The sequence below is a fragment of the Platalea leucorodia genome, assembly GCF_965183815.1.
Source record: "Platalea leucorodia genome assembly, chromosome: 1".
NCBI lineage: Eukaryota > Metazoa > Chordata > Aves > Pelecaniformes > Threskiornithidae > Platalea > Platalea leucorodia.
In genome coordinates this window covers 120,042,357-120,156,885 of record NC_138823.1, presented here as the reverse complement: position 1 = coordinate 120,156,885, position 114,529 = coordinate 120,042,357, and the positions used below count along the sequence as shown (strand labels likewise).

At 45.2% G+C, this 114,529-nt stretch overlaps 5 protein-coding genes across 5 annotated transcripts; 2 read left to right on the top strand and 3 right to left on the bottom strand.

Annotated features, from left to right (window-relative positions):
• Positions 1-1,920: 1,920 nt before the first annotated feature.
• On the top strand, positions 1,921-11,057 carry LZTFL1 (leucine zipper transcription factor like 1; the record flags this gene model as incomplete). Its single annotated transcript, XM_082307801.1, has 9 exons — positions 1,921-1,995; positions 3,578-3,702; positions 4,173-4,367; positions 4,862-4,922; positions 5,784-5,852; positions 7,273-7,338; positions 7,475-7,552; positions 10,301-10,474; positions 10,950-11,057. The coding sequence occupies exons 1-9, from the start codon at positions 1,993-1,995 to the stop codon at positions 11,055-11,057; spliced, it is 879 nt and encodes a 292-aa protein (XP_082163927.1). The 5' UTR covers positions 1,921-1,992.
• An 8,369-nt stretch (positions 11,058-19,426) lies between these two features.
• Positions 19,427-32,295, top strand: SLC6A20 (solute carrier family 6 member 20; the record flags this gene model as incomplete). Its single annotated transcript, XM_082309607.1, has 11 exons — positions 19,427-19,547; positions 23,467-23,607; positions 24,347-24,438; positions 25,073-25,300; positions 26,552-26,662; positions 27,061-27,302; positions 28,216-28,378; positions 28,868-29,072; positions 29,840-29,999; positions 31,048-31,213; positions 32,146-32,295. 11 exons carry the CDS (start codon positions 19,427-19,429, stop codon positions 32,293-32,295), a joined length of 1,779 nt encoding a protein of 592 aa, XP_082165733.1.
• A 987-nt stretch (positions 32,296-33,282) lies between these two features.
• Positions 33,283-39,766, bottom strand: SNRPD1 (small nuclear ribonucleoprotein D1 polypeptide). Its single transcript, XM_082315386.1, has 4 exons — positions 39,621-39,766; positions 38,861-38,937; positions 36,122-36,313; positions 33,283-33,710 (listed from the first exon to the last, which is right to left on the bottom strand). Exons 1-4 carry the CDS (start codon positions 39,632-39,634, stop codon positions 33,634-33,636), a joined length of 360 nt encoding a protein of 119 aa, XP_082171512.1. The 5' UTR covers positions 39,635-39,766; the 3' UTR covers positions 33,283-33,633.
• A 1,696-nt stretch (positions 39,767-41,462) lies between these two features.
• SACM1L (SAC1 like phosphatidylinositide phosphatase) lies at positions 41,463-75,158 on the bottom strand. The gene is made up of 20 exons (XM_082317043.1): positions 74,949-75,158; positions 65,896-65,993; positions 64,201-64,275; positions 61,889-62,016; positions 60,530-60,679; positions 57,909-57,968; positions 56,294-56,327; positions 53,413-53,514; positions 51,337-51,422; positions 51,067-51,153; positions 50,551-50,619; positions 50,374-50,453; positions 48,249-48,347; positions 45,458-45,596; positions 45,168-45,237; positions 45,006-45,078; positions 44,450-44,543; positions 44,273-44,365; positions 43,471-43,528; positions 41,463-42,776 (listed from the first exon to the last, which is right to left on the bottom strand). The coding sequence occupies exons 1-20, from the start codon at positions 75,005-75,007 to the stop codon at positions 42,640-42,642; spliced, it is 1,791 nt and encodes a 596-aa protein (XP_082173169.1). The 5' UTR covers positions 75,008-75,158; the 3' UTR covers positions 41,463-42,639.
• Positions 75,159-82,258: 7,100 nt separating this feature from the next.
• Positions 82,259-111,526, bottom strand: LIMD1 (LIM domain containing 1). The gene is made up of 8 exons (XM_082307989.1): positions 110,252-111,526; positions 100,071-100,172; positions 88,455-88,522; positions 87,075-87,137; positions 85,595-85,725; positions 84,403-84,454; positions 83,639-83,707; positions 82,259-82,672 (listed from the first exon to the last, which is right to left on the bottom strand). Exons 1-8 carry the CDS (start codon positions 111,414-111,416, stop codon positions 82,535-82,537), a joined length of 1,788 nt encoding a protein of 595 aa, XP_082164115.1. The 5' UTR covers positions 111,417-111,526; the 3' UTR covers positions 82,259-82,534.
• Between the last annotated feature and the right edge of the window lie 3,003 nt (positions 111,527-114,529).

The following is a 114,529-nucleotide window of genomic DNA, read 5'->3' as shown; positions in this document are numbered from 1 at the left end:
TCACCTCCCTAGGCCTGCTGGCCACACTATTCCTGATACAAGCCAGGATGCCATTGGCCTTCTTGGCCACCTGGGCCCAGCTGTCGACCAACACCCCCAGGTCCTCTTCCACCAGGCAGCTCTCCAGCCACTCCTCCCCAGGCCTGTAGCGTTGCATGGGGTTGTTGTGACCCAAGTGCAGGACCATAAAATTGAAAAAGATTAAAAGTACAGTCATGTCAATGGACTAATGTATTCATTATCACAGTGTATTTTGAAGACAAAACCATTGTAATAACTGTGTAAGAACACAGATATATCTAGTGTATTGCATATGAAACTAACAAGTGTTGGTAATAGGCACATTATAGACAGATGGGCTGGATTATATACTATTTAATTCCTACCAACTTTACAAAAAAATTGGAGAACTCATTTTTTATGGCTGCTGTGAAAAGGTATTGAAAAAAATTGCATTAATAGATTTTCACCTATAAGTAAATCCCATTAAAATTTACTTGTAAAGCCTTCATATGACTAAGACACTGATCCTTTCATGATTTTTAAAATGCTTCACACAGCATAAACTACTTATACTTGAGTCCACACACATACTGCTTTTGCTGGGAAAATAACGTATTTATTTCATTGTTGTATCATCCATCTGTTTTTAAAGATAATTATCACTGTGATTTCTGTTTGCTGTTTCAGTTCTGGTTGTTTGCTTTATGGAGCACAAGCAAAACTAAACTTAGGAGTGTCCAGGTTTTGGTTTTATTAAGCACTGACCATAATGTATGCCTCTGTCCAACACTAGAACATTATAAACAAAGATCCTTAACAATTTCAGGTTCTGTCATGTAAGAGTTATTCATCCATATTTAAAAGCTATTAATCTTGTCTGAGCCAAGAATTCACCGTGGCTTCCCTAAGAAGAGACACCAACAGGTCACTGGTGAGGCCACGCCAGCAGCGCCGTGTCCAGTGCTGGGCTCCCCAGCACAAAAAAGGAGATGGAGCTACTGGAGGGAGTCCAGCAAAGGGCCACAAAGACGATGAAGGGACCAGAGCAGGGTCAGACCGGCTGAACGCCGGCGGTCCCTGCCGCCCTCAGCCATGCTGCGATTCCGTGATCCGCGTGTCCACGCCGTTACACCAGACCGGAGTGTCAGGCTACAGAAGCAGAGGCACGGGGTTTCAGCAGCATTACAGCAGTAAATCTGAACCAGAAGCGATCAAATTCGTAACGCGTCACGCAGTTACACTGAATGCAAAAACCTCAGTGCAGAATAGGGCTCTGAAACAAAGCCGGTTTACCAATTGCACAGCTGACCAACGCATAGCCGCTTACCTTTTTATTACCGTTTTAAGAGGTTCTCGGGCATTTTGCTCACCTCCATCCAACTGCCAGCACTTCTGTCCCCAGGAGACTCCCTCCCTCCCTCCCTCCCTCCCTCATTCATTCGTATTTGAACCGCGAGAGAAGCAAAGAATCCCAAAAGCTGAAACAACTCTTTTTATTTCCTGATGGCTTCAAGAAAAACAAACAAACAAACAAAAACCCAGATGTTGCAAAAAAACCGTCACACAGCTTCCCACCTGCTTGCTCCCGCCTCCGCCCGTCCCCGTGTCCACCGGGGTGAAGGAAGAGCGGAGCGACACCGGCGCGGCCGCAGGCCGAGGCACGGCAGCCCTGCCCTCCGCGCCCGGCCGCAGGCGCTGGGGCTGCAGGTCGGCCCCGGGTGAGGGGCGGGAAGGACGGCCGCCCGCAGCCCACCGAGGAGCGCCGGAGGCCCGCTCCGCCCGGACGGGACCCCGCGCAGCCGTTGGAGCCGCGGGGAGCGGGACGACAGGGCCGCGCCGGGGGCGGGCGGTGCGAGTCACGTGAGCGAGCCGCCGCCAATAGGAGCGCAGCGCGGGCGCTCGCGAGGCTTCCTTCTCCATGGCAACCGCCGGCCCCCCCAGTCCGCCGCCGAGCCCAGCCGCCCCTCGAGCGCCGGCGAAGGGGCCGCCATGGTGAGTAGCCGGGCCGCCTCCGGCCCTCCGTGCTTCGGGGCGGAGGATGGCGTCGCCGTCTGGCCGGCCTTGCTGCCCACCGCGGGGCAGAGCCCCGCCGAGCAGCGCCGTAGCCGTGAGGAGGCTGTCCGCGTCGGCCGGCCGGCCCGGAGGCTGGGCGGGGGGGCGGCCCGGGCGAGTCCGGCCGGGGAGAGGCGGCCCGTCGCCGTGCCGGGGCCGCTCACGGGGGCCGCTGCTGCCGCCCGCCCTCCTGGGCATCCCTGCCACCCCTCCTGGGCCCTGCGGAGGCCGGGGGGGCTTGGGGTTTTTGCAGGATCCAGTGCCCCGGTTGGTTCACTACGCTTGGAGATCACGAGTGGCTTTGGCCTGTGCCTATACATTTGTTGATCAGTTTAATGTCGTTTTGTAGCTGCTGTCTGGATTGTGAGGTTTCAGCACTGGTGTTGGCCTGTGTCTTCCTTTCTATCTGTAATGAATAGAAACTTTGCACCTAAAGCGAACCCAGCAACAGCAAAGAGACCGTTAATTGAGCTTTTCGTGATCTCTCATTTGCAAGATGTGGGACTTTGTGGGAGACATCAGACTTGCAACCGCGCTGTGAGAGCTTGTTTTATTTACTGCTGTTGCTGTTTCCTAGGCTGCCTTTGATTTCCAGGCAGTCGAGATCTGTGCTCACGTTTCCAGTAGTGTTCATGCAGGTATCGCAGTATTGCATTTTCACGGGAGTTACTCTGCGCAGTTGGATTAACAAGGAGAAGGTGATCAGCTTAAGTGGTTTTTCTGAGTTGCTACATTGCTGTCTCCCACATCAGCAATACTAACTCAGTCCATTGGAGTAAATGAAATGGGCTTCACCTTTGGTTGCATCACCTCTCCAGGGACTGCAGTTATAGACTCCCATTTGGGCCCTGTTGTGCCTCCTGGTGACTTGTGCTACCTGCACGAGCAAGATTTACTCTAATGTAATTGGCCATGCCAATACTCCTTCTTTTGAAATAGAGGCATACATAGAAGGGCTAGTTAGCCAGATCTAAAAATGCTTCCTTCTTAGTTTGTCCTGGGAATATTTGGTTCTGGGCAATAGGCTGTTGAGAAGCAAATTCAGATTCTCACTTAAGATTATACGGGAAGTCTCAAGATTTTACATATAAACTAACAAAGAAGCATAACAGACTTTCCTGTGTATTTTTGTTAGTACATCTATGAAAGATACATCATTCAGCTACGTTATACATGTGTACATGTAATACAAAGACAAATCTATCCAAGAGCTTGCTCTCCCCTAGAGTCCTTCTGGTTCTGATCCGCTGATTGTCTCTGATTTTGTCTGCCTTTTCTGAGGGTACTGGTCACTTGAGGACTTACTTCCAAGTACTGGTGCTTTTAAAGGGGGAGCACTTATGTGAGGTTTATAGGGATTACACATATGAAAATATGGTTGTTTTTTAACATACTAGTTATCATGTTAACCCTATGAAAGCAAGCACAGAAACTAGTCAGAAGGCAAGTCTTTGCAATACTTATACTCCTTTTTACTTATTTCAGTGTATACTTATTTTTCTGCTTATGTCCTTATCTGCAGGCAGAGCTAGGCCTTAATGAGCACCACCAGAATGAAGTGATCAACTACATGCGCTTTGCTCGTTTCAAGCGTGGCCTGTGTCTCAAAACAGTGGATTCTTGTTTTCAGGACCTTAAGGACAGCAGGTACCGTGGCGGGGCATTTCTGAGCAAGAATAAAGCAAAACATGCTGGCAACAATAGCAGATTTAAATGCTTTACGGGGCGACTTTTCTCTGTTTACATTTCTATGTTCTTAGTGAGGGAGAAAGACCCAATAATTTTCCAAATGTTACAAGTCAAGTCCTTTTAAAACAAAGTTGTTCAAGTTCTTAGGAATTAGCATAGATATCAACAGCATGACATTGCTTTATATCTAGCTTCTGATGTCTAAATTTGATGTAGCAGAAGTAATATTTGTGATTTGAATGTTTCCAAGAGAAAATTTAAATACCATAAGCAATTAGTAGTGCCATGGTCATCTAATAACTGCTGACAGTGGATGTTTTCAGAAGGACATTGCATTATATAAGAGTGATATCTGCATAGTGAGTTCTTACAACAATGCAAAATTATTACCTTTATCATATATGGCTCATCTTGACTGCTGTGTTTAGACTCGTTGAGGAGACCTTCACAGTTGACGAGGTGATAGACATGCTGGATGGACTGCGGACTGTTGTACACAGTGAAGTGGAGTCGGAGCTCATAAATACAACCTACACCAATGTTTTACTTCTGCGGCAGCTCTTTTCACAGGCTGAGAAATGGTACCTTAAGTTACAGACAGACGTCTCTGAGTTGGAGAATCGGTAACATATATTGGACTATACAGAATGCCTTTCAATAATAAGAGAACTTCAAAGTATTGACTATTTGCATTCTTTTCCTAACCATAGAAAGCTGTTCTTTTACTATTGTATCGATGATAGGTTAGTTTCAAGTGTTCCATCCAAAGCAGCAAGATACACAATAATTTCAAATTTGTCAGGAAGACGTTTTTATTGGCAGTATTCTTACCTCAATTAATGAGGTGAGCGCAGGTGATAGAATTTGATTAAAAAGCCTTTGTTGTCTGAGCAGATTATATTTTAATCAAGGATGCTAAATCTTACAGTTCTAATGCATATACCGTACCATTGCATGACATGATCTGTCGCATTTATTGTATTTGCGTAGGACTTCATTCTGAACTTCTAATGAGAATCTTACATGCAATAAAGTGTATAGCATCAGCCTGGTAAAATGTGTTTCATAGCATAGCTATTTTAGTAAATAAATGTCTCCCTTTATGTTTCTTTTCAAGAGAATTGTTGGAACAGGTTGCTGAGTTTGAAAAGTCAGAATTTACATCTTCGAACAAGAAGGTAGAGTTTTATTTTAATCAAATCTTAATCAGATGTCATGTGGAGTCATGACAGATATTTAAAATACTTAGTACTGACTCTTTGTGCTTAAGAGAGAAAAACAAACCCAAAAAGCCCACCCTTTTTCAAAGCAATCTTTGAAAGTCTCCAAAAAGTAGCATTTTGCAGTTTGGCACCAAGGCTCATGCTGAATTGCCTTGGCTGTTTCTAGATTGTGGATTCTGCACACCTAGGGCATGCCTCAATCCTCATCCCAAAGTCAGCCAGACCAGGGATGTGTTGGAGCGTCTGCTCCTGGATTCCCCGCCCCCCTGGAAACTGGGTTAAGACTGGGACATTCGCTTGTCCCAAGGCTTTGTCCCAACATGGAGTCAAGAGCTGAGAAGATTCCGCAATACAGATACGACTAGCTTATCTTGTATGATTATGGTTGCGCCTTACTTGGTTTGTATTGGAAATATATGTTTAGTTAAAATATAATATATTTGAATACTTGAAATAAAATTATTTTGAGCTGTGGAAATATTTTTTACTCTTACAATCACTCAAATATTTTTTTTCCATTTTCCTTACTCTTTTGTCTTTTGGTTGCTGCAGCATCGGTAGCCTTTTGTAAATTCATGTTTGCAATCCTTTTATGTCTCTATGCAGTATTTTTGTTTAACCTTAGCTGAAAGTGAAGTATATAACTTAGGAGCCAAGGTACCAGTAAAAAATGAACTTGAAATAAAAGGTCATTCATTTGCTTTACAAAAGAAAGCTGAATGGACTGTCACTAGTTATTTTACAGACTGAAGGAATACTTTTCTTCTTTCTAGAAATCCGTATAATTTAATTTTTTAACCTTTATTATTTCTTTAGCCCAGTGCAGATCTCATTAAACCAAAACTGGCTCCATTAAATGAAGGTGGGTCAGAGCTGCTAAACAAGGTAAGAACTTGTCTGTTTGTGCAGCTGTAGTTAATGACCATTCTGCTTATTCAACTGCACTGGATACCTGTACAGTAATATTTGTATAAGGTGCCTGTCGCTATATAGATGTCAAGATAATATACCCCAGAATGTAAAGTAAAATGCTAATAAATTAATAAATATTGTAAAGCATCTTAAATTTAGTGTGCGATTATGGTCTCTTAACATGTATTGCAATATTGACCTTTCTTTTGCAAAGACGTTTTGGCCTTTGTAATTCTTTATTTTTCTATTTAATGAGGTAAATTAGTAGAAACCAGTGTTCAGTTTGTTCCATGCAGTTAGCTGGCTTTCCAACAAGGAAATAAATTAAAATATGTAGCTGGCTGAAATGATTAGGTTATCAAACATTTTCTATATCACTTGAAGTCCATGGTATTACATTCAGTCTTTTTTCTTTTGTTGGTTAGTTAAATTCCTCATAAAGAAACAGACACTTAAAGAATTTGGCATTTACTAGTTTTGAAAACATCTGATTTCCCACTTGCTAAAGATTTTCAGAATTACAAAACACATTCTAGTGTTTGATGTTATCAATAGTTTTTATTAGGTATTGAACTCCTTTAGTTCAACTGAACTTTTTTAAAATGCCATACTTCTTACAATACACTTTTAAGTCATGGGCAGTCAAGAAATTTATTGAGGAGTTGCGTTTTCTGTCTTCTAGCCTGCATTACCAAAATGATGCGTCAAGTACAGTGTCTGAATCAAATTGTTGTTACTCATTAAGATAATTAAAGCATTCAAGAATTCAGACTTGTATTTTACTTATAGATCAATGTCGTTCTCTTTCAAAAATAATTTCAAAATCTGTTTCATAAGAGTTTTTGTTGAATAGGTGCATCTGATGTCTTTTTTTTTCCCCTCAAAAATAATTCAAAGTTTGTGTGGTGAATTTACTCTGACTGATAAAGCATGGTTATTTCCTGTGACACAGAACATGATATGCAGTAACCTGGTATTTGTCTCTTTTAAACAGGAACTATGAATAAACTCTTGCTTGCCTGTTGATTGAAAATACAAATAATAAGCAGCAATGAGATTTGCATCTCTGAACATGCAATTTTCTTTATCGTGAATCTCGATACTAACAAGATGCTGAGCTCACTAATCTCAATTCAGTAAAGCATGTGCCAAATTTAAGTGAATGGTCCTATATATTACAGTAGAATTGGAGACTTAAATTTCTTGCTGACTGAGGCAGAAAACACAATAAATAAATGGATTACTGATTTCTTATGAAGGCCATTTTTATAAGCATTTAGAAGCTTGTTTGCTTTCCTAAGCTATGAAGCATATTTTCTTACCTGAAATATTTGGAAAATTCAAAATAGCACAAGAGTGTTCACAAACTTTTTCTTGTTTCATTAACCCAAAGAGAGTTGCTTGTCTCCAAGAAGAAAATGAAAAATTGAAGACCCGGCTCAAGACCATAGAAACACAGGTAAATTCCCTGTAAGCTTGGATACCTAATGCTGTTTACATATTAAAAAATATCTAAACAAGAATCCTGTGGTTGTTAGTCTCATGTTTTCAATTAAAATATGTTTCTGAGGTTTTACGGTTTCAATGTATCACAGGCCACAGCTGCACTAGATGAAAAGTCCAAACTAGAGAAGTCACTGAAGGATTTACAGATGATCCAAGGAGATCAAAAGGTAATTATAGTTAAGATTTCCCCCACCACCACCTCTGTTTAACACAACTGTTTCCTGTACATCTAAAAAGTTGGTCTGTATGGTGTGTTTCTTTTCTGGCAAATACAAATGTTCAAGTTAGTATCGTCATGTTCCTGCTGACATTGTCATGTTCCTGCTGGTCTGTCAGTCAGCAGATAATCCAGAACGTTAGCTGATTTTATGACACTGATTTTGTGTCACATTGACCGTGATAAATTATTATCAGAAAGTTTTATTCCAGGTACTATCAGGAAGTAGTATGCCAGAGTTCATATTCTCAGGGGTGATACTTGTATTAACAGATACAAACTTATTTCGGTTTGTTTCTTCCTGCTTGCTAATGAAAGAATGATATCTAACCTGGTTTTTATAGCAACAATAAAACACTAATTCTTTGGAGCATTTGTCACACTTTATATTGACATGGCCCAGCCAGGCTTGCTGCTTCTCACTTCAGACTTCAAAAACCCAAATACTTACATGTAAGTGTGCAGTGTCCTATGTTCTTAAACATCAGTTGAAGTTTTGCTGCAAATGTCAATGATCATGGGTCAGATGACATTAAAACAATGTTTGATTTTATGTAGTTCTGTCCATATCAGCGTACTGTCAAAAATGGTTCACTGTTTATTTTTGCTACTTAAAGTTCTTAATCTTTTTTGTAAATGAGGATTCAAGCATGGTGAATTGCTGCTGCAGAAAATAAAACGTAAGAAGCTAGAAGTCATGCAGGTTGACACAGATAAATCTGTTCAGGTCACCTTAGTATTTTTTTAAGTTTGTACCTTTATTTTGTCAATAATTAGAATTTTCTAAACTTTGTTCATGTGATTGTTTCTTAAATTTAAAACATTTCAGTTCAAACTTTTAACAAAACTAGAACACTTTAATCCCATTATTTTGAGAAACTGACTTCTGAAAATTCTACAGAATTTACAGATTTGGAAGTGAAGTTCAATATCATAAAACATTTCCACTTTAATTTTAATATTTTAATCCTGATTTCTTTTTATTTTGCTTTCTCTCTGGTTTATGGTATGTACTTGGTTTTCTTAATATGTTATAATTTTATCTAGTAACTTTCAAAATCTGTATTCAATAATATTATTTAATAGGGAACTTGATTTATTGCTCATGGCAAATATTTTCTTTATCTGTTTTCTTAAGCCTTAAATTATTAAAGGTTTAAAATATTAAAGGGGTTTATTAAATCCTGGGTAATAGTGTTTGTAGTTTTAAAAGATTGGAACCAAATCTCATCCTACTTTTCTGGGTAAACATGAATTGGCCTCAATGTCAGGGCTGCTGAGTATCTTCAGCTTTCATGTCCTAATTTGCTCTCTATAATCCGTCACTTTCTTCTCCAGCTCTTGCATTTTCTATTTACAGGCATATATATGTTCTTGAAACTAGCTAGTAGATACAGTGCTGAAATGTACTACTTTATTTAATCAATTAAAGTATTAGTTGTTTGGAGAAAATGCTAAATTTTATCTGGTATCACTCCATATTTTTATAGGATGGGTGTCAATAAAATTATATGAACCCAGTTTCTCAGTAAAGCAGTAGTTTTCAAACTCTTTGGACAACCAAATGACTGCCAAACCACAACGGTTCTTTAGGACAAACTCTAAGCTCAGCAGATTTCTACCTTTTTTTTCTTTTTTTTTTTTTTTTAGTAGTTTAATACGGTTCCACATAGCAAGTGTGAACCACGGTTTGGGAGTAACTGCTCTGTTGGATCAGTTTAACTTGAGGATTTAGAATTTTTACATAATTGACTTATGTCACAGTTTAGAAAAATGATCACTGTCTATTCTGATCTGAAACATTATACAGTGTAGTACTTTTCAGCACTGCAGCCTTGGACTCTGTCTCAAAATTCAAAATAAGCTTTTCTTCTGTACAGGTACTATTACCAATGGTTTCCTATGCTCAAATCTTACCTTCCACACAGAAAAAGGAGAAGAGCTTCCTTAGTTTTACATTTTTGTTCTTTTTAAGGTGCTGCTGGTTCAGCATCACCCTGAGTCATTATACTTTTGAGAGTTTGAACTTGAACTTTTAAACCTGAGAGAGCTTTTTTTTTTAATGGAAATCCATTTACAGTTACATGAATATAATGTTTTGTGACCCAGAACTGATGGCCAGAAGAGTTTGGGTTGTTTCTTCTCACAGGGAAACAAGAAAGTTGCTTCAAAAGCAACTATGGAGGCTCTTTTTGTAATGCATATGAGAACAGTGCAATATCGGTACCTGACTGATGATATGAGCCTTAACACTTTCATCCTTTCCTACTTGTATTACAGTAATGGCCTGTGGTATTTTACCTGCTTTAACAATACATTATAGCATAGACATTCAGATCTTAAACTGTCATTTACTATTTCTGTATGCCAAGTAACTTCTTGTGATATGCTTCATCCCATGGCTTCACCTAATTCCTAAAGAACTGAAGTACAAGAATTTGAAATCTCAAGTTGGCAGAGAAGACATTCCAGACATCTTAAAAAAAATTGTTAATAAATGCATTTTAAAGTTATAAATTAGTTAGTGCTTTAACTAATTTTTTTTAATTAAAGCACTTGTAATTTAGGCTTTACAGGAATAGGGTGAACATGATTATTAAAAATTAAGATGTACCCACTTTATCTGGAATTTTGCACTTGACATTTTAAATATTTCTTCTCTTGCATTTGACATATTTCAAATATTCTTCTTTTGAAGGCTAATGCAAACCAGGATATCGCTGAACTGGAGAATAAAGTGGCAGCTTTGAAATGCCAGTTTGAGAAGACTTTGAATGACTCTACTGCAAACCAAAAATTCTTGGAAGAGAACTTGGTGACAACAAAACATGACTTGCTTAAGGTTCAGGATCAGCTATCCACAGCTGAAAAGGTTAGCATTTTATTGTAATGTAAAGATGAGATCCTTACTCACATTTTAACTGATTAGTAATTTAACAAGCATACACTACGGGATGCAGAGTTTACTGGGTCACGGTGTATTTTTGTTATTTCAGTGGAAAAACACATGTTATACAGAAAACAGCAAAAACAACTAGCTGAGTGATTATAACTAGACGAATACTTAAAAATTGCCCATTTGTCTACATAGACATTTTTGAATGAAAAGTATATTCCCAGTATTCAGAAGACTTTTAGCCTTATTTCATTAGAAAATAAAGCTTGTGTTTCTCTGTCTCTCCCAGTAATATCATTTGAATCTAGTAGTTGACTTAATCTAAATTTGAATAAATTAGAGAAACTACTATTCTGGAATTCGAGGAGGAAAAGGAAGCCATCTTTTTTAAAAGCATATTAGCCTGGTTTTCATAGTATGTAAATAATATATTGGTGTTATTATTATGTAGGAATTAGAGAAGAAATTTCAGCAAACAGCTGCCTATCGCAACATGAAAGAGATTCTCGCTAAGAAGAATGAACAGATAAAGGATCTACGTAAAAAGCTTTCCAAGTAAGTGGTGCTGTTCTGTCTGTCCAAACAGGATCCTTGTTCTGGATTCATGTTCTCCTCCCATTTTGTTTTTTAGACATAGCTTCACATTTATAAACAGACTATAAATTTTCTGTTGTTAAAAAGAATTTCTAGCAGGCTGTTCCCTGATTTCTGACAAGCCAATCATTTTAATAGATGCTAGGTGAATCGGACTGATGTGTGCAACACCAGCTCCTGTGTAGCAAATGATGAGAGAATTTAGTATGGAGAGGATACAAAATATTCATGGGTGTGGTAGATAAGTCCCCAGGTGCTACACACAAGAGATACAGGTGGGAGATGTACCAGATGCTTTGGCATTATCTTATTTCTTCCACGCTTGTTTTTGGGAGTGAGAAGTCCACAGTATGTAAACAGGGTTCGGGCTGTATCAAGTAAAGATAGATACACCCTGGCCTAGAAGACTATCATTCTGCAAATGTCAAGTGAGCTTTGGCAACGTGGATGCCTTAGACCTATGCTGTTGGAGGACAGAGGTGGAGCTTAAAACTTCTCTTTAAATTTCTGCCTGTGTTTTGGGATTTGTGGGTAGGTTCCTGGTCATTCCCTCATTCTACTGTTTGGTAAACTGGCCAATTTTAAAAGGAGAAAATAGTCTAAAGAGTATATACATTTGTCTGTGCCCTAAGTCATACAGTAAGCCTTGACAGGAATGTGTCACTAGTGGGAGTAATTTATTACTTGGGTTTCATATTTTCTTTAGAGACAAAATGTCTCTTGGTTATTTTCTACTCTATTTTTTTTTCTTTTTTTATCCTCAGATATGAGCCAGAGGACTAAAACACCAAGAACATCTGATCTATCAGAAGCTGCCATAGAAAGAAAATGTAGACTGGTATTATTTTTCAATAATTTTTGTTTTGAATGGTTTATTTTTTGCTTCTAGTGCTTAAAATAACTTTTTATTAATACTAATAAGATGCTGAAACTCCTATCTTACTTCCTTATAAACCTACAATTCATAGGTATTAGTTTCTGTAGTCATGTTTTTAATTGTTAACCATTGACATTCCTTGAGAAATAGCAACAGGAGCTTATTGAAGAACTGAGACCGTTCTCTACAAAGAAAGGAGTTTATTTTTGTTAAGAAAAGAAAAAAAAGAATAAAAAAAAAAGCATTAGAGCTTTTTGATGTCTCTGAGGTGGAAACTCCAGTTGTTACTTCTGTATAGGTAATGTAGCCATGAAGTGGCATTATATGTGAAAATTGCATCAGTGGAAGCAAAAAATAGGAGGAAAAAAAAAGAAACACGCTGATTCTGTGATATTATTTCACACTGGACGTCTCATACCTCAGCAAAATGTGGTCAGTAACATTTTTCTGGAGGGTGTTCATTAGACAGTGAGGTAAATACGCTTTATAGCAGAAGCACTTGATCCTTTCAAATAAAGCCACTAATTGGAGTTACACTTTTTCACTTGAATTTATTTGAAACAAATTTGAACATCAGAATACAGATTCTAATTTTGCCAGTATTCTTAACTATTAACTCTATTCCAGCTGAAACCAGGACAGGTGGTAATCTGAAAAAGCATAGTGAAGTTGCTAAGGGAGCAATTTTCTTGGGAAATAACTTATTTTAGATGTTTTCATCTCCTTTTTTATTGTAACCTCACCAGAAAACAGCTTACTTCTCTCAAGTCTTTTGCTTGTAATCCTTTGCCTTGCGTTTATCTGGAAGCCTCTTAATAGTGCATTCTACTCGTTCATCTGTCCCTGTTCATATGTATGTTGTATTTTATTCCAAATAAAACCATTATGTTTTCAAACACTTAACCTTTAAAGAGCTGGGTTTTTTATAGGAATGTTTTGTATAGCTCTTTTTTTAATATCTGTAGAAAGGAGTGGCAGATCAGTAAAGAATCTTGCTAAAAATGCGAAAGTGTAAATTACAGATTCATGCCCAAAGCCACACCACATCAAACAGCTGTAAAAAAGCATACCAGTGGCAGGGCAGGGAAAAGGCTGGTGTGTGCATATGTTACAGAAACTGGCATTTAACAGCGCTTGTCTCAGGAGCTGCTTGAACTGAAATGGATTATTTTTCCTCATTCTTTCTCAAACAGGCAAGGTATTAAAATTGCTCAAGCAGTGGTGCCCCAGTCAAATCTGCCATACATTTGGAGTCTATAGGTTCTTTTGTTGTTCTTTTTTCCCCCGTTGGTTAAGCGAGATTGGTTTGGGATAAAAAGTCCTGTGTCTGTAGCATGATATTATTGCTGTAGCACGATAGTAGGGCTTTATGGGACGATGTACTCCTCTTGCAATGTCAGTTAAATTCATGAAAGGTATTATTTTGCCCCTTGTCCAGTCACTAAAATGTTAAGTTCTTAATAGGGATGTACCAAAGCGCTTTCTGGCCTGTGTTTGCTCAGAGCAATTATGTTGACACCAACAGGAGTACTTGTCTGGGTGAATACTGTGTTTTCCTTTGTAATGAAACTCATTTTAATGAGATCGGTTACTTTTTCTAAAATGGCAGGTAAAGGGTGAAGAAAGGTGGAGAACCTCATGATTGCTGCTGGTTTTTCTGATAAATCTTTTGGCTGTTGACTTAGCTGGAATATCGTCTCTGTGATAGGCCTTCATTTTCTGCTTAGAGACCATTTCAACAAGAAAGTACGCTCTCAACTTCAGAATATGGACAGGTCTCAATGAAATAAGTTGGCTGTAGGCAAGCGTGGTTACAGGGCTTGTTATCTCCTCAAATAAGTAAGGCAAATCTCGTAGAGATCTCTGCAGTGCAAAATTGAAACTCTGATTACCTGTCTTGCAGATTGCCAGTTTAGTGAGGATGAGATCAGTGTGACGCTGTCATTGGTTTGTGTTGCACAATGGCTAAGGTAAAGGTCTTGTGTGGAGCTCTTGAGGAAAAATACATCATCTGTCAAAGATGATGTACCTGTCAAAGAAGACCTGGAGCATTATACAGTAGCGATTCTCTTTTTGTTCAGACAGGTACAATATTTTGAAGATGGAGATGACATCTGAACCTCTCCTGATTGAGTCTGATGTTTCTAAAACGTCACTTCTTTTCCTGAAGTGTAAATTCTAATACTGCTTTTACCAGCCTTTGTTTTTCGGAAGTTCATTATACTGCTCAAATAGCCATCATCCATTTTTTCCACTTCAGCTGTTAATTCCCTAGTTATGCCTGAAAGGAATGTTTAAAAAGAAAATTTCTCTGTAACTGGCTGATCTGCAGGAATCAAATCTCTTTCAAGCTGGGTGGGATTTTTTTGCTTGCAGATGAAGCATGTTTTCTACGGGAATGAAATCCAGCTGAGCTTCGCTAATATTGACTCTGACAGCTAACAACCAACCCTGTGCTGTAACTGTGACTTGAATTCAGCAGTTGGTCATTAATAAATGAGCCAGCAGTGCTGCATGCTACCTTCGTAATGAGACAGTATATTACCTGATGTTGGGTAACTGTTCATAAAGTACTCCTTAATCTGTTTTTCTCTTGTGGATAGTAGGCTTTTTTTTTTTTTTTTTTTGTCCTAAGATGAATACTAATATATAACACTTAAGCTGCAAATGCTCCTCTTTATTTGATAGACCAATGTAAGGACAGCTGCAATTTGGACATTTCCCACATACCTTGCTTTTGGGAAACAGAGTCATCTGCCAGGCACTTGGATTTAAATCCAGCTAGAAAGTTCTTAAGATCCCTCAGCTTGATTTCCCCCTTCTGGCATTATCAAGGACTGCTCTTGGCTTCTGCACGATACCAAATGCTGTCAGACCACAGTCAAATGATTCTTGCTGCCTCAGGAAGCAAACATGAATTGTTTTGGAGTGTCAGGTAGCTGAATGGATCAAGCTTAAAAAGTTTGAGCCGTTCTAGGAGGCCAGGCCTTTTAAAACACATTAAAACCCAATATCTAATGTAATTTGAAGATAAGTCTGTCTGTGAGCAGGTAAGAATTGTTATCGTAATTATTATTGTAAATGTTTCTAACTGGCATTCAGCAGAGACTGTGCCCACGGGAGTTACCCATGACGTTAATTTTGACAATGTCCCAGTGAAAGCACTGGTCCAGGATTCCTGCCCTGCTCTGGCCGCCTGCAGAACTCTTCCCGAAGGCACCTAGATCTGCCCTCCTTATCAGAGTCTGCTATCAGACATGCCCTGAAACACTAGGCAGCTATTTGGAGTCAAATCTTCTCCAAATAAAGGTGGGTAGATACATGTCATTCCATTTCAGCAGTCTTCATATCTAGAGACTTTGGGGTTTTTATTATTTTTTAATTATTATTTATAGGAACCTGTTAATGTAGTGTCTTGAAGTGTCCGTTGTAAGTAATGGTGATGCTGAGTGGTTGGTGCAGGAGTCTTGACAGGGCAGCTCACGACTGACAGCTGCTGGTGAGCAAGAGAGCTGCCCGGAGAGGAGACCTCCCCAAACTGCAGGCAGGCTTTGACAGAGAGAAGGCATGAACTGGCAGAAGACAAGCAGAAGAACTGGCCGAAGAGGCCAGGTATCCTTTTGATTTTAGTGAGGTGCCAGTTTGTGGCTCTTCTGTTTTACACAGGCCTGTTCTGAGGTCTGGGTGAATTGGGCGCAGTTCTGTGAATCAGAACTGCGTTGAGTGCACCTCTATGGAGGGAGTACCCTAAAAAACCACAGTCAGAAGATGGATAGAGCTGTGGTGCTAAAGAAAAGCAAGGAAAATTTTAAAAAGAGGGACTCTTCTCAGGCATGCTTTTCTTGGGAGTCTGTGGTAATGCAAGACAGTTTCAAGGGTGATGAAGGGGCTAGATACGACTTCAGGATATAGACCTCAAGGGCATCATCTACAGTTTGGAACTAAGCAGCAAGTAGTAGTGATCAGCTGGAAGGAATAATTGCAATCCTAATAACTGCTTAGAGGAGTAACTGTAATCTCCAATTACATGCAGATCAATCACCCAGCAGTTGTCATGGCCTATGAGTTGTCAAAGATCTGGAAATCCATCTGGATTCTTTCTTTCTCCGAAAGTAAGGAAACGTGGGACTTAGAGTAGCAACTGTGAACAGTGAATCCAAACAGAAAAACCATATGTGGGAGCTGCTGCTCTCTTGGCTGTATATCTGCGCCCCTTAATAGCATCACAAAACATTTGCAGAGGCTGTAGAGACTCTTCCATCGCTTCCCTTCGATAATCATCTAACGTGCTGACAGCCAGCATGTTTCTGTTTGGAAGGGAGTGCCTCCGGGAATGGCAGATACTAAACACTAGACCTGGCCCCTGCTGACCCATTGTCCTATCTGGTTCATCAAGGAAAACCCAGAGGATTTATTTTTTAATCTAGGGGTTATAGTCATACATGTTGGGTGTAGCATAATAAAGTCCAGGCTACCTGGTGGAATTATCTAGTTGTTGTCTATACCAGACTTCTTCCACTGCTGCTTATTAGTCCTTCCTCCCTTGTTTCTGTCTCTCTTGGCAATAGATTGTTAAGCTTCTCTCCCACCCTCGAATCATGGTCCCCAACCTGTTGCTAGAACTCCAGGCTCCCTTTTTGTTTGCATTTTAAGTAGCTGGGAGAAGCGCTTGCCTTCTTAACTATGCTGGCGTCAAGAGATGCAAACCCAGGATTTTCAGTCGGTACCTTCACCTAAGTACTTCCAGTTTTGCTTCAGTGAGAAATGGGATTCTCTGCTTTGTTTACCAGCTGCTGATTAGCTTTACATAGGGCAGCTCTCATGCTGTCCCATCAGTCCCTGGCCACTGTGGAGACGAACCCCTACCCTTTCTCACCCACTTCCCCCAAACCCCACACTCTCAAATTTGTTAGGTACTGGGGGGGGGGGGGGGGGGGGGGGTGTTCTTTCTAATCCTCCTTTAACATGAGCGGTGAAATGATCAAAAGCTCTTGCATGTGTCTATTAGAGGCTTATTTTTGTCCCTGAAGATAAAGCCCAAGTCCTCACCCAACCCAAATGAAAGAAGTTCAAAGGAGATAAAATCTTGAATAGCATCAGAAACAGCATATTGATTATCTGAGGTGCGTATATGAAGTCCCACAGCAAGAATTCCTGAGTGTTATCTGTTTAAATACTTTGAAATATGTTTAAAGCCTGTCTCTCAAGGAGCCACTGGATGACAGGCACTTTGCTGGGTGCCTACGTGCATGACCACCTTTAAAAAAACCTCATAGCAGTTTGTGATCCGAGCTGCTTAGGAGACTGAGGTTTGTGAGAGAGGCAAGGATTCATTTCATTGCATCTGAATTTCCTGATCTGGCCTGACCCAAGCCGAGGACACCACACTCTCTGCCCACACTCTCTCCCCAGTCCATTAGTAAACTAGTTTGAAATGTAATGGGAAGGAGGTACAGAGCCAGGGAAATGTTTAACTTGATGATGCTCATCAGTAGCAGTAATTATTCACACAGAAGCATCCCAATGCTGGTGATGTGCTATTTTTTAAGGCTGTACAGCCTGCAAGTTATTAAATGCTGTACGTTATTTATAAGCATCATTTGTAATAAATCCCACAGGCAGTGACGGACATTTAACTTTTTAATAACTTGCAAAAGTGTTTGTGATGTGGGACAGTTAACATACCTGTAGCTTCTCAGTGTGTGTCCTTCAGTTTAATAGCTTATGGATCTAAAATTACCTTGGATTTTTCCTTCCAGCAGAATTCAGGGTTACCCATGAGTTGTATTTCCAGGGCTAGCTGGCATGTTGCAATTCTGCAGGCAAGACAAGAACTGCAAGGCTCTTGCACAAGAGCCATGAGCTCCCTCAAAACTGTACTCTGGGAGGGTTTGGCAAACCCTGATGTTTTCCAAATGACCATCCCCATTTCTAGCAGCACTGGAACACACCATGAAGAACGGATTCACTTGAAGAACGGATTCACTTACAGAAGATGCGTAACCCTCTTGCAGTCACCTTTTCTAGCATGCAAAAAAGTAGCGTCCCACTTTGTGACTTTGCTACTACGGGTGACTGGTCAGCAAGTCCACCAGAGCGGTTCTGCTGGTCTCAGCAACGCCTGCATGACACATTCTGCACTTTGGGCTCATGTCCAAAGCCCCGTGGCAGGGGTTCTCACCCCTACCCGCAGCTGGATGTAACTGATGGGATGCTGGAACAGCATGCACAGCGCCAGCAGGGAGCAAGTTGCTGGTGCTGGAGGAATGAGACTGACAGCAGCTGAGCAGCTCTTATTTGTAAAACGGACCTGAAAGGTGCCCAGCCCTGGTGTGAAAAAAAAACACGTTTAGACAGAGGAAGGAAGCTGAGTCCTTGGACTTGTTCAGCCCCTTTTTATTGCTACAGACACTGCTGGTAGCGTCCTTCACTGGGAGACCCGTCTGAAGTGGCTGAGCTCAAAGTGTACCTTGGCCGGGGCCCAAGCACACAGGGTTCACGTTCAGACCTGGCATCTCCGTGTGCGTTCAGACGACCCAAGGGCCTCCTAGGTCCTTGTGCCTCCACAACGGGCCACAGACACCTTTTCCCAGTGGCCTTCATATATAATTGGTCCCCACTGCTTAAAAGTATTTTAAAACAGCAGCCCCTCAGAAAAGTTCATCTGCAGCAGTGGGATTTGAGCATGAAGGTAAGTGAAAAGAGACTGGGTTATTTCGTGCTCTCACACACACACACACACGGAGAACGCAGAGGGAGAGTACTACTCCCGGCGGATCAAACTTGCGTGTTGCACTCAAGGCTGCAGCAGGCTGGGGACCTCCGTGGCTGACAGGGACTGTTTCAAGGCCTCTTTTGGAACTGGGGAGTGTGCTGGGCTGGTTGGGGTGAGCACCAGGGTGCAAGTGACGGGATGCCCAAGGACCCATTTAGGGCAAGGGACACTGGGAATAAAAGCCAGCTCTGACAGCCACTGAGCCCAGTCATGATCGTGTGGGAATCCCTTTCCTGTGCTATCAAATCCAAGCGGGTGCCTCACGCACGCAAATGCCACTCCCTGGGAAGACGGCCCTGTGGGGAAGGGGTTTCCCAGTTCCAAAACCAAGCTGCAGCCCCAGTGTTATTTCCTCCCTGCGTCAAGTCGGCATGTGAGCCGATAAAAATCCCTGGGCTCACATCCTTCCCAGAAATGCCAGTCAAAACCCAAGCGGCTATTCACCCGAAGTACCAATTTTATAGTTCTGTGTGTGTCTATAATCTATTTACCAGCATTCCTACTTCAGTATGTGCCTGTTAATAAGATTAGTAATTAAAAAGCTTGATAGGAATTGGCAAGCTCCTCCGCCTTTCCCTCCCCTCCAAGCCGGGCTGGCGTGGAGTCTGAGGCAGGGCTGGCAGAGCACCTGAAGGAGCAAAGGCAGGAAGGCTCTGCTGAAACCTCTGCCGGCAAGCAGGCGATGGAGAAATCCCGGCCGCTATGGGACAATCCCCTGCAGTTTGTTTTCGCTTGCATTTCCTACGCTGTGGGGCTGGGAAATGTGTGGAGGTTTCCCTACTTATGTCAGATGTACGGAGGAGGTAAGTGTGGCTTATGTTTCTCGCTTCCCTTGAGGAGGAGTGTGGCAAGTTTTAAATCCAAAAGTATACGTTGTCCGTGCTAAAGCCCTGTCCACGTAACAGGGGCCGGGCAGAGCAGGAGGTCAGGCTTTTTGTTGGTGTGCAGTCTCTTCTGTTGCTGCTTTATTTTACACATTCTTTGGCATAAGGCTTTTACCTGACAGCTGCCCCAATACAGCAGCTTTCATTTCCTAGAAATGCGATGAAATAGTGGGAAGGCCCATGTTTTGTAAAAAGGATGGCAGCAGAGTGAGAGACATAGGTCCACATGGTATGAATTTATTACTTTCTTGCCCCATTGAACCACTCTGAAGGCATCAGAAACTAGTTCAGTTCCTTGTTAGTTCCCTTGGAGCATATTGAAAAAGGGAAATGCTTATGCTGATTTAATTTAAGGATCAGCCGTATCATTTCAAGTTGCTGTCATTAAGTCTTGTCACTTATACAAAGCCTTACTTTAGGAGGTGATAACTTTTGGCTGCAAATCTGCCTTGAAGTTGGGTGAAACTCCTTAATCAAGAGGAGTTCCACAGCTAAAGCCTCCTGGGAAGCTTTGAAAATAGGGAATAAATAGGTTTGGGCTCAAAAACCAAAACAAAACAAAAAAAGCTCTTTGAAAGTTTATCACTCTCCTAAGTCCAAACTGGATAAAGATGATGTCTACATCATACACCAGCCACAGGTGTTCTTCTTTAGAACTCAAGAGTCAGTTAATTAGATTAATTAAATAACAACACTAATAATCTCTTCTAGTATATGCCTACCACTGGTTAATGACCGTGTTTTGAAGAATCCTTATAAAATTGCTCTCTTTATAAGACACCCCAGTTTTATACTGCTTCTTGCACTGCATCCGTTGTCGTAGTGTTGGCCCCGTCTCAGCCATGCATTAAGTGACGTGATGAACATCTGCCTCATTTGCTCCCAGTCTGCTTCCGCCTCTTCTTCCTTCCAGGAGGAAACACGCTGAGGTGCTTAAGTGCTTTTTGCTTGTTTTGTGCTTGCTTTGTTGGCTTGTAGCTTACTTCTAAATGCACGTGTGGTGGTAGGAGTTGGTTCATGCTGGTTGTTGAAAAGCCAGCTCAGTGCTGGGACGGCATCGGAGCTGCTCTGTGGGACCAGCTCAGAAAAATCCAGGTAATACACTGGGTGAAATTACAGTAGAAGCTGGATGCTGCAGTGGCTGAAGCTTTCGTAGATGTTTCAGGTAGCAGAACTGACGGGCACGCAGCAGTTCTGGGTGCACGCCTCTACGCAGATGCTTTTGGGGGTAAGGACTTTGTGTCTGACACTGAACTCTAGCACAAAGCTTAAAATGCAAATGTTTCTGTACGCAATTAAACTGCCCGTGATTAGTTCACTAGCAGCCTGTCTTGGCAGACATCCTGAAGGACAGCAAACCTCAGACACTGGGACCTTTGTGTGGTTTACCCTCTTCTTATCATCAGCCATCAGTACTATAGCAGATAGTGAAAATTCTCTGAAATGTAACCAATACTGGAACACTTGATTAACCAGAAAAAAAGAATCAACAAATCCAAGTATTTTCTGAAAAGCGTGGTTTTATAAGAGTAGTTTCTCAACTACTTTTGTCCTCCCTGCTTAAATTTCCCAGGGGAGAGGCAGCTTTTCCTACTGTGAAACTAAAACTCCTGACGGCAGGCTTTGCTTTTAATTGTTTTTCACTGCCCTCTTAAAAAGGATTCAGCGGCTTTCCAGGGGTCTGCAAAACCCACGTGGACAAAACATTGTTTCAGGAACTTAAAAGCTGGATAGGCCAGGCACCGGGCTTAGGGGGGATGCCAGCAACTGCTCGTTTGGCATCTTCCTTGGAGCAAAGCGCAGAGCCAGTCCCTGTCCTGCCCAGCAGAGCGATAGAGCGCTCATCGCCGATGATACTCATAAACAGGGTATTTGCAGACTTTACAGCTTCCTGCCTTTCTGCCCATCAGCGTATTGCTGCCTCCTCGCTCACCTCCAGGCAGCTTGGCCCGAACAGAGCAAGGGGGGATGCAAACCTCGTAGGTGCAGTCAGCCTGTGCGTGAGCAGGCTGGGCTGAAACGACGCCGGGATGGGTTTACAGCAGGGTGGGTGCTCAGCAGTGCTCGGCCCTGAGCAGGGAAGGCCCTGGGCACGAGGCGGGATGCTGAGCAGAGGGGAGGGTGCCGCTGGCCAAGCCTGGTGCCCCGGCCAGAGCCAGGGCACACTCCGCATGTTGTGCCAACCGCGGGGGTCTGGCCCAGGGGCTGGTTTTCGCAGGCGATTGGCACCGTAGGGAGGGTGTAAATGAGCAGGGAGGTCAGTGGAGCTGTGCTGGTTCACAGCAGACAAGGAGCTGGTTCATACAGCTGCCCTGAGTCACTTATATGAGGCATTTTGCTTCTACCCTTTAAGAGAAGTAGCATCAGGAGCAAGATCTGCATGCAAACAGGGTGCAGAGCAAGGGGCAGGGGGCTCAGCCCTGGCACCCCCAGCTGCGGGGGGAACATCGGGGTGCAGAGCAAGCCTGGAGGCACTCCTCCTCCTTGCAAGGCGGCAAAGCCAACGCCAAGCATGTGGCAATGCTGCTGGGAGGGCGGAAAATCCTTCGCAAAGGGCCTAACGCCGATTCCCCCAGCGGTACATGGCAAAACTCCCCTCAGCAGCTGCTGGGGCAGCTCGCACCCCACCAGGACAGAGCAGCTGCGGGAGCTCTTAAACCTCCGACGGCTCCCTTGCGGCATAGGAAGTTATCTAACAGACTAACAAAGGGGTTGTTAATAACGATAGAGCCAGGAGGTGGGAAATTAATTCCCAGAATAAACCAGATTATTGCTTGGTGTTTATTTCCAGTTCTTTGCCGCAGTCACTGCCCGGAGTTCATTCCTCTGCGGCGCTGCACCGAGCCCATTGCAAGGAATGTTAATGCCACAGATTAAATCCTAAATAAGAGATATTTACGTAAATATTTTTGGCTTGCTGTAAAAAGGGAAGCAGGAAAGCCTTCGCAAAAATCCAGGTTTTGACTCAGTCAGCAGCTCTTTCTCAAGCGAGCCCCAAGTCGAGGACAAGGATTTTTTTTCTTTTCCAGCAAACATTTAAGCTGAAGCGCATCCTGGTTGCCGGGTGGGAAGGTCCTTTCCCCTCCCTTGCCGCCTGCCTACCTGTTCCTGCTGTTCCTCTTCTGCAGGCGCATCCCTGGGGCTCGCCGTGCCAGGGGAGCGGGGAGGAGCAGACGTGGGGCGGGGGGAGGCCGTGTGCCTCTGTCCCGGGGTCTGCTCCCACAGGTGGGACCCCGGGGGGAAAGCCTTCACCCCTTTGCTGGCATTTGCGGGCTCAGCATGGTTTTTGTAGTTCTGGGGTTTTTTTTAAAGCCAGGCCAGGCTTCAGTGCGTTACTTAAAACTCTATTCAACGCAGACATTGCTGTTACTTTTTCATCGAGTGCTTCAGCTCTGCTGCAGACTGCTGCACATGAAGTAAATCTTTCCCTCGTCCTCTTTCTTCCATTATCTTTTACAAGGTTTGGCTGGCGGTTAGTTACCCTTTAACAGCCCCAGCACCGAACATTGCTCAAGCTGCCCGCGAAGCACCTGGGCAGCCCCGTCGCACCAGGGTGGCAACCGGCACATTTTAACAGCAGAAATCCCGGCGCTGCCAAGTGCCCATGGAAAATTCCCCGGTGCTCCTCGGTGCCCACCGGTATCTGGGATGCCACCTGAAACCCCATGAGATGTCCTTCAGGTTTGTGCTGTGCCCTCAATACACAAGGTGCCCGGACAGGACCCAGCTCCAGCCACCTCCTGGGACACTAATGGGAGGATTTGACCATGAACAGGGCAATGTGGTGTTTATTATGCTGCTGATCTTCTGAAAGCTGTCTGCTGGGTTTTTCTTGCAGGTGGCTTTTTGATCCCGTATTTTATCATGCTGATCGCTGAGGGGATGCCGCTGCTCTACCTGGAGCTGGCCGTGGGGCAGCGCATGCGTCAGGGCAGCATCGGCGCCTGGAAAATAATAAGTCCTTACCTCTGCGGCGTTGGTATGTTCTCAGTTTGGAACTTTTATTTTTTAAGCGCCCGGGAAGACGGATGATTTTGAATGGAGAGCTTTATCTTTCAGAGCAGAAACCAGGCAGGAGCTGGGATTTTACTGAGTCTCGCCAGGCTGAGCGAGGTGGTTATCCAGATGCCCCGTGGCAGGCATTTACCCCGTGCCTCACAGGGCATTGGGGCCAGAGCCTGGCTTGCTGTACCAGGTCCCCAGCCCCAGAGGTGTGAGTCCCCCTGCCCTCAGGCAGATTGCCAAAATCACAGTGTGAAGGCCAGTGTGTAATCCAGCCCCTGGGGCTGCTTGCACGGGACTTTGACCCCCAAGAGCATCATCCCAATAAACTCAACATTGAGTGATAAAATGGTGTCTTAATTTCCTGCTCTTGCTGCCTACTGTTTACCAATGTCTGCTCTCAGCTACATTACGATGTTATCAAGTTACCCCAACAGCCCGAACTATTGCTAATTTGCTTACATGCACATTTTATTTTTAATGCTACATTGAATATTCACCCCCGCCAGGGGCTAAAGTATAAAATCCAGTGCAGGCTAGCCCTGACAGGAGGAGGAAGAGGCTGCAGCAGCGGGAGCATGCCCTGGGTGTGGGGCTGGGCAGAGGCAAAGGCCCCCTGCCCCTCACCGGCTGCAGTGCCTGCCCCCGGGATGTTACGAGGCCCTGGGCATTTCGGGGTTTCACGGCTGACCGAGCGCCTCCCTCCATGCCCGCAGGCGTCGCCAGCGTTGTCGTCTCCTTCTTCCTCTCCATGTACTACAACGTGATAAACGCCTGGGCCTTCTGGTACCTCTTCCACTCCTTCCAGGTGTGTGGGCAACCGGTGGCATGGCTCAGCCCCGCCGTGGCCACGGAGGGTTACGGTGGCTTTGCCCAGCACCCAGGGCTTTTCTGGGGGGAAAAATGAGGCAGCGGTGTCCCTCTCTGGGGGGTCCCCAAGGGCTTCGGGGTGTCCTCTCCTCTTCATGAAATGCAGGTCGAGGCCAGCCCCATGATGTCTTGCTTGCATGTGCCTTGGCGGCCATGGTGTCCTGCACCCTGGGGGAGATCAGGAGGGTCATCCCCAGGGAGAGGGTCAGAGAGGCTCGGTACTCAGGGAGCGAGTCAGTCCTCAGGGAGAGGGTCATCCCCAGCGAAGAGAGGCAGAGCGGGTCTGTCCTGGCGGAGAGGGTCAGAAAGGGTCATCCCCAGGGGAGAGGTTTGGAAAGGCTCAGTCCTTGGGGAGATGGTCCTCCCCAGGGAGGGAGGGTCAGTCCTCAGGAAGAGGGTCCTCCCCAGGGGAGACGGTCAGAACCAAGGGAGAGGGTCTGCCCCAGCCCCAGGCAGCACGATGCGGGGACAAGCAAGCCCAGGACAGAAAGCCACCCTCACCTTCATCCCCCCGGCTCTCCCCACCGTGCTGATGGCGGGCGCTCGCTCCGCACCCATCCCCTCTCTCGTAGGACCCCCTGCCATGGGCCACCTGCCCCCTGAACAGCAACCGCACCGGCTACGAGGAGGAGTGCGAGAAGACGTCGTCCACCCAGTACTTCTGGTACCGGCAGACCCTGAACATCTCCCCGTCGCTGGAGGTCAGCGGGAGCGTGCAGTGGGAGCAGGCGCTCTGCCTGACGCTGGCCTGGCTGGTGGTCTACCTCTGCATCCTCCGCGGCACCGAGTCCACCGGCAAGGTGAGAGGCGGGCGCAGCCCCGCCGAGCCCCAGCAGGACGTGGGGAGGATAAACGAGTGCCGAAAAGGCAGCGGCCATGGCTGTTGTTACTTGGGGTTATGGCATTTCCACAGGAGCAGCTGGCCCCACTGCCTCTGCTGACTTAAGCTGCAACTGAAGAAGGCTCAACCAGAACACTGATATTAAAAAAAAAAAAACCCAAAACAAAACAGAAAAGTCCTTTAAATGCAGGCACCTCTGCTGCAAAACCAGCCGCCAGGCTGCTGGCCCTGCAGAAAGCCGCCTGCCACAGCAGAGCCCTGTCAGGAGACGTCTGTTCCTCTGTCTTTGCAAGGAAAAAAAGACGTCTACTGGGCATTTTTGCTCACTTTTTATTCACAGCAGAAGTTATGAGGAAGCGGGGGGAAAAAAAGCAATGTCCTGGCTGAGCCTGCACTAAGAAGCAGGCTGAGGGTTGTAATCCCCAAATCGCATTAGCTGAACGCAGAAAGCCAAGAGACTGTAAACCAAGAATAACCTTTTAAACTCGCTGCAGCTGGCTGTGTGGGCAAAAAAGAAACAAATAAACAGCCAAGGCGCATTGACAGCGCATCGTGAAGGTGGGGTCTCATCGGAGGGAGCACGGGGGCTTCCCCTGCATCCCCTGCGCCTTGGAAGCAGGGCTGTCCCCCGTGGAAGGTGAAGCTGCTGCATTTCCAGGTGTGTGAGAAGGCAAGGCAGGTACCCGCTGACAGCGCAGGCAGGTCCCAATTGGAGGAATATTTGGTAATTGCCCATCTGCTTCTCTTCCCAAGAGCTTGGGAAGGCATGTTTTTTGTGAGTTAGTTTTTGTGTAAGTTTCTGGGTGAACCACTGGGGTACCTCCCTTTTTTTTTTTTTTTTCCTTTTTTCCTTCTTCATATTTTCTTTTTTTCTTCTTTCTTCTTTTTTTCTTTTTTCCTTTTTTCCTTTTTTCTTTTCTTTTTTCCTTTTTTCTTTTCTTTTTTCCTCTTTTTTTCTTTCTTTATTCTTTCTTTATTCTTTCTTTTTTCTTTCTTTTTCTTTCTTTTTTCTTTCTTTTTCCTTTCCTTTCCTTTCCTTTTTCCTTTCCTTCTTTCTTTTTTCTTCTTTTTTCTTCTTTTTTTTTTCCTTTCCCAGGGTAACAAATACTTTACATAAAACATTTCCATTATTGTAAGTGAGAAAGAGCTGATCTATTACGGCCAGTCTTGTGTATTCTTTAGACCAAGGTATTTCCCCTCCTTCCTCCAGGTGGTCTATGTAACAGCCTCTTTGCCATACTGCGTTCTCATCATATACCTCATCAGAGGCTTAACACTTCATGGAGCTGTGAACGGGCTCGTCTACATGTTCACACCAAAGGTACAGAAAAAATCGTACTGAATTTTTCACGAAATGTTATTAGTTACCAAATGTGTAGGTTTTTAAAAGGTGGCGATACCCCTTTGCCTTATATTGAATTTTTGCAGCAGTAGCTCAGGTCAGGCAGCTGGAAACCCCGGCTGGGAGCGGCTGGAGGCCATTCTGCCATGGTGCCTGTAAGCTGCTTGCTTTCTCCTGCAGAAAAAGACCTGCTCTTTAATATAACCCATAGCATATTGCTTCCAGACTGAGCAGTAACCCTGCCCAAAAAACACCCCTGAGCTAAAACGGGTGCGCGAAGGGGCCTGTCCCCATCCCCGTCCCCGCAGGCTGGAAGGGGCAGTGCTGGCCATCCAGGCGCAGCTTCATGCTCCCGCTCTCCCTGTCCGGTTTTGCAGCTGGAGCAGCTGTCGAACCCCAAGACGTGGATCAGCGCCGCCACGCAGATCTTCTTCTCTCTGGGCCTGGGCTTTGGCAGCCTCATCGCGTTCGCCAGCTACAACGAGCCCAGCAACAACTGCGAGAGGCACGCCATCATCGTCTCGCTGATCAACAGCGCCACGTCCATATTTGCTAGCATCGTGACTTTCTCCATCTACGGCTTCAAGGCGACATTTAACTATGAAAGCTGTATAAACAAGTAAGAAAGAGGCTGGTATTATTTCACTTCTTTTCCACCGTAAGCCATTCTGGGGAAGGTAAGGGGGGGAGGTAAATAAATAACAGCACATGGTGCTGCCAGCGCTGCCCCGAGTTCAGCCCTGATACTGCTCTAATAAAGCTAATAGCGTGATTTAAAGCGATGAAAGCTGAGATTAAAGGTCAGAGCTGGTGTGCTTTTTGACATCTGGGTGCTGCTTCCAGGCACAGGCTGGGTCGAGAAGATGAGTTTGCCTGGGTGAGTGACAGCGGCACTTTCCCCTGCACCCCGTCCCAGCACATGCTTTGGGGGGGGCGGGGAGGCTGATTAATAAAATGAAACGGTGCTCAGATCCTCCCCTTTAAGGCTAAACCCTGGGCCGGGAGCTCAGCTGCCTCAGCGGTGGTGCCCTGGAGGTGTCCAGCAGCCTGCAGGAGCGTGCCCCGGGACAGCAAGCTTGCATGCGGTCCCTGGCACAGGGCCCACGGCAGTTACACTTTTACTCATATTTTTACAGCTTTCAATCTATCTGCGGATCAGAGGGGAAACCAACTGCTAGTCCCTGCTCCTTGCCAAAAGGCTTGTTAAATTGGTGGGGTGTGGACGTGGGACCGGAGGGCAAAGGGGAAGAGACAGCAGCTGGCACTGGCCAGCACCCAAAATACCTGCCGGCTCCCTCCCAGGTGCCCAGAAGTGGCAGCCTGGGTGTAGGAGCTGCTCCCTCCGAAGCAGAGATGAGCATGAGGCTGCCGGCATCCCAACACCGTGCTGGAAGTGCCACGGCCATGGCTCCCACCTGGCGAGTCCGGAGCCCTGGGGCGGGCAGAGCATCCCTGCCTGGGGGCTGAAGGAGAATGGGGTGGGGTATGAAACCTTGTAATGAAAGACATTAAATTCCAATAATCTTTCCCAGGGTGATCCTGCTGCTGATGAACGCTTTCGACCTGGAGGAAGGCTCTTTAACAGCAGACAACCTCAACGAGATGAAAGACTACCTCATGGCCACCCACCCGCAGGAATACGCGCAATTATTGCCGCAGCTTAAAAACTGCAGCTTGGAAGCTGAACTAGACACGGTGAGTTGCCGCTTTGTGCTGGTGCCTGGGCCTCACTCGTGCCTATCCTCCCACCGAGCCCGGGCAGCCCCTCAGCCCCACACGAGCACATCCGCACCCCCAGGAGCCGCCCGGCCGGGGGCCGCGGTGGGGCTCATTTCTGCACCGCGGGATGGGGTGGGGGGCACTGGCTCAGCCCGGCCAGGGGCTCGCTGGGCTCGTTAGCACCTGAGCCGGGTGGTGACGCAGCCCGACTGCTGGCTCCAGCTGTGGGACAGGACAGGTCCCAAAGGCACGGGGCAAATGTTTTCACTACGAGCAGGACTGTGCCAGTTTCTATCCAGTTTGGATAAATCGGTGAAGATCTCATCTGCCTCCACTGCGCAGAACCACCACCACGGGTGTATTGGATCGTTGTGGAGGATCAGTCTCATACGTCCCTATTCTTATGACCCTTATCGAGCTGAGGAGCTGCCTGTAACTCACTTCTTCCCCCCTTCTCGCCGGCAGGCTGTCCAGGGGACGGGACTGGCATTTATAGTCTATTCTGAAGCCATCAAAAACATGGAGGTGCCCCAGCTGTACTCCGTGCTCTACTTTGTCATGCTGCTGATGCTGGGCATCGGCAGCATGCTGGGAAACACCGCCGCTATCCTCACGCCGCTGACGGACAGCAGGGTCATTGCCGCCCGTTTCCCCAAGGAGGTGATCTCAGGTGAGCCCCTGCCGCGAGCAGCATAGGCCGTGCAAGGAGCGAGCACGTGCGCGCAAAAGCTTTGGTGTCCCACAGGCGCTGAGGGTCCCTCTGACCGCAGGTGGAGCAGAGAATATCAAATATGCTGCCGAAAGGGTTTGCCTGCCCTTGGGAAATCCTGCCCAGCCTGTACAACGCTTTCCCTCGGGGGCTCTCAAAGCACTGGTGCAATCGTGGCTGTGTTTGCAGGCTTCCCCACGCACCCCAGCTCCTTCAGACTGGTGCCTATGACCGGTGACACTCAAAGGGCCAGGAGAGACACGCCAAGACACCTGCAGTGAGTGGCTCTTCAGTCACATCACTGGTATCCCAACTGCGAACCAGCTCGGTCTTTGGCCAGAAGTGATACGTCCTCCCATCCGGGCACGGAAATCAGTTGTCCCACCTTAAAACCTGTTTCAGCTGGATGCCCAGCAGTAACAGCCGATGCCGCGCGCACAGGCGACAAGGCTATAGCTAGGGCTCACCTGTCTTTGCTGTGCTGATGTGCTGCGACTATGCAGGTGTAAGGAGCAGCAGTTTAAGGGTACGCCAGCACATTCACTCACACACACGGAGCCAGGTCTTTTCCAAAGGGCAAAAAAATTACCTTTCTTCTCCGAGAAAGCTGCCCCCCGACAGAAATCAGTAGAAATCCCACCAGCTTTTTAGGCACGAGAAGTACGACATTTCCCCCACGCACTTAGATTTCCAGGTGTAACGGCAGGGTCCCCGTTTTATCCACGCAGGTGTTGTGTGCTTCATTAACTGCATGATTGGCCTAATCTTCACCATGGAGTCTGGAAGTTATTGGTTTGACATATTCAACGACTACGCAGCCACCCTCTCGCTGCTGCTCATCGTGCTGGTAGAAACCATCGCTGTCTGTTATATCTACGGGATAAGAAGGTAAAAGCTGGGACCCTCCTTTCTTCACAGTGGGAGAGCAGGGGGGTGACCGCTGGCCAAGGCAGGCAGGGCCAAGAATAAAACCGCCGCCTCGGGCTAAATTTTTCTCCTACGCTACGGTGTCAGCAAGGCACTGGGGTCTCCCCGGCTCTGCAGACCCCTTCCAGGGCCTCGGGTTCAGGGCTGCGTGGGGGCCAGGCTGGGCTGACGCCTGCCCTGCAGGCAGGGGAGTGCCAACGAGCCGTACACGCTGCTCCCCGCTCTTCTTGTCTCTGGTCTCCAGAGCACCTTCTGCCGAAACGCCGCTTCTCCTTTCACAGCAATTCAGCGCGAGCGCAGCAGCGCCAGTACCTCTGGTCGCAAACCTCGCACATCGCTGCTCTCCCAGGTCACCCCTTGTGGGCAAAAGCAAGATCCGGCATCAGGAAAGGTTTTACGCAGCAGAGATGTCTGCGCTCAGGGCGTCTCAAGGAAAAGGCTTTAGTATTTGCTTTGCTGCTCTGCTAGCACAGTACAGGTACAGGCACCTACGCGGGTGTTTGGTCCTCGAGGAGCTCAAAGCCTTCACGTCAGATCCGGGTTTCCTGCATGACTTTAGGTACCATCCCCAACACTGGTACTTCCCCAACGACAGTCGAACAACAGCGGTGAGAACAACTCAACTACATAAAAACGAGCAGTTTTTTCTCCACATTACTTAAGCATAATCACTTTTCTCCGTCAGTAACAGTCAGAACTTACACTCCAGGCAGAATTTTGTTGGGACTTTTCCTGCTGTACCTACTCCTACCTACTCCTCTGCAGTTTGGGATCCTTTCCAAAACCCTGCTATCTTTTATTTCAACCTCACTATACAATCCTGGTGGGCCAGCTCTTCCGACGACACCTCTCTGCTCATTGCTCTTCTGGTCAACTATACTCCCCCTTCCCATCTTGCATATTTAATTCTGTAAGTGGTTTTGAAGTAACTCAGATCAAGGTATCAATTGAACATATACAGCTGTTCTCAAAAATAAGTAAGTTGTTTGTTTTTTTCTTTTAAACACAGATTTGAGAAAGATCTTCATGACATGATTGGACGCAAGCCAAACTGGTACTGGAAAATTATGTGGGCTTTTGCTAGTCCTTTGCTAATTATAAGCCTATTTCTGTTTTACCTCACCGACTATATCCTCACAGGAACGCTGCAATACCAAGCATGGGATGCCACACAGGTAAAATAGTTCTGGTTTGGGGGTGGTTGTTTTTTTTTTTAAATTTTCCTTAATTCCTGCAAGGACACAGCCTTCCTTCCCAAATACATCGGTCCACAAAACCGCCTTCCGAAAGCTTGCGGCTGAAGTTGGGGCAACCCCTTAATTTTGTGGAAAGGGAAAACTTGACCCAGTGACAACAGTGCCATGGCTCTGTAAAATAGGAGTAATTTCCCACTACAATTCTTAATTGACCCCTTCAAACAGTAAAATTTTATTCACGTTGATTGAAGACCCACATATCGTCTTAAAAAAACAGTCTTTGAACAGAAAAATTACTTTCCAAGTGTAGCATTTTGAACAAAATTAGTGGTATTGTAACAGAACTGAGCCGCTGGAATAGTTTTCATAAACCACTCCGGTTTTCATCATTTCCACGTACATTTTTCTTCGTGGCCAAAACGCTTTTGTACAAATGCCGAGCTGTGTGTTTATCACAGAGGAATTACTACGGGGTAAGTAATCACTGGTTTCATAACCTTTTGTGGAAATGTTCCTAGCACGCAGAAACAAATTACGCCCGTTGTTTTCACGTCTTCACCGATTTGGGGCCGGCGGCGGGCCTGGCCTGCTGACCGGGTGTCAGCGGGAGCCCACAGGCTCCAGGAGAGGAAGGCAGAGACCTGACAGAGGTCAGGGCCGAGCCGTCTCATTAAGAAACGTGAATCAAGCCAAAATCTGCTCTTTACCAAAGCTGGCAGAAGTTTTCCCCAATATTTTTGTCAGCAGCTCTGTTCTTGTCCATTTTACGCTTGGATGAAGCAAAGCGCTGAGGGCCGTCACGGGCTGCTGCAGCCTGCGAGGGCTCCTCCGGTGTCCCGTTCAAATACACGGCTCCAGCACCCCGACAACCAGAGATCCCTCGGCGCCGACGCCGCTTCTCTCTCTTGCAGGGGCAGCTGGTGACCAAGGACTACCCAGGCTATGCCCTGGCGGCGATCGGGCTGCTGGTGGCGGCATCCATCACGTGCATACCCCTGGGGGCACTCCTCACTTTTATACGGAAGAGACTGAAGAGGGAAAGCGTTTCAACCGTCGCGTGAACGCTGACAGCCGGATTTGGGAAGACCTTGCCCCCATCGCCAGTGACCGGGCACTTCTGGAAGACAGCAGCAACCATTACTTGTAGCAGCTATTTATAGGGTGCTATAGTGACCAAAAAGTGCTCTTAGGAGGTTCCACAACGGTTTGGGAAAAAAAAAAAAAAAAAAGCTCTTCTGTAACAAGATGAAGCTTTAACATGGCCTCTGTAAGAGAGGGAAAAACAGAAGAGCAGCTCACGAAATGCTAGCTAGCACACGTTAACCAGCGTATCCACCCATTACACGAGGTAATTCTCTTCCACTCTGTTGTAGCACTGCCTGTGTGGAAACGTGAGCAACCAACTAAGCATGTTCCTGCGCCAAAGTACCGGCCAATACCCTTACCGTTCAAGAAAGCCGCGCTTAAGCACGCACATTATTTGAAATGACATCTGTATTTCATCAGCGGATGGAACTGTTGACGCCTTGCAGTGCGAATGTGGTAATCCCTTCCTACAGGGGAAAAGGCAGCAGGATGGTATGCGAGAGATGTGGCCAACGCTGCCGCTCTTACACCCGTGTCCAGCAAAGCAGTTTATATAGGAGCTGCAGAAGTTCTCTCACCTCCAGAAGTAAACTTCCAATTCCAGTATGTCATTGTGCACTGTGCTGTACTTTGTATTTTCTAGGGATGCACTTTAAGTATGCTAGAAGAAACCTGTGATAAAGCTGCTTTGCAAGCCCCACCCAAACAAAAGTATGCCGTATAATTAGCTGTGGTGTATTTCCAGGTATATTTTAATCATGAGATGTAACAATGCAGCAGTTCCACAGAAGTGGTTAATTTCCCTCTGTGAACGTTTTCTAAAGAAAGCAACATGTTTAAATTGTAAGTTTCACGTAACAGAAGACAGTAAAATTATAGCTATGAACTTTAAAGAGGTCACTCTGAAGAACAACATTAGAGACACACTCACCGGATGCAGGTTCTTAACATAACGTCTTGACTACGTAACCATTAGAAGATGGCAAGTGCCTTGTAAGAGAGGGATTAATTTCAAACAAAGATGGTTAGAGCACACCAACACAAGTCTCTTGCTCTGGGGCAAAAAGCAAGAGGTAATTGTACAGCCTTCAGGGGTGGGTAAAATCTTGACAAGGACAGCCAACGCCACCAAGACATGCTTAGTCTGCAACAGCCTCTAGAAACAGGACGTGCCTCCCTCCCCAGACTTCACTAACAAAGGGAAGACAACTTTTCCACATTTCAGTTTATTAAAAATGGATACCATAAACAAGACCTGTACAAAAAAATATCCGAAATTGCCCAGAATATGGTAACAGTTGCACGGTGAGAAGTTATCGTCTTGGGCCCCCTCTTCCTCTTCCACGACCTCGGCCTCTGCCACGGCCTCTGCCACGGCCTCTTCCAGCAACTTAGCAGATGAAACAAAAAGGATAAATCAAGTGAGACCCAGGAATACTTTCATTTTGGTTAGAACATTCTGCATCAAGCATAAATAACATAATATCTCATCGCAGGGAAGCAGTAAGTCAGATACCAAGTCTGTTAATTCTCAATAAGTTTCAGGCAATATTTTCATCTCTTGCGTTAGGTTTTTCAGTATACAACTTCCGCAGACTACTGCCTGTCTGGCTTCACTGCAGAAAACAATATATGTAACACTTGGCTGCTCCCAAATGCTAGGGTAACTCTGACAGAGAACTACGATCCTTCTTCTTTTTTTGATAAAATCTAGTTTTTCAGGCATCAGAAAGGCAAGGCAGAGTATTTTGTTTACTGTTCATTACAGTGGAAAAGAATTTTTTTTGGCCACAGCTCGCATTGTGGTTTATAAAGGACGCTGCTAAAGGGAAAAGCGAGTTTTAACACGCTGTGAGATTCCCAAGCTCACCCTTTCTCGGGCACCATGTGAAGGGGCAGCGTTTTGAAAGGATCCCAGCACCCAGCAGCTCCTGCTGATTTCAATGATGCCTCTGCCAATTTCAAACACGATTCTCAGGCCAAAGTCTTGGCTGCCTGCTCCTACTTTCAAACACTACTATTTAATGGCAAAGGGAAGGCAGAATCGCAGAATAATTCAGGCTGCAAGCAACTGCTGGAGGTCATATGATCCATATGGTGATAACATGTCCTTTCACCCCCTTCTCCTAAAGAAATATGATCTCCTCCATCAGGTTGCAAGGCCACCCTACAAACTTCTGAAATTACTGGTTAATTGCAAACAAGTTTGTCAGTGTAAGGCTCAAAAAGATAGCAAGAAACTTAAAGTTCTGTGGAAGTGGGTGGCTGGGCAAGAGACACACAGTAGCATCCACCTTCAAGAAGCAGGCTGTAACAATTACTCTGTTCCGTCTGAGGGTATGTGGGTTAGAAACGCAGTGAAGACAGAAAGAGCAGAGGCACGGGACACATCTGTGAGAAGGAAGGTGTCACTTGTTTTGCTGGTAATAGCCTGACTCTTTGTATAGCCCTGCCTAAACGATCACAGCATCTACACGCGTCAGTAGACAGTCGTGTTCACTAAGAGCCAGCACGCTCAGACCCAAGCCAGCCTCCTGCCTTCCACCGACGATGTCGTTTGCCAAGGACAGACCACGTCTGATAAAGCCCAAGGGCGTTTGCAGATGAAGGGAAAGCGCAGCACAACGCAGCTACGGTCTGAGCGTGCTTCAGCACAGTGAAGACGCAAGGGGTATTACACCGAGGTAAACAGCGCTATCACAACTCCTTTTCTTTCTTCAAAGTTAAAAAGAAATAGCGATGTTCTTGTTCGCATCACATTGTGAGGTTCAGAAAAAAAGCAATCCAACCATATTCCAGTTTCTCCATGGGGTCAGATTATTTGTAGTGGACATGAGAGGAGCAAAACACTTTCAGGAGCTTTATCCTTGTCCCCTACAAAGACAGCAGCCGTAACACTTGCACTTTGTGATGCACACACCTGAGGGCTCCTTATGCCATTTCAATAAGGTCAGCGTACCAATTCATAGCGTACGCATGGATCAAAGACTGCAGATCCAAATACTTGAACTATAGTTACAGAAGAAACGGTACGTTATTTTAGAGCACAATTAGCTCTCACTTAAAAACACACAGATTAGCCATTGGGCAAAACACACACTGCCTGAAGACAACCTACAAATTTTCTGGGGTTTACTGGATATTAATCTTTAATAGTGTGAATTAAAACTGAATTACTCTCTATACTGTTAGGCTTCTAAGGAAAAGGTTTTTCTTCAACAGCCTTTTGAAAAAAAAGTTCCAGGAAGAGCGCAGAGTGGCACGCTACTGGGAGCCAAAGCGAGAGAGCAGCTCATCGGAATACAGCCTCGACTCCCTCAGATTCTCAAGTCTCTCAAATTCAGCTCTGTGACAGATTATTTTTATCCACTACCACGTGAGATTTCAGTGAAGCATTCAGCCCTGTTCAAGAGGCTGTTCTGTCCTTTCTCATTAGGCTATGTGAAGTTCCCTGGGCAAACTGGGGAAACACAGCAGACATTCGGAGACTATGAAAGGTAAGTCTCTGGTGTCAACTCTGAGACTGCGACAGGTTAAGGTTTACTCAACCTTAAAAAATTTACCTTTTTTAAAACAGATGTATGAAAAGCCATACACATAGTTTCACATGAGAGAAAGCTCTACAGATGCTAAGAAGGTGGGCAAGGCAGACTTAGCCTGTTCAGTATCAAACCCTCAAAGATGAAGGAACTAGCTGCCCAATGCAGATATTAAGACACTCAAATCAGATGTCTTCAGATTCAGAGTACTAAAATGCATACAAAGGCAGAAGAAACACAGACTAGGAAAGCACAAACTAACCTGCTTCTCTTTTCTTGGATTTGACTTTTGGTTCAACATCCACTAGCAAAGTATCCAGAGGCAAACTGTCCGGCAGAATGAAGTATCGGATGTTATTCCCTCGAATACTCAGCGTCTCCAGCTGCACGGGTTCTCTGTTCTTCAGTGTCATTTTCACCGCTTTGAGATGCGTATTCATACTGACATCCACTCCTGAAACAACACAAGTCTCATTTCAGAGAAGAACGCAGCTAAGATGGTCCCGTGTTGGCAATTACACCTCATTCCTAGAGATCTTTAGGTATTAGCGACAGCCTAAACAGTTAAAACAATTCCTTTGAATAACAAATAAACTGCTGCTTATTACAGAATTCCAATACTAGCCTTTTGACTCTTTTAAAAAGAAGCAAAACAAACATTTAAGGAGGAAAAAATAACCTGATCATTTCCTCTTTCTGGAAGCCTTGAAAAAGTCCAACTGCCAAAGAAGGATTTATTTTCTGATAAAATACATCTAATACTACTGTGATATCTTCTATAAAAGTACATAAAATCCACTACTGCAAGGAACAATCATGGTGGTTACAAACTCCGTGAACAGCCAGTATGCAAGAATTACACGGAATCAGTACTGTGCCCACTACGCAGCACTAAGCATAATCCCACACTAGACAAAACTGTCAGTTGAACGCATGTATTGAATAACAGCCCTGAAAAGCATTAAAAAGTGCCCTATATTAATTTTTATTTTGCATATCACAAGTCTTGCATGGGATTTGATCTCACGCTATGGCGATCAAAATGACAGTAACTTTTTCTGATCAAAAATTTACGCAAAAGATGGAAATTGTAGTTTACAAACACCTGCTAATTCAGTGACAGGGCACCCACATGAGCAAAATCTTTTGTGTGTTCCAACTTCCGTACAAACAACCCTTTATGTTAAAAATAATTATTGTCTCGTTTCATAAATACGGAAAGACAAACTGTAAGATGTCTTACCAAGGTAAATAACGTTAGCAGCAAGACAGAAACAGAACCTTTCTGCTGTGATATATTCTTCTGTCCTCTCCCTTCACTTCTAGATTTTACACAGCTCTCCAACACCCGCACTTCACCTGACCTGCCCCCTTAGTGTGTGTAACGTATGCATCACGTGAAACCTGCCCCTGCAGCACGCCTGCTCTGGCCAGCTGACGCACCCAGAGGAAGAGGAGATTGTACAACTTGCAGACGGCACAGTATTTATGAACACAGTTCACGCCACCGGTGTAAAGGGAATACTGTAATTTTAAAAACATGGACTGCATTCAAAGTTTCTACAGATTCTTAGCAGAAAATGAGAGAGACTTTGCTCAACAATTAAGCCTGTAAGAGCACAGAGGTCAGGAGACAAGCAGTTTGTTTGCTTCCTACCTAGCTGGGTTCAACAGAGCATGCTGCAATCAGATACCAGGGTGGTGCACTCGGGTCTAATCAAAGCTGATGGATCCTGCTGCAAAATAATTTGCCAGTTTTTAACTGCCAAATCTCAGCAGATTGCTACTGGCCAAAAAAGCACCTAAGCAATCTCCTGGAATACAATTGTGCAAGTTTGAATTTCATTTTCTTTTTAACAGTGGCTGGGCAGAAGAGCTTCTTAAAAGTAGCCTAGGATGAGTGAAGGAGATCAAACACATTCATCAACTTAACTGTAAGGGTTTGCTTCATTAAATACAATGCACCCCACCTCCATACCTGATCGTCTCTAAAGTAACACCAACGTGAATGTTCTCAGAACAATATCCCTCACTAACGTTATTAGAGCAAACAAAATAGTGCTCACGTTTTTCAATACATATGAGAACCATGTAATGAACTACCAAGGCTTTTCCTGATGCTATCAGTTCAGGGATACAAAGAAGCACCTGCTAGACAGTAACACCCACAAACTGACATGACAGACCTTTGGCAACAGCAGGGGACCAGGTTCTTGACACCCAGATTCCTTTTTGCCCTGCACCCTGCATCAAGCCCTGTACCCTCCATCTGTTTTCAAATCAGTTTCATTAAATCAACACAAGCATATGCAAAGATGCATTTCCACCTAAGTTCACCTGAACCAGAGCTAAAACATGCTCAACAGAAATAATTAATTTTTAGATTAAAACTGCCCCCACACAAAGCTCAACCGATTTAAGACCATATCAACACTTAACATTTGCCATTTATCTGTACTACCATTAAAAAATATCCCCCCTCTCCTGGCGATTCAGCTGTAACGGTTTTATGTGACTACAGCTTATTACAATTTCACAAATGAAAGTCAGAGGTACTGAAATCTCTTATAAAAATTTAGCTGCATATCCACTACCAGTTTGATATGGTAGTAAAGCCACCTCACCAGCATTACTGTGCTGCTAAACTTCTAAGAGAATACCACGCTCACATCAGCTTTGCCCACGGTTTGGAAAAGTTTACTTCCTTCACCCCCGAGCCTGTTTGTAAACAAAGCCTGTGGTCAGGCTCAGAGGCTCCCAGGACTACAGTGAATTTACTGCCTCCCAGCAACTTCTGCAGATCTCCAGACTCTTCTGTAACAAACGCAACTTAAGCTTGCACGTAAAGATGAGAATTAAAAACATCATCTCCCGCCTCTTACAAAAAAGGTTCCCACAAGAGGGAGTACCGAAGAAAAAAGCACAGCTCAAACCACGGCTGCCAATTGTTAGCAGAAAGGTAAGAGGCGATGCTTTGCTGTAGTCTCCCATCCCGCCATACCTGTGATAGTTCCATGCACCTGTGTCCCATTCTTCAGTTCAATGGTCACAGTCTCATGGCTCAGCTTCATTAGAAACCTAGAAATTAAAAAAAAAAAAAATTGCTCACTCCCACATAAAGCCTCGCATTTAACATCCTGATACAGAAAACCAAAATGCACCAAGTATTCACGCATCTCCAGCTTCTAAAGGCGGCGTCCCCACAGCTCGCGCATTCTGCTGAAGACGTTTACTGAAGCATTATGTGACAGCAAGATGCAAAAACCCGAACCAAGCCCGCGGCCCACCTAACCACCGGGAGCTGGGGCACTTGACTGACACTGTTGAGCCCAGCATCCTACTTCCGGGCCAAGCGCTCATTACCGTACAAAGAAGGAAATATTTTAAACCTTGCCGATACCCCAGGAAGGCAAATCTAACCAAATCTAGGGGTTTTTTTTTTTCCCCCCAAAAAGGGTGGTTTTACTGAGGAAGCCGCGCAGGCCCCGCTCCAGGAGCCCGCCAGGCCGGGGCTGAGGCAGCGGCAGGGGAAGGCAGGGCCCCCTGCCGCCCGCAGACCCCGCGGCCCGGCCCGGCCCGGCCCGGCCCTGCAGGCGGAGGGCCCGCCGCCGCCCGGGGTTCCGCAGGCGGCCTCTGCCGCCCCAACGGCCGGGGAACGCGGCCCGCGAGGCGGCCGTTAGCGCGGGGGCAGCCGTTGAGCGCGCGGGCTTCCTTCCTTGCCGCCGCGGCCGGGCGCCGGCAATCCGCCTCCATCCGCTCACCTGACGAGCTTCATGGCGGCGGGAGGAAGGCGCGGCGGCCCGGCGGCCTTCGGCAGGGAGCGGCGGCCGCCCCGCGGGGAGAGGAGGGCCCCGAGGCGCGGGCGGTGTGGAGGCCTCCTCGGAGCAGGCCGCGCCGCCGCTGGCGCCAGGAAGCGGCCGCCGACGACAGCGATGAATGGGCGGAAGCGCCGCGGCGCGCGGGGCGGAAGGGGCGGTGCCAGCTGCCCAGAGGCGCGCCGCGGCCGCCGGCCGGCGCATGCGCGGGGAGCAAGCGCGGCCTAAAGGCGAAAGTCCGCGCTTAGGGCGAGGCGGAGCCGAGCTTTTCATAGCGCTTCATAGCTGCTCTTGGACTAATTTTGTCTAACATGTAAGGCAAGTGTCTTTAAAATATTTAATTTTAAACCTGCTCTAACCTTCAAAAATAAAAGCTTCCCAGCAAAACAAAAAAAGCACAACCTTTAAAGAATTCATGTCTTTGAAAAACTTACAGCTTCAGGATCCAAAATTTTAACAGTAATAATAATAACCTAGTCATCCATTTAAAATGTACGCACTGGGCTCGTCCAAGTATCCTGCTTCATCAGCGACTGAGAAAGACCCAGCTCAGCACCTGTGCGTTTGGGCAACGCAGCGCAAGCCTGAGTTTGCAACTGGCCGATGCAACCACAACACAAGAATGGGGGGGAAAAAAAGGAGTGGGAGAAGAGAACCTGAATTTTCCCCCTCAGCACCTATTGCTGCGGTCAGTAAACCCCTCTGAAGCAGCCTTGGCTCTTTACCTCTACCCTCACACCAGCACAGTTAGGATTAAGCATCGGAGAAATCCGGCGGCAGCAGTTCTCCGGCCGAGATCCAGACATGGCCATGAAGACTGAAGAAGAAAGAAGCTAATGCAAACTCTTACATAGGGTACAGTGCGAGATCAATATTTAAGCACAGAGTAACAAGATCTTCACACGCAATGAGCGGGGACAAAATTGAAGCTTCCTTCTGGTGAGAAACAGCTCCTAAGGAACAATTTGGCAACAGCCTGCTCCAAAGCACAAAATGCACCACAGACAGTGTATCTAGAAAAGTTGAACATTTTATTGTCATTTATGAGTACACCATTTGTGATTTTAGAAATACAGACTCTTTGCAAAGCACTGAAATATAGGTGCCTTCCAACTTCTACGTTATTCTATGTCTCACAAACCTTTTTATGTTAGCAATTCAAGTTTGGTCTTGCTGCAACAAGTTCTTCACCAAAGATGCAAAGATTTAGTTCCAGGCTGCAAGACAACCGAACCAAGTTTCAAACGCCAACTGCCAGTGAGCCATCAAAACCATTCCTTTCAAACACCGAGTCGATGATCTTCCTGTACTTTGTGCCCATAATGGAGTTCACCTTTGAAAAATTTAAGTTAGAGGATTTTTCCAGTTCACTGTCAACTGGCATTTCCGTTACAGCATCTAGAAGCAAACAGACACTCTGCAAGTACTAGGGCTTATGAACAGATTATGTTTACACAAAACCCAGAGAGGCCTCCAGAAACATTCAAGGTTAAAATGAACAGTTAAGAGTTGCAAAAATCTGTACATATTTTCAGTCTAAACACAAGGAAACACTGCAGTATCAGTGTTTTGTGTTCTATCTTCAATAGTGACAACTGTGCTAGTCCTAGTATTCTACATGTTTCTCCCTCCCCCCCGTTTAAATTTTATAATCGCAATCTGAATATACAGCTGTACTTACAGGACATATTAAACAATGCACAGCGCCTTAAGCAAGTTCCATGTCTGGTTTTGAACAAACCATATAAAATAAGTGACAAAATAGTTTAAAATTGGTCCTTGATTAGGATTACTTATTTTTATACAGCTTGGAAGCACTAAATTTAAAGACACACATTTATTATTAACCAGCACAATTTATTCTGCAGCTTTTTTTTTTTTTTTTTTTTTAAAGAGTGTGTTACAGTATCATGCATGAAAAGCAAGCTGCTGCTCCCAAGTGCAAACATGGAGTTTAGACCAAATGCTTTCTTCTCAGGTTGGTATTCCTTCTTTCAGAAATTATTTCAACATAACCAAGAACAGAAGCAGCTGACTAGCAAAACAATATGAAGTTCACCTCTTACATTGTGACCCATTCTTAAAAGTAATGGAGTACTTTGGACCTTTAGCATAAGGAAGGTTCAATAAACACTGCAAAGGATTTTTACATTCTTTGATTTCATTTACATCTTTAGAAAGAAAATTCTCTATTTTAACTCGCTAACTAATGAATCAACGTCTGGAGACTAGTATTGAAACAGTGCAAGACATTTGCAACTTCAGGAACATCCAATTACACTGTCCTTTCACCCAAACAATGATTAGTAGAATATTGCATCAGTCCTAGATAAACAAGACAGGACAAAAAAGCTCATTGTAGAAGAGCATTAGGATTCAAAAATCTTTTATATTTAGTGAAAAGAATCCACACACGAATATGCACAAAGGACTCCTTAACATGGACTTTATCACGACAAAGGTAATCCAGCTGTAAGTCTTGGAACCAGGCTTTTTATTGGTATGAAGCCGTATTTGTTCAGAGACCGTAATTAGAAGCTCCATTATTAATGCTTCAACATCTGGGTTTTTTGACACATGAACAGCATCGGAGCGCTCTCCTGTCAAGCCAGAGACCAGAAATTCAGCTGAAACAGCCCGGTTGGACTATGAGCTTAAGCAGTCCACTTACGCCCTAAAACACTCCCGATACGAAAAAGCTGGCTTTCTTCTTTGCGTTACCTCAGTAAGAGTGGAGCCCCCTCCACTAATGCAATATTCCAAAGACCATTGCAACTAAGACTGTTGAGTCAGGTCTCAGTTGAAAGCTACCACCGCCAAAGGACACGATTTTCTCCCCGCCCCCCCCCGCTGCCAAGGAAGAATGTTGAAAAGACCGCTGCTCGGTGTGGAAAGCGGGTCAGTAGAGACTCCAAGCGTGGCTTGAGGAATCCTCACTACCAAGCCGCTTTCCACACACACAAATTCAGTCCATCTTCTCTTTCTGGACCAGCTTGGGTGCATCTACAAAATCCTTGCCGTTGTAAAGGATGATAGCAAAAGTTCCAAAGCTTGCACTTCCCCAGAAAAGCACATAGGCCAGTGTCTCAGTCCATGTATCACCTGTTAAAAGAGTCAGATAAACATTTTAGTTCATTATCTCCAGTTACCAGAGAGAGGTTTTTTTAGTACAAAAGCAAAATATTTCAAGCCCTCCCTCAGAGATCTGCTGTCAAGCGAAGTTAGAAGTCCTTCATGGGTACTGGGTTTTTTTTCCTTTTCTATTTCCTTACCTAGGAAAACTGTGTTTGCCACACAGTTCTTAGAACATTTTGAACAGACAGCTACAGAAGTCAGAGTCAAGAACTCTATTGACGCTGACGTTAGACAACTCAAGGCAAAAGCAGAAGGCAAAAACCTTCACAACTCCCAACACAGATTTAGATTAGGGGGACATCCATCAGAACAGGCTTATGCCTATATCTGACTTTTCTGAACTGTCTTTCTGCCCAAAATTAGGTAGCTATTCTTCTGGGGATTCATCCAGCTAGATGTTCTCTCAGGTGCAACTAAATTTGGGGGCAATTAACTGCCCCTTAAGTGACTTCTACAAAAGTTTTAACATCGTTTTCTATAGTACCTCTGGTTTTTCCACATTAATGATACAGTGCTAACCCTCAATCTCCAGAGCCATGCTCAAACACCTTTTAGCATGGTTGAGAAGCAATTTTACACCGAATAGTTTCTGCTAACCATTTATAGAAAGTCCACACGCAAGCAAGCTAATTTTGTGAAATTAAACTCAATAGCGACTTACCAGCCATTAGCAAACAAATAACGCACATGGAGAAAGCAACCACCATAATAATAGGCAACTGGGGAAAGAGAAAAAGAATTATCACTTGATATTGTAGCACATATATTCCTTAATTTCCTTTCAGGTGGGCTGTACTGCAAAGTTATTTACTTGCTCTGCAATAAAGTTGCTTTACTTGCTGATTCACCTGCTGTCAGGTACAACTAAAATTTTGGGATAGTTCCAAAATTTGGAAGAGTGTGTTCAATATCTCAGTTAAGAATTAAAATACACCTTCTATCTATTAAAAGAGAGGTTGAGGTTTGTGTTTTGTTTTGTTGTTGTTGGTTTTTTTTTTTTTTAAAAAAAAAAATACACCAGCCACCAATTAAACCCATAGCGTCCCCAAATCCCATTACACAAAATAGAAGGGGGAGGGTGAAGAAAAAAAAAAAAAAAAAAAAAGATTTTTTTGTGTTACAGTCTATGCTTCTGCATGAAGTATGAGAAAAGATCTTCACAAGTTTCTTCTGCAGAAGGAAACAGTCATTGATGGTGACTACTAGAATTTCTCCCTTTCCACTTGATGAAGCAGATTTAAAAAAAAAAAAGAGCAAGCAGCAGTTTTTTCAATACCTCAAGGACACTCCATTTTCTGTCAAGGGAACAGTCTGGATTTAGTCCTATAAGCAGGTATCATAGAAACATAACCAGATTATAGGGACGCTTCATTACTAAATAGACAAGTTCTACTTAGTCATCTGAAGCAAGGGACTAAAAGGTTGTATGTTTCTCCAGTCACAAATAAAGTCTCCATACTCACAGCTAAGAACTTCCAGTCTTTCTTGACGTGTAGAGGACTAGCAGGTTCTACTTCATCCACTGAATAATTTCCAAGAAAAAGATCGATTGCATCCTGAACAAGAAACAGAGAGCAAGAGTTAAAATGCACAGCAATGTTTATCAAATACATTTCCCCACAGTTAAAAGCCTAACTTACTTGTCTAAATCCATCAGAAAAGTTATTTTTGTAGTAACGTATTAATGAGTTCCAGCCATCCATTATTAAGCCCCACTGAGTTCTCTTCCCAGTTCTGCAAAAAGAAGTTTTGAAAAATATTTAAAATAGATTTATAAATTCAGGAAGATAATTTCAGATTTACAGTTCTTTCATTGTTCAAATGTGTACTATGTTTAATGAATATCTGCATGTAAATACATTTATCTAGTGCTGCCTCTGCATTATTACTACACATACTTGTAACAAAGTTCAAAAGTAAAATTACACTTCTCTCCATCCCACAATATAAATGTGCCTTGAAGAGACACATTTTCTTGGTTTTTATTTCCAAATAGCCTTTTCTCCTTTCATATAAACACAGTGAAGAATGATGTTCTTCTGTAGGTTTTTGTCTGACATTTCACCAGTTGAACCATTGCAAAACTCATTAACAGTCTAAGCCCCAAATTAATAACACTCTCAGATATGAAGACTTAAAGAAAATCCCAAACATTTCCAAAAACCCAGAAGGCCTTTACAAGAAAGGCTGACTTGCCTTGTGTAATCTGTCTTTAAGGCACCAGTTCCAGCATATTGTTTGGCACAAGCATTAGCATTATCAGCCCATGCTGTGAATAGGAAAACATTAAGAAAGATTAAGGAAGTTATGTACTCTGTTTGGAAAAAAGTGATTGTTTGAACTCTATCAACAGCCTACCATTTTTGTAGATTTTCTCGAAGTCTGCTTGCTCCTCAATTCTCTGTCCAACATGCAGAACACCTAGCCTCTAAAACAAAAAAGCATATTGAGGCTCAGTAGTAGTTTGCTAGAAAAATTAGGATTTGCTTTCAGAAAAAGCTGTATTTATTAATTAACTACTTATTTCAAGTAAGTAGTACAGTAACTCAAGTATGCAAGCTCTTACCGAAGTGTTAAAATTACATTTCCGTTCAAAATGGAAAGCCTCTCTCCTCTTCCAGCTTGTTAAACACGAACAAAAGATTTACCTGAAGCTGGGCTTGAAGAGATCGGCGTGCTAACAAGCTCTGAATCACATTAGTCCGATCAAGGCAGTCCATGCAGTTACTGCGGAATATTCCTTCCTGCTGAGTCACAATTTTACCATCGGAATCAACTAGAAAATAACTAACACATACAATCCACCTAAGTATTTATAGATAACAGTCCATATAAACCACACGTTTTCAGAAGTAACTATTCTAACAAGCAAAACAGTTGTCTTGAGCATATGAGTTCTTAGCCATGTCTTTGAACTTTGATGCCTCCCTGAATTCTTCGACTCCCACACTGAAAAACAGCATCAATATATGAACATTTAGTAATCTCAGGGCAGTATTCACTCTTATCATTTAGACAGCCAACCAGCAACATTGAGTTATATGCCACTGGGAAGAGCAGCTTCTGGTGCAAAATCAGTGACTTACATTTTATTTTTTTCAGTTGTTATAAGGTCCTAGCTCCACAGAGATCAAGGTAATTAGCAGAGTGTAACAGCAGAAGTAACCAGATTTGTATGTACCTGGTCACCTGGTTCAATCCAGTCACCACTGCATAAAAAGTCATATAAGATGTCAGGCACACTTCTTCCAGGAAGGTATTCAAATCTTTAAGGCCACTACTAAAAATCTGTTACTGTCACTTACTCTTCTCTCCATTATGTGAGCATCTGGGAGAACCAGATTTTCCCTCTTGCAACTGCATGCAACTGCAATTGCAATGCTAATTGTTACCTCAATCTTTTTAATCAACTAAACCAGGTGTTTCCACTAACTGATAACAGATCATTTTTAATACCGAATTGCATGCAAGTGTTCTGATAACTGAGCTGGTAAAACAAATATGCTGATCAAGTTATCAGTTTGATGTGTGAATGGGACAGAACTATACTTGTCCTTCTGCCACAGCATTAAATTTCCAGTTGCCTAAAGGTTTACAGATCATATTCCGTAGATTAAGTTACTCCATTATGTAATTATGAACTCTGAATGTGGACTAGCACATGATCCACTGCTACTGTACAGCATTTTAAGATTATAAAGTCAGAGTCACACAGTACTAAAATCAAGAGCCTTAGAAGCATATGCATTTACTTTGATCAACCTTGTGTTAACAAGACCCATTTTTGTCATTCTTGGAGAACTAGTTTTGTTGAACCAACTTTTACATTGTTGTATGATTGAAGGCAACAATAACACCTGTGAAATCTTCATTTTCCTCCTTCTCCCTCCAAGCTTTGCCTAGAACTGGTATTAGGATAATTAGTGTAGTTGAAGAGTACACACTTCTGGTTATATAAGATAGTTTAAGTGCTGCATCTCCTATAATTGCTGTAAAAAAAAATAAAAACAAACAAAACACCCTCCCCAACCCTAACACCCCCCTGCCCCAACCCCAGGAAGCCAGCTCTCCTTTCTCACAGGTCTTTCACAAGTGGATTTCACCTGCAGAAAATAGTTGTTTACCTCCCTCAGGGTTGCAGAACTGTTTTCTAAGAACATCAGAACTCGGACTTTTCCGTTTCTATTTAAGCAACAGTCACTCTAGATGAAACAAAACAAGGCAAGGTAGAGCCAACCTAATCTTGAGAAAGAGCCTTCATTTTTGTATTTTGTTTTAGAGACACATGGCTTTTTTTCTTTTTCTTCATTTCAAGGAAGCCTCGTTCTTTTGTAAGCCTCCAATGGCAGGTGACAGGAAACAAGTTATGTAATTCAGTATTCACTCTAAGATCCTTGCTGCATAGGCACCCCACATGCTTATTTCACCTTATTTGAAGTGCTCAAGGCCAATTTATTCTTCAGCTCTTCAAGTGTTTTTTACACTTTTTTTTTTGGTGGTGGGCAGAGAATATTCACTATCATCTGATTAATTGATACTATTCCCACAGCCTTCATTCCAGGCAAGAGATTTCATTCATGAGACTCCTGTTCTAGTCCACAGCTCACCTCATTTTTTTAGGATAGAGTACACCACTTCCAGTTTTGTAATGTTTTAGCTGATCTACTTTGTGCTTTAGGCACAAGACTTTAGGAACAGGAAGGAAGCAATCAGAAAAGCAGAACAAAGTAAACAGTTTCCCTAACAATTTACCTGTCTACAAGTAGCAAAGACCAAGAAGTGCTTAAAACAACACAATTGTGGGACTAAACAAAGATTTAAGTTGATTTGGACATTTAGTCTACTTTTATATGACTAAACAAAATGAGAATTTGTTTCCTTGTGGTTTATTTACGTTAGTAAGGTCTAACAAATCAGTGCCAGTGCCAAGGTTTGGTGCCACAAACAATGTGTGTTAGAAAAAACACTTTTAAAAAGAGAGCAGGTGCCTGTGGAAGGAGCACTACAAGTGTTTGACAGTATGTAGCAGAACAGTTTTCAGTCAACAACACATGGAGTTACACTTGGATGAAAAAAAAAAAAATCACCTAAGCAGACTTTTTAATAGTTTCAAGTTTCATGCACACTCATTTCTTTGGCTAACCTTTTACCCAAAAGTACAAAGGCAGCTCGAGTCACAACACAGGGTTGCTACGATTCTCAGAACCATTTTATTCAGACATAAAAAGGGCTCTATATATCACCCGCTACCAGATCTGTAATGTTGCACATGATATCAGCAAGAGATCAGAGATATGGAAGCACTAATGCATATGAATACATCTTCTTTATAGAAGATTACAGGTGTCTTTTACTGTGCCTTAACTCAACACAACAGAAACTATGAGAAAGTGGTCTCATTTTAACAGTACAGAAGTAAGAAGAACGGCAGAGCCTTACCTAAACTCATCTTGCTGTTCTGCTAGTTGATCCATCAAAATCTGAAGTCGATCCCACCTCATCCGACTGCACTCTTTATGGAAGTCAAATGCTATGTATCTGTTCAGAGAGAGAAGCATCTTTTCAGATTACATATGTACTGCAGTGAAGGTCTCAGAAACCCCACAGGGAAGGGCTGATCTATAAAACAGGTAGTGACAGAGGATTTGTTTTTCTTTAGAGATGCCTTCCAGCAAATATCCGTGGATTTTGTCAGTGCTCCATAATCCTCCTGAGGCTGCACCCTTAGTGTGCGTGGTGACAGCATTTACATTTCTTCACAAGATGCCATTAGTCTGGGGAAGCACACATTCAGTTCCAAGTTACTCATTCTATGTTCTGGCTAGTATTTTTCCTCCAGAAAGTACAGAAGGGATATGCATCTAATTTCACCTTTTTTTTTTTCTCCACCAGGATTCTTTTGCCCTCCTCTGTTCCAAGCAACTGCACTGGGAACTTCAGTTTACTTTGAAAGAGACACAGTGTTGAAATGCAACATTCTTTGCTGGCATGCAGCATAATTCCCTTGATCGCTCTCTAGAAACCTGAGTCAGATTCTGTTTAAACAGCTAACCTACTCTGTCGTAAGAAAATTAAACAGCTACTAACTTGGAACACGATTTTAACACCCAATTCATTTCTGGTAAGAAGTGCTCTAGATGAGTGGTGTTTGATTCAACATTTCTATATATACACATTTGCTGTGAATTACAGGGCATTACATTCCTCCCCTCAAGTATTCATAATCCAAAAGTTATTATTTACCAAGTTTTCAAGACTATTTGTGTGAAGAAAGATGGGGGGGGGTGTGTGTGTGTATACACACACACACACTGAAGAGTTAAGTCTCAGTCTGGCAGGTAAATGCCATCAAAACTGACTAACAAAGAAAAAGGATTTTGGCTGCATTAAGAAAACGGGGCTGACAAACACTACTTTTCAACATATACAGAGCAAGCAGCATCTCTAAAACACACCTGGACAGAATTTTACATCTTGGTTTCCACCACATGACTTTATAGCAAAGATGCACAGAATTCCACAAGCTTTGTACAGCTAAGGTATCAGTACCAGCCTAGGTGTGAGAGTGAGGAGAGAGCTCACCTTTGAAGTGGTCTTTTTTAATAAAAACAAAAGAAAAATTCACACCCACACACTAATAACACACCGTAACGCACCCGTGAAGGTAGTAAAAGAAGCACATAGAAGTGAGACAGACATCTACAACCACCCTAGTGAAGGCAGCAGCAGGGCATCACACAGGCAGAAAAAAGCTTGGAAAATTCAAAGTATGTCAGGATTTATAAGGGCATCTTGATTATACTCTGCAATTCCTTAGTTATGCTTAGACAGACGTGAATCCTTATTAAAACAGGATGCCTTTTTGCTGAGGGGTAGGATTTTGCCCTTTGACATACATGAGTGACAATAATACGATACAGCAATTTCAAGGAAAAGATAGAGGTAAGTATCTGTGGGAGCTAGATGCTAGCCCGCCCTCTAGAACTTAGTGAAAGCAAGCACAGGCAAGTTGTAAAATTGTGTACTGCACTCAGGATTCCCACAAAGAGATGGAATTTCTCTTGTGATTAAAGTGCATTCTTCACTCTTGGCCCATTGTTACACTGAGGTCCAGACATTTAAACTACACGTTCTCCTTACTGTTTCCTCCTTTATCTCAATACTGTTTTGCTCACATTCAGCACTCCTTTAGAAGTTAGCAATGTAACCATGCCCTTTTGCCAGAAGCTAGTTCTACAGGGCATGATTTCTTTTTCCTAAAATGCAGAAGATCTCCACAGTTCTCATAGCATACTATTACTCCAATACTGGCACTACCATTGCCTCTGAGCTCACTTCTTTATTCTGTCTCCTCTTTGTCCCATATTTGCTTCTCAGTCTCACTTCTGCTTAGAATGCGAGCTCTGAGGTAGGGGCATTGGTCATATGCAAGTTACTTCGTAAAAATAAAACTCAAACAAATCAAGACAGTTGGTAAAGGCCCCCAAAGAACTGATCACTCTGTGGGTCTCAGAGGCAATGCACAACTTTTAACACAGAATGTATCATTTCACTTCACATGTACCTGACCATTCCGTTTGCCATGCTGTTTACCATTTTCGCAAATGTTTGCTCAAGAGGCTTCTCTGAACCTTTTTGGTTAACCTGGGAGAAAGGAAAAAAAAAAAAAAAAAGACAGTATTACTCAAAAGCCTGCTTAAAAGAACAACAGTTTTTTCAGGAAGAAAAAATGAAAGCATACCAAGTTGACAATCATTTGCTTTCCATAGCTAATTATTTGCGAGTCAAAATGTCTTTGGAAGCCATCCATCTAGAAGAGAAAGGAAATGTGTTGACGGATGTACACTACTATTAAGATTTATGATTTAGAAGAAATCTCTATAATCATCTTTTTGATGATACTGCATGGATAGTTTTATAACTAAGAATAGTGTTTTATGTTCTCTGTTGTGCTAATACATTTCCACTTTCATCCCCCCAGTCGATTCAGCTCTCCTTATTAAACATACCACAGATAATGAGTATTGTGCAGCTACTAAAACTGTTGCAAACAAGAACCAAAGAGAAACTACTCCCATTATGTCTGGATTTTTTTTTCAGGCTCTGAACTCACCTTAAGGAGTACAAGGCTACTACTTTTCAAACAAAGCTCAATCCAGTTTTACAAAACTCTTCTGATTACAGTTTGTTACTTTATCACACAAAGATGAGCCCAGAAATATATCAAAACCCCAAGACACAACAAACACTCACATACATGATTTACTGACTTGCTGATCTGTGGCTTTGGTTTGTACTTGAGGTTTGGTCTTTGAGACCAGAAAAATGGAATTGATCCACGGGTCTGCAAAAGAATGAAAATAGTTTTAAACAACAAAACTTACAAACTCACTTGCCATTTAAAAGTAAACCAGACTTCATTTATTTGTGCACATGCACATCTTGTATATAATCTATATTTAGAAACACAGACAGAGCTATCTATCTATACATCTTAAGCCAGCGAGCAGTTCCTTACAGACTTTACCTGAACAAACGATGCCTTGCTCCCCTTGTAATGCACAATTTGTTCTGTTTCAACAAAGTTAGCAGCATGTCCTTCTGAATCAATACCTATGTAAGAGAAAGACCTCGTTAACCAGCTCAGACTGGCTGCAGAACAGCAACAGTATATCAGCAAAAGGCTTCCTAGCCCTTCCCTTTCAAGCACTGACAGGAAGCATGAAAATACCACAGAGCTGCCAGAAAATGGTAAATTAAACACATCTGTGGCCAAAGTTTAACACGATCTGTACTAAATTTAACTTGAAGAAGCACAGTTGTGCTTAACACATTTTGATATTTATAGTCACAGAAATTGAGTAGTTTAATACAAAATAAAATACAAGTGCTTTGACACTGAAATATTCACAATTCAGTAGCAATGGTACTGCAGAAACTGACAAATTTCTTCAAAAGTATGTATGTTGGGACTAAGAACAGAGAAAGCAATTTAAATAATCTGATAGCCTTTTATGATGGCATGCCTGGCTGGGTGGATGAGGGGAGAGCAGTGGATGTTGTCTACCTTGACTGCAGCAAGGCTTTTCACACCGTCTCCCATTACATCCTCACAGGTAAGCTCAGGAAATGTGGGTTAGATGCGTGGACAGTGAGATGGATTGAGAACTGGCTGAATGGCAGAGCTCAGAGGGTCGTGATCAGTGGCACAGAGCCTAGTTGGAGGCCTGTAGCTAGCAGCGTTCCCCAGGGGTCAGTACTGGGTCCAATATTGTTCAACTTATTCATCAATGACCTGGATGAAGGGACAGAGCGTGCCCTTGGCAAGTTTGCTGACGATATAAAACTGGGAGGAGCGGCTGATACACCAGAAGGGTGTGCCGCCATTCAGCAAGGCCTGGACAGGCTAGAGAGTTGCGTGGAGAGGAACCTAATGAAGTTCAACAACAGCAAGTGTAGGGTCCTGCACCTAGGGAGGAATAACCCCATGCACCAGTACAGGCTAGGGGCTGACCTGCTGGAAAGCAGCTCTGCAGAGAAGGACCTGGGAGTCCTGGTGGACAACAAGTTAACCATGAGCCAGCAGTGGCCAAGAAGGCCAAGGGCATCCTGGGCTGCATTAGGAAGAGTGTGGCCAGCAGGTCAAGGGAGGTTATCCTCCCCCTCTACTCTGCCCTGCTAAGGCCACATCTGGAGTACTGTGTGCAGTTCTGGGCTCCCCTGATCAAGAAAGACAAGGAACTAGAGAGAGTCCAGTGGAGGGCTACGGAGATGATTAGGGGACTGGAACATCTCTCTTACGAGGAAAGGCTGAGCGAGCTGGGTCTGTTTAGCCTGGAGAAGAGGAGATTGAGAGGGGATCTTACCAGCACTTACAAATATCTTAAGGGTGGGTGTGAGGAAGATGGGGCCAGACTTTTCAGTGGTGCCCAGCAACAGGATAAGGGGCAACGGGCACAGACTGAAACACAGGAAGTTCCATCCGAATATGAGGAAAAACTTCTTTACTTTGAGGGTGACAGAGCACTGGAACAGGCTGCCCAGAGAGGTTGTAGAGTCTCCTTCTCTAGAGAGATTCAAAACCTGCCTGGACGTGATCCTGTGCAACCTACTCTAGGTGAACCTGCTTTAGCAGGTTGGACTAGGTGATCTCCAGAGGTCCCTTCCAACCCCAACTATTCCACGATTCTGTAAATCCATTTCCTTGTTCACTTTTTAACTTGAAACAATTCAAGAACACCACTATTCAGGGCTCCCCTGCCAGCATCAATGATGCTCTTAGTTGAATTTACTACTAGGCCAAAAGGGCTATTACACACTTGCATTTAACTCCAACAAAAATAGTAAAGTGTTAAAAACCCCTGCAAAACTTCTGCAGTTATCTCTAGGAGAAATAAAGAGGAGTCGGTTTTAATAAATACCAGAACATGCTTCAGTTTATCATATAGGTTCCTAATATTTTCTTTGGAGCAAGGACCTCTTGAGACAAACTATAATAAGCATTTTTTTGTTCAAGTCATTATACAGCAATTACTCTTAAAGGTAAGTCACATGTATAGGTGGAATTTACACGATTTTAAAATAAATCAATTTGCTATTTTACCTCTTACATAGTAGCGTACACCAGCCCTGAAACAGCTTCTTCTGGAAACAAGGAGCCAGTCAAAACACTTGCCATTAATAGAACAAGAGTGCATAGTGATAACTAATGAATAACACTAAGGAAAAACCCCACAAATTTCATTAGAATATTTTTATATATCGAGAGGTAGGAAGCATCAAGAAACCAAGCGACCACATTCAAAGAAACTTGTAAACATTTCTCACACAAATAACAGCTGAACATTAAACCTGAGAGAGAGTAATCTAATATTAGCATCAGTATGTGCATCACAAAAGGACAGGCTATAGGTGATGTCACTGATGAACACACATTAAAACTGCTATAATTTTGAGAAAACAGGATTCTAAAGAAGATTAATCTGGTCTTATGGTCCTATGTCTATCATTAAATGAACTGACTGCTGAAGTTCTATTCAGTGCTACATCTATCTCATCCATAATTTTATTAAGGTATCTTAACAGTTTCTTGCCCCTCTTGCTTTTAACAAAAAACACCACTCAAACTTTTTTCTAGGCTTTTAGAAGAGTTAATATCTTGGGCTGTTATACCTTGCACCTGTAAGTGCAACACATCACATTTACAGATGCCAGAACTAGCAGCGAGGTAGGCTGGCTTTCAAATCCATGCCAAGGAAAAGAATGAACACGTACCAAGTCTCCAGTGGGAGATTCTTAGGTAAGAATGCTTTCCTGCACAGGCTGGATACCCAAAGTGGTAGACACACCATAATCTGGGACTAATTAACAAAGAGGGACCATTGACAACTAGTTTCAGTTTTAGAGTCTTGTTCTGTACTGGTTATAATTGCCTTTATTTGGACTACAGTAAACTATGAAGTCTAATAAAAACCAGCATTCATCGTGAATAACTTCTCCAGGTATATTCACAGGCTTTCATCCTTTGCCCCTAAAAACTGAAACCTACAACTTTAAAGCAAACAAAAGATCAAAATGGTCAATTTTTGCAAGCTGCAGTATTAGCATACTACAGTCTTCTATTCTTTGAGGAGTTGAGATACTTTGTCTTAAGGTTGGTAAAGTAAACAAGATTATTTTCTTTTTTTAAAATAGCACATTTTACAGTGATTCTGCATTTATGATTCAAATGGGACATAAAGCATCTGTGTCACATGTGAGTACCTAAGCTATGTTAAAGAGCACACTGACTGCATACATGGAACATATTGATTTATGTGTGCATTTGTGTTAATACTGTTTGTTAAAAATTTAAAAAATATAATACAAATTGGCCCTACATAATCCAGAATGTTCTCACAACTTGCTGTGAAAAAGACCTGTTCCTCTGCTTTCCTAGAAAATGACTGCCAGGTCCCTTTAATCCAACACTTGTAGAGCCAACATTTTCCTGCAAAGAAAGGTTACCTCTAAACTTAACTGCTTCGCAATAGTCAGCCCATTTTCTGTCTGCAATCTCTGTCCTAACTTAAATGGCAACTTGCCATTGGCTGCCTTCCACACACACAAAAAAAAGGACATAATTTATTGTTCTTTAGAACGTTGGTGGTTTTTGTTTGTTTGGTTGGTTTTTTTGGAAGGGAAATATTAAATGTAGTTTAGGCTTCAGATGATCAAAGTCTTCATTACCCAAGTCAGTCCATAATTTCTCATCACTGCAAGACTAGAACCCCACTCCAGACAGTTGAACAAAAGATATTTAGGTTTATATGGGGGGAGAAGGGAGGGAGAATCTTTGATTTTACTCAAATAACTGCTAGTGGTATTGTAACAATTCTGCTTAGGGCTCTTCCTAGCCTTTTCATCACTAAAAACCCAGTTTCTTTGAATTGCTGGGTTCGCTAAGGTGTTTGCTTAGTATTAGAATTACAGCAAAACATACATTACTTATGCTAGTTATTTATATAGTGAAAATAGGACTGAGGAAGGTGTTAATTGCAGTCTGCCAATTGCTAATTGCAATCCACCCAGTCTCTTCCACCCAGGACTTGCAGGGTAAGGACTGGGTTGTTCTGACAGTTCCCTTTTGCTATCTTTCCTTGCCTCTCCACCTACTCCCACAACATTTTCCATTAAATGAAGTCACAGGGAAGGAGGACTGGAGATCTGCCAGCTACTAACAGCCCTACCAGAACAACTGATCCAGTCTGGAAGCTGTTCCCTGCATATACCTGAGGGGCCTTTGCAATGGAGGAACTCAAGGAGAATGCGGCATGAGTTGCTCCGTCCAGTCTTGCCAGTCCTTTTCATGCTGCCAGTCCAGGAGCACCTGGGACTTACTGTTGATCACACACTGCATGAGGAACATTGCCTCCAGAAAGCATTAGGCTTACTCACAGCATACACCCCTTCTCAAAAATAAACTCGTGACTGCTTTGCTAAAAAGGCTGTTTCCCAAAGCGTTGGTGCAGGAAAAGCAGCTGGCTAGAAGTGTTCCAGGAGCCTTCAGTAGAACTCCTTATCCTTTTATTCATCAACAGGAATATCCATAAGCACTCCTTCAAGTCAAAACTGTTCTCCCTTATTTTAAATCCAAAGTAAATGCTAAGTGAAGGTATCCTTACAGCAAGATAAAAAGTACTAAGGCTGATTGAGAGCATTTACCATATTCATCTTAACCTTCAATCCCATTGAAAAACAGTTATGCAAATCATGCCTGTAAAATTAAATACATTAAGCCTTAAAAGCAGAATATTCAAGTGAGTTAACATATGAGTGGTCTATCAAACAATATGCAATGCTCACATCTGAACAAACTACAGCTTAATTCTGACACTGTGTTCTGTTATAGTGTTCTGTCATAGCCAATAGAGCAAAATGGTTGCTGATGTGGCTGCTGTTAGACTACCATATTCAGCACTGAGCTTTACCACATAAAAGGATACATCCGTGCATCACAGGCGTAGCAAACCTATGGATCTGAAACACACGCAATACATGTTAAAAATATTAACCACTAGCAGCCAAAAAAAAGATAAGTGAATAACTCTTGTCTAGGAGGTTTTTTGATACTTTTGTACAGTTTATATCATTTACTTCATTTAGGGTGCAGTAATTCTTTCTGAGAAAAAAAAGTTCAAAGGAAATAGCAACATATGTAACCCCATTAGCAGCAGGGAAAAAGTAAAAGTCTAATCCTAATTAAGTAACCTTGACAAAAAAAAAACTCAAGCTGCTTTGTCCTCCTATACATGGAATTTACTCTTCTACAAACATGCCAGATAAAGTAGTACACGCTGAAAACCTTTTGATATGGTATTTGCTGTACCTCCACAGTAGGATGTAAGCAGAGATAGCAGTAAACAACACAGGGCTTCAGTAAGGAATACTTCTACATGGTTAATACTCGAAATGCTTGTTCCAGGGTTTTTCCCACCCTGCCACTCCTGAATAACTTGGTCTTTCAAAAAAGTTTAAAACAAAATTTTTCCAATACTAGAAGTCAGAAATACCACATTTCATTACCTGAAACTGTTACCATAGCAAGACACCTGTAGTCAATATTAGGTCATGCTTCCCCTCACATATCAGTTATCTCCCGTTTCAACTTCTGTGTTTTGCCTCCTACATCTGTTTTCACCAACCAGCCATACTTGGCTTTCTTTGCTGTTCCCACTACAGCTTCTCTCTCATTTCCCAAGCTTTGTTTGCTTAGCACTACCCAAACCATATACCCAGTCATACGCCTCCGGAATATGCACAACAGCCCTTTGCTAATTCATATCTTCACATTCCAGAAGCACTGCACAATCCAGCCTTTTGGAACAGTGCTGTCTAATGCAAGAGCACATCTCCACAGGTTACCGAGACAGAAATAGAAGCAGTGCGTCATTCACTTCGATAAATGAGCAGTACTGCTAGGGAGAAAAGGTTGCTGTAGTGCAGACAGTTCGAGAAGTTTAACACACATCTGAAGTCTCTAGGAGGAAGGAGCTTAGATCAGTCCGCTCATGGTCATGCACTTGTATTTGCTGAACTAAGTGAATTCAAAGGTTACACTTCCAGTCTTCATTTGAAGTAAACGGAAAGAATTTAAACTGTCAGTCTTACTCTTTAATTATCAGCTTTATGACCTATTCACCAGACAAATGAAGTTTAAGCTGCAGCCATGAAGAAAGATGCTAGCCAGTCTTAGAAAAAGGAGATGAGCTGAACCTTGTCTATACCTAAAGATAAATAAGTAGCTAAACTTCAAAAAAGCTTGAGAAGCACATGCTGTGCAGTGTAACTTCCCCTTTGGTTTATATGAGTGCAGTCTCACCACAGTATCTTCAAATGCAGACATTTCCAAAGAGTCAGCTTTACTATATGTACTATTGAGGACATTGACATAAAGTTGGAAGTCTGAAAGCAGAAGACTGTCACTGTGCTAAACTAGAAGATGAATAGCCATATTATACTAGATTCTGGCTGTCTGAAGCCAGAGACAGAATTACAGGAAACTCTTGTATACTAAAAGTATATTGTCCTCTATTAATATAATCATTACAAAGTGTTTACCTCTGGTTGAGCAGCAAATTCTCTAAGAAGATGTCCATTCCATACAAACCTTGGATCTGCCTGCAGCAAGAAAAAAGCCAACATGTTTTTAGAGACTGTCAGTTCTGTTTAATTCAACATAAAGAGAATATCATAGTATTCATGCATTACACAAGTTTAGGTGAACAGATGTACATGGAGATGGAACGTTCTTCTTTCATCAGTACCATTCATAACCTCAACTAGAAACCTAAATAAAATGAAAATAGTTAAAAGAACAGTTCTCTCCAATCTTTAAGCATGTTGCCTGACACTTCAGGCATACTGCAACTCAGTTGTTAATGGTTCAGCATCAGTAGAACATTCCAGTCTTTGCCCTAAGTAAACAGGGCTTGAAGAGATTACCCAAGATTTTAGAGAACAGTAGCAAGGTAACACTCCTAAAATGGGCAGAAGGTAAAGTTGCAAGGAGTCCTGTATGCAATAATCAAAAATTCTGAAAAACTTAATGTTAAGCAATACTTGTAGCTGAAAAGACAAAAGTATTTATATTCTGCTGCATAAATGATCCTCTTCAACTTCGTGTATTTCCTACTCCTAATTCACCTCGAAATTGTCTTGAGTAGGTTGCTGAGCACATTCCAGAAAGCTACCAGATTAGTCACAAAAGTGCCATTTGCTGCAGAATGCAGTGCAGGCTCCAGGGAACTGGCATAAATCTCAACTTTAAGATAAGGCAGGCAGGCAATACATCACTAAGAACGAGGGTTAACTCAAGTTCAGTGTTGGAACAGCCCTTTGTTTAACAGAAAACAAATAAAACTATATGCCAGAAACTGATCAAATCCTACTTGTAGTATCATGAACTAGTGCAAGAACATGACAGGATGCTTTGGTGCCCCTATATTGGGGATGTTTCCTTCTATCAGTACTGTTTAAAAGAAAAAAAAAAAAACCACAACAAACAAGTATCAAACCAAAACCAAAACACCCACACACAGGCCAGGCTTCTCTTGTAAACTGGAGATGCCCTAAATTGCCACCATCCTTTCATTAAGCCATTACACTGCAACCACATAAGTGTGAAATTATATTAAAATTGTTTTAACCATCTAACATCTGAATTTACTTGAACCTGAACCTTTTTACTGTACTTTGCTTTTCAAACAACCTTCTGAAGTGCCACAATTTTAAAGCAAACCAATCCTTTCATGTCGGTAACGGCTCTCCCTGGCAAGAGTATTGCCAAAGCAGCATTTGGTAATGCAAAATAGTCCCCAACTATAAACTGATTTTTAAATTGATTTTTTTTTTTAATCTTGGAAAAAGTGTACTGCTTCCCCAGCTAAGACAGTTTCAGTAACTAGGAGACAACATCTCACGACTCCACTGTCACCTCTTCAGTAACGAAGAAAAAGTGCTATTGACTCCGAAGGTTTCAGTATTTCAGTGCTGAGGCAGTTTAGACCTTGTTTACACTGCAGTATAGTAAGTTACCAGACTAAGGTTTCTGGAACTCTGTAAGCACAAGGGAATTTTAAGCTCAAATTGCATTTGGTTGTGCGATTCTGTTGTCTTTAACACAAAAGCAGCATATTAAATTCATGTTTCAAACATAAGGAATAGGCATAGTTTAGACAGAATGCAACATCCTAGTGCCAAGAGCCATAAACCCCACAGTTCTGTTCCACGTTATCCAGGAACAGAATTCGAAGTCAAGTGCCATTTATTCCACTTAGGGTTCCCCCCCCAACCCCCGATTCTAGGTCAGAGGAATGACCTGCTTTCTCTCATTTTTCTGCTTAGTTCCTTCTTGTTGCAATTTGAAGTGTTCAATATTGAAGTCAGAGGCAAACATTCATTTATTTTTGATTTTTTAAATCCATTTAAAGCAGACTTCAGTAAGTACTTCTAACTGCCTGATCTAGAAGTCTGACACCACATCTGAACAGATTTCTAGAACTTCATGTTGCTAACAAGCTATGAGACTTAAGGAAGGATGGACTAGTATGCTCAGCTGCAACCTCTAACAGTTTCAATAAAACGCCACAATGCTGAACAAATTTGTGTACTGAAGCGTTACAGACCAGCAATTTCCACCCTTATTCTAAGCACCCTATGAAGCAAACTCAAACTAACTTGACTCAAGGTACTTGCATACTTGCTTCGTTGCGTCTTTTTCCTCTCACTGTCAGCTTCTCATTCCAGAGAACTGCCCCAGTCCAACTCGATTGACAAGATCAGAGATAGACCAGTTACACAGTTTAGCAACATAGTGCTATTTTTTGCTAGTTCTATCACAAGGATTTGCATCTAAGCAACATGTAAATCTGTTTTGCTAATTTAAATTAATGATTGAAATAGTAAAGTCATTTTTAGTTTAACAGAGGACCATAAATGCTTTAACAGTATCTACTAGCACTTCGCATACTAATTCATCGTAAAAAAAAAGGTTTCATCTCAAGTGTAATGGGACCACTGATTTCAGCAACATCATCCTAAGCTTTATATAAAGTTTCCTTCCTTTTGTGATAGTTTGTTTTGACATCATTTAAACACCAGCTGCATAAGCCAAACTTAAGCCATGCAGAACTGATTAACAATGTCTGAGAGACAGACACTAAGCAAAATGAAATCCTTACCCTCTCTAGGAGGCTCATCTCCTGGAACTCTGGGCTCGTGTTGGCTAACCGTTGCAGAGTGTGCGTTAGGTCATACGTTGTTGAGAAGTAAAATCCATCCACGCTCAAGACATGACTAAGCATTGATAAAAATACTTTATTGTCCTGCAACTGTTGAGAGGAGGAAAAAAAGGACAGAAGAGCTCTTATTTATTACCATCGAAATATCTTATTCTTACGCTACCACTACTTTTTGAAGTGATGAAATGAACTTTGCTAGTGCTCCAGCAACACATGACATCATCCAGAGATAACCATACAAGAAGGAAATCACGAGATTGCAATTTTGCTACAAGTTCACTGATAACTTGGAGCTAGCACACTGCAACCAAATTCTGCAAGAACAGTATTCCTGTGAGTTAAATAGCTACTGATATTAAACTAATCAAGCAAAAAGGAAGCCATTAGTTTCCCTGAAAACCATTCAGTCAAAAAAATGAGACAAGATGGCAATGCAAAATAAGGTATATAACTTATTGTCAGGATTACCCCTATAACTAATCTGTGTTCTGGTTCAAGTTTTGATTAACATCATTCCTTTCCTGAAAGAGCATCAGATTCCCTTTTCAGCTCCATTGGACAGGCACCCTTATCTACTCTTTATCAATCCACAACATATCTGTTTTAAACAATCGTCATCCTTTCCCTCCCTCTCTCTCTCCAAAAAGAAAAAAAAGAAAGAGAAAAGAAAAATAAATTCTTCCCTGCTGGGTAATTATGTAATTGAACAATTCCATAAATTAAGCAAGACAGATAATTAGATGACCGCAAGGCAGCGTATTGTAGGGGCTATCAGAATACTAAAGCTGTGAGAATGACGTAACAGGAAGAGTGTTGTGATTTTGTGGAGTGGCTCAGGGAACCTGCTTTGTAATAGGCTGCATTTGTGCAATCTATTACAAACCAGCACTAAAACACTGCTGCAGCATGCCAGGCAAGCAAAGCCTTCATGAAGGTCCTCAGAGAAGAAAAGATGATACAGGATTTAGGGACAAGAACAGAGATGCAGCAAGACAGTCCATCTCATCCTCCCATACTAGACCATCTTAAAAGGAGAAAAATGCACAATATGCAGATCAAACTCTGGAGGTGATATTTGAAGTTGCACAATGCGAGTTTGTCATCTTGGATGACATAACTTTATATACATCTATACCCAAATACTACATCAATTATAGTAGCCCGAACAAATCAAGAGAAAAAAGTATAGTTCAAGGAGCTTCTTAAAAAAAATTTCATAGTTTCATCAAATTAGGTCCTGTGGTAATGGACATTAACATAAGATAACATTCCCCACGCTCCCCTAATCAATCCACCTACCTGAATATCAGTTAAGTGCAGCATGGTCTTTTTGTAGGAGAGAATGTCAAAGTCTGTTGCTTTCCAGATTGCATGACTGAAAATCTCACCTACTTTTTTCTTTTTTGTAATTACAATAAGATACGTGCCTGTAAATCAGAAAGACCAAAGTTTAAAAAATAGATGCAAATATTAAGAAAAGCAGCTTATAACCATACCAGAAAACTGAAACCAATAGGAAAGAGTGAGGTTTCTTCAAGTTACACTTAGGACTTTACGTTCTTAACAGTAAGGGGCTCGAACAGAAAAAAAAAAAAAAACACTTGCTAAGCTACCCCCTTCTCTATGCTCACAGATCTTGATCTACTCATTAAGTTTAAGGAATTAAAAAAAAAAAAAAGACAAAATAAAAAAGTGTCAGCTACTCTTACTTCAGACCAGAGACAGTCTGAAAGTCTTAGGCTTGCAGATGCAGAAAGAGGCCAATGGTCTTGAATGTGGTTTGGAAAGAATAGAGCAAGTCAGAAATACACGAAAGGAAGCATGCTTCAGAACCCAAAAAGCCTATTCATCTTATCCTGAAAAAAAATATTTATCCTAATAGGTTCAAAATTGAGCAGACAGAAGGGGGTTTCTTTTAATAATTTAAGACAGGAAGTTTGCTGTTTTCCTGGTTGCATAAGTAACAAAGCAAAAAAAACATAACTGTGACAGTTCACTCAAAGCAATTAATTTACATCACTTGTTGGTAAATGCAAGATAGCCTTATTTCCAAGCCTATCATATTTCAGTGCCATCTTGTTTTTGAAGAAAAAAGGTTACTTTATTAAATTGGATATTGATGGATAAAAAGGTGTCATCATCTGAATCTTATAACCATTAAATGCTTACTTACAACTTCAATAGAGCAAAACAATAAGCAGATCATGCAGAAGTACAGAACCACAAATCTAGTACATTTTTGTATTAAAGCATTTCAAAGAAGTATAAATGCCAAAGCAGAAAGAGTTCACAGATTTCAGAGCTTCAGATATTACTTCAGCAATTTCCTCCCCCCCCCCTCGCAATACTGTATTAGGAGAAGAATATTTATGCTTGTTAAAGATGCTGCATTGCTAGATATGGAAGCAGTTTTACAGTTAACAGATAACAGTGAACTGCCTAACAACACTTAGCTAAACATTTACTTTAACTGATAGCATCTTGAGTTTGACAGCTGTATACTAACAATCAGTGCAAAGCTTTGGGGGGTGGAAAGAAAAAAAACCAGGCTATTAAAAGAACTTACATACTTCTGTATTTTATATAATATTCAGTCAGAAGAATGAAAATCATTACCAAGACTGTATGTTGTGAAAATTCCCCTTTGGGGCAGTTCAGTTTTAAAACAGTCAGGGCTTGTCAAGTACCTAAGACACAGATGTCCATTCCACGGTTCTTACTCTGCAACATCCACAATTCTTTAGAATATGAGCATGTAAAGTTCAATAGTTTAAGATCCTGTCAGAAGTTACTGCATTTAACACAATGATACTTTGCTTCAGTTGAGAATACTGCAATGAGCAAACTTAAATCCTTTCTACATATGGGACTTTTATTCAGTACGCATGCTCCTTACTACATCATTTTTCAGACTACAGTAGTCTCAGGCTCTAATAAAGTCTACCCACAAAAGATCTTTTGAATAGCACCACTTACTTTCCTGGAAGCTTATACTTCATGCATCAGGTTTACTTGTGGCAGTGACTGTTTACATCTGAACACCACTGAGATACTTATAAAAAGCAGACAGCTTATTCTTACCTTATCTTACAACTCCCTAAAATTTAGAATCATTCCACTCTGTCCTTTTTCTTTTAATGTTGATTTTCTTTGTATTTGTAGGATAGTTGGAACACAATCATTACATGAACAGCTGCATCTACTACTCTAGCACCCTGTCACTCTCAGTTATTTGTGTACCAAGATTATTGATTTAAAGTCAAACTTCTTGACCCAATATTTGACTGTTGCATCAAATCCTGCAGCTAAGATTAAAAGTTATGAAGAGTAAGTAGATGAAGTTCTTTGATGCATTTGAAATCCATTCCTTAAAACTCAACAAGCTGTCAGTTAACCCTACCTTTAGAGCAGGTACAGGTTTAAGAGGTACATGAACATTCATGACAAACTGTATCTGGGTACCTCCATCCTCCAGCAGCCACAAGGAAAGCCCATCATACCGATGAAAGTGTAACCTCCGATACTTGCAAATACTGTTTTTGTCTTTAAAGCTTCTTTAGCAATATATTTTGCCTATGTATTTTTAAAGAGCACAGTTCCCTTTTCCTTACCTGCCACCAATCGAATTGTTCCTAAAATACCATATATAGGCCTTGTAACAGCTGAAGGGGGAACATCTTTCTTAACTGAAAAGCAAAAGAAAAAACATCAGAATTTCAGACTGCTTCTTTTGTTACTATATCAGAAAACTATTAAACTGGGTTTGTCAAAGCTTCTTGGTCAAATCTCAAGTTTTTTTAGAGTCTTAAGTGTAAGAAGCAATACATCGGAATTTCAAAGCCTGATGCGGGGTGGAGGGGAGGATGTGGAAGTATTCTAACCTGATTTCTCATGTTGTTTAATCAAAAGTCATTTAATTTAATAAATTCAAGCTCATTTACACAATAGTATAGCAAGTAGACTCCTCAATAATGTATTGTCCTGCCACCTTCCAGAAACTTCTTGTTTTGAAGCCATCAAGACATCAAGGACAAACAAACCATAAATGCTTGTGCCTCCCACTTCTGGCTCCTTCTTCTTAGCCTCAGCCTATGTCCGTTTCAGAAGACCTAGTTTACTTCTTGGTCTACCTCTGCAAAACTACTAACAACAGCACAGACGTGGCAAGGGATACAGTATTCCCAACAACATACCAAGAGATCCAAAAGGTATCCAAATATCAGTTAGAAGTCCTAGTGTGTTAAACTTTCATCTATCCACATTTCTACAATAGCAGGAGGGATATTAGAGAAGTTAAAAAAAAAACAACTCCAAAACACCCACACCAAAGTTAGGCATTTTCCCAGAGCTTGGAGAACAGAGAAAGACAGCACTTGATTTTTCCATTGCTTTAAACACCTTGCAGGTTCATCTGATAAAACACCGTTAATGAGGACAGATGAAGACTAATAAAAGACTTGGGACAGCTGTCTTTACAGTTTTGAAGGGACAACTCTGAAGGAGAAATTGAAATATGGTACTACAACACCAAAATTATTAGTGGGATGGGCACACTGCTCTTATATGAGGTATACAGGAGACATAATAAAAGGAAGAGAATGACTGCTTTTATATTAGTATTACTGTAGCATTTCTGTCTGTTTCGAGATTAGTAATACTGAGGTACAAACTCCTGAAGTATCAAAAGGGAAGTCACCCATTGCCTTCATTTCATATTGTCATTTAATGCAAGTTCTTTGATTGTTTTTATGCATTAGTTTCACATGCTTAAAAAAAAATTAAAATTTTGAAGACCCCAGCATCAGTATGCTTAAGACCACTTGCATTGGCATTTGAATTGATTTGCAACAGAATGAAATTTACAGTGAGAGGTTTTTTTATGTTCTTGATTCTAGAAGCTTTATGAAAATCCAGGTTTCAGTATTAAATAAAAGACAGCACTGAGACAATTCAGCAAAAGCTGCAGAAGCCCAGTGTTCAACCCTTCCTATATTTAATCTTGGACTTGTAGCACCAATCCCAACTAGCTTGGATGAGTCAGTTTTTATTGTTGTGATACACAGTCTTACCAAAAACAGGCAAGCACTATCACCCTTGTTACCCACAGCATCAATCCCACAGCGAGAAGGCATTTCAAACAAAGTTCTTTGCAGGACAGAATACAAGGCACTATTTTAAAACAGTAACTAAAGATAAAAACAATTCTCCCAGTATCAATTTAAGGTTCTGAAGATCTTCTAGGAGTGCCTAGAGCAAAATACTAGACAACAGAGGCCTATATTGAGAAATACTGTTGAGGAGAATACCTGTAAGAGTGACTTCCGTGGAGACTCTATCAATAGCAAGCACATCATCCGCTCCATCATCACAGGCTTCCACATAGAATTTCTCTGGTGTTATATGCCTTTAACAGAATGGATAGGAAAAAGTAATTTGTTTAGCAACACTTACTTTGGGTTTGTTTGTTTATATTTAAGCTCTTCACCAGGTGAAGATAGATCAATCTTGAACCTTATTTCAGCTGCAAAACCAAAATTCTCACTGGATTACTTCCCAACAGCCACTGATGTTGACGGTCCGTCAAAAGCAAATCAAACTCATCAGTTACGGCAAAATACATGGCTTGTTCAAGAATCTTAATTCTTATTTAATGCTGGAAGTTAAAGACATGAAAGTGAATTTGTGTACATAGTGGTCCACTATATAATTCATGTAAGTGTGAACTATGTCACTTAGAAGTCTGATAAGCCAAAACCAAACTTCAAAACAAAAATTTTTTAATGAAACACTTTCTAATATGTCAGAAACTAAAGCACCACATCCCTGATGCAAGTCTAATAAACACAAAAATAATGTCCAAAGTAAGAAAAACACCTGTTTCACATTAGAGCATTCCAAGTAGTGTAAGAATCCACTAGAAACAACACACACAAAAAAAAAAAAAGAAACAAAAGTTAAAGTCATACACTAGTTTACTGAAGCAAGTGTCTCAACATTACCATTCCCCAGATTTGTCAGCCAGGTCTATGTGACACACATGGGGCAACCTGTATCCTCACCGTCAGACACATTAGACAAATCACACACTGACATACTGTTCAGACTTCATGCCTATCCTTCCTTTAGATCAACTGTATGCAGTACAACATTAGCCATAAAATTAAACAGTTTTCAGAAACATTCCTTAAAAATGTACCTGTTGAGATACTTGCAAGCAGCCAGCCACGTTATACTGTGCAACAATACAAGAGTTATGCAGAAATGACTTTTAGCTGTACATAGGAAACGCTAAACAACCAACCAACCCCTAACACTCTTGAACTACTGTTCTTAACTCTTATAATGATTTTTCTTAGTTTAAGGCTTGACAAGACTAGGGGTCAGAGTTTTAAACATCTTGTTCTGGAAACTTATTCTACAGGATTTTTAGGTTCCTTCTCCCTAAGTAGATCTTGCAGTTCTTCACATCTTTTGTATTTTTTTTTAATCCTTCAGAAAGCTGAATTAGAATCCTAATTTAGATCAGAAAAGCTCTTTGAAAGTGGTCTAGAAGACCTCTTTTAACACGTCTAACATCCCACCTTCCGCCCACTAAAAGCAGGCCCAACCTCAAAGTTTATCCAACTTCAAAGTTGTTGAAACCCTGTTTCTTAGGGTGTTTTGACTCTCCCCAAGGATGGTGGTTCTACAACCTCTCCGGGCAATTTAGAATAAAGACAGAGGAGACCAAATGCTTAACTGAACTAAAAAAAAAAAAGTAACACAACAAACTGTAAAGCAATCAATAGTTAACTGTTCATCAGGTAATTTAACTTCTTTAAAGGAAAATTAGTCTGTGGGTCCTAAAACAGGAAACACATCAACACTACTGTAATTGTAAATCAGCCTTCTTAATCTTTCATGTACACATATGAAATGCTTTATCTTTGAAACTAAAAGCAGAGTAAGAAATACAAACATGCAGTTTGTTGAACACTGAAGCCTTAAACCCCCTACTTTGCTTTCATTGCTTCTGTTTTTGATGAGTGCACGTGTGCACCCCTGGCTCTTTAAGCAGGTTTCATAGCAATAATGGGAGCCGTTTTTACAGTGAAGAGCAAACAAGCTTACACAGATAGAATGGGCAAGACAAGCTTAACGACATTTATAAGCCCTCAATTTGTTAAAGAATTTAAAAAGAAATCAGGATATACTATGTAAGGTGCAGTCAGAAACCTATTGCTAGTTGGCAGGAGACAGTAGCAGACATTTTTTTTTCCACAGGAGAAAGCTGCAGCTACTTAACTTCTGCTGGTTTAGTTGAAGAGTCAGCTTTGTCTGGGAGGCCAGTTGACACACAAGACTCCAGCTAAAAAAAAAAACTAGGGAAAAGACACTGCAAAATTTAATATTGGACCTGTTATGCCTTTAACACAGATGCTTATGCACTCTTACTCATCTGACTATCTTAAACAAAAGCAGTTGAAAAAAATCTTTTAACATAGCAGGTTGTAAAATAGTGTCCAAACAGAGTAGTGAGAACAGAGTTTCAGTTTTTGAATACTCAGTATAAAGAACGCAACATAGACAAGACACCTACACCGACCATGCAGAGCACAACTGAGCATTTCCATCCATGATCAGTATTTTTAAAAGCTGCTCTTTTCATTATAAAGTGCAACATGGACATGACTATTATAGTCTCAGCACCGAGATTCACTTGCGTATTAGTTAAAGCCTGTTTTCAAACAACTGAGAAAAAGCTTGCAAGTATAGAGTATTTGTCAGATAAACAATTTTTCTATTTACTACACTCAAGCATAATAACTTCTCCCTGAAGAGCATGAAGTCTTTCACCCTCATCATCCGCGAGGTAAGAAAAATGACAGAATTAAGGCTGCCAGTGCAAATTATGCCTGGCCTCTCAATACGTATATGCCCTGCTTTGCTAGACCAGCCCCCAGCATTTCTCTCTCTCAAACCCTAGCCTGTATTTTGTCTCCTGTCACTACCATTGCCCTTTTAACAGTTTATCACCTTTAGCTCCTCTTACACAATGCCTGTACATTTCTATCTTTGTTTAAACTATGTTTTACCCTTGATACACACAGAAAAGAACACTTTGCAATCAAAATCTTCCTTCCTACAGTCCTCTCCAAGACCAGATTTGGTGGCAAAAGTGTCATGGAGAACACAAGACAAGTGATCCCTGTTTTCACTTCAATGGACCAAACTGGCTCTAGGCTTCAACAGCTTGCAGTACACTGGAACAGTCTTTGCACTGACTGTTTTGGAGCTTTGGGTGTTTTTGTTTTGGAGGTCTTTTGGGGGCATGGGGGCAGGAGGGAATCAGGCTGCCAAGTTGAGAGAACTTAAATACTTCTCTGTTGGGATCACCGTTAAAAACTGCCTAAAATCCAACTGCACAACAACACAAACTGAAAAGTCCAGAATGCCTTGAAAAACGTTAAATCCTTGCTTCAGAAGAAGTGGGAGACTTAGTGCTCTTCCAAGTTTTTAACAGAAAGATGTTTCACTTAGTCCTTGCTTCATTTGTGTAAAGAGTTGAAAGTTTTCTAAAATATAGTTGAAGAAGAGGCCAAGACTCAAAGAGGTTTCAGCCCAAATGCTGATTTACAAGCTTACCAATTACCAGAATTAGGCTAGTAGACTCATTCTCGTTTAGGTGACCTTTTCAATCAATAAGATTGCCATAACTAAGATGATTGCCTCCCACTTCTCTTTCAGGAAGGAAGCTGATGAACATTGCATGTAAGAATGGTGTTTTTCCACAGAGTCTACTCAGTACCGAGTCTGTATGTCTATCACAAGCTTGGAAAGATAACACACGTTTATTTTACTGATCTGAGAAGAAGATATTAAAATGCTGAAAGAAGGATCATTCACAATGATCAGGAATCTGCAGACAGATTAATTCTGTTCCTTTAATGAAATAAGGAACAGATGAAAGTCCAAGTGCTGGTATTATAACAAAAATAACAATAAAGAAAACAGTATTTTCTAGAAGCCCATGATCTCTGTAGTTACTTTTGAAACTAGTTTTCATACACCAGGCTATATGCTGCTTTTGTGTAACATTCGTATTTGACACTGGAGCCTGCCTTCTCCTTGGCTACGCTGTCACTCCTGTCTGTAACTATCCAAAACATCAAGAACTCTTCACAGCAATATCTTGCTTCCATTACAGCACATAAAACCTCCACAAAATCCGAGTTCCTCTCATTTACTTTTTTTTTTTTTTTTTTTTTTTTTAAAAAACCTGACCACCATTATCATGGACTATTTCTCAGTGTTGCTAAAGAACAAAGGGAGTGATAAATGGAAATAGTTGACATCGATAGCATAACTCATGGTACTCAAGAAAAGCAAAAGTATTGAAGCACTGCAACCATCAAATTCAAATATTACTGAAGGTGACTGGGATCTCATTTTGAAAACCTTCTCCAACTGAAACTGTGTGGATTGCTGCCAAGAGATAACGCGACTCATTCAATAGATTTGATCCCTACAATTCAAAGAAAGTATCTGCAAGTGATTTAAAGACAGATGACCTAGAAGGAAAACACAGGACAGTTACACATCAGGCCTTAGTTTGAGTTTGGTTGTGGTTTTTGTTTGGGGGTGGGGGTTTGGTTTTGGTTTTTTGTTTTTTGTTTTTTTTTTTTAAATAAAAGGCAGTTTTTCACTCAGCTCGTGTTGCTGAAGAAGCAGTCAAAAGGAGAACCTATTTAAAAAGAGTGCACAGAGGCTACAATTAGAAAATGCTTTCAACTATCTTGGCTTTAAGAAGCAAAAAGAAAAGTCAGCAAAACTCTCACTAAAAATTAAGCCTTTTGATTTTCTAGTTTCTTTAGTTCAGGCACTACCACTCTTGTGAAATCATTCTGTACACCTAGTAGTACAGTAAAACAACAGAAAACTACATGGCTCTACTGAAGTTAGTCCCCACGCTCTTCAAAACCAGGCTAAGTACTGCATTGCAGCATAAGTTTTCAGATGCAAGAGGCATTTTTAATGCTCAGACAAGGGACTGTTCCACATGGGCCTGAAAAGAGGGAAAAAGGACAAGAGCACCTACGACCAGTTAGAATATGTATGAGAGTTAACTCAGTATTGCTCATTTCTGTAGTTATTTCAGTAGCATTCAAGTCATGCTTTGAATAAAAGATGTTTGCCACATTTATAGTGAGTGTCTGAACGAGGTTTGTGTTATGTCAAGAGTGGTTTTCCTCCAAAACTTTCTGAAAGTTCCTACAGAAGAAAAGATATTTTGAAATTACCTTAAAGCAGGAAGTTTCACAGTTTTTGTGGTTTCCCTTGTTAGCTACTTATATCACAAAAGATTGTCTATTCTTCTTCTTCTTCATTCAATTCAGGTTTTCTGTATTCTTATGCTTCACGAGAAATTAACAGAGGAAGTCATCCTACCTCAAAACCCTCAAGCTGCATCTTAGGATCTTCTACGAGAAACCATCTTCTGTTGCTTTAATTGACCACTTTCACGGATGTCTTTTTAAAGACATTTCCGTCTCTTTTAAAGACATTAATCAAAGAGGTGTCCCAATTAATAATAAAACGCAAAAAGCTGCCTTACAAAAGAAAGTGTGGATTCCCAACATAGAAACACAGAAGAAAAAACATTGCCTGCTTATACCATGTATAAATTCAGCTTAATTTACAGTTAAGTGAGATAGGTTTTTTTAGTTTGTATATTTGGTGTGAAGTTTCACTTCACTAGTTATATATTATAAAGCAGTGTTGTACATTATGAAGGTGATGCAGAGTTGCAACCCACGTTTTAATTAGGCAAATCTTACAGACAAGAATATTCCTGTGTTCAGATACAGCATGAAAGAGGACCCATCATGCTCTAATGGCAACTAAAGATAGTACTTCACTCAATATCATTTAAGCCTTCTAGGCGCCAACAGCCAAGCCCTTACTTCAGTAATTGATTATTTCACCATAAATACCTAACATTGCTCTAATGCAGGAAACTCTTTGATGTCAGCCTCTAAATATTGTAATAAAGCAAGCCAAAAGCACATCCTGTGCTGCACAGCAATGCATTTGCTGTACTCAAGATACCAAAGTGGTCTGCAGTGAGATATAGGAAAGACATTAGTATACGCACACAGAGTCCCAGCAGCGTGTTAAGTAACAGTGCTAACACGCTGATGCTTTCAACACTCCAGAGATTCCAGATTTTCTAGGTGAGCAGGTGTGCTAATTATACATCTACAATAAATATTACTCCTCGAGCAGAAACAGCTCAAGGAACTGGAACATCTCCCATGGAGCAATAGTTGTTGCAGGGAGGTGAAAGGGAGTATAATCCCGGGATTAAAAAAAACCACTAATGGAAGTACCATTTAAAAACAAAACAGGTACGTATTAAAGGCATAGCTTCATAATAACTATTCCCAGTTAAGTTTCACTTTAGATGACAAATAATTTACTGCATAAGTTACTTTATTATTATACATTACTCCATAATGCCCTCCTCAGCCAACATCCCCGAGCTTCATCATGACGGTCACTCAGATTAAGCAGAAAAAAAAAGGATGTGTAGCTGTTCTTTCCAGAAGTATTATCCAAACTCTGAAAACTCAGTTTAGAAAACAAGCAAAAAGCCTCCCAAAGCCAAGATGGACTTTTGGACGTCTCCCCAAATACAGACAGGTGGAAGGTACTGTGTTCAAGTGCAGTAGCTACTAATGACTGACCAGTACGTTCACAAAGCATATAGGCATAACTGTGGGCAGGAGGAGTTAAATTTGAAATACAGCTAGTGTCGGAGACGCACAGGATACTGAGAAGGCTATCAGCAAGATAAGTCTTCACCCAAGCACAAAAAAAAAAAAGTTATTTTAAGTGAGCCAAAACAACAGCCAGGATTCTCTCTATTCTGCAGACAGCTTTATCAATCAGGTTTTATTAATTGGACTGGTAGCTTCACTACCATCCACTAGCTTGCTACCTGCAATAGCTATTTGAGTTTTACAATTTATTCCTGAGGCTATAAAAGGAAGTTAGCTAAGTACAGCAGTGACACTGATGACAACTATGGACAGCAGTTTCCCGGTTAATCATTTTCCCCAATAACTGTTGGTGTAACTCAAATAGTTCCAACAGCAGCACAGACACTAGACATCAGCATTTTTACCGGTATCACCTGCACTTGACTGATGACACTAGTCAAGGCACGAAGTGTTTGAGTCACTACTTTTGGGAACATGAGAAACACTAGAGGCTTGCATTCAGAGCTAGAACCTCCAACTGGATGTACAGAACGGGACCCCGCAGAGTGCTACAACCAGTGAAGCTCCATACAGGGCCATCAGCCTACCCAGAAGAGGTGCAGTTGCAAAATCTGACATTTTCATAGTAAGAATGAGAAGTCAGTTAGAAAAAACAAAACAAAATACTGTTACCACTAAATGCCCCCCCCCGCCCCCCCAAAACCAAACCAAAACCCAAAACACTGTTACCACTAAATCCCCCAAACTGAAGTCTAGCCTGGGTTTCTCAGAAGAACATTCTCTGTTGACCTTTCCAATCTAGTAAGTCTGAATCATCATCCAAGCTATAGCCCTATATCTTAAACTGCATGGTAGTAAGTCCGCAGGCATTACGACAACTTGGTAAAACGCCTGTTTTTTAGAACAGAAAAAATTCTGTTTTCAAGTTTATGAAAAAATTCATGTTAAACTACATTTGACACAGCCTTGTTCTAAAAAGATCAAAACTTACTTTAAGATTAAACTTTAAATGAGAGAATTCTTTACTAGCCTGTATCCAGAAAAGTGCTTTTACTGAAAAAAAAAAAATATTCTCAGTAAGAAGGACTGTGTACTACAAGCCACATAACTGCTACTCATACAACTCAGCTTTTCTCCTCTGCAGGCAAAAAGATCACAAGTTCAGCTTAAAGCAAGACAAACATCGTTTAGGCAACAAGAGGAATAAAAAGCTTTCTGCCAAACAAGCAAGTCTTTCAGCCATCACTGATGACCTTACTCTTCAGTTATACTCAATTACCTCCAGTGTCTGTCTACCCTCACATAGCTACCTAATCAAAATAAGGAAAGAAGCCCAATGATTTCTAAACACGTAACAGCATTATGACCAAACTATTTATACAGATCTCTGAGAAAGATCTAAGTATGTTTGCTCTGAATCCAGAAGATGACTGTGAAATGAAATTTAACAAAGCATTAAGTACAGTTAAATTAGGCTTAAAAATCACTTTCAGATACTGCTGCCTGAAAATGGCATCAGTAACTTGATTACAGAACTTCGAGCTAATATTTAGAGGTCAACAGCCTCGGAATGCCTTTAGGACACACAAGGACATTTCACTGTTGGCTTCAGACAGCCGTGAAGAGTCTCATATTCAGAGTAATTTTTTCAGGAGTTTCAACTGGCCAGTGTGAGGGTTTATAATGGAAACACCTCTTCAGTTTTAACTTTATATTGCTTTGGTTATGCAACTTCTTTTGCTGTATAAAGGCAGCAAGCAAATACCTGGCACATGCAAGTCCAAGGTTTACATTCTCCCCTAAAACCTTTGTTTTAATGAAAAAATTACACCAGATCAGAAGAATTTATTTGAAAAGTCACAGTAGGCACTACGCAGGAGAGTCCCAAAAGTTCAAAACCATCAGCTGGCACCAAAACCATACCACGAAAACCCTGTGCCACAAAGGACTGACGGGTAAGTACGCCTGAACGAAGCTCCTGCTGGCAAGCAGCACTGCCCATGCGGAGCTTTATGGTAGCATCGCTTCTCCAGCTCCTACAGAAGTCAGGGATAAGGAAAGCAGAAGGCAGCCTGGGCTCCCCCGCTCCGCCTCCTCGTTAGGACCGGCCGTCCCTCCGGCGCTCCCACGGCAGGGCGGCCGCTGCCTCAGCCCTGCCACTCGCCCACCAAGCTGAGGCGGGCACCGGAGAGGACCCGCACGCAGCGGCCCTCCGGTACATGCAGGAGGGAAAGGAGCAGAGACGCCGACGGCCGGCAGCGCTTCTACCCACCCACAGCGACGCCGAAAGGGGCCGGGATCCCCGCCCGCGGCCAAAGTCCTCCTCCCTCCCGCCCCGGGCCGCCGCACGCAGCCGCTGCCCCGGGCCAAGCCCTTCGCAGGAAGCGGGGGAGAGGCGGCGAGCCCGGCACAGCCCGCCGGCGGCCCCGGGGCGGCCGGGGGACGGGACGGGGCTGCCCGGAGCGCGGCGGGACGCCGCGCGGGGAGGGCCGTTGCTCCAACGGCCGGCCCCCGCCCTGCCCTGCCCTGCCCTGCCCTGCCCTCCCCTCCCCTCCGGCGGCGGCAGCTGACAGCGCCGCGTCCCCCGGGTCACTCACAGCTTCAGGCTGGCGTAGGCCGCCGCTGCCGCCGTTCCTGCCGCCGCTGCCGCCGCCATCCGTCCCCCTCCGGCTGTCTCCGGCCGCCGCCGCCGGCTCCGCTCCGCGTCGCTCTCGCCCGCTCCGAGCCGGCCGCTCCCTCCCTCCCAGCCTGACGCGGCCCCGGCCTGGAGGGACGGGACCCCGCGCAGGACAAACCTCCTCGGGCACGCGAGCGAGCGCCGCAGGGCGGGGCACCGCCTGTGGAGGAAGGGGGAGGGTCCCGGCTGAGTCGCCGGCCCCGCGATTGGCTGAGCCACAGCGCTCTCACCCCGCCCCCCGCGCGCCGGGAGCCAATAGGGCACCGCGAAACCGTGACGCGGAAGGGGGGGCGGGAGGGGCGGGGGCGTTCAAACGAAGGCGGTGGGGATTGGCCAGGGCGCGGGTGGGGCGGTAAGCCACGCCCCGGGGGAGCCGGTGGGCGGGGTGTCGGAGCGGAGGTTGCGTTGGATTGGCTGCCCTCCGGCCAGCGGCCCCGCCCCCGCGCGCGATGTGTGCTGAAGGGCGTGCGGGCAAGAGAGCACTTTCAGAGCAGGGCCAGTGGCGCAATGGATAACGCGTCTGACTACGGATCAGAAGATTCTAGGTTCGACTCCTGGCTGGCTCGGCTGCTCACTTTTTTTCTTCCTCTCTCCGCCCCGCCTCACGTTTTGCCTCCTCTTCTCCAGCCCGAGGGTGCAGCCTGCACCTCCCCGCTCCTGAGCAGCCCCTCAACTCCTGCACAGACCCACTCAGGCCGCTTTTATGCCCCCAACGTGGGGGTCCGCCAGGCACAGGGACCGGCAGGCTTGGGCGGCGTTGCAGGGGCTCGTGGCCGTCTGCATGGCCCTTGGCAGGCCCCAGCACAGGCACCACCTCGGGGACGGCCGCTGCAGGGGAGGCTGGTGCCCACTGGGCACCCCCACCTGGGCTGGGGGGGAGAGCCCAGGGCTGGGGGTTCGGCACGGAGCAGGCCTGGGGCACCTCCTGGCCAATTTCCCACTGGATCCAGCCCTCTGGCTATCATCCCCCAGTTTTGGGCAGCTTCTCGCCTCAAGGAGGGAGAACCCCAAAATATGATTACATGTAATCCTCTTTATTCGTTTCATTTTAGCTGGTAGCTCCGTGCTGCTGGGGTGCTGCTCAGCCAGCAGTACTTAAGCATCTCGTCTTCAGCGAAGCCCACAGGGGCACCGCGCAGCCGCCTCCCTCCCAGAACTGCAGGAATTCTCCCCAAAACCTTCCCCACCAATGCTGCAAAGGAGACCCCGGTGCTGGGACCGGAGCCTGCTCCCACCCGTAGCACATCCCTCCCCAGCTCCCCAGCCCGGGAGCAGGGTCTCCCCGGAGGCACGCCGGAGCAGGACGGCCTCAGACGGGGCTGCAGCAAATCCCAGCCGCCCGCAAAGGACTGGAAATCTTCAGTGAACCCCACTAAGGCGGCTTCCCCCCGCCAGTCCCTGCTTCAGCTACTGAGGCAGGGAGAGAGGAGGAAGGCAGAAGTTGGGAAACCGTCATTTCACAGCATAACTCCCTTCCCGTGGACTCTGGGCGATGACAATCGTAACTTTAGGAAAGACTTGACGCTGAGCACTGCTTTACAGTATTGTCTTTAATCGTGGAAATCACAACAGGCCAGCAGCTTTGCCCCCGCTGCCAGCCTTCGTTCCTTATAAATATTTAACAGCACAGAAGTAAAGAGGGCCGTGTTCACAGGTGGCTAAGGTTAGTTACACCAGCACAAATCCTAAAATACTCTCTCCTGGAGTTGAGCTTTGAAGGAAACATAAACAAAATAATTAGTACCGTTCAGTATCGTTAGCCAGGCTCTGGATTTGCTTTCCAGATACAGAAAGCCACAGCCTGCGTGTGCGCGCCTGGGTCCCCGTTTGGCCGTGCGCCGCAGACCTGCTGCGGGGGGGTGATGCATATTGCCACGTGAGCTTCTGGCTGCCCTGGAAGAAAGCGGGGTGAGGATTTTTATTGCTCAGAAAAGCTTAATTTTGCTTCTCCTTAGGGTGGATGAGCAGCTCTGGGCTCACGGCAGGAAGACGTCTGCCCGATCGGCTCTGTAAGTACACCTAGTGCCACTGCAGCCAGCGAGCGGCAGGACGTGGAAATGGAAAAGAAAAATGAGCGCACAAATGCAGTGTGATGAGAGAGGCAAACCCCCTCCCAGCTTCTCCCAGTGACGCAGGCACTTGGTCTCAGAGGGTGGGGAAAGGGGACGTGCATCTGGCCATAGCCCTTCCCTGCCCGCAGGTACTGACTGCGGAGATGTTCCTCCAGCAATAAGCCTGCGTCAGCTTGTCCTTACGTTCATGCACAGGAGGTTGCTCCAAAACGCACCTGCAAACCCTTGGCGTGGGCGCAGAGGTGTGAAAGGCAGGCCCCTCGCAGGCAGCACGTGCCGCGTGTCCGTGTGCACAGGCACGGCGGCGGACACGACCCCAAAAGCGGACACAGAGCACGCAGCCGAGGCCGACATGGGAGAAGCGTGGTCCAGACCAGCGTACGCAGGTGCGTTTCCCCTCAAAACCCCCTCTAATAAATGTCCAGGAATACGACAAACAAAAGCAAATCCCTCCCGTGCCACCTTCTTCTCTGCTCTCCATAATCACCTGCCCTCTTTTCCCTACAGCTACTGTATTTTTTAAGTCACGTCCTTCTTTCTCCGTGCACCCCCACTGCTTCCGTACATATTTTAGTTTATTGAATAAAAAAGTTGGCAGTCCATTTCAGCAATCTCTTCAAGGCAACTTTTACACTGCCGCAGATTCATCCCCAGGTACGTCTTGTCTGTAATAAAATCTCTCTGCCCTCCATCCAACACTGACCTACGCACACACATCGATTTTCATGTACGTGCGCAGCCTTACTGGTTTCAGTGGGACTGCCTGGCTGTGCACTTCACGTTTAATGCAGTCCTTCATTCAATTTTCTTAGCAACAGCAGCGGAGTACAAAGCTGCCGCTCCATCGACCAGCAGCAGGCTGATATTCAGGTAATTTGGAGGATCGGGTCAAAGTGTTCAAGTAAGGATGGGGAGCGTGTGTCCATTTTCCTTTAAGCAAGGGCCCGGTTTTGCTGTTGCTTAAATAATGAAGTGGTAAAATTTCCAGGGAAATACAGATGTGCAAAACTGGGACTAAATTCATGAGGAAGAGCGCACCTGTGATCCTCCCCGGGGCTATGAACTCACAGGAGGGATAGGAGGAGGTCGCAGCCGTGCTTACGAATACACCCGAATACTGAAATTCAGGGATGCCAAATATTTGCCTGGTGCTATAAGTCAGCACAAGGAGGAAGCACAGGGAGATATTTACTTTCTTCTCTCAGCAGCCAAAGATACCCCTTCCTTTCGAATGGCCAGCCAGACCTGCACCAGCTCTTACGAGCCCAGTTTGCCCCTTTCACATCTGCCACAGCACATCCGATGCTGATGAGACTCCACCATTTCCAGACTGAGGAGCTATTCGCTTTGTAGTAAAAAGATCTAAAAAAACCAAAATCATTTAAACCCTGAAAGACTGGGAAAACATTTTAAAAGCCCCCAAATGAAACTCAAAAAATGAAGAGCCACAGACCTCATCAAATGCTCCTCACCAGGGTGTTTAAAAATGCCGTTCCCTGTGTTTAACATCAGGGCAGTTTCCTAAATCACTTTGATCGCAGGTGTTTCTTACACTTTAAATTACACTAAAATGTCTGCTTCTTCTATAGCTGGGGCTTTTCCCCTGGCTTTTACGCAAAAATCCCTACTTAACTGAGTTTCTGTGTTCTAAACAATAGAAATTTAACAGCATGATCTGGATGAAAAAATCGATTAAGCTCTGTCTCCTGAAAGCAAGTTTCAGGGAATTCACTTGAATGACTATTTGCATGTGAGTTACTCATTACCAGCACAATGGGACTTCCAAGGGTCCCTTACCCTAAAACCAGTCACAAGGGCACGCTGGGGGAGGAATTCAGACTAACTTTTCATAGCACGTTTCAGCATCTTAATAAATAAAAAGTCAACAAGGTTCCCGTGAACAGCAAAACCCAATGCGTATCCGCCTGGTGACAGGCAGAATTTAACACCTGTTCTGCAATTCTTTTGCAGAGCACGAAAAGCCTCGCACCTCCAGCTCCAGAGCTACCTCCCTGCCCGTTTTTTAACTTTGGGGGAGCTGCCTGGAGGCAGGCAGTGAGGGTTTGCAGCTCTGGCGGGGGGTCCGGAGGAGGAGAAGCCTCCCCTGCGCAGGATGCCCCTGCCTCCCCACCAGACCCACCATCAGGCAGCTGCAGAGCCAGGGATGAGCCGGCGACAATCAACACGGCCTCAGACACCCACAGCCTAGGAAAAAAAGGCAGGAATAATAAGGAGCTTAAAGGAATTCAAACTCTCAAAGATAAAAGCAATGCAAGTTAGCACACATAGGGGAGCAGGGCAATGCGGTCGACGCTTTAGCTTCAAAACGACCAACGCACACGCTCCATTTTCAATAGCTTCACAGTGTCATTTCTAGCTCTTCGTAAATACAGGAAAGGAGGGCATTGGCACTTAATAATTTATACTGGACCTCAAAACGGAAAGTAGGGCAGCCTTCATTTCCCCAGCGCTGAGGGATACGGGATGGCTGACTGGAGTAACAAGACACCGAGTGGGAGCAGAGGCCAAACTTTCTGTTGCTGCAGAGGAGGCTCCACAAACGGGCTGCTCCAGGCTTTCCACGAAGGAAAATTGTCCTTCTCCCCCTCCCCTTCTCGACTGCTTCTTTTGGGGTTGTGGTGAAGGCGGCAAGAGTGAGACAGTAGTTTAAATCGCAGCTTAAAATGAAAATATCAGCCCCGCTAGTGTTTTCAGATCTTCTCAAAACAGAGGCCAGAAAATGTGCAGGAAGGGCTGCTCTAAAAATCCAGAGCTAGCAAAAGCATGAACCACGTAACAGCTGGTCTCTGAGAGACAGACAACAGATCAGGGCTGGTGTTCAGTGCTCACTTCCAGAAGCCACTTTGATATCCCACTGCCTTTGCTGCCAAAGGAAGCTCGGAGAAGGGAACCACCTGCCCAGGACTATCTGAATTATTTACCAGGGACACTCGGCTGGCATTATTTCCCACCTCAGTTCCTTCAGACAGGCCTAAGATCACAGCTGTATCTCGAGACACTCCCCGCCTCCGTGCCCAGCAGGACAGAGGCTGGCCTGGAGCACCGGGGTGAGCGCTGCAGGATCTGCCCTGGGTGTTTTGTTGCCCCCAATCCATACAGCCTGGATACAGCACCAGTTATACTTTGCGTCGGTTCCCATCCCTTCGGTATCCAGCATTTGGAGGCCAAATTTAAGGCTCCAGGGAGCTCACATATTTGGGGTCAATTTTACCTCCTCTAAAATCACAGATAAAACTCTCCAAATTATATATGCCCCAGAGCCATGTATACTGCAGTGGGAAAGCTCCCCCCCACCCCACTTTAGCTTTCGGTCACTCACTGAGGGGTGGCACGTCCCCAGGAGAACCGGCACCGCAGAGCCAAGCTACACGAAAGCTGGGGCTCTGGATGGTTTCCCGCGCGGGGCCGACCTCCGGCCACGTGCCGCTGTCCCCGTCCCGCAGAGCAGCAGCAACAGGCAGAGGCGCTTACAGCTGGATGGGGCAGAAGATGAAACTCCACGCCAAAACCACCAAGCTCCCGAGGCTTGGGCGGTTTCAGATGTTCACGCTTCAGCCAAGGCACGCTGATACAGATGTGTAGGAGGGTGCTAACAGGCCACTGGTCTCCATCTGTTTTACAGCAGATGCTTGTGCCTCTGTTTAATACCCAGCGCAGCAACTTGCACCACTCAAAACGGAGGCCGGTGGTATTCCTTAGCACAGGCAGAGACAGGCAGCTTGCTGCAGCCGGCACCTGTGCTGCTCCAGATGGGTACCCGAGGCAGCCTGACTACACGGTGTGAAGTTTGAGCACCTATCTAGCTACATTCACGCTACGGGAAAGGAGGTTTAGTTGAACCATAGTGAGTTCTCGGCACAGGCTCCTGTCAGGACTCCCAGTGCCACTGCTCAGCTAATTTATTGTAGTTTCCTCACTAAAAAGACCTTCAAGAATGTCATCCTGTCCTCTATCAATCAGAACTGAATTTACATCTTTAGCATGGATACATTAGGATTTAACTAGTTTTCCACACAATATGTCGGAAAGGGTAGCTAAGATCCCTGATTGCATCCGAGACTTTAAATTAAACGCTTTTTCTTAAACAAAAACTTTGTACCTGTACACGAGGGGCTGCACAGCTTTGGTACCTACAGAACATGCACTGCAGGCACACCTATCTTATATGCAACACATACTGGGGGAGCAGATTTCTTTGACTATAAAGCAGGGGCGTTCAAAAAGAGAAAGAAATCTGCCTTTCTGCTTTCTCAGCAGAACAGAAAGCAAGGGCCAAACTCACTAACCCCTTGCTCAGATAAGCTGTTATTATTCATGGGAGCAAATCCGTTTATACCAACATACTCATTTGAGTACAGGTTGTGGAGCTGGGCTCTAAATCCCTGTGTAAAAAGCCTTCATAACAATCTCGAGTTTGTTCCCAGAGCTCTAAATAAGCACCATTATGAAATGGCTTTGTGCTGGGTAAACACCACGGAAAGGAGTGGCCAGGCTGGGGGCTGAGCTGTGGGGACAAGCTGAAAAACTCAGGCAAGTGTCTGTGTACAGAGAGCTTTTTTCCAAAGCAAGCTCTGCAAGCAAGAACAAGGCTAGATTTCCCCAGTGTCCACACTTTCAGCATCCCGACCTTTCCTTTCCAAATATAATCCGCTTATTCAGACTCTGACACAGCAGACTGGCCCCTGCGTATCACGCTGACACGCAAGCCCGGGCCCCAAGTCACCGCAGTAGCTTAGCCTAGCTTGTTCCAGTTTTTCGTTCTGTTTGAAATGGGATGTCAGCCTCCACCTGCCAGCCAGCACGCCTGGTTTGTGCTTGGAGAGTCGCTGCTTTTAGAGCCAGTCTTGATACCGGACTTTGGGGAATTAACTGGAAGGTCTGAACGTGCCATTTTGCACAGACCCCTTTCTTTTCTTTTCCTAAAGAATTAATAAAAAGAGAGAGAGTGTGTCTAAAAACTGGTATTAATACGTTGATGTCCTTCAGGGAATCTGATGAAATGTGCTTGTCAGGAAACACTTAGTAGACTGATGGGATGGTGAGCAAGCCAGCCTCTGGCTTTTTAATTGTGCGTGGCACAATGTGAGTTCATAGGCACGACAGCAAGTTGTGCTTTCACTGAAGAATCTTCCAAAATGAGCCAAGAGAAATCTCCAGAGAGCAGAAGAAGGCACGTAAAAGTAAACTGACCGGTTTAGATAACATGCCACATTCTTGGACAAGTAGACATGGTTTGATACAGCTGGAACTCACAAGCATACAGACTCTGTGAATCCAGCAAAAATCTCTCATATCCTTTTACAGGAACATTGCCGACTGGTGAAAAACATGCACAGGAAATCAACTGAGGGTGGGGAGAGGGAGATCACGTAACAAATCTTCTGTCCGGGCTTTCCCATGTCGGCCATGCTGGCTAGTAGTGGTGCTGGTACACAGCTGCTGGCGTAGTGCCGTTCTCTATGTGTTTCAGATGACAGGAGTGACAAAGCAAATGTTCATCTAGCGGGTAACAGCGATGCCCGTCTTCGTCGTTCAGTTCCATCCCACAGTCCTGCAAAGAGAGGCCATGCAGATTATTAGAGCGTGTGTTCAGCTTCCAGCATCAAGCGGGGTCTGGCTTCCAGGAGGGTGATTTTGACAGAAGACACCCAGCCAACAGCTCCCTCCTACTAAGTTCAACATTTGCCATGAGAAGGAAAGCATCTGGCAGAGGCATTTACAGGGGCAGCCTTGTACAAATTTGTCTTATGCAGTTTTATTGAATAAGCTTTATCTCAGGGCGAGGTGCAACCCTATGTATTTTAAACATGCTCGTGTCTCCTTACACTCTCGGGTAGGATTCACCTCTTCACATTACATTAATTGCAGTTGTACTGATGTGAAACCGGCCTGCTCAGTCAGGGCCTCTTCCCACTGCATATGAGCACAGTGAGAGAAGGCATCTATTTATTTTAATTCACAGAGCACAAGTATGAAGGCTCTCTGGGAAGCCCTGCATGGAGACCAAACGGTGTTTAAGAGCTGGCATCTCTTGGGATTTTTTTGTGCAGCCATACCCTTTCTCCAGCCCCAATGACACATTCATTTCCCATGAGAGTGAAGGTAACTTACACCAGACAGGATCAGTCATCACCTTAGCATTTTTGAACAATCTGACCTGGTAATCAGATATACTAATGTGATCTGGAGCTCAAGGCTTCTGAAAGGCAGCAATAGAACCTTACTAGGTCACCGTGTTTCCTTCATTAACAAATAAACTGCCAAGTCTAAAAGGGATAACTAACTCTTTGCCCATAATTTTACGGATAGCAAATGGAATCCCAGCTGAGACACATTGCTGCAAAAACTTTTGTCCTCAGACTGGAAATTTCTCAGCCACTGATAGAAAGGGTCGCACAATGCAAGGTTTGAATTGCTCATCTACTGCCATCGTAAGGGGGAAGATTTATTTCCATCTTAAAAATAACAGTAGTTATCACTAGTAAGTGCCCACTCCCTGAGAAAGCTGCTGACCTACCTCGCAGTGATAACATTCCACGTGGTAATCCTTGTCCATGGACACAACCCGAATGGTCTCATCAGACCCCTGTAAGCATTCAAGCAAAAGAGAAATGACAGAGGATTACAGCAGGATCAGACACATGCACTCTGTAGATTGCTTCCTGCCACAATGTGAATGTTGAACAAATGCATTTGAGCTGCTGGTTGGAGACCACAAATAAATCCTGCCACCTGCAGTTATTTTTACAGTAAAGCTTGATCATCGACTGCAGATATCCTCTAAAATGTAACCTCAGAAATGTCAAATTGTCTCTGTTTAACAGTCACATCTATCCCAATTCAGGCATTAATGATTTGGTAATTTCAATATATCACATTTCTCAGCATTTCAAATTGACTTTGCCCAAGATTCATCTCCTCCAAGTATTAAAACGAGTTTGTCCCAGAGGGGTCATACAGAGGTTATTCATGAGCACCACCAGCATTTATTGACATGAGGGAAAGGTATCCTGAACATAAAACTAACAGCAGTATAATCCTGCAGGAGATGAAAAAAGCAGCCTGCCTCAGCAGAAATAAGGTTTGTTATCGAGCAAAAGAAGGGTCACATCTCAAGGGCCGTGTATGAGCCTAGGTGAAAAGGCTGCACGCTGGAGGAAGCCATCATCTCTCCCCATCCCCAAGGACATTCACCTTGACACAGCGTCAAGTGTGAAAGAGAGCAAGGCCTGAGACATGATGCTCCCTCCCCAGAGGGGATAGGAAATAAAAGGCTCTCACCTCGGAGGGCAGAATGGGAAGGCCACACGCTGCACACTTTGGAGCTAAAACTCTGCAGGAGCAACGAGAAAGTGAAGGCAAGTTATAGATCAACATAAAAAGACAGGCCTGTATGTTCTTGGTGATAAGACAAAAAGCTGCAGCTGTAAATAACTTATCCACAGGAAAGCTTTACATCCCAAGCTCATAAATTCATTTTAGGATTGATTGTAAGTAATGCTTGGCACACATTGCTCAGTCAGGCAAAAAAAGGTCTTACATTTCACATGTAGTGCCAGAAAAAAACTGAACCCACTGTAGAATTCTTGGCTGCTACTGAGAGATTTGGAAGAGAGAATGAGGAGAAACTGAACAGGACCGTCCCCAGAAAAACACATTAAAAGAAGTGGCAGCCTTGCACCGGGGCAGGAAACCTCAGAGAAAACACCATGGGACCGTAGGGTTCCTTAAGGCCTTACAACACAAGGTAACAGGATAAATAAATATTTAAATGAAATAGCAAGGAAACGTACATCATTTCAGAACAACGGTGGCACACGGCAGCAACTCTGATCTTGGCACAACACAGAACAGTTCTCGGGGCTGCCTGAGCAACACTTAATACTCTGCCTGCTCAGAAAATGGAGCAAGGAGCAAAGCGAGCCAAACTCAAAATGTACGCAGCTCTAATATCATATCTACCAGCTAAGAGCACAGCCATTTTATTTTACTGAATGACAAGTGGTTTTTTAAGTGGATTTATCGGTTGTTTAATTTAGAGCTGGATAAAAGTTCCACTTTGATTTCTAAAAGCATTCTTTAGAAGTAAAACTCAGCCCCGCAACTACTCAAAAAGCAACTCACGTTGATTTCAACAGGCATTCACAGTCTTACTTAAGAGTGGACTGATTTTTTACATCACTGAACACTTCATGAGCACTATTTCTCACTATCTCCGCTTTGCAGAAGGGGCAGCTGAAGCCCAGAGGTTAAGTGACTTTCTCAGAGTTACACAGAAAGTCAATAGCAGGCCAAGAGGAGAGACATCACAAATTTCTAGGGTCTAGCCCCATCCTCAAAATTCTACCTTCTAGTCCTGTCCCTGTTTTACTAATCCACGCTTCCTAATTAGCTAAAATAAAATTTAGCTTCCTAAAAAGCTAAATTAGAGGCTTGTTGATAGGAGCATCTCTGCTGTTTATTTTGTCCTTACTTGTGGTAATCTCTGACACAGTAGATTTTGTTTTCAGAGTCTACAGTGAATGGCACACCATCCAGACACTCGTTGCAGACCACGCATCGGAAGCAGCCTGGATGATATGATTTCCCTAGAGCCTGCAGGATCTGCAACAAACCAAGAGACAGGAAAAAAGCATGTGAACAGCCAATAAAGGTGAAAATAATAAACACATGGCTTTACATCAGACAACGCTGCATATTCATCAGTGGGGCTGTGTCTTTTTTTGGGCACCTCATCTGAAAAACGAGTTAACAGGGATGGAAAGGGCTGCTGGAATCAATATATATCACCTGGTTCCAGAGAAATGAATTATTAGCAAGGCTAAGGAAACAACTTAGAGTCTCAGTCAAGGTATTTAGCATTACAAAGGATAGAAGTGACAGAATTTAAAGGAAAGAAAATAATTTCTGACGCCAACAGTTGGAGAATACTTAGCAGGATCACAAGGCAAGACATACCAGGTCAACAAAAGGAAATACATCTTTATATTCTCCATGAGAGGCTGAAACAAATACTGTTGCTAGGTTTTCACAATGCCTTAGATATCCAAGACCTTTGTACTCACTAGCCTGGCTTTCTAATTAACACAGACTATGGAAACTGTATTGAACTCAACAGCTGCAATTCACCTGCTGGCTTTGGGGCAGCAATTACTACCTGGAATACCACTTCTGAGTATAAAATAGCTTTTCCAGTTTTAGTGCTTTCCAGCATAAGCAGGCAAGCAAAGATAATTAATGATAAGCATTAGAAAATCTTGGGAGGCATGCTGTGAACTAACCACTCAGAAATTCCTAATTTCTTCGCCTCAGCCGTAGCTTACCAGCTACATGACCATGAATCTGTCTCCCTCTGAATCACCCACAAGTGAGTGCTGCCCGGTGCTGGCTAAAGGCCAGCTGACCCCCTGAGCCGTGACCCACTCTGTGCAAATCTGGAACGGATGGTACCTGTTGTAGGCTAATGAGAACTGCCTGCTTCAGCAGGATACCCACACAGCTACTGAACAGTTTTCAAGGACTTGGACAGATCTGAACTGAGGTCTGGATCATATACTCTGGGTCAAACCTATTCCCCAAGGTATCGGCCCAACACCTTCCAGCACCCACAAGAAGCAGCAACAAGACAGCAGCTTCATCCTGAAGGTACGTCAGGATTACGAATGCACTGTCCAGGGAAGCCCAAAAGGGGATGAAAGAGCTGAAGGCTCTGATTTTCAATTTGCACTGAAAACAGGCAGAGCAAAGTCTCTGCATTGCATACAGCAGGGTGCCAGCTTCGCTTCCTCGCAAAAATCAACAAAAGGCATAGTGGATTTTCTTTCTGCTACCAATCTCACACTAGGCAGACTACCAGATGATAACAGACTGTACTGGATATGAATATATTTTGCTTTTGATGCATTCTTCTAAAAAGCTGTGGGATTTTTTCTCCTAAAGCAATTATCACTTACCATGTCCATTATCAAATGACCACAAATGAAACACCTGTCAGCTGACTGCTGGAAACCAGAATACTGCAAGGACAAAAAAGAATTGGCTTAAAATTTCACAAGGCTAGTCTAGCATAAACAACAGCATATTATGGGGTGTTATTTGCTTGGCCTTTTTCTGTACTCCTTACACAAGCTAAACTTTCCAGTGCTTTTTTCAGTATATGAAGCTGCGGATGGGTCCCCAGAGGGTATTCTATAAAGACATCAGACTTCTACTGTTCAGAAGGAGTGTGAGTTCCTGTAACTTTCAAGTCCTAAATTTACGTTTAATTAAGTATATAAGTAAATACCATAAATGCACATGCAAATAAGGCATTTACTAATAAGACTTACATTCTTATATGACCATGTGAATCTACACACCAGGAACTTACTTCTGTTTATCACAAACTCATATCACAACATCTGTATATATAGGCTCGGAAAGCCAAATTCTTCCTTTGGTTACACCGTTATAGGTTTACTGGAGCTTCCCCAAGGTCAGTAGTATCATCCCAGCTCTCTGGTAGTGCAACATTCAAGCTTGGCCCAGAGCACCTTTCTTGCTGCTATGGCTAAGATCTAACAGCAAGGACCTGCCTGTCATGTCCACGACATGCACCTCAGGCACAACACATCATCTGTCTAAGGGTTCAGTCCTGTCTGAATGGTGGAAATGCAAACTGGAAAAATGAAATATTTTAGGTGCATTTAACCAATCTTTCCATTTTCAGCCTGTGTAGAATATACTGATGAGAGCAAAGAAGATATTAACTCACTTCTCTCTGACAGAGATCACTAGACTTCCCCAATAAATAGGCAAATATGACTTTTCAAAGTCTCACTGAAGGCTTAATCTATAAGGGCTCAAGGGCGGGGGGGGTATATGGCTTTTTACCTCCACCAGCCAAGGACAGGACCATGGGGTTGCTTCATGCTCAGGTATGTTCACATAAAATCCATTGAGGGCAACAAAAAGATATCCACTAAGACGCCCAAGCAAAACCACTTAATTGGGAAGGGAAATTCACTCATTGATTCTTCTGTAGCCATTCATCTCACTCTTGTCTCCACAGCATGGCCCCAGAGACACGCTTTGAAGGAGCCATCGCACGAGGCTACGGCTTCAACTACAGCCTCTGCGCTGCAAAACCATGGTCTTTCACTCAGCTACTTCCAGCACCACATGTGGGCGGCCACCGTGGCTGGGGCTGGCCCTGGGTAAAGGGGGAGCAGAAGGGCCAGGCAGGATGCTGGACTCCAGCCGCGTGAAATGTGGACAAAGCTGCCGGGCAGAAAGGCTGCACGTCTGCCGGAGAGGCTGAGATGTGCCAGCAGAAGGGGCAGCTGTGTGCTTACCAGGAAATCTTCTTCACAGAACACCTTGCCATTGACAAAATAAAAGGCTTTTCCTCTCAGCTTTCGACCTGAGGAAAAAACACAGAGAGAAGAGAAAGGTCAGCAGAGAGCGGGGAGAAAATGTCAGCAACAACTGGCTGCTGACAAGCGAACAACAACGAGGACATCCAAGCACGGCCGCCGCACAGCTGGAAAAGAGCACCCAACCCCAGCACGGGTCTTCCCAGCCTCCGGCGCGACTAACCCCATCTCCTCTTCCACTGGCGGGCGCTGATGAACGACAATCGCTGAATCCGGACAGCAGTCCCACCGCTGGGCAGGAGGTGGTGGCTTTGCAAGCCTGGACCACCACCTGGCAGATTACAACACGAAATAACCTGGCAAGACCGAGTGAGGGTACTCTAACTCACGCTGGAAAACACCCCAGGAGAGGAGCAAGGAGAAGAAAGGGCATGTAGAGGGTGATCCATATCATGGATCATATCATGGATCCATATCATGGATCATATCAGAGGATGATCCACATCATTCCTCAAAATGTCACCTCCCATGCTGTTCCACCAGAAGGTGCCTTCAACCAGCAGCTGCCAGATAAGCCACTGCAATACCTGACCACCCGGTCTGCCTCCAGCAGAGTGCAACACCGGAGCGCCGAACACACTCCTCTCTGCTCCCTACCAGCATATTCATTATTGCAGCTGCCAACAAAAATTTGAAAGCATTTTTTAAAAAAAATAGTTTTTTCCAACCAGAATGTCCTAACAGAGATAAGATAACAAAGTTTTTCCAAGAAAGGACTCTACGCATGTGGAAGACTTATATTTACTGCAGCTTTTGTGTTTATGCCTCACATTCGCCATCTGTTTTCAGTTCCACATAACTATGGCAACACATGCTCATGCTGCTGCCACTTCTTCTAAATGCCCTGCCTTCCCCCCGGAGAAAAGGGCTAGGGTTTGTTTGTTTATAAAAAGCTGCTCCTACCTTTTTGCAGCCTGGATTCCCTATTCAGCCAGGGGTTTAAAATGCAGCCTAGCACTGGAGCGGCTCTGTTTGCTCTGCTCGGTCAAGGAGCCCCAAGCGTGTGCCCGGAGGCAGCGGCCGGGGCAGGGGGAGCAGCGCTGCCTGGGCACAGCGGAGCAGGACCTGCCGCAGGCTGGTTTCGGGGACCTGCCAGGCATTGCTGGAAGGAAATCGGAACCGAGACACCAGGGCCCAGAAGCCTCCTGCTTGATATGTGTGTATAATTAAAAAATGATCATCAGCTGCCAGGTGTATAAATGCAGACGACACATGGGCCTGGTCTGGAGCTCACCTCCATGCTTTATGGCATGCACCGACCTGGCAGCCTTCGACAATTAACCACGCCGGCTGCTAAGTGTTAAGAAAAGGAGGCAGCCAAGTAAAACCACTTCAACAAATTAAGAGCTTTACAGTCTCCTGCATACGCCAGAGGGCACTCTCAGGCTGGGAAACAACTCGCACTGCTCCTCGGGAAATGGAGATGCTCCATTGAAGCTCTAAAGTTTTGCCAGTGAATTCAGCCAGGTCAACATTTCACCAGTAGCCCTTCGTGCCCTGCCCAGGTTTCAGCCAGCAAGGTGGGCGGAGGACGTGGCAGCGTGTTTCTCAAGGAACAAGCCCCGGTTTGCACGGGCAGCAGCTTCGTGGTTAAGCTGCAGTCGTTGCTCAGCCGCGTTTACGGGGCAGCGTAGGAGCCAGAAGCACGCCACCCCGACACGCTCACGGTCCCCTGTTCTCCTCTAATCCCGGCTGGGGACAGCTGCGTTACCCGGAGGCCAGCCCATCCTTGCACCAACATGGACATCAGACAGGATACAGAAGAAAACCCGACAAACCCAAAAGCATCCCGCTCTGATTTCTCTGACCCACTCTGATGCTTTGCCAAGGTTGCCAACACCAAAACAGGACCCAGAGCCCAAAATAAAAAGTGTCTAATCTTGGACGCATTAGCTTTGTGGCCCATAACCCAGGGTGCGTATTTGTAGGATAAGCCCTCCTGTGTGCCTGCCCATCCACAGGTAAGCCCAGCACGCTCGCCGGCAGCCGCAGAGTCCCAGTTTCTGAGGAGGGGAAGAAGAAGCACGGGGACACCTGGGATTTGCAGCACCCTTGTCAACGGTGCTCCTAAGCGAGTTAACAACCAGCCCAATGCAGCAAGAAGTACCCCCAAAAATCTCCCGCTGATTTAAATACAGCATTGGGATTTGGCACTCCTAAAAACAAAAAAACAAACAGAAAATATTTAACTTTGATTTTAAATTACCTGGTAGCATGGGCTCCAGTTTAGAGCAACAGGCAGGTGCCCAAGCGACTTTTCACCCATATGCAATGTCTCTCCTTAAAGATAAGCTGGCAGCCATGAGGAAAAACACACGTGGAGCCATGCAATGAGGAAACCCTTTTCTGGACGATGGCCGGTGTGTGAGCAGCAGCCGTCACACCAGAGGGGATGAGGTTTGGATCGCTGCCACCACGTCATTCTTCCACGGTGACAAAACCAGCATTTACCAGCCATTCTGCACCCGGTATATTTTTAACCCCGTGACATTAGCAGGTCAAGATTGATGGCAACAGACCTTCAGAGAAGGTGCCACAGCTGGTGTGCTGTGCCTGGGCTTCTGCTGAAAGCTCATTCAGCAGAGGGATAAAACCCTTTATAAGGGATTTATAATTTGGCTGTCAGCGTTACATGGGCCCATGAAGAAGAGGTGCTGACACCAAGAGTACTTTGAGGGAAAGGGGGGGGATGATTTAATTACTTTCTTTAGGGAAGAAGTGGTCATTTTGACTATTTTTAGCTCCTCTCCACAACTCTCTTTAAGCCCCTGGCAGAAATGTAAATGGAAATTTGCCAGAAAAAGTGAGTAACTAGGTACCCCTGCAGCTGCCGCGGGAGCGGGGCATGCAAACAGAGCCAATTGCTTCCTCTGCTGCTTTCAGCTTCTCCCTGTCCATATCGGGATGGACTTCTCCTCCCAGCTCCCCTTTGAGTTGAGGAAGCATCTCCTCATTGTACACATGGGAAAGCAAGATGCAGGAAAAGCTCACTTCCCCAGGCTGCGCTGGGGACTGTCCCAGTGGAGCTGGGAAATGCACGTTCTAGCTGCAGCCACACCAGTAAAACAAACCATGCTGGGACTGCCCCACGGAGCACAGCAGGGCGGCAGCGGCTTCTGTCCATGCACTGAGCTCCATGCCACAGGACAGCACCTTAAATTAAACAAGCCCCTCTCAAAAGCGATACTTCTGACTGTGTGCCTGCAGAGGCTGGCACAGGGTTCACTTAAGCACAGAGATGCTGTCGTAATTTCACCGAAAGGAAGGATTGAGAACTTAAGTGGCATATATCACATATTGATCACTGCCTGCTTTAAATATGCATCACTTTAAATATGCATCATGATGACTACAGAGACGATATCCTTTGATAAACTCAGGAATGGTAATGCCTGGCTTGCCACTTTCAGGATCAATTGCTCTACTACATGTCTTAAGCTGCTGGCTCCTGACCGTATTTTACTTTCACTTCACCCTGGATTTAGCTAATCTCTCACCTGAAAAAATTCAGACAGTTAAAATTCTTCAGCATTTCAAACCCTACCATCTTCATCCATTGTTACAAGATTTCTTGATCCTCTTCCTGACAGGAGGTTTGAGCCTCGTGCTTTTATGTACTGCTCATCCCTAACGCGTCTGTCTAATCTGTTTAGCTGTGGGACCTTCAGGATGACCTCTAGGTCATTTCAGCACCAATTTCAGAATATTTCAAGCTTAGTCACTAGTGCCTTTGCGCTAAAATAAACACACTTTGCTTAGCAGCTGATAATAGGCATACCACCAGGCTACACTCCCAGGATCCTGGTGCTTTTGTCCATCGTTTTCTCAAATGACAGCTCTCTCCTTTTGAAGTTCATACAGAGATGGGTTTACCAGGGACTTGCAATGGCCCAAGGAGGATGCTGGGAGATGCAGCATTTGCTTGCTGGGGAGCTGGACCCAACCTTCTCTTTTGAAGTTGCTTTTCCATTATTTATTAAAAGGACAATGGGGTCACAAACCCATGTTCAAAGACAAGAGATTGCTCTCAATGCACGTAATGGTACAGGGCCACATCCAGATCCCCGGGCTCTATGGGGATCCATGACCAGGGCCCTGCATTGCTGGGGAGGCAGTGTGGACCCCACTTATCACTTATCTAACCACCATGGAGCTCCCTGTGGTATCTGCACAGCAGACGGGCGAGAATCACTGCAGACTGGTAGCTGCTCCTGGGTCCCTTCCATGCTGACAGCCCTGGGCCTCTGTCATTACAAAAAATCAGTCCTTCTTAGAGTGCCACAGTTGTAAGATAAATTTGGACATGTGATTACTAAATGGCAGGTTAAACACAAAAGGATTCCAGTTTCTGGATTCAGGGGATGTAACCTCCTGGCACACTAGCGAGACAGCAGGCTGGAAACACCATCCGTCTAGCTGCTAAGGATCGAAACAAGCTCCTCCTCAGCCCTGGGTGGCTCTGGCTCAAGCTGCAGTCCTTCCCCCAGTTTTCATTTCCCCCACGTAAAGCTGCGAGGAGGTTCGGATCGAAGAACCTACTCTGGTCCGCGCGTACCCTCCAGGCAGCACAACGGGCGCAGACAGAGCCCAGAGACCTCGGCTCCCTCATACCACACAAAAGTCCCTGCTGCCCACAGACCAGCAGCACACGACCCACTGGTGCCCGGCCAGCCCACGCGATTTTGGAGCCCTCCACGGACAGTGGCTTTGCTGGCACGCAGTACAGTGTCCTACTGTGTGCCGCAGACTAGAATCATAGAATCATAGAATCGTTACGGTTGGAAAAGACCCTTAAGATCATCGAGTCCAACCGTTAACCTAGCACTGCCAAGTCCACCACTATACCGTGTCCTCGAGGATCAGCATCAGAGCTGGTCGAGCATCAGAGAGCTCTACTTAATTTCTGCCATCTGCGCTATTTCTGTTAGCTGCCATTAAAGCTGGATGCAGCACTGAGTCTGGCACAGAAGCGTCAATATTTCCAATCTGCTCTTGAACTGGGGCGGCAGGGAAGAGTCACTTAGATGCCTGCACATCCTCCAAATCAGGTAAACTCAGACTGTGATCAACCGGCAGATACCACAGGTCAGATCAAAGCCTTGGCGAAACCCTAGGCAGGAGGACAGGACGTCTCTTGGAAAAAACTGCCCTAAGACACAGTAGCTCCCATTACCATTGAGATGTTTGGTCTCTCTCTCAACTATACCAGCTGTATTGTAAAATTGCAAAAAAAGGCCTTCATGCTCTCATCACACGTTTGAGGTGGTAAAAAAACCCCAAAACTCTGAAAAAAAATGATCTGATGCCTGAAAGCCAAAGGCATGCTCTGGCATGTGGAAGAAAAGGTCAGCCGCCTGTAACTGCAAAGCAACCACAGATGAAGGCAGAAATGGCTCCTCAGAGGGAAACACTGCAAAACCACAGTAAGCCACAGGACTGAACACCACCTCTCCTTTCCTGATGGCAAACCGTTGCAAGAAGATATTCAAATGTTTTTCTTTTTTAGGGAAAACCCCTAGAAGCTTGAAAATTCAGAGGCAAAGTAAAGTCACCCTGGGACAAAGCAGCGCTACGATCCGGGGAGTCCCTGCTGAGGTACCGGTTTTCAACCCAGTGCCCAGCCGCTCTCTGCATCACTGCGGGGACAGCTGCCCTGTTCCCCAAAATGCAGCAAAACCAGGCGGCCGTCGGAGCGGGCCTCCCACCCCGTCACCCACCGACTGTCATCAAAACGCGCGGAGGCTCAGAGGAGGAAGGAGGGGGAGGCGATCTCTGCGTCCTCGGTGAATGTAACTCCGCATTGAAACTACATGAGAGAGCGATTTTTAAATTTCTCTAGGTATGGAAGAGGCCTCAGTGCTTACTGAACCACTACTCAGAAAATTATTCATAGGTACCATTAAAACACTATAAGAAACCCCCTAAAATCTTTACAGCACATTCATCTCATGCCTATTCTCAACAAAAATCAGTATTTTGAAGATGACATTATAGAATAAAAAGGCCAGAAAGATTGGAAATATATTCCATTAATGGTTCCAACCTTTCTTCTCACATTGTCCTAACGATTTCAGACTTTCAGCCAGCACTGAAACACATGCAATCGACTCAAGCCACTAGCATATTGATAAAGCCCTGACTGCATCCCCTGTTGTGTGAGCTGAACACCCGCACCTTTCCAGCGGGGATATCTACTGAGGACACCTGGACCATGCCAAAGCCCCTTCAGCTCAGTCCCCAAAGCACTACCATCCTGAAATGCGGCCAGGAGAGGAACAAGTACTGTCATCCTACCGTGAAAGCTGCCCTGGCGTTTCTCATTTACAGCAAGTGCTTCTTGCGCCGTACGGCGGGGATTTCTCACCAGCGAGCTGAGAGACTGAAGGCAAAAAGTCAGCAAGAACAAAGCAGCAATTTAGACTGGAGCGGAAACACGCACTGATGCCTTTTCTGTCTCCCAAACTGTCGGTAAAGCCAGGCACGGCTGAATCTTTTCTGAGATTACTTCTGCTAAAAAAATATATTGTTTACTACGTGGGCTCTTGCACGATAATTTTATCAAAGGGGTGCTGAGGAAGGATTACCAGCAGTACTTTGCGCTCTCCACTTTGAAGATCTGTGCATTTCTCACACGTGTCGATCAGTATAGTGGTTTTATATCCAATTACAAGCAGTAAATTCTGCTTCCACTAGAAAAGCTGGTAGTTTCTGCATCTGAAGATAAGCATACGCATACATGCACCGTGGGGAAATTCACTTGGCGAGGCTGCCTGTCCTGCAACCTGGGATTAAATCGCACTCGCAGAAAAAGGTGACTTTCTACTTGTAGAGTTGTTTAGCGATACCAATAAAAACCACATCCTTGTTGTTCCAGGGGTTATATACCAACATGGGGCACGCTTATTCAACATAATTATCCCGAAGACACCAAAAGCTGCATGGCTTTAAGTAGCCATGCTTTATAATCACTGCATCAAGACTAATTAGCCCAAGCAGAGGGCTACACACGCAGATATACTGCTTCGATACCTTAGCTACCTTGTTTAGTAAATGACTGTTGATACCTCTAAACACAACTACATTGTGAAATATTAAAAAATACCCCCACATATCTATACCCAGAGGGTGGCAAGAGACAGCCAGCTCGTGTTATTTCAAGCTTTGCCACTGGAACAGCAGCCTGTTACCCTTACACAGACATCAACATTAATCTGAGCTTGCAATAAAAAAAGAAAAAGAAAGTAATGTAGTAATGTTGACATGTCAAAGGTCGAATTCTGTAATCTGGCAAACATGCAAGGTTTCCACCTCTTTGTAACAAGGGGTCAAAATCTGGTCCTCGTTTTGGACTTTCTGCTGCAGTTCAACATCGAACCCTCCTTCAAACCACCTTGCAATCAGTTCTTTCTGACTTCCTTCCTCGCCTACTGATTTCCTTCACAGTCATCTCTGACACTTCCCTTGCACTTTTTTAGCTTTCAGATTTCCTCTGAGGACGAAGCGGCTCAAGTGCAAGACCCTTATGTGTTAAATTACGCTGCCAGCAGAGCTAAAAAGGTCTGTTTTCCAGGCAATCTGCGGCAGTCGGATATAAGCTTGGCTGAATCCTAGAGAAAACACTAAAACACCATAATAGGTTAGAGCGATATTGTCTAATTAAATCTATATCATTTATAAGGCCTCCTTACTACCTAAATAATAAATATCAGTGTCTGGAAACACCTGAATGTTTTGTGTTCTGAGGAGGTGATTTAACTTAAATGGTTAATGTGTAACAAACCATTTGATAACTACAAATGTTTGTCCAACAAACTGAAAAAAAAACCCAAGACAGAAACAGACACCTTGAGCTTGCAGGAAATAGCCATATGAGTTTCGAGGACTTTTTTTTTTAACCTACTTTCATGGCCCTCCTGTAAAGCAAATATAATTTATTACTAATGCCACAGAAAGCACCTGAATTTTTTTCCTCTCCCTCTCTGCAAAAAGCTGCCTTGTTTGTGTCTCTGCCCTGTAACAAACAAGAAGATAAATGAGACACTTATGCCAAAGTAATCATTCTAAATCTGTTGTTTTGACCTCTAAGCCAAATTTTCTGCATTACATGCCAGTGGCTCAGAAAAAACAGTACATTTTTTTTTCCTGACAACTGAAGCCTGTAACGTATGCATAGCTCTGCTCAACAAATTGCTCTATCGTTTATCTCTGAACATATGTGTATCAGGAAACAGAGGGTGTAGGAAATTTGGCACCATGAGGTATCAACCCCCCTCCTCTCCTTAGACCCTCTCAGTTTTCTGTATCTGGGAAACTAATGCACATTTGGACACAAATCCAACTATGAGCAAAATTAGAAATCCTCACTAAAATGAAAACAGCAGGACAGCGGATATAAATATCTGGAGGACAATATGCTTTACCTTAATAGGTAATTTTGTATATTTTATTTATTGGAGCAGAGATATTCAGCATTCCACCAGAGCAGAAATTTTAGGATTGAAATCACGAGCAACCTTGACTTCTCAAAGACAAGATTGCACTGGATGGTGTCCAAAATGAACTCCACTTGACCTTAAAAGCACTACTTACTTTTCAGCTGGAAACCAGAGTTTCCACACAGGCTGCTCAAGACGTGCTTTGCAGCTAGACAGACAGCACCGTCCGGACAAATATTTATTTTTCTGGCAGATAAAATGGTCTCATCATATTTACTGCAGCGACACAGATGACAGCAAGCCCGCAGAGAGGCACGCGCTCTCCCTGGGTAACGACAGGGCTGCGTGCCCTTCACCCGTTGTGTGGCCGATGGTCCAGGGGACTGGGAAATGACCTCGGTCTGCGAAACGGGGGGTTCCCCTCGGGTACATTTCCTCCCGAGCGCAGGGCAGGACGGTATGTACCACCCCAGGCATCAGTTAAGCAGCTGCAATGCAAAGAGGCTCGATGAATCAGAAAGTCCAGCTACGCCTTTACAAACACAGCAAGCCATGCAGCAACGCAAGCTGCTGCGGGGGAAATACAGGCGCCCTCCCCGCGCCTCCCAAGCCCCGGGAGCAAACAACTCCTGCACGAAGGGCCCTGCAGACCACAGCGGCAGCGCAGGAAACCACCCCCTGTACCGGAGGGTTTCTCGTGAGCCTTGCCACTTATAGAAGTACGTGCACATGAGAGAAACAATGCTACTGCGGGGGCCTCCCTCCAGCACCGCTCTCCTTTGAGTATCCGAAGTCCCATGCCACCACACACCCTCCTCTCCATCCAGCCGTGCCGGCCACTGCTGCATCCAGCTCCCATCTTAGCGCGGATGCTGCCCCAATGGGAAGGACTTGAGCTTTCACGAGTAATTACTCTCCTGCATGTAACAAGGCAAAACAGGCTCTCACTTATACTCCTGTGGCTTCCATTCCCCTTTTTTATCTTATACGGAAATACAGTATTTTCTACTCATAGTATTATTACTCCTCTCCTTTCTTTTTTTTTTTTTTTAACTAGTATTTTTACTAGCTTTTCTTTTACTTTCCATTTGAAACCCTTTGCTCCAAAGAGATTCCTCAGTTACAGTCCAGGTAAGAGAGAAAATGGGCTTCACTTTGCTAAACTTAGTTTTTTTCCACCTTTCTAAGTCTCACCTGACACCCAAACTTTTCCATCTTGCATTGGAAACCTCTGGAAAGGGCTGCCTTTTAGAGTAAGCAGCAAATATAGCTATTCTTTCAGCACTTACCAACCCACCTCATTAGAAATGGGATTAAGCTATTTTTTTAACCAAACACAAACAAACATAAACGGAAGTAACCACTGATACCTCTGCAACCGCAAGTACCTCTCTAGTGCAGGTCTCAAAATAAAGATGGTAAAATCCATTCTAAAAGGAGGATCAAAAGTGTTTCTTTCTAAAGCACCAGTTGCACAGTAGTAATTTTAGAAATTTAAGACAGCTCGAACCTGCTGCTGGATTACTTTTAGCAGGAGCTTTGTGTGCAAGGGCAATTGGGAGGCCGCCCAGCCACAGAGGGCGAGAGGTCCCTGAAGCAAAGCTCCGTCTGCAGCCAGGAATCCTCTCCGCAGAAGATTCTGAATTAATTTATAAGAGAGGACAAAAGAGTGAGCTGCTGACTTCTGAGCCTTTAGGAAACTGCCAGCACATGCAAACACCATTTTTTCTTTTCAGTTCTCCCCGTCTTCATTCTGATGACGGTGAAGTGCTCTACTGAAAACACAGGTGAGGCAAGGCAGCTGGTGCCAGACAGCTGGGAAATGAGCAGAGTTCAAGGTTCAGCTATTATTAAAAAGCACACACATCTTTCTATATTTATTCCCACTTTACAGCTCTAAATAAAACACATGCAGTCCTGATGAGTTTACAACTCTAAATACAACACAGGAGAAAAACCCTAAGACTCATCTGGGAAAACTGAACTGATATATACAAAAGCACCAGAAGGATTATTATTTTTTTTTTCTGCCACCGCATATACAGCCACATTTCTAAAAATATGCTACTAGCCCTAGAGTTAAACATAAAATAATAAAAACACTGTCTTACAAACACAGCCACAATCTGAAATCAAGCAGCCCGGTTCCTCACCCCAGCTCCATCACGGACCTCCTTGAAAAGCCGCTCAGGAGGATCCATACATTGCAGCGTGTTCTATGCTCCAGCAAGCTTCTTGTTTGGGTCTGAGACACAGCAGGGAGCTCGGTGGGGCCAGCCGAACTATTTACCCCGCTTCCCAGGCAGGTTTTGCAGGGTTTGCCATCACTGCTCCCAGCCTGATACTTCTGGCACAATAACCAGCTCCCTCCCTGCAATAACCAGAAAGCAAGCTGGCAGAGACATGTCCCTCATCTCGGGGCATGGCTCCATTTCTCTGGAGAAAGAACAAGCAAGGTGCGTAACCTGAGTCATTCATGCACTTAGATGCTTTGACCGGAGGTCCTTCAGAAGGGCAATACGATTACAGTGAGTAAAGGTAACAGACGCAGTGAAAACACCATGACCAGACCGACCATGCAGCAGCTCCATCTGAAGAGATGTCTCCAGTGCTTGCAGAGCCCGCTGCCACTACGCGCACCCTGCCTGCTCCCTCGGCACGGCACCGACCCGGCCGCTCTCCCTGGGGTCCACAGACTGAAAGGCCAGAATGGCTGTAAAGTCTGACGTGACAAATAAAAAAACCCTAAATGCCAGCTAAGGCATATTCACTGCCACTTTGAAAAAATACTCTTATGAGTAAGAAAACATAGCTGTAACGGAGAGAAAGAGGAATGAAAACAACCGTCCCCCATACCAGAAGGCAGCCAGCCAGCACAATTCAAAGTGTCTTTTCTACATGCCTTGCAAGAACCCGTTCAAAAACAAACAGCAACCACCACCACCGAGACATACAGCTGCAGCAGACTCCAGCTGGCAGATAATTCAATAACCACCTCCTTTTTTTCCCCCTTTACACCAGAAAAACGTTAAGCCTGAAGAGTTTGCGGCAGGGCCCTGCTCCGGCGGCACCGGCGGCAGGCCAGGCAGGGGGTACTCACTGCAGGCTCCGCAGGTGAAGCAGCCGTCGTGGTAGAGGTTGCCCATGGCCTGGCAAGCCTGGTTTGCTCCATACACCCCCTTGCTGCACTTCACGCAGGTGCCTGGAAGAGAGAGAGGGAGACAGAGGTCAGAAGCGGGACCCGGCGCGGCGGCTGGGGTCACTGGCTGGGTGACCACACATGTAATTTGGCATGGCGGCTTGGCAGCTTGGGACCAGGCAGTTCGTTGTAGCCACAAGACGTAGGAGACATTGGTGCCACCCACCCTGAGAGATGCTGTTAACAGTGGTCACAATGGTCATCAAACCTCCATGGCAAAAGCGTTTTGCAAAAAAGTAAACTGGACAACAACGGCCCTGTTTGTCTACAGCGACATCTCCTTCCTTCACCCATTCATTCCCACAAACTTGATATACATTTAAAACCACTTAATGACCCTCCCAGAAGCCTGGGTGGTAGTAAGTGGTGCCCAGGGCTGTTCACAGACCAATAGTTTCTGCTACTTATTGCATAAAATAAGCTTGTTGGTTGCAACCGATGTGAGGGAAACACACCTCTTCACTTAGCCCCTTTAAATCTTCATCAATTTCAGACGCTGCTCATGTCTGCTGAAGGCCCTAAGGCTTTCCCACTGAAACGGAGCTGGACTGACTGCCTGACACCTACCTCTCTTCCCTCTGTCAGCCACATCTGAACAGACAGACCCAACGTAGGCACTACCTACAGACCATGTATCCCGCCCAGACGTTCTTCTCACCTCTTGCAGATCAAGGCACGGAAGAAGTCAGTTTTAAGGAGAGGATACCTGGTGGTGGCAGCACCACGAACTATTTTGATAGTGGAGTAAGAAGTGACAACTGAGTTTCATGCCCTTGATGGCATCTGCTAGCAGGACCTGCTCCCTCTACTTGGCAGGGAGAAACAGCGAGGCCGCCCAAAACCACTATTAGTGGCCAGGAAAAGTCCTTGTCCAAGGAAAACGTCACATCAAGCCAGTTTACTTACTACTTCAGGCATTACCCTGTGATTGCGACAGACTGGTTTTAAAGCAGCATCACCCTTTAACTACCTCTAAATGAGCAACTTTAATCCATGTTTGAGCAAATAAACACGGATCTACTCAAAAAGGGCAGTGTGAAGGACAAACAGAAGATGTGTCTCTGCTCCTCAGTGACCCTGCAGACGTGACTTTGCCTCCAGATCTCTCCTTCCACCGCTGCTCCAACTCTTAAACTCCCTGGGGCAGGGACTGTTGGTCACGTCTTGCTCCTCCTGGCCCAAGAAGAGGGACAGCATCATCTTGCTGGAGATCCTTAGTCATACCATGGTTAACAAAACTTCACTTCTCTCCGGGCCCTGCAAACTCCGGAGTAATTGGAAAGGTCTGGTGAAAGCTAGGAAGAAACGCAACGTACTTACGACAGAGCTGAAAAGTAACTCCCAACTCCGGCAGCACCACGCTGGCAGTCCCAGGGTGGTTAACAATTTCTTCCTGCAGCCGATAGCTGCAGCCGTCAGTTTTCACACCACAGGGTTAAAAACGCTCAGGAACCTTTTGCAGTAGCGCACACCGGACTGCTGAAAAGCAGATACTTCATTTTCCTCGAGCAGACCTGGCTCTCTGTGCTGCAGCTGCCTGCGTGCATTCAGCCGCCCACTGAAAGCTGTCCTAGCGCTGCTCCAAGCCCCACTGCACTCAGAGCCAGAGTCCAAACTGACACAAACCTGGAGAGAAGGCTGCAGAGAATAATTAGTTGCTCTGCTCTGTCCAAATCCGACTTGAACTGAAACGCTAGCTTGGCTGCAGGCCCACCCCAGCACGCAGACTGGCACCAAGTTAGCAAAACTTGTTGGTTCTTTTTGAACCAAGCAGATTTATCTCCGTTACTTCTTGAAAGAAACATTTTAAGAAAGCAAAAGATAAATCATGCAGGCGTTACAAAAAGAAAAGAAGGGAAAAAAAGGAGAAGATGAGACAAAGATAAGAAAATTTGGCTTTTCAAATGGATGTATTCTCCCAGGAACACATTCAACAGCAGCCTGAGATGCTCTGCAATCGTCTGACACAAGAGCTAACGGCTACCTCGCAAAATTCCCTCTCGACCACAGCGATGCTGAGTGGAAAGTTTTGAGAGCAGAAAACCTGCTGATTTTGCTGCTCAAAGCTTTCTTTCCACGACATTCACCAGGTTTTCCACAGAACCAATGTCTTTATTGCACTGCAAGTGCTGCATTTTTCCCTTTTCCACGCCAATGAGCGGCTGCTCTAGAAAAAAAATCACCGGCATGCTCTGATTTCCTCCTTTCCAGAAAGCAGCCGGGTGACACTGAATATGGATGAGCAGCGAGAAGAAGCAAGAGACAGAAGGCACAGCAGCTGCCTGCAGGCGCAGTGCACGGTAAAGATGCTGGCAGGCATCTAAAGCCACTATAAAATACCCTAACGCAAATCCCACGGAGGGCAGAAATTGCCTCTGCTGTCTCCTGTCCATCCCATTTAAGCTTCAGAGCATAGGCACTGCCCATGTTTTCCCCAACAGGACAGACAGTCCGGCGGGATCCTGCAGGAGCTGCCCAGGCTCCCGCATCCGCACCCAAACCTTCCTCCACCTCCCGCCCCTCCACCGCCCCCACCATCCTTCCCCCTTTCTTTCAGTACATGCTCCTTTTCATCCCCTGCTTAACCCTTTTATCCACTTCTTTAAATATTTAGGCCCTTAAAACATGGAGAATAAAGTGACAGAATGAAAGGGCTTTTAAAATAAATTGACAATGATGTTGTCTGTAAAAACTATCATGTGCTAAATTACCCAACTATGCAATAACCAGCCATGCTATAAATATTTATAGATGTCCTGTGGCAAGGCTGACAATTGAAAAACGGCATTATGGCAAATCTCTGTATAGTTTACGTTTTTACTTGTATCTGCTAAATCTTAACTTGAAGGCCAATTAAATCTCAGTAGCAGTCGGAATTATTCTAGAAGTAAGTCTTTGCTTCTTCCAAATATAATATTCTGAAGTATTTTAACAACATACTTCAGCCTTCATCTCTGAATCTCAGCACACCTGGCCTGAAAGAGGAAAAAAAGGTGATTTTTATTGATTTTTCCTTTCCACTTTTTTTCTGCCGCTCGCTCCCTGCTGCCATAATGATCCTGTTCTTTCGGCTTAGGCTACGCAAAGAAAAAAGCAATACCTGCTGCTGGCGGCAGCCAGTTGCCAAGCTCGGCAACACGTGTGCGAAGCCGGCTTGATGGGAGGCAGCGCAGCACAGGCCACATCCAACCCCATCCCGCCGCAAAACGGGCTCTGCGCCCTGCTCCACGCCAGCTCCGACGACTGTTTCCCGAAAGAGTGCTGAGGGTGCTTTCTGCTAGCCAGGGCGTTAGAGTTAAAATGTCAGCAGCATCGGTCCAGCCCCACATGCTGCTGATGCTAGTCAGCAGCTCAGGGTAATTTTCTTGGCATAACACAGCATTTAGCAAAAACATCTGTCCTCAGCTTGAAGCAGAGGGATCCCAAGTATCCACGGCTCAGCGAGATGCCCGGTTCCTGCACTTGGTAACTTTGCCACGCGTAATGAGCGCTTACGCAGCACTGATCTGAGAAGATACCCTCTCTGAAATTATGGCTTTTAACCTCAGACGGCATTATTAAGATGTTATTAAGGAGAAATGAAAGGTTTCTGTTTCGCCACCAGAATGACAAGCCAAAAGCACCGCACATGCGCAGCGCTGGTAAATTCACACTCGAGCGCGCCGGCAGAATGGTAGCCAGATTTGGAAAGGGAAAGGGATGGAAATTGCTGATTTCGGCTTAATTTCTGCCGGCAGGGCGGCCGGGCCCCGGCTAACAAAGAAATCTCTGTTCCCTTTTGCATCATGCGGCAAGCAACCGCCCGCGCTGCAGCTGAGCGCCTGAACAAAGGGACCTTTGGGGCAGAGCTGGGACCGAAAACATGCCCTGTAAGCCACATCCCGGTGCTCGCCGTGCGCCATCTCAGCACTGCAGACCACAAGGAGGGCTGCTACTGGGAACAGCCTCAGCTCACGAGATCAAACAGGTCCGGCGCAGACCTCAAGGGCTGTCAGAAATGAAAGCGAACCCAGCACCTAGTCTGAAAGGTCAGTCCCACCACCAAAGTTCATTTCCATTTACCGCTGGACTCAAAGCCTTTAGAGATGTTTTTTTCCTCTAAGTGTTGCTACTTCATGCTCACCAGAAGGAGCTCAGTTACTTACTATATCCCACTCTTTAAAAATTCAGTGCACACCATGCTGAACAACAGCATTTTCTGGGACTGGTCAGTATGATTTATTTCCACGTGCCAGACATCATCTATCTACAAACCAAGAACACAGTTGTGGGTTTTTCCAGCAGCATGCCCGTTCTCAGCAGCATCCGGGACAGCCAAGCTTCTCTACACATGTTCCTGGTTGGGTTTGCTAAGACTGTCGCTTAATTTTAAAGGGCCAAATGTGGTGCTGTGCTGCTTCAGTGGTGAGATTTCCTTGCCACGTCAATCCGGTCCTGGATAAGAGGAATGCAGTGGCAGGATGAGGGGAGAGTCTGGTGGTGTGGGTCTGCATACATAGCTCATCCAGAAACAGCACTCAGAGGAGTAAGTCTGTCCTACCCCTTCCACTCACTCCATGCAAGCCACATTTCCATGATAGCCTTGACTCTTCACCACACATAACTGTTTTTTGCCCCCTCCTTACAGGAGGCTGGATTTATGCTGCAGAACCCCCAGTTGCATTTGGAAGAGAACTCCAGAGCCTTTGCACGTAAATACCTCCCATATTATCTTTCCCATCTGCCCAGACACGCGCGTGGCTAATCCAGAAGTAGACCCTGCTGCCTCTTGGCAGAAGCTGTACCTTCACGAGGGTCCTCCCCCTCAGAGCAGAAAAGGGGAACAAGGCAAGAGCTTTCCTCTTGCCTTGTTCCCCTTTCCTGCTCTGATGGGGAAGACCTTCATGAAGGTACAGCTTCTGTGTTTCCGACCCACGTATTTATTCCAGGAGAACCGAGTCCTCCACTTTTACACACGCGTTTTTCAAAGACCGTCTGCTGAAAAAAAAGACTTCACCCTGTCATACTCAACGGGATGCTCAGTCCTTTGGGTTTTACTTCAGACCTTCTCCAGAACCTGATGCCACCTCCCCGTGGCTCACTTTAACCAAGTCATTCCTACATCAAACTCTAAATTAGACATACTGCATGCCTCGCTATGCTGTTATCCACTCCTGTGCAATCGTGCTTGCTGGAGAGTTGATCTCAAGGATATCTGGAGGCCCGTGTGAGATCGAGTGCCTGGAAAATCTGGCAGTCTGGTCCCATTCACTGCTGGGTATCACCACTCATATCAGCCCCACGTTGTCACTCAGTGGTAGCAAAGATGTGCAGGTCCTCCCTGCCCAAAGAACCAGAGAGTTGGTAAATGCGATTTTTCTGTACTGTTTTTGCATGCCATGTTCTTGACCCCTGACTTTGCTGTAGACAGTCGTGTACACACTGCCAGCGAAGTACAAAATGCCATCAAACTCACGTCAGTGACATTTTAAGTACCTGATAGCGATGTCAGAGATGATTACGTTAACTCCAGTGCCAAATGAATGAGGCTCCTTATTCCTTTCAGTCCTCATTGCCACAGTATCCTGGCTGAAAGACCTATGGATCCTCTGCCTCAACTCCTTCCTTTTTCTTTCCTTTTGGTACAGATTTTTCCTTAGCTTGCAAACCCAGCTGAGCTCCCAAGAGGAAGGGAGGAGAAGCACATACTGCTGCAATCTGGAAGAGCCATATCCCGGGCAAATACTTGCTTGGTTCCTTGCAATGAGATAAGCTTTGCAGTCTGCACACACCCACTAGTGCACATGCCCGGGATCCTCCCAGCTTTCCTTGTTCCACCGGGACCCGCCTTGCCCTGCCTTCCCCTCCCCTCCGCTGCAGGGGCATCTCCTTCCAGCCGTGGTGTTCTCCCAGGAGCAGGCAGCGAGGGATGCCTCCACTCGGAATTCCGAGTGGAAACAACGCCGTTATCATCACCCACGTACAAAACAAACCTCAGAAGAACTTCCATTTTAACCAGAAATTCTCCACTCGGCAACCCTTAAATCACCCTCATTGCTGCCGAAGCATCCTGTTGCACCTTCATCAGCAGGGTTTGGTAAAGTCCGCAGGTGTGTACAGCCTTACACTTAAACGAATTGTGGTTTTGGCAGTGGTAAAAACACTAACTTCGCTATGCACAAGGCTTCAAAAGAGCGCTGCTGGCCTTCGAGCTGATCACACCCATTCAAAGGTGCTGGGGTTCCAGGTCTCCACGGGGTTTCAGCGACGCGGTTACCGCTCTCCTTCTGCCATGGGGAAAAGAAATCTCCAGACTTCGCTAAGAGATCTTCTCTGCCCGACTGCTGGGAAGCATCCCGGTATTTCGCTGCAAAACAAGATGCCTGGGGCCCCTCCTAAAACACCTGCTGCTTATCAGCTCTGCTCTAAATAACAAGGAAGCCAGAACTCAATACCTAACAAATATTTATAACAAGAAAACCATTTATAAAAATTATTTTAAATAAGCTCGTGTTAAGGGTGCAGATAGTCTCCATCAGATGGAGATTTCCATCCAGCTATATGAAATAAGCACTGGTAAAAATGTGATGCTACATGTTGCACCTCTAAAAGCAGCCATCTGTGCCTGCAGACCAAGGAACTGCATGGTACCACAGGTTCTGCTAAAATGAATGGCAAAACCTCCCTGCAGACCCCAACGCCTCTCAGCCAGGCCTCTCCCCTACCAAGTCACTTCCAGGCAGCGCAGGCAGACGCTCGGTTTGACCGTGCACCTGCCCGGCTCTCACCTGAAAACTCGTCCCGCGCCTGTCCTCAGAATGGTGCCACCGCACCTAACCCAACACACCTGCATCGCGCTGGGTGGTGATAGCGGAGGAGTCGCAACTCCCCCAGTCACTCCTATTTAATTAATCTTCCCGTTCACCAAGTGGAGATGAAGGCTGGTGCATCCAAAGGAACACCACGGAAAGTCAGTGGGATTCAGGCACCTCACTCCTTGATGTTCCCTGGAAACTGTATGCCAAAAACCTGAACACAACCTAAGGTGGCTCCCAGCGGCACCTCCTGGGACCTCCCTTTCTCTGCTGCATGGGAAACAGCATCTCCAGGGAGCAATTTCAGGAATTTCCCTTCCCAAGCTTAAGACCTGGTGATACCTGAGACTCCCTATGTCCTCCATGAAAGCTCACATAAATCAAGTCAGCACTTCAAAAGCACTCTTGGAGAACACAAATTCCTCCAGAGACACGTGCAGCCCAGGCTGCTCAGACATAGGCCACTATTTAAAAAAAGAAAATTCTTGGCTTTGTTTGCTTCTTTCCTTTCACCTATTATACATACTCTGCGCAGACAAATGGATTTTGTACAGCAAGCTGGTGCTGACAGATAACCAGACTGTCTGTTATTCCTCAGCAGAGCATCCTACCTGTGTTATGCCTCGTCCCTAGCTTATCCTTTCCTAGGCTTTCATTTACAAACGCTTGTTTTCACATACTGAAGGAAAAAGCAGCTCCTTTACTGTGATCAGAATTAATTGTTCATGATAAATATCTGGTCCAGACAGAGACAGACTGAAGGGCTGTATGTTGCCAAGACAGACAGACCCATCTTAAAAAGTCTTCTTACCAAAGCAGCACCCAAAATTAGGAGAGCCGAAAGCATTTTAGATAAAACACGTTGGTCATCTGCACTTCATTCCTCGTTTCATTTCCTGGCTCTGAGGTACTGCAAAGCTGCTGCATTGGACTTCCCTTCACTGGGGGAAAGTCTGCAACAAAACGAACTGCTGATCCTTTTTATCACTATTGCAGAAAAGTAGTTACTTTCCATCCTAAAGTTTGCTAGCTTGAGGGCAGGCAATAGCAAAGATAGATTCAAAGGACCAGCTGGGTACTTTGTTCCTCCAAAGGAAGTAAGGTAACTGTGAAAAAATGAAAATAAAAGTGAGAAAGAAAGGGGGAGGAGGCCCAGAATTTAAGTATCTCGGTACTTGCCCCTTCCTGCTCCTTGGTCCTCCACAGGGCAGATTTGCCGAGCCTTCCTCCACAGAGCTGAGGCTCCACAAAACGTTACTTCTTCCTCTGCCGTGACTGCATCCTTTCGTTTTTCCCTCTCCCTCTCCTCCATCACTCTCCTCCTTCCCCAGTTTCTCAGACACTACACCCTGGTGTAAAACCTCCTGTCAGGAGGACGTCAAAAGTCCTCTGTGGGGATCAGGCAGCCTCCATCTCTCCTCCTTCACCAGGGCTCACCAGTAGCTCCGCCGCCTGACCAGCAGGACTCTCTGTGCTGCCAGAATTACTCCCGCTTCACTACGGATTTCCCGCGGGATGAAAGCCTCCCCCTGACGCTACCCCCTATTTTGTGACAAAAATGTAAAAATGAGCTAACCACCAACCAGGTCCCTCTGCTTTCTCACCCCATCCCCACGCACATTTTGGACAAGGTATGACCCAGCTGGTTTACTTGCACCGTGAGAAGACGTACGCAGCAGGGTCTGTTGAAGAGACTCCTGACACCTCTCCAGTGGAGCTGAATGCTGCCCCCAGCAAAATATTCCCATTTTTGAGCACCGCCTCCCAGGAGAGACTGTTGTCCCAACCCCGTCTTCGTTATCAGCTCCTTGTCACAGCGTTCAGCACCCCCCAGGCAAGGCTCCCCGAGCTCATTCAAACCGCGCGCACCTGAACACGTTTCCAGGCCAAAACGCTCCAAGTGCAGCAACTCGACACATCACTTTTCTCTGACAGAATACAAACGCGCTTGCCCTGCCACACGGCTGAACCCAGCCTCGGATACTGAGATAAACGATCCCAGCACAGCCCTCTGCAGGCAAGTACCACCGCCTGATGCCAAGAAACACATTTTGTTATGTGGTTTGCAACTAAGCACTCGGTGGTCCCTCCACCTACGTCCCCAAAGCTCGGCGTGAAGCCCATGGCTGCTCCTGTGTGCGCAGACCGCTGCTCAGCCACCCGCCGACCCCCTGGGCAGGACTCTGTGCAACGGCACCCGTGCAGCCTGAGAGCCAAACCCTTCCTCTGCACCAGGCTGAAGAGTTTAATCTGCCCCTGCTACTACTTCTGTGACCAGGGGTCTAAAATCGTAAGGAAAATCCATACACTAGACCTGCTCCCATCCTCCATTAAATTAACCACAGATTTCTCAGCCTTCCCAGCAACCTGGGTTTTCCTTCTCCCAAAAGCCGAACTCTCTCTCTCATCTGCTATTAAATTGCAAAGTGGCACGGCAGGGAAAGGAAACACTCGATTTGCCCCTGACCTTCTGCCATCCCGGGGTATTAATTCAGTTTAATCCAGCAGGACATTTAATATTCTCATTGGGAGATCCTTGCATGTAAGTGGTCCCTTTCCACCGCCAGGTGCCAGCCATAACCTCTGGTGGTGGCCTGGACTACCTGCGGACCTGAGATTTAGGGAGGAATGTGCCTACTGCCTGGTTTTCTGCTGTCTTCAGGATGCACCAATCCTTTCAGAGCTGATAGGGACCAGCACGCGGGGACGGGGGGGAAACCCTGGCAAGTTTGGGAAACCACCACCCTTCCCATCCCCAAGCAACTCCTCTTCAAAAGGTCACGCAAGCATGCCCAGCCATGGCCACCTCCATGGGGGCACCACCAAGCCTCCCCGAGCAATGTGCCCTTCTCCGTGCCCGCAGAGTATGCAGGCGCGACTCCTCTGCAGGCTGGACGGCTGCCTTCCCGCTCACGCGTGGTCAGGCAGCGTAATTTTAAGACAGAGAACCAGGAATATTGTCAAGAAAAGTTAAGTGCCTCCCTGCCAGCAATGAAGGGCACTTCAAAAGATGCTGCTCCAGCTTCTTCTCAGCGCTGTCCTCCCCAAAGCTGCTAAACTACCTTTGCTTTGAAATTTAAGAGGTAGGATTAAAGACAAAAGTATCACAGGAGGAAGAGCCTCCGGTCCCTGTGACAAATAAATGTTGAATAACAAAAAAACCCCCGAGCAACTGAAAAAGCATAACCAAAGCAGGCATATGGAGACACGCAGCCCTGCGGGCGCGAACCCTGCAGTGACACTTTGCCACAAACCCTTGTCACGCCGACTGCTGGACGGCCTTCTTACCGAAGTAATCGGCCTTCGGACGAGCATCCATCTCCTGCTCCAGGCGCTGGGTCAGTGCCTCCAGCTTCAGCTCGGCCGCCGACGGCCCTTGCTCCGGCTGCGGAAGGAGGGTCTGGCAGGGCAGCTTCACCTTCGCCACGCCGGAGCCCTCCGGGTGCCCGGCGTCTGACCGCGGGCCACTCGCACCCTCCGGGAAAGGTGGCTGTGGAGCATCTGAGGCTGTCGGCCCACGTGAGGCCAGGTGTGAGGACCCCGGTTCGGGGTTCGTGCCGCTGCCGTTGGGCCGGTGGTTTTGACCGTGGGCCACGAAGTGGCCGGCTGGGCCAGGGTAGGCGGCGGCGTGCTGGTAGTCCACACTCGGGGTGGTGGGCGCAGAGCTGGCGGGGAAGGACAGCGGGACGCCCTGGTACCACAGCTGGCTGCTGTCCCCTCCGGCCCTGGGACCGCAGGCATCAGCAGGGCCCGAAAACCCCCGGGCGGGCTGCACTGAGGGGGACGAGAAGGAGGAGGATCTCTGCTGCGGCAGGGCCCCTGGCACCCCGTCCTCCGTCCCCGCCGAGGGTGCTGGGGGGGTCCGGGCGTGCGAGAAGGAGGAGGACCTCTGCCCGGCCGGCGTCGGGTCGCGGCCCCCGCCGCCCCGCCTGGCCTCGCCGCCGTTCTCCTGCCCGCCGCGGCAGGGCTGGGGGTCACCGGAGCTCCCGGCCTGCTGCTCCCCGCGCCCCGCGCCAGGCCGCGAGCCCCCCGCTCTGGGGATCCTGTCGGGCTCCGCTTCCCAGCCCCGGCGCCCGGCCTGGCTCCCCGGGGCCTCGGCAGGCAGCCTGCTCTCGCCGAAGCCGCGCTCCCCTCCGTCATACGGCCTCACGCGTGGCCCCTCGGCGGCGGAGGCTGGGGGCGGCTTGGCACCCCACGCCGCCGGCCGGGGGGCGTTGAAGGCAGCCCCTCCGTTCAGGGCGGCCATCAGCATCTCCTCCTGCTGCTGCTGCTGCTGCTGCTGGAGGTGGATCTTGGCCATTTTGGTGGCGAAGACCCGCCTGGTCTCCTCGAACTCGGGGTTGTTGCCGGCAGCTTTGTCCACCCGAAAGAGACCGTCCTTGGAGGCCTCGTACATGTTGAGGTCTTCGATGAACTTGCTGGCTTCCAGACCCAGGTCATCGTACTTATCCATCCCGGCCGGCGGAGCGGGTTGATCCTCGCCTTCCTCCTTCTCCTCCTCCTCCTCTTTCCCGCCGGGATCCGGGCGCTGCCGGCAGCGGCGGCCGCTCCGTCCCGCCGCGCCGTCTCACTCCCGCCGCGCCCGTCCCCGTCGGGGGCGGGGTCAGGGGGCGGGGAGGGGGGCGGGGCCAGGGGCGGGGGCTCCGCCCCCGCCCCTGGCCCCGCCCCCGCGCTGCGCGAAGCGGCCGCTCGTCATCCACTCAACGGTGACGTCACGTGCGGGTCCAAAGACGTAAGGCGCCTTCCCCCCCCCCCCCCCCCCGAAGAAGGACCCTACCGGCCCTGAAACCCTCGTGAAAAACACTCGTGAAAAGTCGCTGTGGTGAAAAAACACCCCCCCCCCCCCCCCGTGGAAAACAGTTCGTAAAGTCTCATTCTGTAACTATTGTATTGCACCGCTCAGTCTTTACACTCGGAAATTGTATGAGCTTTATTTAATGTAGGTAGTGTTCTACGCTGCGCAGGCACGCTTAAGCGAGCATGGCTAAAGGACCCCAGCCCATTGCAAGGCGAAGGGAGAGCCCCCACCCTGGAGAACAAAGGGTACCCCTGGGACACCCAAAATAACACCAGCACCGAAACCCGCCCCCGTAACCTGGCATCGCGGACAAGTAACTGCAGCAGGAGCAACTCCGGGCACGTCTAGAACATGAAGGAAGCAGATGGATGATGACGTCATAAAATTACAGTTGCTTCGCAAAACAGTGGCGCGTGTGTGTTAAGAAGAGATCGGTCAAATCACGTCGTACCCGAAGGCTTGAAAGGTACAAGAACCGCGTGTAAAACCACATTCGGGGTGCCCCAATGTCAACAGGACGCCTCACGCACGTCAATAAAGAATTACCCTTGTAATTCCGTCCTTCGCCTCCCAGACTCTTTCCTTACCGCAAAATCTTCATGACGAAACCCAGCTGGGGGTGCTGGGAGGTCGGGGGCTGCGTCGGGACCTCTGCCGGGCTCGGGGGAGAGGCCGGTTTGCAGGGAGCCGTGGTGCTTCTGAGTAAATCAGCTGGTGTGGCTGATCCTACGGGCCTGGGCACGTGTCCTGCATTCCCCGCGCTTGTTTTATTCTCCCCCAGGCTGCAGGAGATGGGGCCAGATGCTAAGGAACGTGGAAATTCGCTGCCTTTAATAATCGCAAATTGGGCTGTGACCAAAACCTGTCGGAAAACAAAAACTCCCCTCCCCTTTTTGCCCAGTCCCTGTAGAGGAGCGCGGCCGAGCAGCTGAAGCCAGGTCTAAAATAGCTCAATTCTTCCAGCGAGTTTCGGCCTGATGTGCTTAGAAATCGCGGCACACTGAGCCCCTGGAAAAGGTGCGCGTCTTCTCTCGAAGCAACCTGGCTGGCTGCGAGCAGGACCGAGAGGTTCGTCCCGGCAGCGACAGCCTTCGGCTCGAGCTTGAGCCGATACACTTGATAAACTTCGGACTCACAAATTTAGCCCAGACACCGCGCAGGGTTAGATAAGGGGTTTTATGGTTTCTGGGGAAGGCGGGCGGGCGGGGATCCCAGCGCGGAGCGAGGCGCCGTGGCCGAGCTGCTCCAGTCCCTGGGAGCCAGGGAAGGGGGACGGCAGCGCGCGGGCTGCCGCTAACCGTGGCCTGATGAGCGTTTAAGGGATAGGTAGTGCTGGAGCTTTCACGCAGTACTGGGAAAACAGCCCCATCTGTCAAGCAACCCCATCTATCAAACCTTTCCAAGCCTACCTGTGCCGCGGGCGTGAGGGAAGGAGGGGTGTCGCAGCTCCCCCAGGCTGAGCCCCACAAGCCCTGTTTCACTTTGGGAGAAGCTGGGTGCCTGGGGGCTAAACCCCGCTTTGCACAAGCCCCAGCAGTTCGGAAGGGTTTAACTTACATCTGGACGTCCGTCGTGCAAAGCACAGCAAGCCCCTGCCCGTGCCGGGGCCCTTTTGGCCAGATGGGAAAGGGCTTGCCTCCCATTTTGTGGCCAGGAGAGGACGCGGTGGCCCCCAGCAGCTGTTTCATGCCAGGCGGGTGTAGGCTCAGGCCATCAGTGACCGAGAGCAAAAATAACGACCTCTTTTGAGGGACTTGACTGAAACTGTCGAGGCTGAGGTTAAGCTCAGCTGGGGTGGCGAAAGCCAAAACTGAGTTTCAACGTCTAAAGAGCATCCTCAAGAAGGGCTAGCGCAAGGCCGGTTTTGACAACGTCCAGAGCTGATGAGCAACAGGTTGTTTGAATCCGTATTGGTACGGCCTGAGAGAATGGCAGAAAGGAAAGAGAGCCGCAGGTAGATAAGGATGGGAGCCTGAGTCCCACCGCTGCTTCGCTCGTGGCAGGAATCTGCGACGTTGGTGGACAAAGAGCAATCGAAAAGGAAATTACACATTGTGCTCGCACCTTCTTCCCTCCTCCTCACCAAAGGATGGAAAGTTAATCAAGGGAAGGCACGCTCCTATCCAGCATATCAGAGGCTCAGCTGGCACCTATCGGGGTTTTTTTCTGCAAACATACGGAGATGAGGCCCTTCAGACCTCTAGGAAACAAACCCTTTGGTGGAACAGAAGTATTTGGGAATAGACGTCTCTCTTTCCAGCTTTCAACGAACAAACCGAGGAAGAATCTGTAACTTCCCTCAGATCACAGGATATTTTTCTGACTTTCTTTTTTAAGGGTCATGCGTACATTTTCTGCCATCACTTTTTATCTGTAACCTAACATCTGTAAGTCATTTTGCAGTCGGACCCGCGGTAGCTCACCACCTCGGGGCGGCGGGGGGGAAGCAGCCTGCTTGCCGAATGGCCGCTCTGGATGCCGCTGACCTTCACCAGCGCTGCAAAGTACATTTCCTTCCTATGCCAGAGGATCAGATCAGCTGTCTGCAGAACAATGCTCACGCGGACGACGTGGAAGAGGCTGCCGAAGCCGTTTGGGTAGGGAACCGTCGCGCTGGGCTTGGCCTCCTTCCAGGCTCCGCACGCATGAGCACACACTTTGATGGCGAGCGCCTTCGAAGGGGAATCGCAGCCAAGCGATTCAGAGGCATTCTGGTGTTTAATTCGCAATGCTTTCAGCGAACGTTAGGCAGCAAAATACCTTTGAAG

Excerpts from the sequence above, each read along its gene's own strand:
- SNRPD1 (XM_082315386.1), bottom strand. Across the intron at positions 36,314-38,860 it reads GGTGCATGGAACTATCACAG|GAGTGGATGTCAGTATGAAT; the intron begins GTATGGCGGGAT and ends GTGTTGTTTCAG. Across the intron at positions 33,711-36,121 it reads ATCCAAGAAAAGAGAAGCAG|TTGCTGGAAGAGGCCGTGGC; the intron begins GTTAGTTTGTGC and ends TCATCTGCTAAG.
- SACM1L (XM_082317043.1), bottom strand. The coding sequence starts at position 75,007 with ATGGCGGCGGCAGCGGCGGCAGGAACGGCGGCAGCGGCGGCCTACGCC. Across the intron at positions 57,969-60,529 it reads AGATGAGCCTCCTAGAGAGG|GCAGATCCAAGGTTTGTATG; the intron begins GTAAGGATTTCA and ends TTCTTGCTGCAG. Across the intron at positions 56,328-57,908 it reads AATTTGCTGCTCAACCAGAG|ATCCATAGGTTTGCTACGCC; the intron begins GTAAACACTTTG and ends CGTGTGTTTCAG.
- LIMD1 (XM_082307989.1), bottom strand. The coding sequence starts at position 111,416 with ATGGATAAGTACGATGACCTGGGTCTGGAAGCCAGCAAGTTCATCGAA. Across the intron at positions 87,138-88,454 it reads TCTGTGAAGAAGATTTCCTG|TATTCTGGTTTCCAGCAGTC; the intron begins GTAAGCACACAG and ends TTGTCCTTGCAG. Across the intron at positions 82,673-83,638 it reads TGGAATGTTATCACTGCGAG|GACTGTGGGATGGAACTGAA; the intron begins GTAGGTCAGCAG and ends CTCTCTTTGCAG.